The following is a 144,179-nucleotide window of genomic DNA, read 5'->3' on the forward strand; positions in this document are numbered from 1 at the left end:
TTGTTGTAAATGTGAAAGTTTCTCGTCCAGATTATTCATAATTTCTGAATTTCGAAGATTTGTTACTCCAAAGTCAATACAGTCTGATTGCATTCCTTCGCTTAAATCCTCATTTTGTGGGACAGGTAACACTAAATTAATTACATGTTTAACCTGGCTATCTCTATCAAAAGACTGGTACTCCTTTAATTTATTTACTTTCCAGGAGTAATATTATTGTAATTTAACTAATTCGCTTTTCTTAACTTTTTAAAGACCATACTACCTAATCTGAATAAAATTTAAAGAATGGTCAAGAGAGACAGACCTCTATCAACAGACTGAAACGTTCTCTCCATTGTAGCTCTGTCAAACCTTAATTTCACTTTTGATTTGAACTTCTGAATGCCAAATTCAAGTATAATTGGTTAGTAAATTCCAGGCAAAATGTTTAACCCTTGATCAGATTGGACAGATTTAGGAAGGCCAAACTGGGTTAAAAAAGTCGTTGCTAACGTTTTTACTATTGTTTTAGTTTTAATATTCTGGAAATACCTTTGGGAATCTTGTTCATGCACACTTTAAGGTCAACAAATATTGGTTACCTGACTTGGTCTTAGGTAAGGGACCGACACAATCTACCATTATTCTGCTAAATGGTTCGTCAAATGCAGGAATATGTTGCAGATGAGCCTTATGTATCTTCTGATTGGGTTTTCCTACCATTTGACAAGCGTGACACGATCTGCAGTATTTACAAACATCACTTTTCATTTTGGCCAATAGAAGTGAGTCGAGATCTTGTGATAAGTCCTATTAATCCCTAACTGACCAGCAAATGGAGTTTCGTGGGTCAGACTAAGGATTTCCTGTCTGTACGATTCTGGAACTACAATGATATAGTTCACTGACCACTAATTACCAGCCGATACCTGAGGTTGTCTCCATTTTCTCATGAGAACCCAGTTTTAACGAAATGGCAAACAGGTACTTCTGTAGCTTCAGTTTCACTAATGATCTTTTGAAACAATCAGGATATCTCAGGATTATTTCCTGTTCAACGACAAGTGATTGACGTGTATCATCCTGATCAGAATAAAGAGAATGAGTAGTTAAAAGAGGATCACTGTGATCAATACCCTTTAATTGATCCAAACAAGGAGTGAAAGTGTCCTAATGAAAAGCGTGACAAATATATGTGTCAACTAAAGGAATACTTTCCTGATCTACGTCATTCTCAAGAGCATTTTTTGCCATTACTCGATTAGCTGCACAAGCTGGGTATAAATCAGGGAATTCTTTTTCAATAGGATCGATTTTCTGATCCAAACAAGGTTTGTCAGTTACAAGTGGATTAACCACAATCTTATCTCCAGCTAGGTCATTGCCTAGTAATAATTGAACACCCCCAACGGGTAAATAATACACTGTGCCGACTCTCACGAGTCCTGAGACTACGTCTGATGACAAATTTACACAATGGAGGGGAACATTAACAAAGCCACACTCTACTCCCAGAATAAGAAAGCTCTCAATAAAAGAAGACTCCTCAGGAAAAGGTAAAGTACCTGATAATAAAAGACTCTGAGAAGCACCTATGTCCCTTAAAATTTTAATACGGATAGTTTTCGCCAAATCACTGATGAGTGATATAGAACCCTTCGACATGAATGGTTAATAATTCTCCATAATAAAATCAGACTAGGCTTTATTAGACCCAACAAATGTATTGCTTTCAATACATGACCATGACCCTGACCCTTTAGAAATAAGAACATTCGGAATAGATCGGTCTTGATTCTGTTGCTTTTTTCAGTTTGCAGCAATCAGAAATAATGTCCTTTCTTCATGTAATAGGTACACGTAATAGGATATAAGGTCTTCGGATCAATCTAATCAAAAATTTGATCTCTAAAATTTGTGCCAGATTGAGATTTTGGAAGGGTTTTTACCAGACGGCTGTTGTGTGGAAGACTTATTGACAAAAGAACTTTTTGAGCTAAGGAATACTCGTCAGCAGTAAAAGCAGCATTTTCCAAGTTTTCGACTTTATGCTCATCAAGAGAACTCTTAATGTCACTATGGACACCATTGCTGAACTCTTCAAGTAATAAGAGTTGTCTTTGATTTTCTACATGAGTTTGTCATGCTTCTTTTTTTATAATAGTTCCTGAACATTTGTCGAAAAGCTTCAGGGACTAACTCGTAACCATTTAAGATGCATTCCTTAATCAGATCATAGTCGGAGATTTGCCGTACTGACAGGGAAGCATAGATGTCTCGAGCTTTGCCAACAAGTGCACTCTGTAATAATATAGTCCAGTGCTCTGTTGGCCAATTTGAATTTTTGGCAATATTTTCAAAATGAGGAATATATTTATCTACTTTATTTTTTCTAAATGGGAGCACTAACCTAATATTCTTAGTAACATCAAAACTTGAATTTGTATGTAAAGTTGGGATGCGCTTTTCACTTGCCAGCTCTAATTCTTTTAATCTAAATTGATATTACCCTTCTTCCTTCTCTCTTTCTCTTTGCAATTTTCTGTCTTCCTTTCCTATTTTTGCAATTGCATTAGTCTCTCTCTCTCTCTCTCTCTCTCTCTCTCTTCTATTGCATTTGCATTTGTTCATCTCTCTCCTCTTTCTCCAATAGCATTTCTTTTTCTTCTCTCTGTAACTGCATTTGTCTCTCTTTTACTCCAGTTGTATTTGTATTTGTTTCTCTCTCTTCTTTCTGCAACTGCAGTTTCCTCTTTCTTTCCTCTTTATCTACCCGCATCTGACTTTCTTGAAGCTCAGCTTAACTCTAATTCCGTCTTGCATATTAATTTTAATTCCTTATGTTTTATGTTAGAGTCTGATACAGACTTACTAATCACATCCAAAGCACTTTTATCCAAACCATTCTTTTCCACCAAATATTGGACCAACTATTTTGTATTTCTTGCTTCATTAAAGAAGCTTTTGCCACAGAAAGATCATATTTTATGGCAAGCTGAAGCAATTAATTTTTTTCTCTCAAGGAATCTAACTGTTCCTGTGTAACATTTGAAATAAAGATCTCCACTTTAGATGACACTGTAAAACGCTTGTTGATTTCACTATAGAATTCTAAAATGTGAAATACTACTTGGAATGTAAATAAAATTCCGAAACTAGGGTAATTTAAATTTCAAAAAACAAAGTTTTCTGAAATATTTTAGCAGAATTCGGATTTCAAGGACGAGTGCCTAATTTTCTGCTACGCTTTTAAAACAAGTAACACAAAGGAGTGAAAGAGACAACACGTTTTGTAAAATTTAACAAATATTTTTCCCCCCTAAACTACAAACTGAAAATGAGAAAAACAGAACTTACGGTAATGCGAATTAAATCCCCAAATGATTAAAGAATAACAGACACAAGTCCTAGTAATTTAAAGTCCTGAATAAAATTCAGTAAAAGTCCCTAAGAGGTTCAAAACTGAAGTCGATGACGTGTATATTATATCTTATGAAGTGCTGATGAGTCAATTGTCTTTTGTTGAATCACAGTATTATAATTCTAAGTTTGAATACATTATAAATTCCAGTGAACGTCTTGATCTAAGAATTTTATCAAAGCTCTTTTGTATTTCCAGAGAAAATAATCACTTGAATTCGATAATTTGAAGAAAAGAAAAATCACCCCAAAGTGGTCACAACATAATACAACTTGAAAGTACTAGATGTTAAAGCGCGAATGGTAAAATTCTCACAGCTACTATATATATATATATATATATATATATATATATATATATATATATATATATATATATATATATACACACACACACACACTTGACGGCAGGTCACAATTGGCACTTTCTAAATATAATTACCTAATGAAAAATAACCTTCTAGAATGATCTAATGAACCTTGTTTACTTACAACACAATAACCTGTCAAATTCACTTTGGAAACTCCAAAACCCTGACCTAAATCAACATGTTTACTTCCTCTTGTGTACCTGAGAAATAATCCCGAGATTAAGCTCCTACGCGAAGAGAATAATTTATCTATGTATTAGTAGTTGATATAAAATGAAATAAAATTGTTTTTAAAAGTCAGGTCAAGCAGAAATGAATTCAGTTTTGGACAAGGTCAAGTCCAGCATACACTTTTTAATTACAATGGCATGTAATGAAATAATTTTTTTTTTTTTTTTTTTTTTTTTAAACCTAACAGATAAACAAATAAATTAAATATGCATAAAAACTGACACCAACATCGGAATAATAAGCGTTTCAAATTGTAGCGTAACCTGATATTTACTGAAATGACTTGCTCGCTCTGTATGGTCATTGGGAGGGTAAAGAATGGAAAGAATGGCCCATTCAACACATCGGGGCTTGTGGTTATCTAGATTAATGACGGCTTGCTTGGGAATCCAATATGGTGTGTGTATATATTACTTGCTCGAAACGGCAGGTGCAGCGAAAATGTAGGGCTTTACCTCCTCGCATTAGACAATCCGCGCTGAGCCCTTTTTGAAAACTTTTCCAGCGACTGCCCAATCATAGTTATGGCTTTTAGCTATCAGTTCCGCAGTGCCTTTGGTCAGCAGCGCCACTTCTGCTTGTCTGGCCAATAAATTGACCGGCTAGAAGATAGGTTCCCTTTCTGCATTCTGCTTAAATCTTTTCTGAGACTTAACGCTTTGGTGGGCTATGGTATCATATTTGTGTACTGCCAATTTTTAAATAAATATTAAAAATTTGCTTCTGGTTGCTGTTGGTCGCCGCGCAAGGGTAACGTATGCGTGTGACTATGTTCAACTGTCCCTGGTCTTTCTCTAAATAAGCGAATAGTGAGGTCAGGCTTGGATATTATTCTTGCTGCAGCGCATTTCTAATGCCTTCGTAGGTTGCCTTGCGCATCGTCATACACACATACGTAAGTATGCACACATACACACACACGCACGCACACACGCGCACGCACACATACATACATACATACGTACGTACTGTGGAATCAAGCCAAGCTATTTCACTACGATGGATCACTTGAAAATACATTTTGACAAACGACTATAAACAAGCACACTAACAATATATATGGAGTTAAAGGAAATAAGCCAATATAAACAAACACACTAGTAATCCATACGTAGCAAGTGTTAATAAAGCCAGTATAAACACAAAATCACTAGCAATCTATACGGAGCAAGTGTTAATAAAGGCAGTATAAACAAACATACTAGTAATCCCAATAGAGTAAGTGTTAATAAAGCCCGTATGCTTTATACTAACTAAATACAACGCACGCACTCACGAAACAAATACAAGCTCACACGTATACATACAATTTATGAGTTCATGAAAAGGGGAAAAAATACTGTCAACATAAAAAATGGTTGCATAGTTTTAATCTGTATTTAGTAACACTCTCACAATTAGTATTTATGATTAAAAGTGCAACGATTTTCAAACAATAACTTCAAGCGATGTTTGGATGATCTAAAAACAACCATCAAACTTCATTTAAAGAGGAAATCAGTTTGAGAATTATGAATTTAATGGTATGAAAATATTGCGTTCACATTGTCTTTGAATTTATGGGATTATCTAAGTTTTGAAGAATGTTTCAATAAGTACGATATTTAATGCAACTTTCACGTATACTTTTCAAGTGGAATAGGAAGAGGATATAAATATAAATAAAATAATAAGAAAATAAAACTTTTGAATAAAAAATCTTACAAATTGATTTAACAATATAAAGATAAATTACTCTTTCGGAAAGTTATAAATGATATATTTGTCTAAGTTTTATTCTTTAGGTATTTTAACTATAAGAATAACGAATCTAGCATCTGAAGTGCAACCCCTTCGCGTGAGTAAATGTTATCAACAGCAATGAATATTTTGATAGCATAAAACACTTTAACTTCATATTCAGGATAAATATTAATTAGGAACGTTCCACACATAAATATTTCTTATATTTACTGCAATAGGTGACGTCATCACTAAATACAATCACAAATGTTACTTAGATTTTTTGTTCCAGGCTGGAACATACTTTTAATGGTCAATTAGTGCGTCCAGGTAAGAGCGGTCTGAACCAGGATACCACCGACGCGAACACATGTACAGAACGATCAATAAAATCAGTGGAGCGTGCAATAGAAACGTCAGTACCCAAGTTCAGCCTATAACAGTGGATTTATTTAACATTGTTAAAACGAAGGCGACCATGGCGATATTCCCTCGTGTTCTACTTCTGTGGACAACGTCTGCAGTCTATGGGTTGAAAATATGTAAGTCTTCATTTCAGTTTGAATTTATATATTATTATTATTTGGGTCTTTATACATCATGGATACATTTAAATGACAATAATATCAGCATGCAAATACAAACATCTACAGTATAATCAACTGGCAGGAAGTTTTACATCGGGTACTTCTGGAGATGGGAGAGTTGTAACATGCTTTGCCGCTCTAAGTAAATCGTGTGATTTCTGGTGGTAAATCTTGCATTGTCTTACATATGAAAAATGCCGTTCATTAAGACTTGAAAAGTACTTTTCCATAGAAATAGCACTTTACGGTTTATGTGCCTTTTCTTGTCATCACGCCATGTATATATGTAGCTCACGTACAAGCTACGCCTTGTAATTAATTTGAACAGATATGATAGATATGATCTCTTGATCACATTATTTTAATTACAAATAAGTAAGACGTATTTATTCAACTATATCTCGAGGAAGCAATTCAGTTTGTGAGTTTCTAAAGCCCCCCCCCCCAAAAAAAAGAAATGAAGTCTGGTATGTTTTAAACTATTTCGAAACGAAACACTTTCGTCCGTATTTTTTTTTTAAAACTATTAAAACATACCTGATCGTAGAAACTTCAAGGAATAAATCAACACGGTGCTTGTGCAATGTATTTAGTCACGAATTAAATCATGGGAAACAGCACATTGGTTCAGCTAAAATTCGAAACCATCCAATGATAAATATTTAAAAGTAACTACACTAATAATCACAACTACAAAAGAAATCGCTGTAAAAATGAGTAAAAACACTATATGAAACAGCTGCCCAAAATGAGTCTTTTCCGACTGCCACGAAAACCTCAGCATCGATGCATCAAGGGCAGTAGGACGCAGGTTAAAAATCTCTTTAAGAATGGTGACTCGTCTTTTTACACCGGTATACTCCAATAATCGTTTGTGTGTGTGTGTGTGTGTGTGTGATTTGGATTTTTAACGTAGCTTTAACAATTGTTTAGTCATATCGCTATAATGTCTGCAGTTTGGCAGTTTTTAGTGATGCCTAGCACTGGGGCATTATGCCTCACCCAGTCTCATTATCCTGACACGAGGCCGACCAGTCCTAACACTAACCTCTTAATGCTAGCGCCAAGCGAGGCAGCTGTTAATACCATTTTTCCAATAATGTTGTTGTTGTAGGGTTTAACGCCATTTTTCAGCACACGATAGGCTATACATGCGGCCAGTATTAATGGTGGAGGAAGAACCAGGGAAAACCCTGGAAAGAACCACCGACCCACGAGAAGCTACTGCAAGCTTTCTCACATACCCACATTGGCTGAATCTGAGACTCGAACCTACGCAAACAGAGGTGAGATGGCAGTGATCCGTAACGGAGAGCGCTTTAGACCACTCGGACACTCGGGGCCCCCTTTTCCAATAATCGTGATCACGTCTGAAATAAATTGCCAAAGCTTTCAGGATAAATCTTGCAAAATATATGGATTTTATTACGATATTTATATTTATAAAATTGAAATTATAATTTACTTAAAATAAATAAAGAAAGATAATAAAAAGATGAAAAAAGTCAAGTAAAGGGAATTAGTAATGTGACGAACTATATGATTGGGGTGGGGTGATCCCAATATTTTATTTAAACTATTACGGAAGTCCCACTCAAGCTATATTTTGCTGGAAGTTAAATTTAGTGAAAAATAGATGTAAAGTACCTAGCCCCCGGTTAGCAATGCCGACGGTTAGATGGTTAATTATACAAAAGGTTGAAATTCAATGAATAACAATTTAATAACAATTCATTAATCAAATGACTCATATTTCCAATTAAACTCCTTCCGCTCGACCCTTTAATAATCATATTGCATCAATTGATTAGCAGTGTGAGATTGATTTCTACCTGTTCTTGTATTTCTACTCATCTGTTGTATCCTTTCTCACTCCTATTTCTCCCAATTCCGTCTCCTCTTCCTCTCCGACCTTTCTCCATATTCCTTCTTCTCCTCCTCCTCAAAACTCTAGGCTCTTTCTCCTCCTCCTCCACTTTCTTCTCCAAGACTACTCTCTAGTCGATTTCGACTGTCTCGGCTACAGTCTCAAGTTCGTCTCCAAATCTTGAAGACTTGGGCCCGAATGGAACCGGAAGTTCTCTGTCCCCTAAAAAGCTTATTATGAAAACACAAGGACGGTACAGTCTTTTTCTTTAGCCCTCTCAACACACTACAGATGTTCGAGTCTGGGATTCGGCTAATGTGGGTATGTGAGAAAGCTTGCCAGTAGCTTCTCGTGGGTCGGTGGTTCTTTCCTGGGTTTTCCCGGTTCTGCCTCCACCATTAATACTGGCCGCCATGTATAGCCTATCGTGTGCTGAAAAATGGCGTTAAACCCTACAACAACAACAACAATAACACGCTACACACAACCTATCATCAGTTAACGGCTATCAAATTCGGTCACTTATTCGTTCACACCGAGATACGCATACGTTCTTATGGTAAAACAGACATCATAATACAGCATGGTATCAATTACTTCTTTTACATACATCAATAAATTCCGTCACATCAGTACATATTTCTAATCCCGTTATACTAAAACATATCACAACAATCAGACACGTTTCATTACCTTACAACTCGTACAAATACATATTGATGCAAATGATTAATACGATTTCACAACAACACATAGTGATGTTTGCTTTCAATGAACAGAAGGCACCATAAGTAAAGATTTCTTATGTTTCGGGTTTGTTAAATCAAAACACGAACACTAATCTGCAAGCATTTACAAATTTGTGGACTTCTCAAAACCGGTACTTGTTAAATCTATTTCAAACATCCTTTCATTCTGCAGATTGAGGAAGCCATGAATCGGTGTATTTTTGTTTGTTTCCAATATGCCGGGTAGTGCTTACAAATGTAAGAGTATATTTTCTAGAATGTCTTCATGAAAAGCTGGGTTTTTTTACGCAGCGTTGTTGATGTGTCGCCACTGAAGCCATGAAGTATGGTAGAGTTTATTACTGGGTGTTTGCTAAAAATCGCCTCATTTAGCCATAAAACATCATCCAAGTTCATTGGCAGTCGTCACTTTGAATGTTGTATCTATAATCTTTTTCTTCATAAGATAAAATATGCATTAAAAAAATACATGCAAAATCGATGACGTTTTGAACGATTTTAAAATTTTGTATGATTATAGGAGTAAACAGAGACGCCGAGAAAAAGTTTGGTACTAAAGGCTGATTGGGAGAAACAGTGCTGACAACAATTTTACTGAAGTTAAAAAGGGTTGAAATAATGTGCATCTAGTTGTATGTGGGTTATTCCGTTTGCTTGTATTTGGTTTGTTAAAGCTAAACACCAGATATACCCGCTGTCCGATATCATTGTACCTGAAAGGAATCTAGTTTAACAGTAATAATAGTCTATTATTGGGTCCCGGGTGAAATTTATCACTGCACATTGAATGTGCTCCAGTAATCTGATACGTCAAGTGGTTTCAGCTGTAGTTCGTAAGGTTGTGATTTTGAATGAGTCTGTCGTGCATTTTCGTCATCCTTTTTGCTTCAGTAATATGACATGCCGATTTGTGGTTTTGGAAGCACGATCTGAAATATATAACCTATTTACTGGACTCGACTTGGAATATATATCTATTTACTGGACTCGAGTTGAAATATATAACCTATTTACAGGAATTGAATTGAAATGATTAAACCAGAGGTGGGCAAACTTTCCAGTGCAAGTGCCGCATACACAAATTTACACCTTGTCGCGGGCCGCATAGTTCATTAAGTAAAATAATTAATACTTGTAATAGCAAAACCAAAAGGTTTTTCTAAATAACATCTAATTAATTTTCAAATGTTAATATTTGAAAACTTAAACTTCAAAAGAAACACATTTATTTGATAAACATAAACAGAGTCAGTGCGAATGATGACTTGTTCCTAGGCTGCATGAAAACCCTTGGCGGGCTGCATGAAAGCCCGCGGGCCGTAGTTTGCCCACCCCTGGATTAAACTATTTACTGGACTCGAGTTGAAATGTATAACCTATTTACTGCACTCGAGTTGAAATATATAACCTATTTACTGGACTCGAGTTGAAATATATAACCTATTTACTGGACTCTAGTTGAAATGTATAAACTATTTACTGGACTGATCTTGTTAAATATACCTGATAATCATCGGTACATGAACTGCGTGTGCATCTCCCCCCCCCCCATTTCCCCCCCCCCCATTTAATATCAGAAAATGGTACGGGTGGCCGAGTGGTCTAAAGTGCTTGCCTTAACCTATCACTGCCATTTCACCTCTGTCCGCATGGGTTCAAGTTTTGCGCTCGGGCAACCATGGTATGTGGAAACGCATGCCAGTAGCTTCGTTGTGGGTCGGTGGTTCTTACCCGAGTTTTCCAAGGTTCTTCTTTTCAGCTAGGTCTGTAACTCGAGCGTGTTTTGACCTGCGTTATGACCTATTGTAGATGTCATAGTAAGCTGATGGTACGATTATAATTCCATTGATGCTATTTTTGTTGCACGTGGATAAAAGAGCATTAGGAATCACCCCTCATTCCTCTCTTACGTAATTTAATAAAAATAAAATAAAGCATTTACATAAATAAATGCGGATCTCTATTGAAACAGAGTATTGCTGACATGTGTTGAGTGATTTCCACAGAAGCACAGGTTGTGTCAACGTACTAGGATAATGTGTAATGTACAAAATGTAGAATTCATTTTGCATGTTTCAAGATTGAAGTTAAAATTTGTAAAATAAGAAGTGTTTCAGTTGTACTAGCAAGTATATTAGGTCAAACTTTTCTTCCTGAATACTCAAGTACATTTAAACAATAAAAAAATATCACGTAGAAAGGAGTTATTTTCATTATTAGTAGGAATCACGTGTGCCCATTACTTCATTATATGTAACTGATATGACGAATTTTCAGGCCCAATGGACATAGGGAAACGCCATTTTGTTAGATTGAAAAATTAATAATAATAATAATAATAATAATAATAATAATAAAAGCATGGATGAGGGCGATAATGCAAACTTGACAAACATACGTGAAATATAAACAAAAATATATTTTAAAGGAATTAATAATAATAATAATAATAATAATAATGAGGACTTTGTATAGCGCCTAATCTTTAAAAGCTCTAAGCGCTTTACATTAGACAGCACATATACGATAAAAAACATATAATGATATGATTACAAAGACAAACACCATGTAATTAGAAAACATAAAAAACATGCTGAGAATATTTAAGGTAGGAAACATCATTAGGTCTTTAAGTTTGTTCTTGCAGTCGAAATAAGTGAGTTTTGAGAGCACTCTTGAACGTGATCACTGTTATCTTTGTGACTAAGTTCAGTGGGCAATTCATTCCACGTTGCTGGGCCCTGGTATGCAAAAGAACGCTGTCCATATGACTTTGTTTTCATAGTGGGAATAATGATGTCAGAAGAGGAGCGTAAGTATCTTGCTGGTGTATACACATGGTTGAGGTCGGATAGGTATGTTGGACTAGAGTCCGTTTGTGAAACGTAGCACAGATAACAAATTTTGTGTTTGATTCTGGATCGAATGGATAGCCAGTGTAGGGTACAGAGCAGCGGGGAGGTGTGCTCTGATCGTGGTACTCTAAGTATGATCCGAGCCGCTGTGTTTTGAACTTTTTGGAGTAGATATTAAGATGAACCAGACAGAATTGAGTTACGATAGCCCAGTCTTGAAAGTACTAATGAACACACAAGTGTTTTAGTGGCATCAACTGAAAGATATTTGCGAACTGAGCTGATGCGTCACAGCTTAAGATATGCATCCTTGCATATGTTCATGACATGTTGGTGCAGTGTGAGAGGACTGTCCAGAGTAACACCTAGGTTTCTTACTGATTGTGTGAATTTAATGTTGGTGTTGCTGATATTTATTGTTTGAGGTAAAGGATGTGAATGACGAACAATATATGCTGAGATCTTATATATTTTGTTTTTTCCTCATTAACTTTATTAATGGTTCTTAACTCTTGTGCTTTTTAATTTAGAAATTACTTTAAATCTGTTTGAATCACTCATTGCTCAAACCCTCTCTTTTCACAAAACATAGGCCCATGGCTGATGACATTGACGGAAATCACAAGCCCTAATTCCAATTCCATGTGCTCGAAAGGGTCCTTTTTGGTAGTACTGCTGTTAGTTTCAAAACCTTGCAAAATAATGTACTTTAAATTTGTTAATAGAAACAAACAGATGCATATAAAGTTGAATGGTGTATTTATTCAGAACTCAGAGCATCTCCGTAAAACAGTGTTTTCGTCCAGGTCCTGACGTAGTCTTTGTCTAATTGCTTCCTCGAGGTCCTCCTTACGCAGTGGATTAATAATGTTGATGTACAGTATTTTCTAAAGCGTGTCCTGTGTTATCAGTTTACCTTTACACTTTTGATGGTTCATAAGTGTCGCTTAGTGTTTAACTTGTATTGCATTACTTACACTAGTGTTTCTGCCGAAGTCATTTTTGGACCAGTCTTTCCTTTTTATCTCACTTACGCTAAAGAACAGCCGATTTTTTTAAAAAAAATAAGATTTTAAAGCCACTATGAACCACCTTGAAACATTTAATACTTATAACACCTCAGAGACACTTGTGCATTTGGCTTAAGCTCTCCAGATAACAATGAGGTAAACAGTTAATAGCGTGTTGTGTCCACGCATCAGCTTTTTGTGTACACATTAGCCTTAATCCGTTAAGCTGTAGACAGCCTTAACAACGGTATTTTTGTTTAGTATCCCGGTGGAATCACATTTATATTAAAGGTTGTTGTTGTTGTTGTGGGGTTTAACGCCAGTTTGCAGCACATGATAGGCTATACATGGCGGCCAGTATTAATGGTGGAGGAAGAACCAGAGAAAACCCCGGAAAGAACCACCGACCCACGAGAAGCTACTGGCAAGCTTTCTCACATACCCACATTGGCTGAATCTTAGACTCGAACCGCCGCAGACAGAGGTGAGATGGCAGTGATCCGTAACGAAGAGCGCTTTAGACCACTCGGCCACTCTATATTAAAGGTCTACTATAGTGTAATACATACTATATATCAGAATGCTCATTTTTGGCGAAATTACTCAGAAATATGCATTAAATATGCATATTTTAACTCGCAGAAGAAAATGAAGATAATCTGTGCATTGTTCAAAGTTTTACGGAAAACGCTCCGAAAATATTTTGTATACTTCTGGTGATAATAGGATTTCCAGAAGTGGCATACTGTCGGGAAGTCCCTCAAGTTTAGCGTATGTAGCAATGATGGCTGGATCCACAGGTGCTCAACGCGAGCTTGATGTTTGATGTTAAGAAGTAAAAAAAACAAACAACCAATAATCTAAAGGAGAAAAATCATACAGAGTGACAAAAATACCTTAGATTACCCCCATGCCCCGTTCTGACATAGAACCCTTCCTATCATAATATATAAGAGAGAAGGTACGGAACTTCCAAATACTTCATTTCACCCATGACCCTCGATTTCCTTATGCTATTTCCGATTTTTAAGGCACACGACCATACTATATGACTTGTGTTACTCCTGAGATATTTTTCTATCCATCAATCCATCATTGACTTTTCTGCGTTTTACCAAACTGAAGTTACGGGCTCCGAAACGTGCGATTTTCGCGATTTTTTTTTTTGTTCGTTTTGGACAAGTGCGTGCACGTGTGAAAACCGCTACATGTACCATGTTTTTCAGCTCTATGGTGCATCCCTTCTTGAATTACAGAACAGTGGTAGATGCAAAAGTAAGTGTTCACTTACCATGAACTAGATTTAACTTTAGGAATCCTGTTCTATGAAAGAATTAGACATTGTCTTCTTCACTGCACATACATTGTATACATGCGACTCTATTTTCAAAATAGGTAAACTATGCGGCACACACCTCATCGCCGAAATATGATTGGCTCAAAAGGTTATATGTATTATCACACGAGTTCAGACTTGTCTCAGAGTAAAAAATCGCACGTTTCGGAGCCCGTAACGTCAGTTTGGTACATCGCAGAAAAGTCAATAATGGCTTGATGAACAGAAAAATATCTCAGGAGTAAAACAAGCCATACAGTATAATCGTGTGCCTTAAAAAACGGAAATAGCAAAAGGAAATCGAGGGTCATGGGTGGAACGAAGTATTTGGAAGTTCCGCACCTTTTCTCTTATATATTATGATATAGAGGGTCCTATGTCAGAACGGGTCATGGGGGTAATCTAAGGTATTTTTGTCACTCTGTATGATCTTTTCCGTTAGATTTTTTTTTTCTTCTCAATATCAAGCTCGCGTCGAGCACCTGTGGCTGGATCTAGTGATGATTCTAGCGAATTTACGGCAAAATTTGTCATGCTCATTTTCGTTGTGTGAGGAAGGTGAACTCCTTGAGGATGGCAAACGTAATGAATCTTAAGAAGAATCTGCTCGCAGAAGTTAGACAGTACCAATTTCAGCCCGAACTAGTCCAGAATGTGGACGAAGACGAAGATCCTAAAACGAACATAGGGCATAATGAGGTTGAGTAGCACTTGGGCTATTCATTCTGGTAATAATAATAATAATAATAATAATAATAATTATTATTATTATTATTATTATTATTCTTTCGTTAATGTTATTTCAATTTCATAATGATAAGTGAAGGGCACGACTCTGGGCAAATCTTGGATGTCTTCAGAGCAGATTTTTATGCGGGCTAGTGTTATCAATAATTAGTGGTGTTAAGAGTTAAACACTTAAGACTCAGACTATGAGAGTTGTAGAAATAAATACTTTGTTTAACTTTATGAATCAAGTTTGTTCTTTTGAACCGCGATGAAACGCAAACCCCGAATGTACTTTGGGTGTGATTGTTTACTACCCTCCACAGGTAGTAAATTGGAAGAATTTTATTAAAAAGATAAAGTAATCATAGACCTGGTGTATCCAGATGTTTAGCAAGCATATATTTTCTTTGTGTGTCGGTGTGTATAATACTACCGACAGAGGACGTATACAGATTTATGGGGGAAACAAATCTTGAGAATAATACATTGCTGATTAAATGTTCATTATTGTGATACAAAAGGTAGAACAAACGTCTAACCATGCATCACATATACGTATATTTCATACTTTACTATGCAAGAACTTCTCATACATTTTACCCACAAGTTTGCTTTCTAACACAATAATGAATGATGGTATATATTTACCATGTATATTGGCGTACCTGTGGAAATTACAGCAGTAAAGAAACAGTCGATAAGTGTAGATGTTGGAAGAGATCAACATGATTTTGGATTAGACCGCAGAGGTCAAGGTGGATTGTAACATTGATCATCCAAGATTTCAGACAGTTTTCTTGGACGAATATGCCCTGGAAGCAGCATACTTCGTTTACAGACAGCAGTATGGAAATTGCAAGGAAATTCTGTCTGAGTACATGAACACTTGTAGGCAAAATATTTTTACAATTTGTTGGTGCCACTGTCAAAGTCAGTTTAATGATGGCTTGATGCACAAGTGAAAATTATACTTAAAATTCTTTGTCGTAAAATCCCTCCTTTATTGACAAAAGTACCACTTTACTTGAGTGGAATTTTTTTACCCAAATCTTTCATTTTGATACTTGATCCTGCTAAAATCATTTGTCTATTATCTTGGAAATTCTCATGACAAATTCTTTAATCCTCTGTAATTTCATTTCATGAATAGATTCTATACTATGACATTAAAACATATTACTGTCTGTTCATGGTCACTTTTGATTCATTTAGCTTCCTGACACTGGTTGTAGTAAAATCTAATTTTATGCTTAAGGCCTTGACTCTGAAAACATGAAATACGTAACAGAAAACAGGGATACATGAAATAACATAACTTTATTAAAGTTTAAGCATTTGGTATATATTCTATTTTCAGTCATAATAGATACATGGCTGCACAGAGGTGACAATAACTGTCTAGGAACTGACTCGGGCTTCCCGACCATTTCCTTCAGTGATGCCATCAATTCTTTGACACAGTCTGAAAACAAATTACCCCAGTAATTCAAGAAACTGAAAAATGTCATCCACTGCCTATATTCAAATTGACATTTTACCAAGGAGAATTAATGGAATCGGAAACGAGACTTAAATCAGGGTGCACAACCCCTGGCCCACAGCCCGCTAACGAGTTCTGTCCGGCCCTCAGGGTAAATTAAAACAAAGAAATATGGCCTGTGAACAGTAATTATATTAAAGAAATTAGTGTTTGCGGCCCTCAGGTCGTGTTATAAAATGCAATCTGGCTACCCCTAATTTACATAATAATCGTTTTAACATAGATATAAATCAGATGAATGAATGAATGATAACACATTTTGTTGTGATTAATGGGATGGGGGCTGACTGTATTCCAAGCGATATGTTCACTGTCCAACTTTAATATAACTTTAAACATACAACTGTTATAATACTTTATGTGCTTGTATACAAGCTTTATCAAATGGTATCATTCAATGTAGTAAAATCTGCAATATCTACATATCCTTGGCAACATGTCACACATATCTACAAACCCTTGGTGACATGTCACACATATCTCTATATCTTTTGCAACATGTCACACATATCTCCATATCCTTGGCAACATGTCACACACCAAAAATAGTATGTGGCTCTCATATTTTCTCCGATCCATTTCTGTATCTGAACATTCCTGTCTGTAATGATAATGTCCATCTCCACACCATGGTTCTGTATCTGAACATGTCTGTCTGTAATAACAGTGTCCATCTCCACACCATGTTTCTGCATCTGAACATGCCTGTCTGTAATAATAGTGTCCGTCTCCACACCATGGTTCTGTATCTGAACATGCCTGTCTGTAATAATAGTGTCCATCTCCACACCATGGTGTCCATCTCCACACCATGGTTCTATATCTGAACATGCCTGTCTGTAATGATAATTTCCATCTCCACACCATGGTTCTGTATCTGAACATGTCTGTCTGTAATAATAGTCTCCATCTCCACACCATGTTTCTGTATCTGAACATGCCTGTCTGTAATAATAGTGTCCATCTCCACACCATGGTTCTGTATCTGAACATGCCTGTCTGTAATAATTGTCTCCATCTCTTCACAATGGTTCTGTATCTGAACATGCCTGTCTGTAATAATGGTGTCCATCTCCACACCATGGTTCTGTATCGGAACATGTCTGTCTGTAATAATTGTCTCCATCTCCACACCATGGTTCTGTATCTGAACATGTCTGTCTGTAATAATAGTCTCCATCTCCACACAATGGATCTGTATCTGAACATGCCTGTCTGTAATAATAGTCTCCATCTCCACACAATGGATCTGTATCTGAACATGCCTGTCTGTAATAATAGTCTCCATCTCCACACAATGGATCTGTATCTGAACATGTCTGTCTGTAATGATAATGTCCATCTCCACACCATGGTTCTGTATCGGAACATGTCTGTCTGAAATAATAGTGTCCATCTCCACACCATGTTTCTGTATCTGAACATGCCTGTCTGAAATAATGGTGTCCATCTCCATACTGCCTGTCTGTAATGATAACGTCCATCTCCACACCATGGTTCTGCAGATTTTTATGGCTCTAAAAAGTCCCGCTTTGTCCATGTGGTAACTACTCATTTCATTGCTCTGAAGAAAAAAGAAGAAAAAAAATGTGTTGAGCAAAATAAATATTACTTCTTGTTCTTGAAATGTGATGTCTACTGTACATCTCTTAAATGTATTTACCAACATTTTAAAAATGGACTTTTGCATAAGTAACATTGTAAAAGTAAGTTCATTTTCTTGTATGAGTGTCATGTATGAATGATGACAACTCAATGACAGTTTGCAATGCCTTTCCTCCTCCTCTTTACTTCCTGGACCTTCACTTGACAACCTTTGCAGTAGGTGAGATTTGAGACATGTAAATACTGATCATTGTGGTTTTCACACAGATGAGAATTTCTCATGAATATGTACTTCAGTTAAAGTCTATCATTGCTATATAATAACAAGTTGACAAGTGCTTGGTCTACCGAGTCAAACGCTTATATAATCATACTGTGCTTAGTTAATACAATGTTATATGTTTTGTTTGCTTTTTCTTAAGTATCTTATCAGTCTGACATTGAAGAGCAATACTGAATGATAGTTTGTCTAGTCCCAGTAATAAGAGCAGGAAAAGTGTGTTTGGCAAATTCTAGTGCGTACCTTTGTAGTAGATATGGCAGTCACACATGAGATTTAATGAATGTCTGGACAAGAGTTAACAAATACATCAAAAACCTTTTCTGTCTAATTTTGCCACTAAGGGTTGATCATGAAGTTTTACATATTACCTATACATTGTCGTTTTTCCGCAATAATCGAATTACATAACTTAATTATTGATTCATATGCTGATACAACTTATGAATCCACATGAATTATGAAGGTACTGTATACAAAACATGTTAAACACGGGGAATGTATGGAAAGTTCACTGTGACATCCAAATGCATCACAGGATATGTCTATATATATATATATATATATATATATATATATATATATATATATATATATATATATATATATATATATATATATATATATATATATATATATATATATATATATATGTATGTATATATAAGCTTTAGAAGGCAAACTCTTTCACCGACAGCATTCAAGTATTTTTAAAAAAAATCCTTTTAACTACTTTTAACTATGGTTCGGTACATATTGTAAATAATAACAATACTTTACTCTGCACATTGAACGGGCATTACTATTCACATTCACATTCAGTGGGTTGTGGGTTCGACCCTGACCTTGACCGGTGTCAATTGACACTTGTATACTCTGGCAAACAAGGTAATTTACTCCCAGTGCCTGAACGCGACGGGGTAATTAGCCTTTAGAATTAAACACAATCAATACATCAAGTTTTCACAACACTTTGGCTATAGCAGAAAACTTGTTTTTTTGTTTTTATTATTGTTGAACAGGCATGAAATAAACATGGGCATGCACATGAAGTTTTTGGCTTGTGTGGGGTGGGGCAAATAATGACGGGGCAGTAGGCAAAATCTAAGGGACGGACACACACACAAACATGCTCGTCCTGATAAAGCAGGACTCATTTTGGGGGGTAGTGGTGGGTCTATTATGATTTGCAAATACCCTCCTTCGCCCTCTCCAATTGATCGTTCTTTTGCTTGGTATATCTGTGGCGAGGGGTAGGGACTGACAATCAATTATATATCAGGAAAAAGATATAAAAATGTTTTACCCTCGCTACAGTGGCGTCATTAGGGTTGATGTCGCCCAGTAAGGTAACTCATGGTGTTACCCCCAAGACCTCCTTCCTGCACAAAAGTTAAAATTTTATAGACAGTCATTTTGGTGTCACACCTGTGATGGTGTCACCGCACCGCACCCCACACCCCGCCAGTAACGCCACTGACTCGCTAGCTTTCGCTTCTATAAAAACTTATCTCGGTCTACATGTTGTTAGCCCTGCCGTAACCTTTGGTTTTTGTTGTTCTGGTGATCACGGTGTTACCTGGCGAGAAAACACACTTGGTACTGTATTTGGTAGGATTCGTCTGATGGTCGTAATACCAAGTGGCTCAAATTTTATAGCCGGGAAATAAATTAGTACCTTCCATGTGAATTATACAAACAACATCTGGAAGGAAATAAACGGACGAGCTAACAAAACAAACGAACTCGTATAGTAAAGCGGGGGCCGTAATACAATTTAAGTTACATATACTCACACCATTTTCACGATTTCTGTCACTTAGCATCGAAGAAAATATCGTTAGTCCATAATGTCATTGAAAGACAAAACATTGTGCATACATTCATAATAATAAAATGTCATATCAATTATAAAAAAATATATTTAAATTGATTGATCTGTACAAAACTGATGGCATCGGCAGTGGTTCAGATTTTTACTTTCTTGTGAAAATTATATCACTTTGACTTATTTCATCAGTTTCAATATGACTGTTATGAAAGAGATTTTGTACATCATAACTTTCTTCCATGTCTTTGATATGAGAATGAAGTTGCCTATGATGTGTGTGTGTGTGTGTGTGTGTGTGTGTGTGTGTGTGTGTGAGAGAGAGGGGGGAGAGAGAAGGAGTTTAGGCTCTCTTAACAAAGGGGTGTCGCTCTTAACGGTGTAGATACGGCAAGCGGAGGTAAGAAATCGCTGTAAGGAATATATATATATATATATATATATATATATATATATATATATATATATATATATATATATATATATATATATATATATATATATATTCTGCCTTTTTGAAAATAATACAGATAATTAAATCTCGATGAAATTAATGAAAACTAAAGAGTATAAAATTCAATAGTTGCGATTAATGTAAGAATCATTTTGAGGAAATGTATTTTACTAAGTTTAAAATAGAATACTTATTTTGAATAGGTTACTAAACATTATTCTTTATTACTTAAAGAATTTTTTACTGCCTAATTAAATCTAAACACGATGTTCATAGCGAATTCGTCTATTCCAATAATACATGCCATAAATACAAATGAATATAAATTCTTTGAAACAATTAAACATTCCATTACAATATAAACAGAAAGAACTCACAAAAATGTTGCAAAAAATGTGAACTTTACCGTTAAAATCTCAAATATTAAAAAGTGCCTGTTCTTTAAAGAAGTTTACGAACACAGACGATTCCCTGTAAGGAAAGACAGCTGTTCTTACTCTCGATGAACGAATTAATTCTGCGTAAGCCTGTTTTCTAATTATGCGCAGTGCTTGTGTTCGCTCATTACGAATCAGAACAAGACTCGTCCTTTCCCATTAGATACGCATCATTCATCTAGCTTATCCATTAGGGATTTAGTAATTTCCCTGTTTAGCAGCTTCTCACCAAATCTGAATTGCTGACCTTTGGGTACAAGAGAAATGTATTTTATGGGTTTTTGCACTTGCTCGTACAGCGCGATCTTTATTAAAATAGTATACACTTGCAGTATAGAAATAGATAAAATTAATCTCAATGTATTTTAGTGGAAAATTACTTTCGATAGAAGTTAATAAAAATTATTTTTAAAACAATTTAGAGAAAATTTTATTCTTAATACTTTTACTACCTTTTTTGTCCTAATAATACCCTCGGGGTCATTTGACCAGAGACATTGAGGCTCGATAGAGGGAAACATTACATTCACAAAAGAAGGTAAAAGGTGAAAGATAAAAAATACAATAATAATAACATTGTTAAAACAGTCGGTAAAATTAAAAAAATACAATGACAAAGCTGCAAAATACTCAGTAAACTGCAAAAAATACAATGTAAAGTACATTGCAAAATATTTAGTAAAATATATAAAAAATACAATGAAAAGAGCGTGGCGCGACATTGAATAAAAATTGAAAGAATACAATGATCAAAAAGGTGTTTAAACATTTCAATAAGCTTCTACTTAATCTACGTCTACGACTAGTTCTGTCAGACGATTATCGCCATAACAAGAGGATTCTAGACGGCTGCCTCGTAGACATCCTACGGATCAAGGGTAATTTCCTGTATATGTACCTTAATAACTGGAAATAGACACTAACATTTTTAATATCTTACTGTGTGTTTGTGTTGCGTGCAGGAGTGGTTTGAGTATCCTTAAGGGCTAAATATGAGGGTAACGCGGACCTCCCGGGGGGTGGGGGAAGATAACGTATTCTACCTGGATACAAAGTTAGGGTGTATATGTGTTAGGACATGGTTGAAAACGTTCTGTGCGGTGCTGAATGCACCGGGGATACATACAACGTGGTCTCAGTAGTTTAGCCAAATATGCCTCGAGATTATGGGGATCTCGGCATAACGTCTTGAATTTGTGTTAAGGAATTTGTGGGTTTTGTAACAAGGAAAGATGCAAACCAGCGGCACGAATATATAACTCGGCTAGTCCAGGGTAAGCATGGGTTACAAGGTGATGGAAAAAAACCTAAGAAACTCTGAATCATAGCAGAAGAGGTCACAATACCCGTGAGTAACTGTGCTGATGTTTCTTCAGAGAATAAGAGGTAATCTGTGATATTGACAGCTTTAAATGAAGAATTTGGGTTATTATATAATGTCGTGCCTTTGTCGATCAATAAAAATGTATAGCTACGGAGAAAAGATCTGTAACATTGGTGAGAGGTCAACCACTTTTTCGAGTACAGGGATCGCAGAACATTGTTATTGTTTGTACCGAAAATTAATGTGATTGACTCTTCCATCCTTCACCCGTTGCCTTAGCTGACCCTTTTCAAGAATATATTGCTTTTGAAAATTAACCAGTAACTGTCTACCACCGCACGTTCCCTTCGGGGATGTGTCCAGTGTTCCAGTGCTATTTTCGACAAAGACACAACATATATAATTTGTGACCTAATTATTTTCTTTATAGAGAAATCTATTAATACAAAAACATAGAGCAGCAGAGAGGGTGAACAGACCATAGAATTCCGACAAAACAAATAAAACAAACAAATAAATCATCTCGTAGAAAGGTCCAGATTTTACAAATGAACTTTCCTTGAGATGTTTATTTTTGCAATGACCGATTGTGCTAATAAAACCTCAGTTCGAAATAGTAGCTGAAAAAATAAAGTACTCTACGTGTTTATTTATTTCTTGTTTATTTTTTTGACGACCAACGTTGGTAGGTACCCTCTCTGCTGCTATTAATTTACCACCATACCAAGTTTGATGAATATTTTTCAACGCGTTCTCGCTGTCGTTTTTCCTCATCTGTTTCATCTTCATCTGAATCTTCGGAATTTGTTCTATGTTTCAAGTAATATTCAAGTTCTGATGGTGGTTTTTCTATTTTTGGATTTATGTTCTTTCTGTGTTTATAATATATCATCAAACTTCGATATCGATCTCCACCGCAATTTTTGCAAATCTGATATAATCCTCTAACGCCGTTGTTACATCCAACACATCTTCGTGGACCAGCATGAGGGTTTTTCTTTATAAGATAATTATGTTTCTTGCAATATTCTCCACGGCACCTTTTGTTGCATTTATCTGTTGTTCCTTGACGCAGCCACGCACAGTTGTTCATTATATTAATGATATCTGTTTAATTCAATTTAATTTTATCATCACCCCTGTTACCCAAATATTTTATCAATACCCACACGATATCTTGTTCTTGGATCATGTAAATTTATTGTTATAAATCCATGCGGGGTAGCTTGCGCTCGTGAGAAGAAATTTTTGAATTTAATTATATCCATGTCACCACCACACCAAGTTTGATGAATATTTCGCAACGTGTGTGTGTCTACGCCATTAAACACAACTAAAATGTTGCAGTTGTCTCTGATCACCTTCGGAATTTGTGTATATCGTTGAGTAACATAGATCACGTCTGTATTTTTGTGTCTCCCTCGGGAAAATATTCTGGCTGGATTTGATTGTTTATCTAGCATCACATCGTCGTATACAACTAAATTATTAATAAATCCATCTATGGAATCTACGGATGGTGCTTCATCAATATCGGTTACAAACTCTATAACATCATTATCTTCATCCAGTAATCGCGCGTTTTCATTGAAATCTTTAAGTACATCATAACATCGTTGATCATCAACGGATGGTGCTACTAAATACAACTTATCCCATTTCAACCATCTCATTATCAGATTAAGTAATAATTGCGTCTTACCCGATCCAGATGGTCCTATGATAATCATTCTGATGGAGTTCGGTAGCGCAGGATGATGCTTAACTGGCTCTCGTTGCCGAGTTGCTGAGAAATCAATTATATCCATATATATTATAACATGAATTTATATTGTTTACGCTGTAGAGTTAAAACTCCAACTATTGATTTAGCTACAGTTACAACAAAAAATAAAAAAATAGCGTACGGTGGAAAATGTTCTGTATGCTGTAGAAAGAAATTTTCGTTTTTACCTAATAAGCGGGGTGGTGATATTGCTAATTTGATGTCAAAGTTTCCAGGTGCTCCATGGGCTAAATACAGTGGGGAAAAACATCTACCAGGATATAATTATTGCGGTCCTGGTACCAGACTTGATATCAGGCTCGATAATCAAGATCAACCAAAACCAGGCGAGGAACCAATAAATGCTATTGATCGAGCTTGTCATGCTCATGATGTAGCTTATAAAAGTAAAAATCTACAAGATAGGCATATTGCAGATGTAAAATTAATTCATTCATTAAATTCTATAAAAAATAAAAATATTAGAGAATCATTAGCTAATTGGTTAGTAAGATCCTCGATGAAAGGTAAATTAGCGATTGGGGCTGGTAATTAATAATGGAATCAATTTATTATTCACCGAGAGGATACTGGAGAGGCAAAGCAGCAATTGGTAAACTCGCTGATGCAGCATCGGTTAAACATTCTACTGCTAAAACGTGGTTATCTAAACAAGCAATATGGCAAATTTATCTACCACGTCCTAAACAAATTCGGTACGCGTATTTCGATGTCAGTGTTCCTAATGAAGTTCATCAAGCTGATATTCTGTTTTTACCGCATGATACTGTACGTGGAAAAACGTACAAGTACGCGCTAACCGTAGTTGATGTTGCAAGTAGATATAAAGAGGCAGAGCCGCTATCGGCGAAAACATCATCTGAAGTAGCTGATGCGTTTGAACGAATTTATCAACGAGGACTTGGACCACAAGGTGGTCTACGATGGCCACAGCTACTACAGGTTGATCCTGGTAAGGAATTTCTTGGTCCAGTATCATCGTTGATGAAACAACATAATACCAAAATACGACGAGGTCATACTGCAATTCACCGTGATCAGGCAATTGTTGAGCGATTTAATCGAACACTTGCTGAACGGTTATTTGGATATCAATACGCGAGGGAATTTATTCAGGATAAAAGATCTCGTGAATGGGTTGCAAGATTACCAATCGTGATAGCTGCATTAAATAATGAGATCACACGAACAACCAACATGAAACCCATTAGCGCGGTCACAAAAAAAAATATACCAACACAACGGAAAGATGCTGGAAAACAAAAAATATTAGGTGATGTCACAGTCAGATATTTATATGAGCCTGGTGAACTTGAAGGTGGTAGCGCGAGAGCAACTGATCCTATTTGGAGTGTTACCACACACAAAATATCTACCGTGACAAGATCCACTGGAAGAAATGTAGGCGTTTCCAGACCTGCAATCTACAGATTAGATTCTGCTGCTCCTCAACGTGGATTTACACGTGAACAACTACAAATAATTCCCGCGGATACACAACTACCGCCGCGATCACTTCGGTGATTTCGATCACTTAACTAGCGCCAAGGGTGCCTGCACCCCGACGTCGATTACACTCAAGACAGGTTAACATGGTATTTTCTCGTGTATGACCGCGACTATTATCTTTTCTATCTACGGTAAATTGTCTTGAATCATTACTCAAATATCGCCATAACATTATACAATTACAACTGGTGCAATGATTGTTCTGCTGCTGTTTTAACTCAATAATAAATTCAACATCAAGATCAAAGTCACGTTTATTTTTTTTTTGTCAGATTGTTTGTATCCGATTAATTTTTTTCTTATTATATCATCATCGATGATGTTAAATTTATCAACGATTTCAGGAATTATAATTCTACGTAATTGAGATATATTTCTGACCCTCGATACCGCTAAATAAACTAAATTTGACCACTCTATGCGATCGTCTACAATCCAGACTTGTGTATCAGAAATAGTTAATCCCTGCGACGAGTGGATTGTCATGGCGTATCCCAACACCCATGGAGATTTGTCAGCACGTAATGCATCTTCGACCACACTGATATCAACGGCGACAATATCATTTAATACGAGATTTTGCTTCCTTGACTCTCTCAAGGGTCCTGGAATATCAACATTAATATTCTGTTTTCGTGTATCTGATGGTCTATAACACAACGGAACAGGCAATTCTGAATATTGTTCTTTATGTAGTTGAAATAACTGTTGTTGTAAAGCGTCTCTGATTATTTTTCTACTTGCTACGATCAAATCGTTGGGTCTCCATGAGTTCAAAAAATCACTCATTGATGTCTCTGAGATCACTCCACGTATTATTTCACACTGAATTTTGTTTGATTGTAATCTGATTAATTTTTTAAACTCCTTCAAATTTGCATCAAGAGCTCTATGATCATCATCTATTTCTTCGTAATAATCAACGAAATTTTTTAACCAATCATGTGGAGATGGTCCAACAAAGGGCGGAGGTTGACCATGATCGCCACACATTATTATGGCGGTATTTTTCGTCAACAACCAATCAAGAAACATTTTTAATGTATCTAATGACACCGTGCATATCTCATCCCAAATAATTATTTTAGGTATATATTTTTCCCCCATCCGTTGAGGAGTCCATGTATCTCCGCGCCATCGAAAGAAACTATGATACGTGCACGATTGTACTTGCCGCTGTTTCATCTCACGTGCAAGTCTGTGTGTGGGTGTCAGCACGATTATATCTGAATTTCTAAAAACATTAATCGTTCGAGTTGTTTTGCCGCATCCACCAGGTCCATTGAGATATACTGTCTTATATCTGGTTATTGGATCACTCAACGATGGTGTCTTCGACATTTCTGATATTTTATTACCCTCACGATAAAAATCTCTCACTGGAACATCTGCTGATTCTGTGTAATTGTGTAATAGTTCCTTTTTTATTCTCCACGAACCCCATCGTTCATCATTACTTGTAAATTTCATAACAGACTCTAAATATTTACTTGAAATATAAAACGAGTCCGTTGCGACTCTGACTGCGGTCTCAGGAAATCTATTAATCATCGATAATAAATTTATAGAAACATAAGCCAACATGGAAGATCTTAGATGAGTATATTGCGGTGATACGTCATTTATGTAACTAACGATCGTACCTAATTTTGTTCCGTCGGATAAATAAACACTCTCTCGATTTACAAATGTATTTTTCGCCGTTGTATCAGCGATTATAAAATCGTACTCGGCATCATCTAAAATTAATCGTGCGTGATGTCTTTTATAATCATATGCACCACCTTGAGTAAATTTACCTATAATTTTTCTACCGAGATCTTTTGCGGTTTTGAGTTTATTAGGAATATCATCCTTAAACTCGCTGATAACTTCAGAATCTGACATGGGCAACCAAACTTTGGTCTGTGCATGATATGATATAATTGCCTCACTGACCACCAACGATGTCAGTATCGCACAATCTAGCATATATCGCAACAGAACTATAGGTGCCCAACGTTTTTCACAAAAATGTCTGCCAAACCAAACATAACAAATCTTGTGAAGATTTTCGTTAAACTCGAACGACTCAATACAGGCGAATCCAGTCAGATCAAAATCAGGTAATGGTCCATTAATTGCCACTCGCGTCATCTCGTTTGTAGGGTGACCAAATCTTTCAAAGTACGTAGAACAATCTCCGTATCCCAGAAAACTTCCTGGATAACATGCAACCATATCAACCGAAATAACATCATTGTAATTGTATTTGGTATTCCATAATCCGCCATGTCCATATTCGACGCAACTTGCGCGTACGTCCTCGAGTAAATCAAATCGTGTTGGTTTCCATGAATTTCGTTCTCTGGCGAAATGAGCCGCAACAGATGGAACGGTAAAACAATTAGTTAGTAATTTGTCAGTATTTTCCACGTGCTTGCACTGTAAAAACGTCGAAAGATTTTTCATCTCGTCATGGAGGGATTCTGTGCGATATATTTCACCGTTCGGTTTGACAAACTGATCAAATTCACCCTCCTCATTACTTTTGAATAACCATACCGATACAGGATCGGTTTTACTTATTTCGTTAATAAAATCAAACATACTCATATCTGCCACAGAATTATCTGCCACAGAATTATCTGCCACAGAATTATCTGTGGAGTAAAATCTAACAGTTCGATCACGTGGAAATATTGTTACTGCGTTAGTCCATGCGTGCGCGTTATGATCGATAATATTTATTGGAGCTCCCTTTGATTTATATTTCGACTGGTACAGTACTTCTCCCGTTATTGTCTCCACGGTTATTGGAAATTTTAATATTTTTCCTAACTCAGCAACATCTTTTATTGTAGCACCAGTATCCCTAACTGAATCAGCCCACGAGTTTATTTTTTCACGCCTTAAATCAGTTAATCCATTTCCACGCATCGCGTTTGTAAAGTGTTCTATTACTCGTTCAGCCACACAATTTAACCTTGAAAATTTCATCGGCGCTAGTTTATCAACGTTAGGTTTTTTATTTATCTCATAAATTCCATAAATAACCGCTGTTACAGGATACGCTCGTTCATAATACGGTTTATCAATACCAGTCAATAGACCCGGTCTGGAATTTTTACTTAATATGATAGTTTTGTTATTACTAAGGACAGGATCATATTTGTCACGGATAATCCAACTACCTGTTTCTGTTAATACAATAAATTTTACTCTGAAGAAATATTTTTGATTGCCCTCGTATTCAGCGATGTAGTTAATGATAGTTGCCGCTCGCTTGTCGTTCATTGTGGCGTCCTTGACGGAGTCAAGATGTATGATCTTGAACGTTGACCATGTATGAGATGCACCATCCGTGTAAAATTCTTTCTTAGCGTCATGAATTTTCGAGATCAAACTTTTATTTTTCGGATCAACCAGATCTCGTACTGGCAAGTCAGAAGATAATCTGTCAAGGTTGAATTTATACTTAACAGGCCTAGTTTGGGATAATCTCTCAAACTCGTTCATATAATTAAAACAAATATTTAAATAAAGAAAATTATATATATATATACAATGTCCCAATGTAGATGGTTGATGATCGGCTCAGTAAATCGATGCAACAAATCCTGTAGAAAGGAATTTTGTTGGATGCACTCACAAAACATACGACGAGGAAGTCTAGGACCAATACCATGTCTACGGTGTGGTATTGGAGTGCGAGGAAAGACAAAATTATGTGGAAAGTGTGGCGGGAAACGGTTCAGAGAGCTTAAAAGATATTATGACAAAAAAAATAATAGCGGTGAAAACGCTATAAAATCCGTGGAGGATTATATATCAAGATTTCAGACAAACAATGATTTAAACATATAATATTATTATAATGGAGAAAAATATATTTGTCCCACATCCTGTCATAACAAACTATGAATCAAATATTAATGGTGTCATCAGACACTGCAAGTTAAAAAAACCAGTTGGTTATGTTTCTAATACTGGCTATCTTAGATTTGTAGTTGGAAAGAAAAATTATCATTGTCATCGTTTCACATACGAGTGTCACAGGGGTTTGATCAAAGACGGTCTTGTTATTGATCATTTTGACGGGGACACTCAAAATAACTCCCTACACAACCTTCGTGTTGTCACTCGAAGCGTGAACTCTGCATGTGGTAATACAGGAAGATGTAAGACAATCGGAAAGAGGGCGGTAATTTCTACAAACATAGAAACCGGTGAAGAAATTATGTTTCAGTCTATGAACGCGGCTGCGACATATTTTGATATTGACTCGCGTGTGGTAAAATACGTCGCAGATAATATAACCAGATCTACTTTCTCGAAAAAATATAAACAGAAAATTACATTTCAGTATCAATAACTATCATCACCACATTATTAACTATCATCACCACATTATTAACTATCATCACCACATTGAATTAATTTTTTTAATTTATGTCACGTAGGTCCTCCATACACTACTGAATTTTTGATTTAAGGGGAGATTACTTTGTAATATATAGTTTTCTTCGTAGATGGTTGTTTTTTTATGATCGTAATTAGTCAGTTTAACTAATTACATCGTATAGTGCCGACGAACCTAACTCATTAGACTCATAAGTATTATTTATGGTTTTTAAATATTTTCCCATCATACAAAAGATAATATTATTGATCCGTAGGAAGCTGTGTATAAACAGAAACCGTTACTCATTGTAATTGACCTGCAGTTGTGTGTTCACTGAACTTACATTCTGGAAAGTTCTTTGACTGGTGCATTAATGCCACTGTTATTATTGATTTTCGGTCTGCTTAGGAAACTAGCTACAAATACAGAAACTGTTATTATTCAGAAACTGTTATTATTCAGAAACTGTTATAAATACAGAAACCGCTACAAATACAGAAACTGTTATTATTCAGAAACTGTTATTATTCAGAAACTGTTATAAATACAGAAACCGCTACAAATACAGAAACTGTTATAAATACAGAAACTGTTATTATTCAGAAACCGCTGTTTAGTGTAATATTGGTTCCTTAGCTATATAGCTAGCTATATATTAACTTCCGAAACATATGTTCGTAACAATGTTTGATAGCTCGATCAGTATGGTATTGGACTGTGACGCTCGCGGTCCAGGATCGAATCCCCATGGCTGACAATTTGTCGGTGGTGCGCATAATTGCGATTTTTATAATAGTGGGGGGAACCGCAAGAACCCCTCCGCTCAGCAAATTCACAACCACAATATTGACTTGTGGTTGATACATATTTTCGTATCACCCACTGGATTAATTATTGTGGGTGTGATTTTGCTGAGCGTACATGTTTGTACTGTCCTTAGTTAGTACCGTTTCATTCATAATCTGAGCTCGCTAATACACTCGATAGGGGCTCTTCATTCATTGTATATAACCATTTCATTGTATGTATGTCCGATAAACTTGGTAGATTGCGGTGGCAAGCTACGAGTTTAATGAGGACTGTGCTGTCCTTAGTTAGTTATATGTTATGTGTATATCCTCTAAACTTGGTAGATTGCGGTGGCAAGCTACGAGTTTAATGAGGGTTGTGCTGTCCCCCCCCCTTGGGCCTCTAGACCGTTGTTTGGCGGGTTAGGGGCTCTCGTAGAGGGAATATTTGCCTAATGAACTTGGTAGATTGCGGTGGCAAGCTATGAGTTCTTGGTTGTGCTGTCCCTGAAACATCCCGACGAACTCGCTAATACACTCGATAGGTGTTCTAGGGATATTTTTTTTATTTTAAAGATTTATATATTATATAATGAACCATGAAAATATCAATGATGTAATTGTCGCTATTAAAAAATTAAAAAAAGATGGAATTAATATATCTGATGAACTTAATCCTGAAAAAATAGTTTCCGATTTTGAGATTTTACAAGAACGTAAAACCATGGGGACACACACACTATCATCTGAATACAGTCTCATGAAACGGATTCAATCGGCAATGTTTCAGTCGCTAGCTACCGTAGAAGATGATCATGTGAAGGAGTTCGTTACTCTTTCTACCGCCGTAGAAAGAATTAAGTCGTTATTATCCCACGAGTATGAGGCGAAGAAAACGATTAGTACTCGCATAAGACTATTAAGAAAAATTATGTTAGATCGTGAAACGATCCAGAGTAACTTCGTTACTGGTGAAACGATCCAAGGTAACTTCGTTACTGATGATAATGAAAATGAAAGTTTTGGTAACTGGGGTCCAAGTCAACGCTGACCACGTGTATTGGTAGTCAAAATCAAGAAAGTTCTAACCTTGTCAAATTTGTTCCTAATAAATTTTATTTATTATAAATTTTATTTTTACTGAGGATTTATTTTTTTTTACTAAAATCAAGAAAAATGCACAAATTACTTGATTCTGACGGGGTAGTTGGTAGTCAAAATCAAAGAAAAATGCACGAACTACTTGATTTCTGACGGGGTAGTTGGTAGTCAAAATCAGGAAAATTGAGCAATTTCGTTGTATTTTAGTAAAAAAAAATAAAAATCTCAGTAAAAATAATATTATTAATAAATAAAATTAATTTATAATAAATAAAAATTTATTAGGAACATTTTGACAAGGTTAGAACTTTCTTGATTTTGACGGGGTAGTTGGTAGTCAAAATCAAGTAGTTCGTGCATTTTTATGTTTCTGACGGGGTAGTTGGTAGTCAAAATCAAGTATTTCGTGCATTTTTATGTTTCTGAGGGGGTAGTTGGTAGTCAGAATCAAGTAATTTGTACAATTTCAGTAAAAATCAGGAAAATTAATAAATATTATTTTTTTTATTTTTTTAAGTTGATCGAATTTGATTCTGATCTCTGTTACTAACTGTTAAGAAATCCTCGTGTGTAAAAACCTTCCTCCACATGAAGATCTACGACAAAAGTCTTTACGACAAAAGTCCTTACGACGGAAGTCTTACGACTTTACATACAGATTTATTACAAGCTCTTCTTCACGTATGTCAATCAAGCGATTAAGGTGGTCTGTGAGTTTAAAATTGATTCGTGTTAACATATTATTGTGACACCGCAAATACACGGGATTAGTTGGTTCTTGCACGATTAAATTTCCAGGGGGAACTTGTGGTGTGAACGTGTATAGGATGTATCCTTGTTGAGCCTGATTTGATCTTCCGAGATCTATTTGATAGCTGCCATCGATTACGTCACAAACCAGATTGACCGCGACCGTCGGTGTTATATTAACGATCCGCGGGGATACGTGTCTTCCGCCGCCGTGTGGATCATTATCATATCTGAGAACAGTTGGAGGTGGTGCTAGTTTTTTCCACGCATCGAGTATTTTAGGAAAAAACTCATCAATGACATCATTGACAGATTTTCTTAATTTATCCGGATTATAATCAGGAAACTTAAACGTTACAATGTCAGCTTCGGGTATTTTGTACTTGGCTGCGAAGGATTTTTTATAATCGCTTGATGACTTAAGAACCATATCTCTAATTCTGTTATAGATAACTTCAGAAGAATTAACTATATAATTTAAAACTTCTATGTACCTAATAATATTATCGCGCGCGGATGTTGAATCAAATAAATACTCTTGAAAACTATCACGTAAATTATTTACCTGTATTTCATGGTCTAAGTTTATTGAAGCAAATATAGAATCAATATTCAAAGCAATAACACGTTCATTAAGATTATACAAAAGAGCTCTAGGATCATATACAGGTGTTCCCCCCCCTCCATCCTGGTTTTACTTCTATTTAATCTAGCCATTCTGAATTCATTTTAATATCATGACGAAGACTGGTCTTTGACGTAAAATCATCCCGAGTTGGTTCTGGTGGTCCTTTATGCACCGGGGGAACATCCGGCCATCCTAGCACGGATCTGATTGAAGATTGATAAATATCAACGGCATAATCAGGCGAGTTTATTTCAACCGTCGAGGACAACGTCGGCTCATGAACGTTTATTGATATTTTTGATTCCTTTCCTGTTATTGATTTTATTCTACGCGCAAATTCCTCACCAATCTCTTCAATCTGATAACTGCCGGTTGGTATTCCAACAACAACCCAGTCAGGTGTTCCATCGGATTTGTTTTTGTTAGTAAATACGAGCGAATTATTTGCTGGTGTATCATGAAATGATTTTGATCTGATATTTGGCCAGCTGTAATATACTCGTAATTGTGCTAGTGCTATTTCTTTTACTGGAATTGCAATAGGAAAATTAACACTAAATTCAGGATTAGTTGAACTTACCGAGATCATCGTTATCTTTGGCGGAGTTGTGTTGGTCACGATCTGCTGGAGTAATTCTGTCATTATTGATACTTGTATCTTTAATACCTTCATCGTATATTTTGGTCATCATTGAAAATTCGAAATCAGATATAATTCCATCACTGAGACTCGCTGATAACAACGAGGATAATTTCGAGTATGCTACCGTCGCTGTATGTAATTTTATTTTGTAATCGGATAATTTTTCGTTCGTACAAGTACATATTTTTTTTGTGATGATACCAAGCACACCTGCAATAGTTGTTGCTGCTGAAATACAGATAGTTACAGCTACTGGTGCCATCGTTGTTAACGCTGATAATATTACACCGGTTCCAGCAACAACAGCGGATACTGAATAAACAATCACATCAACGATAACCAATCGTCGTCGATATCTTTTTACTTTTACTGTATATTGATCGACTTGATCTTTTAGCGCCGCCTGCCATTCACGCGCTTGATTGTATCTGTATTGTGCACCGTCCATATATATTTTTATGCAGTAACCAATTGAGGTGTTTCAGCTACAAATTCCAAACACCACCAGTAAGATGTTGCGGTTAATTCCTTATCATCTGCTTCCAGCATAAATACTTCTTCGGTTCCGCTATTTAATATAACAGATACAACCCCGGAAAACCTGTCTGTGGAATGACGCCATGGAAACGTTGTAAATATTTCAAATTTTGCAGCACTGAACACGGACAACCTGTACACGCCAGTACTTGTTGCGGTATATTTGATAGTTTTATTTTGTGTTGACCATGTTGCAAATCCCGATGATACCGTGCATACGATGTTTGTGATATGCCCGGGAGTTATTTCAGCTGAAATTTTAATCAGATTGGTTTTATTGATAATCTCAGGAATTCCCGCTACGATGTCTAGTTGTGTTAGTTTGATCGTGTCTAGGTTACTTTTGATATCAGAAAGTTTCATGTCAGTGACGGAAGGAGTTCCAAAGAACTTATTTATGGCATCATCGGTTTTCTGAAAATTTCTTCGAAGCCTTGTAAACGCGCCCGTGTGAACGTCATACTCGGCCCGTAGCGTGGATAGTTTTCCATCCACGTCGTCAACGTATAGTTTGTTTGCGACGTCGTTGTCAGATTTTGGAGCTGTTACAGCTACTATTTTGTTCCCGCTCATGTTGAGTTCACCTGTCATTGTGTCACCGGTGTTTCTCACGCGATTAGCAACACTTTTTGCAATTTCATCTCTGATGGTTTTAAGTGATATACTTGAATCTCTGATTCTACCACCGTCAGTAAACACGGGAATATTATCCGTAACTGCACCAAGTACTCTCCGGACTATATCATTCCATCTGATATTGCTGGTTTTTAGTTTACCATATCGATCTTGAAAAATAACAACTTCATCTGGGTCAACTCCAGCAAGGTTCATAATATCAGCGAGGTCATCTTTAGTCGCATACTTTGACAGATCAACGTCGGATTTTATTTTCTTACCAGTAGAAGATCTTCCGTAAATATCAACCATTATAATAAGATCCGTTGTTTAAAATGCTTTACGCGCAACATATCGGTTGCTTGTATAATCGTGCACGACTTTATGTGGCGGCCTGGATGATTTTGATATAGCGTCGAGTACATTAATTACTTCACGGCCGCATATTGGCGGATCTGTCATTGTTTGTGTGGGTAGCGTTGAATACCAAACTTTATAACCGCTAGTTGTTGCATGGAGTGGTGCGACATACTTAATAAATTCAACAGGTGGAGCTAACCCGTACGAATCAAAATAGACAATTCCACGCGGATCAATCGCGTATGATACCCAATGAGTACCAGGTCCGGAACGTTTGTCAAGATTAATAATACCTGTTTCTAGTTTGTTTGGTTGTTTCGGTAATTGATCTCGCATAAAAACACCTCTAAAGGCGGATATTTTTAATTTTTTAGCAGCATCAAGTAAATCAAAATTTGATGATGGAACGTTTAACGAAATGACCCTGGAAGCCTTAGGCCTCTCCCCCAACGAGATCCCGGTAATCTTAGACCGCGTCCCTTTTTTTTGTACCCCTTTCCTACTGCTTTCTTTACAGCCATTCCAGCAGCTGTTCCAACAGCACCTAACGCGGCCGCTTTTAAGGCTGGAGCAGCTGCAGCTAGTAATGCCGGAATGGCCGCAAGAAATGGGAATATACCACCCGTTTTAACCATGTCTTTGATGGCGCTCGGGGAGAGATGGAATTGAACTCCAGTTTTTGATTCTAGGGCTTTATTGAAATGTTTAATCTGATTATTTGTTAACGATAATTTGTTTGGACCACCACTAATCTGATCTCGTTTTAGTGATATTTTAGTTCCGCATTTGTTGGCGGTTTTTGATTGAAGCTTTTTTACCTGACCCGGGGTCAGAGTAACATTAACATGACTATACGACATTTTTATATAAAATATATTTTTCTAAATAGCACGATTAAAGATTTTCCACCGGTGCATCAACAACCCTCATTCGACCACTGCCACCTTCAAGTAACATGGCCTTGTCGCTAAGTATGACCGCGATTGCTCTGTAAAAGGCACCACCAGCTGGTGGGTTAGTAACATGAGCTCGAAAGTGTATATCAACAACAGATTGTTTGGATAAATCAAGATGTTCTAATGAAAAATAATAAATCGGATATAGACCTGTAAAATCTAGTTGTGATATTTGCAAACCAGTATCTATATTTTGATCACGTCCCATGAATGACATTAAACGATGATATGCGCGCGCTACATGATTTTGTGCATAATTTAACAATATATCCTCGGATGGTTCTTGATGTCCATTTATCCGTAAAGATACTTCATTAACTCCAAGGTTATCAAATATCATATGTGAACGTTCTTGATCATTTATCCGGTTAATATTTTGTAGTGCAATAAAAATATGTCGTGGTGCAGAAACACCCTGTTGTGATGCTATATGTCATGTAAATAAACCATTAATATTGCTTTGAGCAGCATCTGTGGTTACTGTTAACCATGATAGCAATGATTTACCGCCTTGATCCATAAAAGATAGTAATTTTTGTTCCTCAGTAATAGATGGAGTCATTACCGGCATCCACAATGAAAGTTTTGATATATTTACTTTACCCTCAGCAACAGCACCAGCACCTCGCCAGATTGCATCATTATCATTACCTTTTCTTACGAGCACAATTGTGTGTTTAGCTCCAAAGATGACTTTTCTAACATTTCTGCAAAATCCAAAGATGTGAGATAATGGAATTGCACACGAAAAATTTCTATTATCTCCTGACAGCGCTGATCGGCGTGTTGCAAACCCTAAGTTGAAAGTCGGGGCAATATCTTTTATGATTTCAAAATCAGCACCTGGTCTAGCTTCACGATCGGGGTTGGCAGCTTCTGCCTGTGGATCAACTGCAGTAGCCCTTGGAGTGAATACCTTGGTATACTGATTATGGTTAGCGTTGTCGGTGATATCTTTAGCGAACATCATTGTTGGACCAGCTGATCTTGTGAAGTCGTCAGAATATCTCGCCAGACCAATTATTGTTGTAGCAACATCAACATCCTTCTGAATTGATTCAATATTTTTTCCATCAATCATGTATGTGGCGCTATCAAACAGTGCCATAATTCCGTTGTTGACAAAACCAACACGCAAATTAGCAGCATATGGCGTATTAGCTACAACATTCGTTACAAGTCTACCTTCTACTTCAATAAACGCTTCAGCGGGCAAGAAATATCTACTTGTATCATGAACCTGTAATTCGATTCTCCCCTGATGATTTGGTTGTCTTGCGTCATAAGAATAAAACTGATAATCACGTACTGACTCGTACTTAAAGACAGGTGCCTCCATATCAAATGCTGGGTCTGATTCGCGCCTGAACATTTTATTATAGTTACCATTTTTCCAAATGATGATCATCGTCGACGAAGACCACTTCCTGCTATTAAATTTGCTGCTATATTTTTTTCCGCTTCTTCAGATATCGCCGCTAGTTTTTGATTTGCAGCCTGATTTATTATTTTACTAACATCTGCAGGCATCACCTCAGTACTTGCCAGTTTCACCGGTGGTTGTTGTTTTCGTCGCAGTAATCGTGCTAGTCTTTCTTTGATCGCCGAGAACGCCTTACCAGCAACATTGACAATTGCACCAGGAGCTTTATCACGAACAATATCAATAGCCTTCATCGATAATTGTTTTGCAACAGGCGCTACTTTGGGAGCTATCCTCGTGAATAATCCTCGAATGACATCACCAAGTCCATTTCCGTAAATTGCTTCATAGATTGGTAATCGTGAGTTTACCGCTCTAACCTGTGTGGGTTTACGATGATTATCATGCACAATCATCTTATTTTATTTACCATTTATCTAACAACTAGTCATCAACGAGCTCATCAATAAGTTCTCGGTAAACGCCAATATCCATGATACCACCTTGAAATAGTCGCCGACAAATATCAGCTGCTTCATTGGTTATTTCTGGTGAATTATTTCCGGCACGTTTTCCTCCTATGAGAACCTCTAACCGTGACACATCATTGATGATATTATCAGGACATAAACCACGTCCTGTTTTAGGTTCATCTTGAGGTGGTGGTTGCATTACCGGAGTAGGTACTTCAGTGGTGTCCGGGGGTGAACCTTCTCGAAATCCATGTGGTGAACCTGTCGGTGTAAATGTCATTTTCGGTGCAGGAATTTTCCTCGAGGAGGGTGATTTAAGTGACTCTTTAGCCTTTTTAATTTCCGACATCAACCTTTGCTGTGGCGAAGAAGATTGTTGTTGTAGTATTTGTTGCAGAGGTGGAGGAAGCTGATACTGGGAGGACTCTCCTTGTTCTAGTTGTTCCCGTCTCCCTCTAAGTCTTTCTACTTCTTCTTTAAGTCTTTTAAATTCCTGACCTCTAGCTTGTTTTCTGTTGTAATATACGCGATATATCCATTTAATGAAATTATCATCGTTTGTTTTTTCATGACCGGGTTTTAAAATACTAGATTTATTAGATATACTATTTAATATTGCTTCAGGTAATCTCTCTCTTTCAGTTTTTCTAATTTCCTCAACAACTCCTTCTTTAAATCTTGCAATTAATCTTAAGCTTTCTTCTGCTGATTTGGGTTCAGATGCAAGTTTTTTTCTCACATCGGCGACTTCAGTACGAAGTTCTCCAATACGTTCAAGTATTTCCTCATCAACAGGTGGAGGTTGAGCCGCGGCTATGTCAGTTGGAAGATCTCGTAAAATCTTTTTTGTTTGTTTGGTTCTTCTTGCTATTTTTTCAGCCTGCACTGCAGTTTGTTTTGATACCGGAAGAAGATCTTCTTTGATGACAGTTGTAACTTGTTCAGTAGCTGCAGTGACGGGTTTAAATAGTTTTTTAGTGTCTTCTTCAAACTCAACTTTTGATTCTTGCTGCGCTTGCAGATTTTTTCTAAATGAGTCTCTGACAGGAAGAAATTTTTTAATTGTTTCTAATCGTTCTCGTGCTGTTCTTGCAGTATGAGATTCTGGATGTACCATTTTTATTATAACATAATAATTTAATTAATATCAGCAGAAGAGGAGCAGCAGAGAGGGTACCTACCAACGTTGGTCGTCAAAAAAATAAACAAGAAATAAATAAACACGTAGAGTACTTTATTTTTTCAGCTACTATTTCGAACTGAGGTTTTATTAGCACAATCGGTCATTGCAAAAATAAACATCTCAAGGAAAGTTCATTTGTAAAATCTGGACCTTTCTACGAGATGATTTATTTGTTTGTTTTATTTGTTTTGTCGGAATTCTATGGTCTGTTCACCCTCTCTGCTGCTCATAGTTATCGAAAACGGAATAAATACGCGAGTTCTGTGTCAGTTATCACGCGTGTTTCTTATCGGTATTAAATAAGAGTACGAATAAAATGTATCGTCTTTATTGATAAGAACTTAAACATGGTTACATAGGTGTGTATTTACGGTAAAATAGTGTATGGTGGTAAAAAAAAAAGGTGTGTTTGAGGAGAACATTCTGAAATACTTACGTCTGAGCGTTGAGGAAACGCAATATCATGGTGTGTCCAAATAACGTAAACACAGAAGGGCCGGCTAAAAATTGAACGAAGTTTGTATGCAGATACAATATCAATACTGAATGAGGTTGGCATGGTTAGTTCAGAGTGACTGTTTATTTTGGTTAGGTTAAAAACTGTCCATCTGACATGTAATCGTGGTCAAAGATAACCCGTGACATGAAAGTTATCAATCATCGATGGTCCAGTAATGTTCCATTAAGAAGGACATATAATGAGCTGAAGAATATCAACAATTATGCATTAAACTCGCGTAGTAATTTCAAGACGAAGATTTATTCGCGCATTGGACTATGAAATCCATTTATAGACTTAAACAAGGGCAATTGTAAATGTCATGATTGAAACTGAAAAGATCAAATGATCCCAAGTGAGTACATCAGAAACAGTAGTAAACCAATCAGGAGAAGTTTTAGGTGCAATGGTATACTGGAAGTGAACTGTAGATTGAGCTTTTGTCTCATGTGCAAGTCACAGTGCAGTCGCCAATGCTCTAAAACGCCATATGAGCCAAACAATTGCCAATAAATTAAGAATAGACAAGGCTAAACTAATTATAGTCATAATATGTTTTGAATCAAACCAAGAATCACTGTCAGTCGAGGTTTCGCCACTTACCATTGTTTCTGCTAAAGACGAAAAGATTCTTTGATCGCTTTTAGCACGTGCAGCTACTTGAGACTTAAATCAATCTCCTTATCTGTGGCGAAAAATTGTGACGTTTGATGCTTATATAGTTTGAATTCAGGTAAACAAATAGTCAAGGGATTGTCAAAAGAGGTGTTACCCAAAAATGGCTGCAAAAGGCACAGAATTGAAGCTGTTTCGCAAAAGTGCCCGGTTAATCGGGTGAAGTTGTGTAACGTTTGTCGAATTGTCAGAACAAGTAGTAATATGTGCGTTATATGTCATAGACGTAGTAACAACTGCGCAATAACACGGAATATTCATAATACAAAAACGACAGCCCTTAATAACGCGACGTTGAGTTGACATTCGAGTATTATTTCGTCCATGAGGTAAATTAATATCTGATTTTATGAGATTTTGAGAATATGTAGTACGGCGCGGATTGTCATTAAACGGAAGTTACAGGTCAGATGGGTATTATCCTTATCATCCAGAAATAGACTATTGATACATTCAGACTGGTTTAAGTGTAGGATAGATATTACAAGGAAAATGTCCTTACCGGTACATTGATTTAAGGTTGATAACGCTAGTGTTGTGAAATTGATGGTCATCAGATACAAGCATTATGTCGGCTAAATCAATTAATTGTGTAACGTGTATTGATGATGTGTTAATTGGGAAGGGAAATGATTGAATTCGATACGTCTCGAAGGGTCTCTGTGTCGGGACGAAATTGGGATATATAGTGCAATATATAGGTCACGATCTTTACGTGTTGCTATAAATGACCCAAACTGATAATAGTAACGTCGATCTTTCGGCTTTATTGAATAAGCCAGATAATAGGTATATACAATGATCTTGATTTGATTGATTTATTCCACAAAAACATCAGATGGAATCAGTATAGCAGATAACTTGCCTGCTGCCAATTCCGCTGTTGCTATTTGGAACTTCTCCAACTCATGCCTATTTTGCTGAGATTCCAGCATTTGAGCGGCGATGACTTCTTCTCATTTCTGATACTGTTGACGTATATTTTCTTCATTATCAATCATCGCTTTCTCTAACGTCAAGTTTCGACAAACCAATAGCCGTTAATATATTATTAAATCGTTTATCTACATGTGAGATATGGGAAGAAAAAATCACCTCCATGAGCACATATAATTTTATTATTCTGTTCTGTCTCGTCAGCATATTTATGTGACTTGCTAATGTGGCAACGTCTTCCGTTGTTTGCCAAACCGAATAGGTGTTTACCTATTTCACCAAAGAAAGGCACAATTTCTCTTTCTGACACATCTGAAGGTTGAAAATCATCTTCTGGTATTAACTCATTAATTAATGAAATTGTTGTGTTAAACTGTGCATTCATTGTAAGACGTATTGCATTTAATTGCTGAAGAAGAGAATTTTTGTAGCTACACTTTACATCTTTAACACAATACTTTAAAGGTTCACCTGAAACGTTCTCTGGAAGCTGTATTTGACATGTTTGGATCCACTTATCGAATGAACAATATACTGGTTGGATAGATACGAAGATAACTCCATAGTTCAATCTTTGCACATCCATTGCGGACCCTGTATTCAGGGTCAGGAGAAGCAGTCCTGCGACACAAATGCACATTCCATCCATACCTTAAAGAAGAACAAAAAGACGCTTGAGTGATTTGACGGCAAAGAAAAAAAAAAAGAAAAAGAAATAGAAGTCATGAGAAATGGATAAAATGGCGAAAAGGACCAGAATTATTTCTCCCAGTTAGGAAGAAATTTCCTTCGAAATTTCGTATTGAATTCAATGACGAAATATTCGACCTAGTCATTTTTGACGTGTATTCGATTGTGTGGGTGATTTGTGAAATGCTTCTTTTTATGCCTGAGAAACATTATTCGTTGGTAGCCATGGTGGCGTGAACCCATCGGTCAACTTAACCAAGTAATGTTTCTTCCCAGAAATACATTTGGATTTCAAAAATGTATCAACTGAGTACCACTCTGTACTGTTGTCAGTCGGTGCGTAACCATTGCTCGCTTGGTCATGTGGTGCTTGATTCGGTTGAGGGACTGTGTCGGCTGTGTCCAGTGTTGGAGGGTCGATAATCCTTTGGATCTTTATAATAGTTCAGCCTGTTGGCGTGCACAGGTGATTTCATTTCTTTATTGTCAAAACAACTGTGTAATCTGTAGGTGCTATTCGGACCTAATTGAATAATGTAAAACTGATCCTCCCATCGGAGGTAAAGCTTTTTTGATAACCCTACGGGTAAGTGTGAAATTTGTAGGTGGCCATAATCTCCAACACAGCAGCAGGGAAGTTGTACAGACCAGTCCGTTCCGCCAAAATAAAGCTTCCTACGCAAACTTTCTCCGTAGAAGCCTCAGATTTCAAAAATAAGCCTTCCTACGAGAAATAATTTGCATAAATTCGACCCAGAGTGCAATTTTTTGTGTGCAAAATCGTTGATTCTGGACAGAGATTTTAGGGGGGGGGGGTCGGCGAAGTTTGCGAAGATTGGGGGCTGCCTTTTCATGAATAAATTTGATCGAGACCGATTCGATATCTACTGCGCGGATCATGAAGATTAATCGTGATGAAGCCATGCGGTGTTGCCTGAGCGCGGCTGAAGAAATGTTTGAATTTATTTATGTCCATATCGCCGTTGCACCAAGTCTGATGAATATTTCTCAGCGTGTGAGTATCAACGCCATTGAAAACTGACAAGATATTGCAATTGTCCCTAATTACCTTTGGAATTTGCGTATATCGCTGCGTCACGTAAATCACATCGGTGTTCTTGTGTCTGCCACGCGAGAATATCCTAGCCGGATTGGTCTGCTTATCCAGCATGACATCATCGAAAACGACAAGATTATTAACATCGCCATCTAAATTTTCCACGGATGGAGCTTCATTGATGTCTGTGATAAATTCGATTGTGCCTTCATCGGTATTGTCGCTAAATTCTTTTAATACTTGATAACAACGCTGATCATCAACAGACGGCGCAACCAAATACAATTTATCCCATTTTAGCCATCGCATTATCAAATTTAACAACAGCTGCGTCTTTCCAGAACCAGACGGGCCAATTATTATCATCCTAATCGAATTTGGTAACACCGCGTTGTGTTTTATTTGCTCGCGTTTCTTCGTGGCCGAAAAATCAATTACATTCATGTTACTAAAATACTTGGATCTATATTGTGTTAAGTGTCGCACGCGCACAGCTACGATAAATCCAATCGAAATCGTCACACGCAACAACAGAAACGCAATCAAAGGTGAATGCGAAGTTTGCAAGACAAGTAAGTTTAAATTTGTAAAAAAAAAAATAGAACCGGAGGAGACATTGCCGCCTCCATGAAAAATCTACCCGGGTTGCCCTGGGCGAAATATCCCGGAGAAAAGCATCTACCAGGATACAATTACTGCGGACCTGGTACGAGGCTCGATATAAGACTCAACGATAATAATCAACCAAATCCCGGCGAAGATCCAGTAAACGCCATCGATAACGCGTGTTACTATCACGATCTTGCGTATCGTAGCGGGGATTTACAACAACGGCATCTCGCTGATATTAGGCTAATTCATGCAATAGACGCAATTCCTGACAAAAAATTCAAGGAGAAATTGGCAACTTGGTTGATAAAAGGCGCGATGAAAGGTAAATTAGTACTCGGCGCTGGTAAATAATAATGGAGCAGATATATTATTCTCCGCGAGGTTTTTGGCGAGGAAAATCAGCAATAGCCAAACTCGCCAAGGCAGCAAAAGTAAAACAATCCACGGCTGAATCGTGGCTATCGAAACAGGCAATTTGGCAAATTTATCTTCCTCCGCCTAAAAAAATACCGTATGCGAGTTTCTCCGTCAGTGTACCCAACGAAGTTCATCAGGCTGATTTAATGTTTCTTCCTCACGATACCGTCGACGGAGTCACATACAAATACGTGTTGACGGTTGTTGATATCGCTAGCAGATACAAGGAAGCGGAACCGTTATCGAATAAAACAGCAACGGAAATTGCAAAGGCATTTGAGAAAATTTACTCGCGATCTCCGTTAACTTGGCCGAGACTTCTTCAGATTGATCCAGGACGGGAATTCCTCGGTGCGGTTACTTCATTGATGAAAAAAAATAATGTTAAAATCAGGCGCGGTATAGTTGGTGTTCATCGCAATCAGGCTATCGTTGAAAGATTCAATAAAACACTAGCGGAAAGATTATTTGGATATCAATACGCGCGCGAATTCATTCAAGATAATCGATCTCACGATTGGGTAACAAGATTGCCTCACGTGATTAACGCGCTAAATAACGAAGTAACACGAACAATAGCAATGAAGCCCGCAATTGCAATTACAAAAACAAATATACCACTAAAGCGAGATTCTACAATTCCGCCTGTATTAGGTAGAGTCACTGTCAGGTATTTATATAAAGAAGGCGAGGCCGAAGGAGGAAGAAAAAGAGCAACCGATCCAAACTGGAGCGTCACGACACATAAAATATCAGCCGTAACAAGATCATCAGGAAGACCAGCAATTTATTTTCTAGATTTGCTAGCGCCACAACGCGGATTTACCAAGGAAGAATTACAAATAATACCGAAAGATACTCAACTACCGCCAGCATCATTAATGTGAAATCGAATTCTACCCAACTGAGATAATTTTCTTACTCGAGACACGGCTAAATAAACTAAATTTGACCAGGAAATTCTATCATCGACGATCCAAACTTTACCATCTACGGTCAATCCCTGCGATGAATGTATCGTTGTTGCGTAGCCTAGTTTCCATGGCGATCTTTCTGCGTTTATCGCGTCATTGACAAGATTAATATCAACGAGAATAATATCATTCAAGACCAAGATCTTTTCCTCTCCGCAGGGTAAAGTAACACTAATATTTTGTTTCCTGGTATCAGCGGGTCTGTAACACAACGGCACCTGCAATGTTGGAAATTTCTCACAATGCAGCTTAAATAACATATCCTGAATAACATCACGAACAATTTTTCTGCTAGCAACAATCAGATGATCTGGACGCCACAAATTTAGAAAAATATCCATCGGAGTCTCGTCGATTATTTTTCTCATCACGTCACATTGAAATTTATTCGGTTGTAATCGAATTATTTTCTTAAATTCGGTCAATAAACTATCATCAGATCTATAATCGGCGTCGATTTCCTCATAATAGTCAACGAAATTCCTGAGCCACTCATGAGGAGATTCACCATCAATAGGATCAGGCTGACCGTGATCTCCGCACATTATCACGGCGGTATTTTTCCCCTCCAGCCAGGTCAGGAATGATTTTAATACAACTAAATTTACTGTGCAAATTTCATCAAATATTATGATTTTGTTGATATATTTGTTTCCCATGCGAGCCGAATCCCACAATCCACCGCTGTATTTGAAATAACTATGATACGTACCAGAATCAACGCCGCGTTGCCTTATTTCTCGCGCTAATCTGTGAGTCGGAGTCAACACGATCATATCAGATTTCGCAAATAAATTTATCGCTCGCGTTGTTTTACCGCTACCGCCAGGACCATTCATGTAGACAAATTTGTTACGCGAAATTGGGTCGAATGCAGATGCAGCCGTTGATGTTTCCTCGCATTTATCCCGATGAAATTTATCGCAATCTTCGACATCAGCGTCTTCGCAATAATCTAGAATATTCTCGTTTTTTATTCTCCAAGTTCCCCAAGAACCATCAGCGATTAAATTTTCTAGTTTGTATTGATATTTCTTATCGATATAAAACGAATCCGTTGCGACCCTTACCGCGATATCAGAAAATTTATTTATCATCGATAGCAAATTTATACTCACATTAGCGAGCATCGACGACCGCAAATGCGTATACTGCGCTGATTCTCCGTCGAGATAAGTGATTACGGTACCTAATTTTTCTCCGTCAATGATAATATTTTCTCTGTTGCAGAATATTCCACGCGATACCGTATCGGCAATAATAAAGTCCATCTCGGCATCATTAATAAACAACCTAGCGTGTCGATGCTTGTGATCAACGGATCCTCCTTGAGTAAATTTGCCAATTATTTTTCTTCCGATATCTTTCGCGTTTTCACAATCCGTCGGCAACCACACTTCAGTTTGTTTCCTGTATGATATAATTGCCTCGCTCACCGTCAACGATATTAACATTGACGAATCCAGCATATACCTCAACAAAACCGTAGGGACCCATCTTCGCTGCGATAAATGCCTGCCAAACCAAATATAGCAAATTTTATGTAAATTTTCAGCAAACTCGAATGAAGTAACGCAAGCGAATCCTGTCATGACAAATTCAGGCAACGGTCCGTTAATTGCTACCCTTGTCATTTCGTTGGTGGGATGGCCAAATTTAGCAAAATAATCCGCACAATCGCCATATCCAAGGAAACTTCCAGGATAGCACGCGCTCATATCAACGGAGATCATATCTTCGAAGTAATATTTGGTATTCCACAATCCGCCATGGCCGTATTCGATACAGCTAAGTTGAATATCAGTGAGAAATTCGTTCCTTGTAGGTTTCCACGAATTTCTCTCTCTGGCAGCGTGAGCAACAACGGACGGAACCGTAAAGCAGTTCGTTAATAGCTGATCAGGATTTGACGAATATTTCACCGCGATGTTTTTCATTGATTCATGTAATTTTTCATCACGGTAAATATCTCCTCGCGGCAAGATAAACTGATCGTATTTTTCTTCGCTCGAGAATAACCAAACCGATATTGGATCGGATGCGGCTAATATTTTGATATATCTGAACATGGCATTGGAATTGTCTTTTGCACCTTCCACGGGATAAAATTTAACGGCACGATCCCGCGGAAATATCATTACCGACTGCGACCACGCATGTGAATTATGATCAACAATTTCGATTGGTACTCCTCGAGATCTGTACGGAGACGAATATAATATTTCTCCCGATAGCGTTTTTACCGTGATAGGAAATTTAAGTTTCTTGCTCAACGCAGCTACATCGTCAATCGATGCGCCATCAACAACTGTCTTCGCCCATGAATTAATTTTATTCAACCTCAACTGGGTCAATCCAGATCCACGACGGGTGTTTTTCATATGCTCGATAACGCGCTCAGCCACGCAGTTTATCATAGGAGATTCTTTCATCGCAGGTAGATTTTTCATATCAGGATTATTATTCAGCCGATAAATTCCATAAACAACAGCGCTAGATGGATACGCCCTGGCATAATAAGGACTGTCAATTCCCAATAATAATCCTGGCTTGGAATTTTTATCGAGAACGACATTTTTCTTACTGCCGCGTATTGGATCTCGTTTATCGCGAATAATCCAAGTGTCGTCGGGCATTTGTGCAATAAATTTTATTCCAAAGATAAATCGCTCTTCTTTATGATCGAATTTTATATGCTCGATTATTTTTTTCGCTCGCTCTATATTCATCGTAGCATCAACGGAGTTAGTTTTCCAGGTTGACCAAGCGTGAATCGCTCCATCATCGAAAAATTCTTTCTTGGCACGATCAACCTCTGGAATAATATATTCTGCCTCATCAAGATCAAAAACATCCATTATTATATTTTAGACAAATGTTTAAATTATAATGAATAAATGTTCGTGGATACCAATCGGATCAACAAAATCATGCGACAAGTCCTGTAGAGGTGATTATTGTGGCGCTCACATATATGCGATTCGACGTGGCAGCAAAGGACCACAGCGGTGTTTAGTTTGTCAAGTTGGCACCCGAGGGAAAACTCGATTGTGTTTATCCTGTGGAGGGAAAAATTATCGAGAATTACATCGATATTACAAAAAGAAATCTTCCTCGGTGATAGCTTGCGAAGAAGATTATATTAATCGATTCAGGGCAAATTATAATTTAGACAGATAAATATTATATAATGGAAATGAAATCGACGATTCCTGCAATGAAATCACACACGAGTATAAATCGCATCCAATCATTGAGGGATACGAAGCATCATCGGATGGTACCGTCAGAAATATCAAAACAAAGAAAAATGTTGGTAATGTTGATAACAGTGGATATCTTAGATGTAATTTCAGTAATGGTGGAAAACGAAGAGGCACGAGTTATTCATGTCACAGATTTGTGTTCGAATGTCACAAAGGACTCATCAAGGATAATTTGGTCATCGATCATATTGACGGAAATAAACTCAACAATAAACTATCCAATCTACGCGCAGTCTCTCAGAGTGTGAATTTACTTAACAGCAGTGCTGTTGGTAGATTTCCAAAATATTCCAGAGCGGTCAAATCAGTAAATAAAGAAACAGATGAGGAACTTATATTTGAGTCGATGAACGCAGCTGCGAAATATTATGAAATTAACTCACGATCGGTGCAATTTGTGGCAGAAGGAAAAATCAAAGCAACATTTTCCTACAATCTCGGCGCATGGATCAAATTTTCCTACATCCCAATAATATTTGATTCGGATAGTGACGAAGAATAATTAAATATTACAAAATTAATATAATATGGACGAAGAAAATATAAATAACATCATCGAAGCCATCGATGATCTGAAGAAAAAAATAAATCTTCCATCGGAGTTGGACACGAATAAAATCCGATCCGAATTCGAAACAATCATCCAAGGAAAACTCGAATATAAATACACGCTACCATCCGAATATAAATTAATAAAGAAAATCCAAATCGCGATGTATCAGTCGCTAGCTACAGTCAGCGATGATCGCGTCGAGGATTTTGTTAAATTATCGATGTTAGTGGAGAAAGCTAGGTTGATTTTATCAGAAGCATATGAAACGAAAAAAATTACAAGTTCACGCATCAGACAACTGAAAAAACTTGTCGATGAAAGTAAAGTTAGGGAATCCCCGATTCCTGATCCTTGAATTTTCCTGAAGATTTCTGCAACAAAAAAACAAAAATTAAAAAAATATATTAATTTTGAAAATTTCCTTGGATTTTATTTATTTTTTTGGCCCATTTTTCCCTGGCAGACAGATTCGAAGATTCAAGAGTCAGAGACTCTCACGATTTTACCAGCAGATTAATACTTATCGTTTCTCCGCGTATATCAAGTAAATTTCCTTTCTGATCCGTTAGTTTGAAATTTATCTTCGACAACAACCGATTATGACATCGCAGATAAAACGGATTTACTGGCTCCTTTATTATCAAATAACCAGGAGAGGCGCTAGGGGAAAACGAATATAAGATAAATTCCATGCTGCGCCTGAGTTGACTCTGACGAATCAATATTGTAGCTGCCCTCGACAACATCCGCGTGAAGATAAATCGCGATAACTTCCTTTATGTTAACGATACCTGGCGAGATATGCCGCCCTTGCCCGGCAGGATCATTATTGTGTTTGAGAATCAATTCCGATTGTATTTTTTTAGTCCACGCGGCATGTAACTTCGGAAATAACTCATCGATGGTATCAGTGACGGATTTTCTCATTTTATCAACGTCATAATCAGGAAATTTGAAATTTGGTAGCGTTTCCTCGGTTAATCCAAATACTCTCATAAATTTTTGTTTTTCTCCTGAATTTCTGATCAATGTAAATTTGGTAATAGGAAGAACATAATCGCCGATTGATATATCGTCGATTATTGCCTGAATAAACATACCATGATAATATTCAACATCATTCGCGAGTTGATTTAAAATTTTCACGCGTCCGATAATTTCGCTACATGAACCTGATTTATTTAGGATGCATTCATGAAAGGATTCCCGCAATAAATTTAAATGTAATTTATGTTCTTGATTAAATAAGTTGATGGTTCTTCTTATCGAGATGCCTTCTATGGGGAATATTTTCCTGTTAATGTGGGTAGCGTCGAAGATTTTCACACCGGGGGGAATTTTAGGAAGAACCAACCACGACAGAATTTTTTCGTTCCTAAAAGTAAAAGCGAACATTAACATGTTAAATTTGTGGATATTCACGAAGCTGATGGCAGTGTGGATTAGAGACTTGTGTTCGATATCTCCGTACCATCCTTCGTCGGTGGTAAAATCTGATTTTTTTGGTTCCGGTTGCTCTGGAGGAGCTTCTTCGTGAAAACCTGGAATAAAAACATCTGGTTTTTCTGGTTTTACCAGAGGTGCGATTTCGGGCCAACCCAATATGGTCCTAATCGATGATTGGTAAATATCTACCATGTACGGCGATTTCACTTCTATCATCGACGACAGCGTTGGATCATGCGCAGATATTTTTATTCCCGGAGTAGCATCGCCGGTTAAATTTGATATTCTACTGGTAAATTCATTATTCAGCTGATCAATTTCGTAACTACCTGTTGGTATACCAACGACGATCCAATCAGGTGTTCCATCGGGTTTGTTTTTGTTGGCAAAAACAAGCGAATTATTTGATAATAATTTGCCAAATGATGTCGATCTAACATTAGGCCAGCTGTTGTAGACACGCAATTGTATTAACGCTATTTCCTTGACGCTGATTGGTGTTGGAAAATTAATGCTAAATTCAGGCTTGGTTGAGCTTAACGATATTAGTGTTGTTGTCGGCGGTGTCGTGTTTGTCACGATCTGGGCTAGTTCGGACATTATTAATATTCATTTGTTCAATCTCGGAGTAGATGCTGATCATCGATGAAAATTCTAGATCGGAAATAACGCCGTCGTTGAGACTCTCCGAAAGCAGCGATGATAATTTCGAATACGCGTCATTGATCTTAGTTAGTTTGTTTTTGTACAAAGATAACTTTTCACTCGTGCACGAAGATATCTTTTTCGCTACGATATTGAGAACACCAGCGATTGTTGTTGTTGACGAGATTATTATCGTTGCAACGATTGGCGCGATTGTTGTTACCGCGGATAAAATTATTCCTGCACCGGCGACTACCGCGGATACCGTGTACACGGCAACGTCAATGATAACTAATCTTCGTTGGTATTTTTTTATTTTTGTTTGATACTCGTCTAGTAGTTTTTTTAGCGAATCCTGCCATGATCGCGCCTGATTGTAACGGTAATCCGATGCGGTCATTATTATTAATTTATCTAGCCAATTCTTGGTAAGGTCGGTTTTCCGTTTTTTCAAATGGGTTCGGGATTTACGTATTCAAATGGTTGGGGATCTATCTCGGCAACTGCGACCGGTTTGGGATTTCCTGTCTCGGCAACTGCGACAGGTTCGGGTTGACCAATTACGGCCCAAACCGATAAATATTTGAAAACTGCAAAATAATGCACTGGTCCCGTGGTGGTTCTATCCGGTGGCGTTAGTTTAAAAGTTTCAGTGTTATTTTCATCCATGGAAATAACGAAAAATCCGGGGTAGTATTCATAAATTTCATGATGATCTACCGTTACGTTAAATTTTGTTGACCCAGTAATAAGATATACTCGATATATACCCTGAATTGGCGCGGTAAAGTTAAAGGAATCATTCTCGGGTGTCCAGGTAATATTTTGTGTTCTCAGCACAAATGTTACATCACCGGGGAGATTTTTTGTTTTTACCACCATTGGTATCGAAATACGTGATAATTTTGGAATATTCAACGGTGATATTTTTGTGTTGATTTCGTCGGCGCTTGTTGTTACGGCGAGAAGTTTCGCGTTGAGGTCATCGTTGAATTTTCTTATTTTCTCGTCGAGATCGTCGTGTGATGTTTTATCGACTTTTTCATTTACGATTTGGCGTACTGCGTTAATATCATCGTTGAATTTTCTTATTTTCTCGTCGAGATCGTTATGTGATGTTCTATCGGCTTTTTGAAATATTAATGCACGTGCCGATTCAATATCTTTGTTGATTTGGGCGATATCATCGTTGATGGATTTTATTTTCTCGCTGAGATCGTTATGTGATGTTCTATCGGCTTTTTGAAATATTAATGCACGTGCCGATTCAATATCTTTGTTGATTTGGGCGATATCATCGTTGATGGATTTTATTTTCTCGCTGAGATCTCTGTGTGTAGTTGAGGAGGTATCTATGAATTTTTTTATATCCTCGTCGAGTTTTTTACCGAATTTACTTGATGTATCGTCTAGTTTTTTAAGTTCATTAGTTAACCTGTTAAATCTTCTCGATGTTTCCTTCTGGATATCTTCTTGTGATGTTTTATCAGCCTTTAGGAGCAACGTCGCTGATAGTTCTTTGTCGGATTTTTCTACATCTTCGATATTGGCCTTCGATGGTAACTTCGCGATAAGATCAGCGACGTCAGCGATGGATTTTGTTACCGAATCTGACAAGCGAGTAAATTGACTGATATGATCATTATATTCTTCTCGCTTGATTATATCAGTTATTTTCACGTTGCTGGTGTGTAATCTTCCCTCGGTATTTTGAAAAACAGCAACCTCGCCAGGGTCCACCTCTGACAGCGATAGAAGATTGTTAATATCGCTCTTGGTTGCGAACTTTGATGTATCGATGTCGCTTATTTCTGTTTTTTCCTTCCTGAAGAGGGATCTACCATAAATGTCAACCATGATATTTATCTATGGCATATTCAAATACAATTTTGTTATAAGGGCCGGATGATTTTGAAATTGCGTCGAGAACGTTAATTGACTCTGGGCCGCATATTGGTGGATCTGCTAATGTCTGCGTTGGAAGCGTCGAATACCAAATTGGAAGTTTTAGCGAAGACACGTATTTGATAAATTCGTTTGGCGGCGCTAATCCATACGAATCAAAGTAAATAACTTCGCGAGGATTAATCGCGTAGGCAACCCAGTGAGTGCCAGGACCGGTATTTTCATCGAGATTAATTATTCCTGTCTCGGTAGGGTTTGGTTTGTCTGGTAGTTGATCCCGCATAAATACGCCTCTGAAAAATTTTATTTTCTTTTTCTTTGCTTCGCTAAGTAGATCTAAATTTGAAAAGGCCGTGCTAATCTTAGGCCGGATCCGTACGGGGGTCGTCTCAGATAAAGGCCGTTTCCCTTTTTTTTACCGTATCTTCCTCCCATCACTTTTTGTGCTAATTTGGAACCTATACCTCCGAGCGCACCTAATCCTACTGCTTTTGCGGCTGCCGGAAGAATCGCAGCTAGCAGTCCCGGAAGAGCGGCAAACAGAGGAAAAATACCGCCTGTTTTGACCATGTCTCTGATGGCGCCTATGGAAAGGCTCACATGAACGCCGGAATTCGCCAATTTGGCCTTGGAGAAACGTTCACGTTGACCTCTAGTTAGCGATAGTTTGTTAGGCCCACCGTGAATTTGATCGTTTTTCAGGGTTAATTTCATACCGCATCGCTTTGATATCGCTGATTGGAGTTTTTTCATCTGACCCGGGGTCAGAGTTACACTGACGTGTTCGTATGGCATATTAATAATCGCTTAATCTAAATTTGGAATTTGTCACATATTCTCTACGGGTGCGTCAATGACCCTCATTCTACCACTGATGCCTTCCAGGATCATTGTTCTATCACTGAGAATAACCGCGATGGCTCTTGCGTTTCCACCTGTGTTAATTCTAGCCTTGAAATGAATATCGACAACGGATTGTTTTACCAAATCAAGATGTTCCAAAGAAAAGTAATAGATGGGATAAAATTTATTAAAATCCAACTGTGATATTTGCAATCCTGTGTCGATATTTTGATCGCGACCCATGAAACTTAGCAATCGATGATACGCGCGGGCTGTCGAATAATTGGCAAAATTGATGGCTATTTCCTCGGATGGTTCTTGTTGGCCGTTTATTCTCAGTGAAACGTTTGTTGCTTGGAAATGATCGAATATCATGTGACTGTGAGTTTGATCGTATCTATTAGCATTTTGGAGAACAACGAAGATGTGTCTAGGTGCCGAAACACCCTGCTGTGACGCAATTCGCCAGGTAAATATTCCGTTAATATTAACATCGCAGGAGTCGGTCATCGTTGTCAGCCAGGACATGACGGATTTTCCGCCTTGATTCATGAATGATAATAATTTTTCTTCCTCGAGAATCGATGGTGTTATTGCTGGCATCCACAGAGTAATTTTAGTTAATGTTACTTTTCCTTCATCACCGGCCACACCGGCCTCTCGCCAGATGGCTCTGTTATTACACGCGGCATCTCGAATAAAAGTTATCGTATGTTTTGCTCCGTAAATAACTTTTCTGAAATGCCTGCAAAATCCAAAAATATGAGATAGTGGAATTGCACAGGAGAAATTTCGTTCAGCTCCAATTAACATATTCCTTCGCGTGGCAAATCCAAGATTGTAATTGTTATTGGTGTTGAGCATTATAGCCGCAGTATCGACGTTAGCAGTATTAGCGGCATTTCTCGGTACGCCGAGATTATACTGGACATGATCAGCGTGATCAGAGTTATCCTTGGCGAACATCATACTAGGGCCGGCTGATCTGGTAGAATCATCCGAGTATCTCGCTAGGCCTATAATCGTCGTTGCTATATCAACATTGTCCGTGATTGATTCGATTTCTCTTCCGTCGATCATGTAAGTGGCGCTCTTGAATAATGCCATGATACCGTTGTTGACAAATCCAACTTTGAAATCTGCTCCATAGTTGGTATTATCGGTTTTATTAAGTATCCCAACAACCTCGATATACGCCTCAGATGGGAGAAAATATCTCGTTGTATCGTGGACTTGAATTTCCTTGCGATTAGGTGTATTTGGCTCAACTACATCGTACGAGAAATACTGGAAATCCCGCACGGATGTGTCTCTGCCCACAGGCTCGTCCATGTCAAATACTTCATTTGACACTTGTGAGAACATTTATTATTAAGAATATCATCTAAAACGAAGACCATCACCTGAAATGAAGCTTGTATTTGCTAGATTTGTCTTAGCAACTTCCTGCGCTAGATTTGTTTTAGCAACTTCCTTTGCTAGATTTGCGTTAGCAACTTCCTGCGCTATATTTGTCTTAGCAACTTCCTGCGCTAGGTCGTTTATTTTTTTATTTGCCGCGTCGTTTATGGCTTTACTGACCTCGGGTGGCATTTCACTGGTGATAGGTAATTTGACGGGTTGTTTTTTGCGCATTAAATTTAATATTTTACTTTTGACAGCATTGAAGCCCTTACTGGCCAAATTACCGATACCAGAGATAGCAGTCTCGCCAATCTTTCCTATTGCTTTTAACCCAAATTGTTTGATCACGGGTCCGATTTTAGGTATTATTCGCGTAACGAGACTTCCAATGATATCGCCGAATCCATTGCCGTGTATATATTTATATACGGGCAATCGAGAGTTTACTATACGGACCTGTTTGGGTCTGCGTTGATGTTTGTGAACAATCATGTTATTTCAATTATGTTGTTTTAATCGATGAGCTCGTCGACAAGTTCCTTGTAAATGTGAGAATTAATGATACCACCGCGGAATAATCGCTGACAAATATCTGAGGCTTCGTTGATTATTTCACGGGAGTTATTTCCTGCTCGTTTTCCTCCGATTAATACTTCGAGGCGAGATACGTCGTTGACAACACTGTCAGGGCAAATGGTATATCCGCTTCCTGTTTTTGGTTTTGAAAATGCCGATGGCGATAATACGTCCTCGAATTCTTCTTTTTCTTCGCCTAATTCTCTCACCGCTTTTTTGAATCTCTGGTAACTTGGAAGATACGGATCAACTTTTCCGCCCCGCTCAGCAAAAAACACAGCGGGGACCCATTCATCGCGTGTATATTTATCTACGGAATCTCGGCGTAAATAATCGCTTCTCTCGTCATAATCGTACTTGGCGATTCTAAATAAATCTTTTTTATTTAATTTTCTAAGCCCACTAGGAGAAAAATTATTCTGGGGAATTCTTCCGTAAATTCTAGAAGCTTCATCCGCCGATATTCCGGTAGATCCTTTTTTTGCATAATCCTCAACATAAGCAAAATTCGCCCCCCGGGCCTGTTTCTCATTATATTTTATTCGATATATTGCCTTAGTCCAAAGATCTCGTGTTTTATAAAAATTTGATCCCTTCTCTGTTAAATATTGATGTCGATTATCAAAGCTGCGCCTTGCAAAATAACCAAGATCCTCAAAATCATTAGGATCAATACTGTCTAATTCCACCCTTAGATCGAGAAACCTCGTCTCATTAAATTTATCCCTTATATTCGCGAGATTATCTGTTCCCTTTTCCTTCTTTTCTTTTTTTTCTTTCGTTGGTTGTTCTTCTTCTTGCTCTTGTTCTTCTTCTTGCGCTCGTTCTTCTTCTTGCGCTTGTTCTTCTTCTTCCTCCTTTATTTGTTCTTTTTGCTCTTGTTCTTCTTCTTGCGTTTGTTCTTCTTGTTTTTGATCCACTAGATCATCTATTTCTTTCAGAATCCGATCCTCCTCCAATTCTGTTCGTGCTTGCCTCAATTGTTCTCCTAGTTTTCTTATTTGTGCTTGTTCTCGTGCTTTTGTTTGTGCTTGACTCAATCGTTTCTGTGCCGCTCGTACCTCTGCTCGTACTTGCGCTTGTGTTCGTGCTTGTTCTTGTTCATGATGAATCTGCTCAAGCCGACCCGGAACCACTCGAGTGTGTTGCTCAATATCCTGCGTCATAGGAATAAGCCCCTTCTTCCTAAGTTCCTTATCCTTCTTTTCGTCGCCGTATGCTACCTGTTCGATTGCTCCGGTGACTGGACTCAACAATTTCGATGATATCTCACCGAGATGATATTGAGAATCTTCGTAATCACGAACCTTTCTCTTAAATAATCGTTTTGCCGGGATAAGCTTCTTCACTGCCGCTAATTCTTCTCGCGCTAATCTGGCAGAATGAGGCTCTCCAACTGTACTAACTTTTGGACTCATCTTATTTTCAACTATATTGTTTTAATGTGAGGTAAAATTAGGATCCGCAGCCCCCAATCTTCGCAAACTTCGCCGACCCCCCCCCCAAAATCTCTGTCCAGAATCAACGATTTTGCACACAAAAAATTGCACTCTGGGTCGAATTTATGCAAATTATTTCTCGTAGGAAGGCTTATTTTTGAAATCTGAGGCTTCTACGGAGAAAGTTTGCGTAGGAAGCTTTATTTTGGCGGAACGGACTGGTCTGTACAACTTCCCTGCTGCTCCAACACTAAAGGACGGTTCCTTTGCTTTCTGGTCAGTCTTTTATTTTGGTTATGTGTTTCGCTTCGCGGGTGTTTGCTTTAGCTAATTCTTGAACTATTTTCAATTTTTGAATTAACTGATCTATATATTGTTGTGTTTGTTTCTGGACAGTCTCTCGAGGCGCAATAGACACATCTAAAGGTAAAGTCATTCTTTCCGAAAGATTATGTAATACGATGAGTAGCCAGTTCAGTTAACCGATGGGCATATTCGGAATGTCATCATTATGCTGGGCAATAGCAACGGTCAATCATCTTGGTGTTTGCAGTATACCCTTAGCGATTATCAATTGTGCTATTCAAACGCTCACACGCAGCGTTGGTTTGAGGGTGATATGAACTGGTTTGGTGACGAGTTACATGAAATAGTTCACAGAGTGCTCGGACAATTTGAGACATAAAGTTTCGCCCACAGTCACTAACAAGTGTTCGCGGTGCACCATAAAGTGTGAAAATTTAATTGTACAAAACACTGGCGATCTCCGTTGCTGTTTGAGAACGTAAGGGAAATGCTTCACGCCAATGTGACAAACTATCTGTCACCAAAAAGATATACTGGTAACCTTCCTTACTTTTTGGCATGCACAAAATCATCTCCATGTGCCACCGAGAAAATACATCTTCCGGAGGCAATGGGTGCAATGGGGCTTTTCGAGTATTTGTGTCCCGTTTAATGAGTTGACATTGAGAGCATGATGTAATGTAATTATACACATTCTGATACATTTTAGGCCAATAGTATTTTTGTTTGATAGCTTGATATGTTGTTTTGACACCTAAATGACATCCACCTGCTTTTAAATCGTGATAAGACAGAAGAACATCGTGTCTAAATTTGTTGGTAGAGCAACTTGTTTTATGAGTTAGTCTGAGGACCTTTTGTTGTGTGCTCGAGGCTGAAAAAATGATGTAAGACACCATTAATAAGTTCATATTGACTTGCTTCGTACGGAATATGTTTTGCGCGACGAGTATTTTCTGGTGATATTCCTTCCTCTAAGTAAACATGTAATCGGTTTGTTTTTACTGTCGACGTGAGAGTGCATCAGCATTTGTGGTTTTTTGTTCTGGTGCGTAAACGATGTTGAAATCGTATTCTTGAAAACGAAGTGGCCAGCGAATTAATCTTATTTAAAGTGTGGTTAACTGTCTTGCGCCACACTAGTGCTTTGTGATCTGTAATGACGGTGAATTTCTGATGTGATACGTAAACATGATAAGTTCTGATACCTTCCAAAACAGCTAAACATTCTCGTTCAATAACTGACCAGTGCTTTTCAGCGTCTCTTAAAGCTCTTCCACCATAAGCAATAACATGTTCCTTCTCATCTGTCTCTATCTGAGACAAATCACACCCTAGAGCGGTGCAACTCCTAACATTTTTATGTGTTTTAGGAACAGTGAATTGTGTAACTGCATTTATTTTAGATTCATCTACCTTAATTCCTTTTGTTGAGACATTATGACCACGGTAAACAACTTCAGATGCTGCAAATACACATTTTGAAGGCTCGAGTGTCAAGTTTTTCTTGACGTAAACGATCAAAATGAGTTTCAGATGTTTGAAGTGGTCTTTACATCAGTTGGAAAACATGGCAATGTTATCAGTGTATGCAAGACTAAGGTATTCTTCAAAGAGCATGACCTAAAATCTCAATAAGTTGGGGGTGCATTTCTCAGTCCATATGACATTACCTTCTTTGCTAAAGACCGCGTTGTTTCATAAAAGAGCTCTTATGTTTGGTAAGTGGGTCCATTTTAATTTGCAAAAACGCTGATTTCCAATCCAAAGTACTGAAAAGACATGGATGGGTTTGTCCAACTGCATCAATGACATCTTCTAATCGGGGAAGAGGGATTGTCATCGGTTGTGTCACCTGAATAAGTTTCCTATAGTCAAGAGCAAAACGATAGTCACCATATTTTTGACCAATACAACTGGAGACGCGTAACTAGATGAACTGCGTTCAGTTAGTTGATGTTCTAATAATTTCTCTACCTGTGCAATGCTGCTTGGTAAGGTTGACATGGAACCGGCATGGAAACATCTGTTTCTATTAGGTGGGTCAATACGGCAGTACTACCCAAGTTAACAGCGAAAACATTCCTATGTTGATTCAGAAAATAAGAGAAGTTCCTGTTTTTGGTTTTCTGTCAAATTCGAATAGTTTTAATCAAAATTAACTGGTTCTTGTGGTTTACTAGATATTGTATTCAGCAGGTTGGGCGTGTGATTCCTGTCACCAGTGTCCTCATTGATGGTAAATATTGTTTGTCGGTGTAGCACGTCCACACATGCTAATACGGTATTGGCACGTATATGCATATCCATTGGAGGAGGGTTAAACATTTGTAAAAAGTTCTTTTTGGAAAATGTCCAAATTGTTCTAGCTGGAAGAATTGTACAGTTTGACATGCTATAAGAAGGTTCAAGTAAAACTGATGTTTCTTTTGGGATTTTGCTGATACGTATTGTGTTTGTGCTTGTTGAGTTAGGCTGAATGATCGTGAATTTTGCAGCGTGTGCGAGACCAGACTGATTGTGAATTCAATTTATGGTTACCGTATCGTCTAGCAAGGAGAGCGTTTGTGTATCTAGATTCATTGTTGTTGTTGTTGTGGGGTTTAATGCCATTTTTCAGTGCACGATAGGCGGCTATACATGGCGGCCAGTATTAATGGTGGAGGAAGAACCAGGGAAAACCCTGGAAAGAACCACTGACTCACGAGAAGCCACTGGCAAGCTTTCTCACATACCCACAGTGACCGAATCCTAGACTCGAACCCACGCAGACAGAGGTGAAATGGCAGTGATTCGTAACGGAGAGCGCTTTAGACCACTCGGCCGCTTAGGGCCCCGTATCTAGATTCACGACAGTTTTGTATTTAGTAAAATAATCTATATCCATGATCACCGAATGAGGTAAATCAAGTACAACATAGAATGAATGCGAGACGCGTATGCCTCCTATGTTCAAATTAAGTTGAACTAGACTTGAAACACCATGATGTTCACCACCTGCTCCTACAATGTGGGAAAGATTTGATTTGTTAAACTGACGTGAATATAACCATGGATGATGAAGGAAATTTAAATTAATGGCCGAAATGGTCGCGCCTGTGTCTGCTAATGCATGTGTTGGTTTGTCTGTAACAAAAATCGGAACAAGGTTTTCTGAATAGGTGTGACTAAGGTAATGTGTGGTTGTTGGTCATTATTCACGACATGATTGTGTCCTCTCGTGAGATGCGTATTCCTATTGTTTTCGGATTGCCAATTACACACGCGAAATGTGACCTATCTTGTGACAAAAGTGACACTGTACATTGCGTGCGCGGCAGACTGAACGTGACGTACATTGTACGCCACATTCAAAACAAGGAGTGGAGGGACGACCTTGTAGTTGTGGCTGGTAGCGCATACCACTATGTGATTGATATGAGTAGTTATTACTAGAATACATTTTGGAAAATGCTGGTGGCTGTGCTTGAAAATGTGTATTTTGTCTGTAATACATAACGCGTTGGTAATAGTTTTTAATTTTGAGGGCGAAATTGCTGTTTTGTGGCAGTAATATGTGCATGTCTTTGAGAAAACGAATTGTTGTTTTGGTTTTGTTTTGACTTTGTAACCTTAACTTCATGTTTGAGTTGTTTTACTTGATCTAAAATTGTATTAAGGGCAGACAGGTCAGTGTTATCATTAATGGCAATGGACGTTTTCGCTAAAATTGCTGCTTGGCGTAAATCTGCCATGTTTGTTGGATTGTTGTTCAATACGATCCTTTTTACAGAAGGTTTCAATCCATTCAATGCACTGCTAATAAAACTTTTTTTGGGCTTGTTTTGTTAGTTGCGATTTGCAAATGGCGATTTAGCCCATAACTGTTTCAGAAGACACTTGCTGAGTTTGCAAAATAGATAGATCTAAATTGACATCGTCATTGTAAAATCTATATTTAAAGACTGTGACTAGAATGTGCCAGTTGCTTGTAACACTATCTGGCAAGGTATCGTACCAGATTTTAGCATGGCCCCGAAGATGAAAAGGAAAAACATTGAAAACTTTAGCTTCAGGTAATTCATAAAACTTTACCCATTGTACAAAATGATCTAACCATTTAACAGAATTCTGAGACTGGTCACAATTTAAAAATATATAATTTGATAGCAGAAGACATACCTGTTTGCGAGAATCGGTTGTTTCCCAAAAAATATTTGCATTCCTGGAAAATTGTTCTGGCATAGTTAACGTTATATGCACTGAACTAGACTAGACGGATGAACCCTGAATGTACTAGTTGCTGACACAGCAGATAAAGTTTGTGCACTGTTCAGTGGTATTGCCATGAAAAGAGTACTTTTGGAGTCACAAGCACTGGCAAATTGTCTCAGATGGTGGCTACAGCTGGCTGGAACTTTAGAACGTTGGTGTGGTCAAATCAATTAGGCATTGGGTCACTGGTGCTAGAATGGGCGTTGGTGGCGTTAGGTCAGTTTGACCTTCATACATTTGTATAATTTCTGTCTTTTTGAATATGATACAGATAATTAAATCTCGATTAACTTCATCATAGCCAACGTGTATAAAATTCAATAGTTGCGATTAATGCAACAATCGTTTTAAAGAAATGTATTTTTCTAAATTTAAAATAATACTAATTTAGAATAAGTTATTAAACATTCTTTATTATTTTAAGAATCTTTTATTTTGCAAATGAAATATATGTACAATGCTGGTAGCGAATTCGTCTTTTCCAATAATACATACAATAAATACAAATGAATATAAGTTCGTTGAAACAATTAAACATCCCATTACAATATAAAATATAAAGAATTCAAAAAATGTTCCAAAAATATGAACTTTATAGTCAAAATCTCAAATATTAAAAAGTGCCTATTCTTTAAAGAAGTTTATGAACACAGACGATTCTTACCTATAAGGAAATACATAGTTATTCTGACTCTCAATGAACGAATTAATTCTGCGTAAGCCTGTTCTCTGTTTATACGCAGTGCTTGTGTTTACTCATTTCGAATAATATCAAGACTCGTCCTTTCCCATAAGAAACGCGTCAATCATCGAGCTTACTTATCCATTAGGGATTTAGTAATATCCATGTTTTGCAGCTTCTCACCAAATCTAAATTGCTGACCATTGGATACAAGATAAATGCATTTATGTGTTTTTTGCACTTGTTCGTAAAGCGCGATCTTTATTAAAATAGTATATATTTGTAGTACAGAAAAAATAATCTCAATATATTTTAGTCGAAAATTACTTTCAATATAATTTAATGAGAAATTACTTTTAATAAAATTCAGAGAAAATTCCAATTTTAATACTTTTGCTCAAAAATTTTATCCTAATATAACCACAATAACGTAAAAACAAAAACCGTTGATGTGACCTTGTAACGGTTACTCTGGCCGACATGAGACCATGTTCAAAAAGAAAATCTTAGAATTTTATTCTTAAGAATCTTGAAATCTGACCCCAGTTTTTTCAAAATGGTAAAGCGTTGTTTTTAAATAATGGAAAATATTCCCTTGAAAAAAAAGGCGGTATTGAAAGAAAACACCACAGCTCTATTGTTCTAGCGGCATTGCTTCTTATTAACTAATCATATTCTTTGTACCCACTTCACAATATTTATTATGCCTTATTAAACAAATATACTAAATGTTAACTCTCACTGCCTTTCAGACCGTATGCAAAAGTTGTGTAATAATGAAATCTCCATGATATCAGAAGGTATAGACGCAGCTCGACTTGTATTCAGTTCGAACGGACAACGTGATTGTACTGTCAACGTGGAAGCAGGGTTCACAACCCCGTATATAAGATTTCACTTTGAAAAAATGAACATCGGAAATGAAACAATGGACTACCAATGTACTTATGCAAGGCTAAGAGTCAAAGATGGCGAATCGACACAAGCACCGGAAGTGGATGGTAAGATGGCTACACTTTCTGTAAACCTTGTTCCAACACATCTGAGTATGAAACACAGTAATATCTATTTTACAGCTATTAGGACCATGTCTCAAAGAGGACTCTCTGCTGTAACATTATTTCTATTTGAAATCATTAAATTTTAACTCCGATACAACTATTCTTTAATTGTAGACTGTGATCTCAGCATTTTTTTCGTAATTAAGTTATGAAGTTTTAATCATTAAACTGAATTCAAATACTGATATTCAATGTTTAGAATTCTGGTCATGACAAAAAGTCTCAATGTATCTGAATTTGTTCAAAGAAGATTACATTTCGGAAGTAGAGATATGGGGTTAAGTAAAATGAAAACCTGTTAGAGGCATCAATTTTCTTGTCAGAATTAAAAAAACAAAAACAATATCCATGCATCTTCAAAAAATATGCAAAGAATTAATATACATTCCTGCTATTAACTTGTATCCAATAGAAACGTCAGATAGACCATGATGAATCATCACAAATAACCAATGAAATTGATCCGTAGGTTATGAAAGTCGTGCTACTATACTCGTAGTCAAATATCTATAATCATGGTTGGCAGTTCTTTGTACAGGAGACAAAGAAATAAACAAAGACCGCAACCTTCATAAATCTTCTCGGAAGTGACAATCTTGCAGCTTTCTGGTCATGAATGCTATTTTTAAAAAATAAAATAAAGACAAGAAACCAACCCCTCCCAGGGGGACCCGAGTGGCCGAGTGGTCTAAAGCGCTCTCCGTTACGGATCACTGCCATATCACATCTGTCTGCATGGGTTCGAGTCTCGGATTCGGCCAATGTGGTATGTGAGAAAGTTTGCTAGTAACTTCTCGTGGGTCAGTGGTTCTTTCTGGGAATCGCCCGGATTCTTCCTCCACCATTAATACTGACCGCCATGTATAGCCTATCGCGTGCTGATAAATGGCGTTAAAACCCACAACAACAACAACAACAACAACCAACACCTCCCACACTTTCAATTGTCATTCGGTCCTGGTCGTTTTCTTTATCTGTCGTTTTGGTATTGCAGGTTTGCCAGAGGAACTATGTGGCGATGATGCACCGGACGGTGTTTACAGTACCTACACGAGATTTCTAAGAATAGAGTTCGATGGCGAATACTCCGTTGTAGACAATGCTTCATTTTCCATCATTTTCAATGCTTTTGACAAGGGTAAGGAGGGCTTGTTTCTTGTAGTGTGTTTTATTTTCTGTGTTTCCTTTTGCTTACTTGGACGTGCATTAATTTGGATATACGATTCTTAAACTGACACAAAATCACACTGATACTGAGTGGTTCCTTACTAGTCAATATGACTGCCATGCCAGGAAGATTTACCAAGACCGTCTAGTTCGGTATATTTTTTGTACGAGTCGAGCTTTGTGGACTTCACAATAGTAAATACACCCAATTGATTTTAAGACGTCAGTTCGTGTTGAGTGCACAATCACTGGGATTGAACATCGGCCTTACAGGCATACTAATCGTCATGGGGACTGAGGTTTGGCTTGACAGTCATACCAGTCGTCTCTTAGTGTGATCATCGGCCTGACGGTCATGCCAATCGTCACTTGGTCTGATCATCGGCCTGACAGTCATGCCAATTGTCACTTGGTCTGATTATCGGCCTGACAGTCATGCCAATCATCACTAGATCTAATCATCCGCCTGATAGTCATGCCAATCGTCACTGGGTGTGATCATCGGCCTGACAGTCATGCCAATCGTTACTTGGTCTGATCATAGGCCTGACAGTCATTCCAATCGCCACTGGGTCTGATCATTGGCCTGACAGTCATTCCAATCGTCACTGGGTCTACGCAAGCTATACATCCTGCTGTGCAAACTCGCGATGTTGTAATAGGCAGGGTGGATTTTGCAGCTGCATGTACCACGTCAATCTTTTTGTCAGTTGCAGCGTGATTAGCGTGTATGAAGAGAAAAGTTATTTAAAATGGAATGTAGCTTTATGATCAACCAGTCCAAATCGAATAAATCTGTCGAGACACAGTTTATCATGTCACTATTTGCTGTATTGTTCTTTCTTATTTATGTAGAAAATTATACCATTTGAGATATGTACAAAGAAACTTTCAATTGTATAGCGCACTTTAAGTGATAATTTTCAGAAATCATAACCACGAAATAAACGCCACATACTTTATCTCATTGTCAAGTCTTTGACGCACTGCTGCCGGCACTAGTTTATCTCATTATCACGGGTCGGACGAACTGATCCTTACAGTAGTTTTGGTCTGCTCTCGGTTTGATGCATAATCTGATCTTTACACATATCTATGAGACCACTCCCGTGACCTAGTGGGTAGAGCGTCCTCCTCGGATGCGGGAGATCAAGGGTTTGAACCCCGACTGAGTCATACTAAAAATTTATAAAAATGTTGTTAACAGCTGCCTCGCTAAGCGCTCATCATGAAGAGCTAGTGGTAGGATTGGTCAGCCTGGTGTCCGGATAATGTGACTGGGTGAGACATGATGCTACATGTCTGCGGCAGGATGCCCCAGTGCTAGACATCACTATAAACTACCACACTGCAGACATTGAAGCGATAGGACTGAATATGTTTTAAAGCTACTTTAAAAATCCAAATCACACACACACACACACACACACACACACACACACACACACACACACACGCACGCACACACACACACACACCAATATCCATGAATCCAGGAAATAAAAGTAAAGATCAAACTCAACGCGCGGTCCTAAACTGTATCTTATTTTGACTTTATCACGATGTCTGTCTTGTGGGCGACTAACGGAAAATGTTATTTACGTTTTTATTTGTTTTGAAGAAAAGTAGTACACATAGTTTAGATTACCTAGTGTTTTTTTTTTTTTTCGGTAGTGATTTTTGAGGCATGTATTTGTTGTCCTAGGGTCGAATTCTGATCTTCCCTTAGCAAATTAGTTAACTTAAATGCTAATTCAGATCTGAGGTATATTTGGGTACTTCATCATTTGCAAAGCTTGTCCAATTCGTACCTAAGAAGACAAAATTAGGTTCATGAAAACTTTAACCTGTTTAGCGTTTCTTTGTAGGAACCTGCCAGGAAGACGAGCATAAGTGCAGCAATGATCATTGTATTGCGAACAAGTTGACGTGTAATGGCCACAATCCATGCGGAGATTACTCCGACTGCGGCTTGTCAGTTGGCGCCATTGTAGGGGTCGTACTTGGTGTCTGTGTTGGTTTGGGAATCTTCATATCGTTTATATGTGTGTATAAGAAGGTTATCCGTCCCCAAAGAAATGTGAGTTCATTTCAATTATATATAGTTTAATATCGACAATCTTAGCATCAACCGTTAGCACTCTAGCGCGGAATAGTTTCCGACTCATCTTTAAACGAAAGATTGTGGATGATATTTATCAGTAGCGTAGATAACAAAGGACTGATAATAATGGAAATAAAGTGAACTGTGATTGAAATAATACATGAATCTTGTTCAGAGTGTGGGGACTTAAGATTTGCGTATGTCTTATTTTAGGTACCGTGTCCAATTGAGATCAACATGGTACATTACTGTTGTTGCATCGTGAACTTCAGATATAGATTTCAAGTCGTTATTATCTACCGTCTGTTTATTCATTAACTTGTGTGTTCGATAGTATAAAAATGTGAAAACAATTGGTCCGGACCACAATTTCATTAAGGGAAGAAAATTGCAGATGAGGTGATTTAAGAAATATGCGTGCAATAGGTGAAAGTAAAATCAAATGTACGCAGGTTTATGACGACCAGAAGCTTAGGTAAACTGAGATTATAAATAGAAGACAAACGTGAAAATTACAGAGATTTGCTACATATATTCACGTTTGTATCAACGGTACTTTGAGTACATTATTGACTGTATAATGCCGAGGAAAGGGAACAAGGACACACCGAGACAGCCGACATGGACTTGTACGGGCAGGTATAAAACCTGCAACCTTTGGATTTTGACGCTCGACCACCTGAGACGAGGATTACGCTTATAAAATAAATTTAAAATAAAGTCGCGTGTCTTTGATTCATAGTAACAGCAAGCAGGATCCCCGTCTCTGACTATTTTTGATCAAAACTAAATTTTCTTGATGTTGTTGTTGTTGTTGTTGTTGTAGGGTTTAACGCCATTTTTCAGGACACGATAGGCTATACATGGCGGCCAGTATTAATGGTGGAGAAAGAACCCGGGAAATCCCCTGAAAGAACCACCAACTCTCGAGAAGCTACTGGCAAGCTTTCTCACATACCCACATTGGCCGAATCCGAGACTCGAACCCACGCAGACAGAGGTGCGATGGCAGTGATCCGTAACGGAGAGCGCTTTAGACCACTCGGCCACTCGGGGCCCCAAATTTTATTGAAGGTAGAGTTCTCGCTGAATCATCGGTAGAATTTGTAAACGAAAATATTTCAAAGTGAGACCTGCCAGATATAACAAGGATGATGAGGATCGGGTGTATAATAGGGGTAACCACACTTAGGTCAATGTAACCCCATTCGATATATTATACGAGACTTTATATTACACTATAGCAACAATGATAGGAAATTTTGATTTTGAAAGAAATCATAAACTGAAAAGAAATCGACTAGAACTTTTTATTTGTTTTGTACCGGTTGAAATAAAGGTGACTTAATACTTTAGTTAGTGTTGTTAATGTTGTGGTAGAATGACTTGGAAATCTGGGTGATGTCTCCGTGAAAGTTCATGCGGCACGATATCTTTTATTTCTGCGGATATTATAACATTGAATGATCCTGAATAGCTACCGTGAATATTGTTCATGTCAAAGGTACATCCAAAAGAGCACTGGCAAAATATCACCAATGACCATGCAGTGCAAGTCCAAAATATATGTAAAGAGTTGTTATTTGATGGCTGTCATAACTTGAGCACCTTCAAGCCTCGGTTTTTCTCCTGTCAAAAAGTATTGCATACAAGCAGTTATCGATGTGTACATATAACATTAATCTGGCAAAAAAAAATGATTTCATTAATTAAAATTTTCTTATATAATCACACTGATGATAATTTTGTTCACGCATGTATTATTATGTCTCTGTTTATTTTCAGCCCAATTCTTCATCATTAGTTGCATTCCCAACTGCTACGGTTCCAGTTATCTCCTCTGGATTACTTAGAAATCCGTGCTACAACAACCAGATACAATATCCACCAGATGAGGTATATTACGATAATCCACCTCCTTACACTCTTTCTGCCGTTAACACCTTGACTGGAGAACTTAGTAATTCCAGGTACAATGCAAATGAAGTACAGTTTGAGTCAAATGTAGTTTATGACGATAATCCACCTCCCTACACTGCCATTTCCGTTGCAACGGTATGTGAACAATTAGTCTCAGAGTCGGGATATGAAGACAGTCCACCTCCTTATTCCCCGTGATAGCTACATTGTTCAGTCTTCAGAAAGAGGGAGAATCGGCATCTGAAAGGTTTCAGCGTTGCAGTCATTGCGATATGATGCAATCATTTTAGTTGTCGCCTAAACCGTCTCAGGTCAGTTTAATAACCTTGGTTCAAAGCCTGACAACAACAGTTCGCACCAGAAGTCGGATAAGAAAACGCATCACCTTTTCAGTTGTCAGAATGTCATTTATTTCTTCCATCTTAAGAAAAGGAATCGATCAGTTAATAAGATTAAGGAAGCTAATCAATTGATGCGATGTGAATGTTCATTATAAATTCTCCAGCAAAAACAACAAAATAAATCCAATGCAATCAACAGGAGGAAAAGTGTTTTAATTTTAATATATTTAATTTGTATTGCATGTATTTGTGAATATATTAGAGCTTCGAAACTCGAAGAGATGCAAGGCAAAAAGTATGGCTCGAGCCGTCCATGGTCGAAGTACATATAATGTTCCGGATCGCGGCAAATCCAGTCATTTAAATGATGTCTATTATTCGAGTTAACGATGCTGGATTCATCTAGTTTTATGTGTGTGTGTATGTGTTTATTTTTTATATTTATTTGTCTCTTTAATTTTAATAAATTATAGATCCTAATTGTGTTAGATTGTCGGAACGTTTTATCTGCTGAAATCAAGAAGACAGTAACCACCTCTTATACATTCCACCCATTTTACTGTATACCATGTACTGCTAAGGCGTGGGAATTTAAGATGAATTTAAAGGTCAAATATTCAGTTTTATTTTTGCGCCCTTTATGCTTGTGGATTTGAAAATTTTAAGAGAAATAGAACTGTGAATAATAGTTTAGGAAAATTGGATATTCTAGTTTTGGCAAAATGGTTATAATTTCATTTGGTACTTTTACGCTTGCACGTATTTTGATATTATTCTAGTGTTTTAAATGCGCTTGGGATGAAAAATAAAAAAAATCTTATCAGAGTATCTCAGCCGGAATGTTGGTTTTCGATCATATATTATTGGCCGAAAGAGTAAATAGGTTCTGGTAAATGTTACTTTTGATATATTTATTTTAAAAGTTATTTATATTTTGTTTGCATTATTTTTTAGTTTTGTTATTCATTATATATTGTATCTTATTGATAACCTTGTCCAAAATCAAGTTCATTGCCACATGACCAGAACAATTGATGTATTTTTTTTAATTCTGTAAACAACTAATACATAGTTTAAGTTTCTCTGTGAGTGTTGGTTAAATGTTATGATCGTTATGTTGGTCTGAGTCAAAGACATTGTGTTTATCATGCTCTTTATCATAATTTTAGTAACCGATCTTTTAATCATAATTTAGATTGTCCTAGAAAATGAAACCTTGGGCCTCGTCCAGGTTCTTGTTTTGTGTCTTAGTTTCTTTTAATAGCGTTCACTGGAAAAATTATTCTTACTATAACATCTTGAAGCAGGCTCATTTGTTGTCTGCAGTATTTGACCTAGGCTGGAAATATTTTTTCAAATATTGTTCTCTGGAAATAAAAATATTCTTGCAGAGAGAGACTAACTTGGAATTATAGTGAATTCAAAAAGGACTTTATGAATTGCATGATTTTAATTCATCAAAAGCCTGTTGGCACATCATCATAATTCAAGCCATTGGCATGTTATGTATATTTAATTTGCATTGTTTGTTTGTTAGTTTTGTTTTATTTATTTTTTGTTTCATTTAAATGCTATGGAAAATTGTATGTTGGATTTGACCTTGTCTAAAATCAAACTAATTTTCTATTTGACCTGCAACATTGAATTTTTTATCCTGTATACAATTAAGACATACAGAGCAAATAGTTGCCTATGAGTATGTGTTAACTCTATGGATTATTTTGTTGGCCTGATTCAAGGACATTGTGTTTACTTCATTTAAGATTATAATTATAAATATTTTATTTTGAAAACATTATGAACTTTCTAGAAGGTTGTTTTCTATTGGGTGGCCTAGTTGTTAGAGCATCCGCCTCGGACGCGGGAGCTCGAGGGTTCGAACACTCGCCGAGTCATGCCAAATATAAAAAAGGTACCTGCAGGTGCCTCGCTTGACGCTCAGCATTAAGATGTTAGTGCTAGGACTGGTCGGCCTGTTGTCAGGATAATGTGACTGGGTGGGACATAACGCTGTCCGCGGCTTGATGCCTCATTGCTAGACATCGCTATAAACTGCCACACTGCAGACATCGTAGCAATATGACTGAGTAATTGTTAAAGATACGTTACAACTCTAAACACACACACACACACATTTTCCATTAGGTAATAGTCTGTATTAGAAAATGCTTATTGTGACAAGAGGTCAAATAGGGGATTATACAGTCTTGTTTTTCTTGAAATTAGTCATTCGCGCTCCAAAAAAAAAAGACATTTGGCACAACACTACTTCACGGACTAAAACAGACACATCAACACTTTCAGCGTTGGATTTAATTTTGATTTTAAAGTTTATTCAGAACTTGAACCATGATAAATAGGGTATTTAATTCTATGGTTATTTGGGATTTAATTCACAAAACCGTAAGTTCCATTTTTATATTTTCCCTTTTGTATTCTAGGGAAATAAATTATTTGTTGAATTTTACAACGCTTGTTGCAACTCATTCTTTACTTTTACTTGTTTTAAGACCATAAAAACGCAATAGAAGATTGAGCGCTTGGCCTTGAGATATGAATGTCTCTAAAATATTTAAGAACACTTTTGAAATTTAAATTCATTTTCTTGTAATTTTCTAAGGCCCATGTTTGTTTGGTTTTACATGGTTTATAAATCTTACTGGAACCTGCAAGTTTTAACAATGTCATCTAACGTAGAGAACTTTATTTCAAATCCTACTCTGTAATGGTCAGAGTGCTTGAAAAAGGATTATTTGCTATAGAATGCCAGAAAATATGATCTTTTTGAGGCAATGGCTTCTTTAACAAAGCAAGAGATAAAAAATATTTTAGTCCAATATTTGGTTGAAAAGAAATCTTTCGATAAATGTGCTTTGCAAATTATGCAATTTAAATTAAAATGCAAGAACGAAATCGAGTTAAGAAAGCTCGAGCTTCTGAAAGAAGAAAACAAATGCAGCTGCAGAGAAAGAGAGAGAGAGAGAGAGAGAGAGAGAGAGAGAGAGAGAGAGAGAGAGAGAGAGAGAGAGAGAGAGAGAGAGAGAGAGAGAGAGAAGAAAGAGATTGAGAGAATGCAACGACAGGCTAATACAAAAAGATCCAATATTAAAATGAAAAGAGAGAAAAACTACTGAAAAATATGAGATTAATATCCGCTATTAAGGGATAGGAAATAAATAAATATTTTTCTCATTTTGAAAACAAAATTGCTGAAAATTTGAAATGGCCCAGAGAGTATTGGACCCTGTTATTACAAAGTGCATTTTGACAAAGCTCGTGACATCTACGTTTACCAGTTAGTACAGCAAAGTGATGATTATGATCTGGGTACGGAATGTATCACGAAGAGTCACGAGTTGGTACCTGAGGCTTATCGACATAAGTTTAGGAAATATAAAAAATAAACTGGTCAAACCCTTGTCGAATTTGTAAGAGAAAAGAACAGTTATTTGATAGGTGGTGCTTAGCCAAGAACGTGGGTCAAAATTACGAAAACCTTAGATAACTCGCATTAGAAGAGTTCAAGAATTGCGTCCACAGTGACGTCATGGCTTATCTTGCTAAACATAAGGTCGAAAATTTAGGAAAGCTGCTCGTACAGCTGACGAATATTCCTTAGCTCATAAAGTTTATATTGCCAGTAAGTTTTCAACTCAGCAATCTGCTGATTAAAAAGCTATGTGAGTCTAAAACGAGCAATTCCAAAATTTTAGGAATCAGCTTTCTGATAAGATTTATTATCATCATTATTATTATTATTATTATTATTATTATTGCTATTATCGTGTGCAGTACGTCCTCAGCCATTTAACAACGTCATCATAATCAACGTGCAGAGCATGCAGTACACTGGGGAACTTTGTCAGTGGAGAGTTGTTCACAGTGTGTGACATGGTCTGAAAAGCTCAACAGCAACATGAAGAGTTAGCGGCCTGGCCCCATCAGACACGATTGACTGCACAGCGACCCTGTCCTGTCTGAAAACGGTTCCATGTGGTCCGCAGATGATTTTGAAGGTTGAAGCCAGGAGGGCAGACAGATTGCTCAGCTACGAGGGAGTGGTTAACAACATCTGTTGAAGACCACTTAACACTCCATGCCGAAATAGCTGTCATATCTTCCGGCAATGGACCTAACCAGATTAGGCGTCTCGAAGTCAAGCGGACTGCAGGATGTTTCTCACTGGCATAGACCATAGCCAGGATTTTATCGGTTGCTTCCTGGCGACGCAAATATGGAAATGTGGAAGAATTGCTTAGTACTGGCAGCCATGGTAAATGAGTTTGACGCAGTGTTCCAGAGATTATACGCATTATTGTGTTGAGCTGGACATTAATTAACTTAGTGTGGGATGATCGAGCCCGGACACTAGCGCAATACTCGGCTGTCGAATAACAGAGGGCCAGTGCTGATGTCGTGAGTGTCTGAGCACTAGCGCCCCAGGCTGAGCCAGCCAGTTTGCGGAGTAGGTTGTTTCGAGTGGTAAGTGTTTCTGCAGTTTTCTTCAGGCGGTTGTAGAATGTCAGTGAACTGTCCATAATCACACCAAGGTATGTTGGTGTAGGGTCATGTTTTATTTGCTGTCCGTTGAGGAGGATGCAAAGCTCACGGTTTGCGTTTGCATTGTTAAGATGGAAGACGCTGAAGACTGTCTTTGTTGCGCTTGGCTGTAAACGCCATTTCTTGAAGAAGTCCGTCATATCCTCCAGGTCCTTGTTCAGTACCCCATGATGGTCAGCAAATGAGCGACTTTGGGTCCCGAAAACTTTGCATACATGAACTTGCGCGACTGTATTACAGAAGTCATTGATATAGAACAAACTTGGCGAAAGAACAGACCTTCGTGGGTGCCCATTAGTCTAACGCCTCCACGAGTTGCAGGTCCCTCTGATGTGCACTCTGAAGCGCCTGTTACGAATTAACAGTTCAGTAGTCTCACTATTAAGTGAGGCAATACTCTGGAAATTTTCAACAGCAGCCCTGCATGCCAGACCGTATCATATGCCGCTGTTAGATCCAGAAAAACAACTCCAGTTTTATGGTTCATATGAAACCCGTTTTCAACAAACGTAGTCAGGGCAAGAACTTCATCGCATGTGCTACGGCTATGCTTGAAACCTGCCTGCTAAATAGTTATGATGTTATCCAAGTTAGGATTAATTCTTCGGAGAATCAGGCGCTCCAGTGTCTTAAAACATATTGAAAGCAAGGAAATCGGCCGGTAACTCGCCGCATTGTTGGGATCTTTGCTAGGCTTTGGTATCGCAATTAACTTTGCCCGGTACCACAAAGTCGGCATGCTCTTTTCCCTAACAGCCCGGGTGTAAAAGGCAGCAAGCCATTTTGTTTGCCTTCGGGCCAAGATGCTTCAAGAATGCAGGCAGGATGTTGTCATAACCTGCTGCTTTGCATGACTTGATGCTGCACAACGCCGTTCAAGTTCTGTTGTACATGCCTCTGAAATATTTTGATCTAGTTGTCTGACTTCCGACGGTAGTAATGTCGTTACTCATTTCGTACTCGACATCGGTGCTGTTTCTCAAGGGGTACTTTTGCCATATGTAATAAGTGGCTAGCTGCAGTATTAGGCTTGAAAACAGGATGAGCTTGATTTGGTGGTTGCTGAGCGGTGCCATGTCTTCGGATCAAGTTTCAGCATTTGGCTTGACAACAGGGTGAGCTTGATTTGGTGGTTGCTGAGCGGTGCCATGTCTTCGAATCAAGTTTCAGCATGTCAGGCTTGAGTGCGTAACGTTGAATGATCCTGCAGTTACCTCTCAGCGAGTGCGATTGATTAGAAATCTTTACCTATTCCTATGTGCAACTAATGCAAGAGGAAAGGGCATGTTATTTCTGATTGTTTCAAATTGAAAATTATACAGCAGAATCAAGACGGAGCTGTTCAAATCTCATATTTCTAAGTGGCCAAGGTCCCTGTCATGTATTTTAAGCAATGCATTTGTTGGGTCAGACAAACCCCATTCTGATTTTATAAGGGAGAGTTATGAACCGTTCATGTTACTTATCATTCATAATTCTGCCAATTATATCCCTATTAGAATGTTAAGGGACACAGAAACTTATCAGATTCTTTTAGTATCAGGTACTTTATAATTTTCTGAGGAGTCATCTTCTGCTGTGAGTGGTCTTATTCGGGGAGTAGAGTGCAGCTTTGTTAATGTTCTTCCCTGTTGTATAAATTTGTCATCAGACTTGTCAGTCTCAGGAACGGTGACAATCAGAACCCTGTTGTCAGTCTCAGGAACGGTGACAATCAGAACCCTGTTGTGTTTACCCATCGAGGGTATCCATTTATTACTAGGCAATGACCTAGCTGGAGACAAGGTTGTGGTTAATCCACCTGTAACTGACAAACCTAGTTGGGATCAGAAAGTTGATCCTATTGAAAAAGAAGTACCTGATTTACACACAGCTTGTGCAGTTACTAGAGCTAAGACGAAGAAAATTCACGAGAATGATGTTGATCATGAAAATGTGACCCAGGACTTGTGCCGTGTACCAATGTGCGTGTTTGTCATGAGTGAGTGAGCGAGTGAGTGATCAATCGCGGAGCATGATTCCCGTGCTTCACGAGTATTTAAATCAATTCCCTGCCTTACTAACAAAAACTTCTGGCATTCCTGCTCTAGTTCTTGAGACAGACAACACCTCCAGCAGTACGAGTTGTGAAGATGAAGCGCACATGTCTGTCACGCAAGTGAAAGACCAAGGATTGAACATAATTAGGAAAAATCATGCCCTTCGAGTCTGGTAAGGTATCATTTATATTTTTTTTGATAAAATAATAAATGTCGGTGGGTGGGTTGTATACTTTGTATTGTATTTGTGTCGATTATATTCTGTATTGTCTTTGCCTTGTATTATGGTATGCGCTTTGTATTGTTTTAGGTTAATTTCGTACCATTTCATTATGTAATAGATCCCACAATCGAAACCGAGTGTTATCATTTCAACCTGAAATAAAAAAACAGCTCACAAAAGTATTCCTTTAGCTGACACGTGTATTGGTCAGGCTTTTGTTAAGGTCACTTTCACTCGTTTAGATCAATCACAGGGTATTGATCACAATGATCCTCTTTTAACTACTCGTTCTCTTTATTGTAATCAGGCTGACAAACGGCAATCACTTGTGGTCGAACAGGAAAAACAATCCTGTGACCTGGTTGTTTCAAAAGTCTATTTACGACACTGAAGCCACATAAGTACCTATTTGTTATGTTACTGTAAATGACGTCCTCATGGAAAATGGAGATCACACGAGGTACCTGACGGTGACGAGTGGTTGGTGTACTATCGTATTTTAGTTCCTAAGTTGTATACACAGGAAATTCTTAGTTTAACCCAGAAAACTCCTTTTCTGGTCATTTAGGGTTTAAAAAGACTTATCACAAGATCTTGAATCAATTTTATTGGTCAACAAATAATCGTAATGTTTGTAAATGTTGTAGATCTTGACACACTTTTCAAATCGTATGAAACCTCAATTAAAAGATACCTTTGGTTCATCTGCAACGTATTCCTTGATTTGACGAACTATTTAGCAGAATAATAGTAGACTGTGTCGATCCCATACCTAAAACCAAGTCGGGTAACCATTACTTGTTGACCGTAATGTGTGTATCTACAAGATTCCCAAAGTCAATTAGTTTGAGGAATATTTAAACTTAAACAATAGTAAAGGCCTTAATTTGGTGTTGTACTCAATTTGACCTGCCAAAATCTATTTAATCTAATTAAGCATCCACTGTTACGTCTGTAATTTTCCAGCAAGTTACGCATATGTTAAAAATTAAAGTATAACATGACTACAATGGAGAGAACTTTTAATTCTGGTGATTTTGTTCTGTCTCTCTTACTCATTGTTAAAAAAAGAAATTATGCCACAATCGAAAGGGAATGTTTGGCTTTAATAATGGCTTTGCTATACTTTGAAGTTTATATTTGTTCAGCTTCTTAGATTGTTGTATTTATGATCACAACCCTATTACTTTCATTGGCAGGTTGATAAATAACAATAAGAGATTATTAAGGTCGAGTTTGATGTTGTAGGAATACAATATTGTCATCAGCCGCATCAAGGATAAAGATAATCCAATAGCAGATGTACTTTGCTGTGCATTAAATTATTATATTGCCTCATATATATATTATGTGTCATTCATAAAACGTCATATTACGTAATTTCGAATCTTGGGTATATTTAACTAATAGGTAAAAGAAAGCTTTATTATATAAAGATATGGTGTTAATGTATGTGTAATTTTCATTGTTTGTTATTTTTTATTCATTCTTTGCTATGAGTTATGAGAAAATTTAATCTTGCAGCAGACCTTATCCAAAATCAATTTCACTGTCTACCTAACCAGAATCATTGATTTTTTAAATTTTGTAAATAAGTATTGCATAATTTATATTCCTCTGTGACTGGAGGGTACATGTTAAGATTAACATCTTAGTCTGAGTCAAGGGCCTTATACTTGTCGTGCTCTCCACGACAATATTAGTAACATACCTTCTAATCATAATTTAGATTGTTCTAGAAATGAACTTTTGACCCTCATCTTGGTTATTGTTTTGTGTTTTAGCTTTTATGTATAAGAATCGTAATATTAGGAGTATATATAAGGAGAGAATTGATCAATCAGATTCATGCCGATTTTTGAATCATTCTCATTTCTTGCGTTCATTTTGTAAGTCTGCAGACGTGTTATATGTTGTATGTTGTGAATATTATTCGAGAGGAAAACATTCGTTTAGACTGTTCAGATGAAATAGAATGTACTCATTATCTGGATTATAATATTATTCTGGAACTGTTGTGAAGGAGTTCTGACAAGGTCACGATTCTTGGCGGACCTGTACATTTCCGTTTTTGAATTTTACACAGAACTTTTCATTCCTTTAGGACATTCATAAAATATTGTCAGGATTATTCTTGATTCTCCTCATAATACTGTCAGTTCCTCTCACATTTTAATGAATGATTTTGATTATTAACTTATTTGTTGTTAAGTTTTAAAAAAGACGTATTGGTTTTGCTTCCTTCTGATACTTAGTTTGCAACCCTGGAGTCGTAACAGCTGGGACATCATTAAAATTCAGACCATTGCTACATTAGTTCATTAGAGACTGCAGGCAACTATAGGCACATAAACACCTTCAGCTTTAAAAATTATTTAAAATACCACTAACTTTTATTCAGAATTTTATGAATTAGGACTTGTGTTAAAAATTCAAGGATCATTTTAGGTTGAATTTGCAATACCGTCAATTATTTTTACATTTTCACTTCGACCACTCCGATGACCTAAGAGGTTACGAGAAGTCGATGGTTCGATCTCATCCGAGTCATACCGAAGACTTATAGATATGGTACTAGCAGATGCCTTGCTTGGTGCTCGGCATTAAGAGGTTAGTGTTTGGACTGCTCGGCCCGGTGTCAGGATAATGTGACTGGGTGGGAGATGGTGTTATATATCTGTGGCATCATGCCCCGGTACTATATACATCGCTGTAAACTGCCGCACTGCAAACATCGTAGCTTTATGACTAAAATTGTTAAAGCTACGTTAAAAATCCAAATATCACACACACACATTTTCACTTTGTTATATATGGAAGTAAATTATTTGTTCAATGTTACAAAACTTGTTGGTTCTCGCTCTTTTTTTTACTTGAGATCATAGAGTTGCTATACTTTAAAAGGGACAAATGTTTTAGGGCATTGCAAATTCACTTATCCGACGCACTTGATCTGCTCAAATTATGCAAAGTACACATTTCCAGTGTGTGAGATACCTTCTGGCGTCAAGTAAAAAAATGCCAAGCAAACTGGAGAGCTTGGGAGGGGTTCGTTTTCTGTTCGCGTGTGTGTGTGTGTATGTGTGTGTGTGTAATTTTGATTTTTAACGTAGCTTTAACAATTTGTATGCAGTGTGGCAGTTTATAGTGATGTGTAGGACTGGGGTATCATACCTCAGACATGTAGCATGGTGTACCACCCTGTCACATTATCCTGATACCAGGCCGACCATTCATAACACTAACCTCTTGATGCTGGGGTCCAAGAGAGGCAGCTGTTAGTACACTTTTTATAAGTCTTTGGTATGACTCGGCCGGGATTAGAACCCACGACATCCTGCATCTGAGGCGGACACTATAACCACTAGGCCATCGGAATGGTTTTTCTGTTCGCAAAGCTTTATGTTCACCAATTTTATTGTCTGCGATCTCGCCACAATACATTTATCAGTACCATTATTTAGCAGTGTTATGTATATTTAATTTTATTTGTTATTTAGTTTTATTTTTTTTTAAATTTCATTACATGCTCTTGTAATATAACAATGTATGTCGGACCTGACCTTGTCCAAAACTGGGTTCATTTCTACTTGACCCAAATTAACTTTTTTAATTGTATTCATTGTAAACAACTAATGCAGAGCTAAACTATTCACTTTGTGTAATGGGTTTAAAGTCAGTATTATTATTAATAGAAGAAGTAAATATGTTTATTTTGGGTCAAGGTTTTGGAATATCCTAAGTGAATTTTACAGGTTATTGTTTTTATTTAGTAAACATTAGGATCCTTCTAGAAGGTTATTTTCCATTAGGTTATTTAGGTTATATATATGTTTTAAGATCTAGCACCTTGAAATTGTGTATTATGTTGTGACCAGTATTTGTCTGGAAATTTTATTTCTTCAAATTATTGAATTCAGGTAATTATTTTGTCTGGAAATACAAAAGTGCTCTGATAAAATTCTTGGATAGAGACATTCACTGGAATTTATAACGAATTCAAACCTGGAATTATGACTGTGATTTAACAAAAAGACTGCTATTACATCAACACTATTGGACCTATCACAGACACATCATCGCATTAAGTTTTGTATTTATTCGGGACTTCTACTGAATTATTTTTAGGACTTTATATTACTAGGACTTTTGTCTGTAATTCTTAGATTATTTTTTTTAAATACATTTTTACTTTGCATTCAAGGAAAATAAATTATTTGTTAAATTTTACAAAGCTTGTTGTCTTTCACTCTTTTTTGTTACTTATTTTAAGAGCACAGATTCCTAACAGCAGTCGTATGTATCGCATGCCTATCCAAAAATTGCTTTCATCTTTCGATTCTATATTTCACACCATACACTGTCAAGGTCTGTCATTTCTATGTTATAATCGGTGTCAAAGTCAGTCTCGTATTTTCTCGCGCGGACACGATATTGTGAAAATTTTCTTTTTGAAGCATGTTTTGACAAATGCGTGATAGCTTTTTTTATTTAACTTATCAGTTACATTTTAATCGTAATATTTTGTACATATATGGAATTTGTCGATTTCAAATCCTAGTCTTGCAAGGGCAGCTTGTGAGCATGATCAGAAACCTGCTGAGCCTGCAGATTCTGAAAAAGCAGCTTATTGAAGATTGTTTCGATGCATATCGCCAATTTGATAGTGATTTGTTGGTAATTGTTAAATATACATTGATAGGTGTGTTTGGAAATCAAATGTATCCATCTTTGATGGCTAGTCACTTGGATTTCTTTAAAAGCGTAAAAATGATGTACCGAAAATCAAGTACCCACAAACATGATACTAGAACTTGCAAGAGACCACCGCGATGCCTGTGCATTTGCCACTCTACTATTATTATTTGTGTTACAATAATTTATATTTGAAATAAGGAATATCATGCATACGTCATACTACGGAGTATACTTTAATTTATACAGTTTACAATTGACCAAGATATTTGATTTTACTGTCTAACATTGTATCTGTAATCAGATGATTTTAAAGGCGCAACACAGCTAGCTTTCACTTCAAACCAATTCGTGATTGCAATATTAGCGTTTAGAAAGGTTTCACAGTCGTGTATATATGGTTTCACTTTGAGAAAATAGAAATGACATAGAACTACAGCTATGATTATGCCAAGCTAAGACTTAAACATGACGAAGCGAAGAAACACCGGAAGTGGACTTTATGTCACATAAGGAGATGGTTATACTCTCAGTAAGCCTTATGTCCAAACATATTTTTGCGTGTGAAACACAATAATGTATATTTTACAGATATTAAGACCATATCTCAAATAAGTCTTTCTGCTGTAATAATATTTCTTTTGAAATCTCTAAATTTTAGCTCTGATACAACTATTTCTTTAATTGAAGAGTGTAATCCGACAATTTTCCTTTGTAAGGAATCTTACGTAGTTTTAGGAGTTCATGTTAATATTGATATGCAATGTATCAGAAACAATTTGAATTGGGGCCCTGACCTCATTCTTATTGTCTGCTGAATTTGTTTCAAAGAAGGTTACATTTAAAGGTGCTCTGAAGAAGAAAGGAGACACATCAAAATACGCATTCTTGGTATTGACTCGGTGCAGTACCTTGTAGAAAGGCGGATAAACCATCAAGTATTGTAATAAACGTAGGGTATGTGCTATTTGTATTTACGTCCGAACATAATTTTGGATGATTTTATTCGTTATTTGTTTTATTATGGGGAGTAAGTGCTCAGAAGATATTTCTCAGCCCGAATATTAGACAGTTTCCAGAAACAGAGGCCATAATGTGTATTACGTCACGTTATGACACCGTGGGCTAGTTTCGTAATATAGACCACCTAATATCTTAACATAGGGAATAACCTGGATATTATTAGGTATACGTGTTTAGTAACTTTGACATAGGAATAATCATTTTTATGAAGTGTTTGGGTCGTGTTTTATTTTACATGGCGTGAACTAATGTTCAGCTACGAAAGGCGTGTGGGTGAATCATGCAAATGTGAACAAGGAAAACCATGCCAATATGAAATTAGAATTATTTTGCTTGTGTTCATTATATGATACAAGAAAAATTATATGCAGTATTTGCGCGTTAAAGAACCTTTTAGCTGACAATGATTGTTGTCGTAACGTCTTTGGATATAGGGGAAAATATGAATTTTCAAGCTACGTTCGGAAGTTGCTCGTAGGTGTTTGATTCACTCGGTATGTTGTCATTGTTGTTGTTATTATAGGGTTTAATGACATTTTTCAACATAAGATAGGCTATACATGGCGGCCAGTATAACTGGTGGAGGACCACTGACCCACGGAATAGTACTGGCAAGCTTTTTGATACACCAACATCGGCAGAGCCAGAAATTCGAACACAAGCGGATAGAGGTGAGATGCAGTGATCCGTAACGGTGTGCTCTTTAGACCACTCGGTCACTTGGGACCACCGGCTCGGTGTGAGACCCTTGCGTATAACAATATAGTTCATAACCAACGGCCGATGAAAATGATATATAATATTAGTTTATAGCTATCCTATATTAAATTTTATAACTATCCCATATTGAATTTTATAACCATCCTAAATTGAATTTTTTGCAGCCTGCCATCTAATTTTCAAAAGAGTAATCTCTCTCTCTCTCTCTCTCTCTCTCTCTCTCTCTCTCTCTCTCTCTCGGACATGCGTGATTAGTTAGGCTGCGGAATATACCATTATCATCAAATTAACAAAAACGTCGTTATCTTATCGAGCTGATATCGTAAAAAGTTGTCGATATCGCGATAGAACCTTAGGCTCGCAATAAGATTACTTCTTCATTCAAAGCTTTACATTAAATTAGTATTGCACGCACAAGATAAAGATGCATGGTGTATGTTATTTAGTTAACCTATCCATAGCGACAATGAGATTATGGCATGACCATGCGTCTGGTGTGTGTGGTCCGCTGTGAGTCGTATATTGTCAATCTACAATGCTATTACTTTTCCTCAAAAGTAAAGCTGGGTCATTGAGGGTGATTGAACATACCTCGGAACATGCTGTTTCAAAATTGTGTTCAGGGTGAAAGATGAAAGCATATATACACATTTGCAAGAAAGTTTCTGTGGGCATGCCCTATGAAAATTATTTCCGTATTGGCTCCACTAATAACGGTGTGGCTTTTGTACCAAAAACGAAATCCCCATTTTTTTAAAGAAAATTTCCCTCTCGTAAGAGTTAATCAATTTTGAATCAAGTAGGTATGAATGTTTCTTATGACATGCTCTAATAAATTTATGTCTTGGTTGGCTTCCCTGGCAGATACGTGGCCTCTGCATAAATTTGAACGAGTGTTTCATAGGACATATCGTCTGTTAGATATAGCCTTTGGGCTGACTGGGCTTGCAAAAACGCGGTTTCCATAACAATCACATAAAACTCTTTTTAACATATTTTGGTTAGAACGGCTGAGTCAGTTTTAATGAAACTTTAAAAGGAATGTTTCCTAACCTATTCGATATCAAATATGTGTGGGGTGTCTCCTGTACAATCGTTATTGCTTCCATAGCTACCGCATCAAAAAAGTTTTTCTTTCAGTTCATGTTTACTAAATTAGGTAGGTTGGAGCCGTTGTATGTTTGTTCTTTCAGATTTGTTTCTAAATTTGTTCCTAGGAATGGTGTGGCTGTCATATCAGGTAAGTATAAACATATTGTCCATTTCTTTTGAACGATCCAACCAATTTTATTTTTTTTCGAAATTCATAGGACCTTTTGTTAGGACATGTTCTGCCAGAATTTTATTCAAGCCGGTTCTCTTAGCAAAACTGTGAACTTTATTGTAATCACGTGAAACAAGTTATTTTGGTCTGATCTAATTGTAATCAAACTTGATAGTGATAATTCATTGTGCATGCACTACCATTACTATTAAAGGGATATTTGTTTAACTATACAAAGAATCTCATCTTGCATTGAAAATATTATTCACTCTTGTCTTAACATCTTGAAGCAGAATTAGTCTTGTTCTTGTTCAGTTTTTAATTTGGATTGAAATATTTATTGAAATTATTATTTACTTCAAATGCAAAACGCTCATCAGAAATATTCTTGGACAGAAACATTAATCTGGAATGATAGTAAATTCCGACAAGGACAATTTTGGATTATATTGTATTGATACATCAAAAGACGTTAACACAACGCTACAATCCAGGCCATTGGCACATTAACACTTTCGAGACTACAGGCTCATCAACACTTTCAATATTGGATCAAATTTGGAATACCATTGGAATTTAATTTTGAACTTCATAAATTTGGATTTCTAATAGAACGTCAATGACAATTTCAGAGTTAATTTCACAATACTGTTAGTTCTTTTTGAAACGTTTACTTTGTATTATAGGAAATACATTATTTGTTGAGCTTTGCAAAACTTGCTGGCTTTCTATCTTTTCTCTTACTTATTTTAAGACCATGGAATAATAAAATTGTGGGATCATTTAAGGGACACGAATTTATTTAAAATATTTCAGAAAAGAAAGTTTTATTTTTTTTAAATTTAAATTCACTTTGTTTCGGCATTTTCTAGGTCCCAGCTAATAATTAACATATTTGAAAACTCAATAGTGATATAAACAAACTTTCAGAATGTCATATAAAGTGGAGAACTTTATGTTAAATCAGGCTTTGATGTTACCAGAGATATTAGGTTGGTACCCACTTTCAAAGGAAAACAAGTAGATAAAATATTTTCCTCAATTTTAAATAATGCTGTTGAAAATTTGAAACGGCCAGGAGAATATTGGATGTTTTTATTACAAAGTGTACTTATTGGCGTCCACCTTAACTTTAAGACTTAACTTGATAAGCAAAAGGTCCAAACTTTAAAAAAAAATGCCGCTCGTACAGCTGACAATTATTCCTTGATTCAACAAGTTTCTTTTGTCAGTAAGTCTTCCACTCAGCAGTTTATTTGCAAAATATAATTGTAATCTGATACAAGCACTTCCTAATTTCAATCCGGCACAACTTTTAGGAATCAAGTTCCTGATAAGTCTGATCAGAAACTCTTATCTCTTCCTACATGCACATATTGCCAGAAGAATGGGCACGTTATTTCTGATTAATACAGATTAAAAATTAGCAAAAAATCAAGATAGGTCTATCCCAAATGCGCTTATTTCTAAGAGGTCAAGGTCATGGTCATATACTGAAACAATATATTTTTTGGGTCAAATAACCCCGTCTGATGTTATTATGGAGAATTATGAACTATTCATGTCGAAACGTTCTATATTACTTATTGGTGATTCTGCCAATCAAATTCCAATTAGATTTTAAGGGGCACAGGAGTTTGTCAGAGTCTTTTATTATCAGGTACTCTGCTTTTTTTTAGAAGTCGTCTTCCAATGAAAGTGCTTTTTTCTGAGAAGTCGTCTTCCAATGAAAGCGTTCTTCTTCAGGGTGAAGAGTGCAATTTTGTTAATGTTCCTGTTCTCTTTATAAATTTGTCATCAGACTTAGTCTCAACGACCCGTGACAGTCGGAACACTGACCCATCGAGGGTATTTATTTATTACTAGACAATTGCCTAGCTGGAGATAAGGTTGTGGTTAATCCACTTGTGAAAACTGACATGCCTTGTTTGGATCAGAAAGTCGATCTTATTGAAAAATGATTTATACGAAGATTATGCAGTTAATAGAGTTATGACGAAGAAAACTCATATTTTCCAAATAGATTAACAAAGAGTAGAATATTTTGGAAATCACTCACCGGATGATTGATTGATTGATTGATAGATTGATACATACATACATAAATAAATAAATACATACATACATACATACATACATACATACATACATACATACATACATACATACATACATACATACATACATGCATACATACATACATACATTGATTAGATAGATATATAGATAGATAGATATATATATATATATAGATAGTAGATAGATAGATAGATTAGATAGATAGATATATATATAGATAGATAGATAGATAGATAGATTAGATAGATAGATAGATAGATAGAGAGATAATTAGTGTTATTGCGATAAGTTCAGATAATTTATAATACAACAATAATAAACAGCCGATTTATCCACATTCGACAAAACATGCGTCCATGCAATTGCAATAAATGCGCTTATAAAATCGTACAGATCATTGAGCTGCAGATAAATTTGCTATATTTTCCAGAACACGGTCGGGTTACATTCAATATTGAATATTAAAATGTAAAAAATCAAAATGAAAACGTCACAAGCATAGCCAGTCATTTTAATTGCGTCAAATTAATACTTACACATATTATTATTGCATTAATAACTCAAGTGTTAACAATGTATTTTGTATAATGATAAACTTTTTAAAAAAATGTTTTTACTTTAAAACACGTTTAATTTTCTACAATAGTTACTTACTGAGAGAGAAATGCGATTGGATATGCTTATTGGTTCCATGTTTAATCAAAAGTAATGAAATGCACCCAATAACATTTTTTCAACCCATGTCATTTTTACCACCAGGGCCAAAATGAAGACAATACTAGAATATATGAAAATTTTCAGCCGGTTTATTCATTTTTTTTCCCTCAGAAATCAGAGGTCAAAATATTTCAGCATTGCGTTAATTTTAGTGTAATAATTTTAGTTCTGTCTATTTTCAAATCAAAGCTAATTTATCCATGTGTTGAAAAAAGCATCTGTTTAATTATATTTGTTCGGATCAGATTTGTTTAGCAACAATGTCTTTGAAAACACGGTTGGGTTACAGTCGTTATTGAGAATAAAATCTTCATAAATCACCAGGAAAGCCCACCACAAAGACGACGATCTTACATGGATCGTATGTATGTATGTATGTATGTATCTATGTATGTACGTACGTACGTACGTATCCCACAAGTCTTACAATTCGTCATTTTTTATCGTTAGCTTTACATAAATTGCAGGTGTTATTCACATTTAAAAAGGGCTGTGAACCCTTCCTCTACTTTGATAGTTTAATCGTGACGTCCGTTGGAAATGAATACGTATAACTGGGCTGCGTTGATATCCCCTGACGTCTTGGATATATTATATTATCACAAAGTCGGTGTAAGGTTCGATATTGTAATGAAATCAAATACAGGCTCACAAAAGGAAATTGACTATACAGAACTCTTGGCAGATAGTATGGATACTCCATTGTAAGTAGCACATTGACTATACAGAAATCTTCGTTGATAGTATGGATACTCCACTGTACGTAGCACATTGGCTATGCAGAACTCTTCGCAGATAGAATTGATACTCCACCGTAATTAGCACATTGACTATACAGAACTATTCGTAGTTAGCATGGATACTCTACTGTAATTAGCACATTGACTATGCATAACTCTTCGCATATTGTATAGATACTCCAATGTAAGTAGAACATTGACTATACAGAACTCGTCGCAGATAGCATAGATACTCAACTGCAAGTAGCACATTGACTATACAGAACTCTTCGCTGATAAGATGGATACTCCAATGTAAGTACCACATCGACTATACAGAACACTTCGCTGATAAGATGGATACTCCAATGTAAGTACCACATTGACTATACAGAACACTTCACAGATGGTATGGATACTCAACTGTAAGTATCACATTGACTATACAGAACTTTTCGCAGATAGTATAGATACTCCAATATAAAGGCACATTGACTATACAGAACTCTTCACAGATAGAATTGAAACTCCACTTTAAGTAGCACATTGGCTATACGGAACTCTTCACAGATATTACGGATACTCCACCGTAAGTAGCACATTGAATATACGTTGGCCAAATACGTTGGTTGTACTTCAGATTCATGAAACACTAAAACAAATATCTAAAGAACGGATGAAATTAACTCATCGCCAGAGATGCGATAGACATAACTACTCATACCACTGTAAGTAGCACATTGACTATACAGAACACTTCACAGATAGTAACGATACTCCACCGTAAGTAGTACATTGACTATACAGAACTTTTCGCAGATAGTATGGAGACTCCACTGTAAGTAGCACATTGTCTGCTACAGAACTCTTTGCAGATATTATGGAGACTCCACCGTAAGTAGCACATTGACAATACAGATCTTCGAAGATAGTATGGATACTCGATTGTAATTTGCACATTGACTACACAGAACACCTCGCAGACAGTATGGATACTCCACCATAAATAGCACATTGACTATACAGAACACTTCACATATAGTAATGATACTCCACCGTAAGTAGCACATTGACTATACAGAACTCTTCGCAGTTAGTATGGAGACTCCACTGTAAGTAGCACATTGACTATACAGAACTCTTCGCAGTTAGTATGGAGACTCCACTGTAAGTAGCACATTGACTATACAGAACTCTTCGCAGTTAGTATGGAGACTCCACTGTAAATAGCACATTGACTATACAGAACGCTTCGCAGTTAGTATGGAGACTCCACTGTAAGTAGCACATTGACTACACAAAACTCTTCGCAGATAGTATGGATACTCTAATGTGAGTAGCACATTACGCTCATTGTGGTTTTTAGATATTTTCTGCTTGTACTCAGAAAACAAAATTATATTGGTTATCTGGCAGATAGGACTAAGTTAAAAACAAAACAAACCAAAGAAACAACAAGAATGAAACGACCACAAAAACTCACGACAATAAAAAAACAAAACAAAAAATAACACACAAAAACCCCACTGACGAGATTTATTTTTATTATTAAAAACTGATGTTCATAAAACAAAGCTTCACGTGTTCGAAAGATTTGGTCATGAATTAATGGCTGTAATTTGGTCAGGAATTAGTGGCTGTAATTTGGTCATGAATTAATGGCTGTAATTTGGTCATGAATTAATGGCTGTAATTTGGTCAGGAATTAGTGGCTGTAATTTGGTCAGGAATTAGTGGCTGTTATATAAAAAATTTATACATATCCTGGCACTGCTCTAGGTGCAAGATATTAACAACCATGGAGAAAATAAGGTCAGTTTGGCATTACTTAATCAAAGCTGGCAAGACATATGTTTATTATTAAACAACAACAACAACAACAACAACAACAACAACAACAACAACAACAACAACAAAAGACCTAGATAAAGAAGAGAGATGTAGAGAGCGTAAGTAGTGCCTGTGTTTATTTACTGCTGTTTCAATAAAATAAGTCGATAACGTCTGGAAATGCGGAGACAATGGGCGGGGTAGAGGAAGGAGAACATTAACATTCACAGCAGGTCTGGAATTCTAATTTTTGCCAGTAATTCTTTAGTTCCAAGAAAATAAATTCATGTGTTCAGTGATTTGTCTTAATAATATTCTATCAACGTCTTGATGATAAACTAAGTGAGTGTAGGCCACGTTGCACGTACGTTGTCCCATTTGCTTGTTGAAGTATTTTCATAAGGCTGCGGGATTTTTTTGTCTTTTTTTTATTTTTTTTTCATGGTCCATTTATTGATCTTATGTTATAGCTAAGAAAGTTATACTTCTGTTTTAATATTAATTTTAACAAATGTTAGGATCGTGATGTTCAGTTTTATATGCCCCCCTCCCCCACCCCCACCCCCCACCCCCATTTTTTTTCGGGCACTAGTTGTAACCCTATGTTTCTTTCTTTCTTTACACGCATGGTTAAGGTTTAAATTATTTGCAAATGATTGAAACAACTCTTTCTTAACATCGGACCGCTTCGGTGGCCTTAGTGGTTAGAGCGTCCGCCTCGGATGCGGGAGGTCGTGGGTTCGAATCCTGGCCGAATCATACCAAAGACTTATAAAAAAGTGTACTGACAGTTGCCTCGCTAGACGCTCAGCATTAAGAGGCTAGTGTTAGGACTGGTCGGCCTTGTGTCAGGATAATGTGACTTAGAGGGACATCGTGCTACATGTCAGCGACATGATGCCCCAGTGCTAGACATCACTATAAACTGCCAGACTGCAGATATCGTAGAGATATGACTGCAAAATTGTTAAAGCTACGTTGAACATCAAACACACGCACGCACGCACGCACGCACGTACACACACACTTCAGATCGTTCTTTCAAAAACACGGTCTAAGCATTTCATAAGTTATCTATTTACTAACACTCCATGGCCATGAACGTGTTATCAATCTATAGTACCCAAGGTCACAACATCGCTCTATCGTTTGGTAACACCCATTGGAATTTAGTGTGGGTAGCTTTTATTTGCAGATTCGCCATTACCAAGCCAACAATAAGTGGTTATAAAAGGAAAATCGGTCATAACGATGACCTAGAACTATTATTGTCCTGAATGTTGAGTCCTATGCAGGCTGTTTTATGTGTACAGGATTTAGTTTCGTCCCTCTCACAAAGAGAGAGAGAGAGAGAGAGAGACAGAGAGAGAGACAGAGACAGAGAGACACAGAACACATTTGTGAAGCAAGACCATTATTGTATTAAATGAAGGTTACAGTTACCTTTATTATCTTCGTTTCAGTCAATTGCATTTAAAAAATAACATAAGTGTAATGTGCGGAGTTTTAAGTGTTGCGTGCATCATTTAAAGTATACGTATGGGCAGCCATCGCCGCCAAAATTACATTAATCAAATGATCTAGTATGAAATCAAATGATTTAACCTAGCAAATGAAATGATAAATCCAGATTCCAAATGATGTGGTGTCACATGAAATGATTTAACGAACAAAACCGAATGATGCATTTAGATTTCAAATGACGTGGTATTAAATGAAATGATGTTGAGTGAAATGAAATGATTTAACCCATCAAACGGAATGATGAATCGATGGCCACTGCTAGATAATTGGATATAAGGGAGTGAATCATTTGCTACTGCTAGATAATTGGATATAAGGGAGGGAATCATTGGCCACAGGTCGATAATTGGATATAAGGGAGGGAATCATTGACCAGTGCTTGATAATTGCATGAAAGGGAGGGAATCACTGGCCACTGCTAGATAATTGGATATAAGGAAGGGAATCATTGGCCACTCCTAGATAATTGGATATAAGGGAGGGGAAATGTCCTTGTTATCTTACACCTAATGCAATCCTGAACCTGAAAGAAATATGTTAAATCCTTCTTGTGACAACCTTTGCAACTAACTAAACCAATCTTAACGAAGGAAAGAATGAAAGGGAGGAAAAGAAATAAAAAAATGTGTTGGCGTTTCACTCACGATATTTCATTTCTGTGCGAAGCAGAAATAATAAAAAAAATCCGTTTTCATTTCCTTTCCTCATCTAACAGTTTGTTGTTTTTGTTTTAAAGGTTCTTTTACAGAGGTTGCCTTCGTCACACGATATTGTTTGTTGGTAAGAATAGCTTTGAACTCCTCAAAACATTTCCTGTGCCAAGAACAAAGTCTTGGGTAATCAATTACACGTGATAAATTAATATACTGTATAATATTAATTACAATAAATAACTAATACTAATACCGAATTCTTTCTTTGTTCGCATGAAAGCACAAATTCAGAAGATTTCTTGGGTCTTTCACTACCAATCAAGAGGATGACCGTTCCACTGCTGACACATTTTTGACAGTTGCAGATTTTTTCCCGTAGCTAATAAGAATCAACAAATCACGCATTCTCTCTCTAAAAAAAATACGTCTGATCTTGTTTTGAGAGTACATAACCTGGATATTTTCGCCCAATACCCACCGTACATGTATTATATCTTGTCAGAAAATAGGTAAATATATTTGTGATTTATGTTAATTATATTGGATGACATCACCGTAGGTAAGGAGTGATGATGACGATTTCAGATTAATCTACACCTGACAAAGTCAAATTAATGCACCCGCATGGATCGTTTATTTATATTCATTCTCATCTGTTTAAAAACGCAGTGTCGATGGCCGGAATGCCATCTGTATATAAACAGAATCCAAATACATTTCAATAAATTAACAAAGGGGAAAAAAGTCACCTTGAAGGAGCTACCACTACGTCACAATTAAGGAAAGGAAAAGGTCATTTGAAATGAGTCAAATGATTTGTTACACACACAGGCTAGGATTTTGCTGAACTGCATTCCTTTCTTGTACCATAATATGGACTTAAGCTATAATACTGCTACTTCCTTTGATATAGAACAAAGTCAATATAGATAAAGAGAACTTGAGAAGAAATCATGGAAAACCATACACAAACACATACGTACTCACTTGAATACACACACACACACACACACACACACACACACACACACACACACATATATATAATCAGTTCGAATTAATCAACTCTTTTTCCATAACAAAGGAAGTTCGCCATTTTCTTGCAGAAGTTTTGCTTTAGTGATATGTAACAGTTAATTCTGGTTTAAGACGTGTTAGAGCTGTCAACGGTCTATTTAGTTCGATTCAGTCCTCATGTGCGTGTGCATGTATTTGTCTCCGTGGGCACAAGAGGAGATAGTATGTCATTATTAGTATTTCATGTACGAATGAGCTCGCGTCATTTTCACAGACACAATTTTCAGATACTCTGATGTAAATATGATGCAAAGAATGAGTAACCTGATGTAAATTTAATTATGCAACGAACGAGTAATCTGATGTAAATTTCATTATAACGAGTAATCTGATGTAAATTTCGTTATGTCACGAACGAGTAATCTGATGTAAATTTCATTATGCATGTCATTATTACAAAATAATGTCAATCACGTGCTGTGGATTATGGCGTGCCAATTTAAACGTGGCAAATAACACGTCCTTACATTTTTGAATTTGTTGACTATGTTCGTGAAATGCGATTCAACGTTTTATATTCTAAGTCTATACATACTAACAAAAACATAACAAAAAGGTAGCATGATAAGATTGTAATATGTTTTATTTATAAATAGAATTATCTGTAATTTCAATCAGTTGCTATGAAAAACGAATTTTGTATGTATACTGTATTAATCCTGTTTGAAGCAGAATTGACTTGCTACCTGTAAACTTATTGAATCATTATGCACACATCATTGTTGTAATTAATATTCATAATGAGAAAAATTAGATGCAAAAATTCAGTAAATACAGAAAGATATTTGTCAAGTCTAAGATAAGTAAATTCAATTGAAAACGTGCCAGTTCCAGCCTTATCGCGAAATGTGCTAGTACGACATAACCTGCGGCTAAACAGTAAATTAAAGATTGATATAACGGTAGCAACTTTGAAGGTGGTATTTTCTCCTAAAGTAAACAGTGAATCAACTCACAAGTTACGACATAACAAAATACAATCAGGGATTATTGTCGTGTACCACGGTCAATTAAGAGTTATTGTCGTCGACCAAGGTCAATTTGCATTATTGTCGTCTACCACGGTCAATTTGCATATCGTCTTAAATAAGTAGATAAACAACTGGGTTTGGAGATTAATGCCATGCCTTTTACAACGTAAACGAAAATTCCCAACCATTGTCTGTTGTTACTACATAGATTTGTTGTTTATTCATTCCCTTAAGGTAACTAAATTCCAAAGAATATCTGAAGAAAAGCAAGATATACGAAGATTTTGTATGCATTCTTGGTATTAATTAGCTGCAGAGTGCGGCAGAAAAGACGAATATAGCATGATTTATCATTACAAACAGCCAACGGAACTGAAATGTTTATTAAGTAAATCGAAATGCTGAATCAATAATAAAAAATAAATATTTAATTTTATTCGTTCATTGCATAAGAGAAAAAGAAACAAACAAATACGAAAACTTTCGCAACGTCCCATTGACAGTAACAGATTTGTTGCTTTCAATCAGAAATTCCCAGTTTTCAATGCAATGAACATATTAACCAAACGAACAATAAAAACCCAATTTATAGTTTGTTCCTGTCGTTTTCGAGAAGGTATAAATGGGGAAACTCACTCATTGTCAAATCCCTAATATGGATATAAAAGCATTTTCTTTATATGTGGGTCTCTCGCAAGTTCCCAGCTATATGAACTGGTGGCCGTTGCTTACCCCCCCCCCTCCATTTCTGAACAACTAATTTTTTTTTTTATAAAAAAATGCACCCGTTATCATAATATATCATGCGGCTTTACCTTTACTTATACTTGAAAAATTCATTAGTCCCTGGACCACAAAACTGTTTTAAACTGGATTCATCCAGTGTAAACTCATTCATTCTTATTAAAAGCGTATTTGGGATACGAGAACATTACAATCACAGGTATTCAAATTTACCCGATCACTCATATATTTTCTGCATTGTCATCTCGTACAAGACACAATGATACTACTCAGTGTGTTAGAAAAGTATGCTTATTTCAATATTACATTTGATCATGATATCATTAAGATGCTATTTTGCATATTACATTTGATGATAACATTTGTATGCTTATTATGTACATATTACATTGGATGATAACATTCAGATGCTTATGTACATATTACATTGGATGATAACATTCGGATGATTATGTACATGTTACATTGGATGATAACATTCAGATGCTTATGTACGTATTACATTGGATGATAACATTCGGATGATTATGTACATGTTACATTGGATGATAACATTCAGATGCTTATGTACATATTACATTGGATGATAACATTCGGATGATTATGTACATATTACATTGGATGATAACATTCGGATGCTTATGTACATATTACATTGGATGATAACATTCGGATGCTTATGTACATATTACATTGGATGGTAACATTCGGATGATTATGTACATATTACATTGGATGATAACATTCGGATGCTTATGTACATATTACATTGGATGATAACATTCGTATGCTTATTATGTACATGTTACATTGGATGATAACATTCAGATGCTCATGTACGTATTACATTGGATGATAACATTGGGATGATTATGTACGTATTACATTGGATGATAACATTCGGATGCTTATGTACATATTACATTGGATGATAACATTCGGATGCTTATGTACATATTACATTGGATGATAACATTCGTATGCTTATTATGTACATGTTACATTGGATGATAACATTCAGATGCTTATGTACATATTACATTTGATGATAACATTCGAACATTCGGATGCTTATTATGTACATATTACATTGGATGATAACATTCGGATGCTTATGTACATATTACATTGGATGATAACATTCAGATGCTTATTATGTACATATTACATTTGATGATAACATTCAGATGCTTATCATGTACATATTACATTTGATGATAACATTCGGATGCTTATGTACATATTACATTGGATGATAACATTCGGATGTTTATGTACATATTACATTGGATGATAACATTCGGATGCTTATGTACATATTACATTGGATGATAACATTCGGATGTTTATGTACATATTACATTGGATGATAACATTCAAATGCTTATCATGTACATATTACATTTGATGATAACATTCGGATGCTTATGTACATATTACATTGGATGATAACATTCGGATGTTTATGTACATATTACATTGGATGATAACATTCAAATGCTTATCATGTACATATTACATTTGATGATAACATTCGGATGCTTATGTACGTATTACATTGGACGGTAACATTCGGATGCTTATGTACATATTACATTGGATGATAACATTCGGATGCTTATGTACATATTACATTGGATGATAACATTCAAATGCTTATCATGTACATATTACATTTGATGATAACATTCGGATGATTATGTACATGTTACATTGGATGGTAACATTCGGATGCTTATTATGTACATATTGGATTTGATGATAACATTCGGATGTTTATGTACATACTTCATTTAATGATAATAGCATTCAGAGTCATAAAGCGTCATAAACTCGGATAACAATATGGTTAAAACAGTTTGGCGCGAGTAAGGAATAAACTAAGTATTTAATGCAGGGAAATAAACAACTTCGTATTCGGCCTAATTCACACTACCACTAGAAAATGTTGTACATTAGCGACAGTTCAAGCATAATCAGATATATAATAGTTGGTAATAATAATAATAATAATATAGATGATGACTCATTTAGACAATTACTATTACCCCTGAGTCCCTATTAAAATGTAGAACAATTTGCATCAAGCAAAATATAATAGTATATAGTATTTATTTTAACCATGTCTTTTGATCATGTCTATAGTATTATATATACTAAATTTTATAATAATGTATTAGTTGTATATACATACGCATGATATACTAATATTTTCTGCCGGTTTTACAAAAAGTGGAAACTTGTTTCACAAGCAGTGGAAACTTGTTTCATAGAAATGTTCTTGAGTATTGGAAACTTTTCTTAAATTGCTGTGTTCTTGTTTTTGGTGGATGAAGGTTTCCATTTATTGCTGATCTCAACTGGTACTCTGTTGAATAAGGCATGGATAAATCCTGAAGATACTCTGGTGTTACTTCACGTAGCAATTTACATACAAGAAATGCCTTGTGAAAATCAGTTCTTTCATATATTGTAAACCATTTTAGTTCTGTAAAGAATGCTTTTGGTAAATAATCAATAGAGATTTGGCACAGTTTCCTCGTACAGTTTAACGATAATACATTGCTGAAAAAAGTATGAATTGTAGCATAGAATGCGAGTTTCTAAAGTAAAATATATCTTGATTCTGCTGAGCAGGACAATATTCTATTTCAGTGTTTTACAAAGCATGTCAAGATGGTAATCCTGTTGGTGAATTATTATCTACGGACACCCTTAAAAGCTTTTCATGTTTGACATTTTCGGACTGACGATTACTTATTATAAGAGTTACGTTTGTGTCTCCCAACTTATGTACTTAGTGTGATGTCCCTGTAATGGTACAAACTTTGGTAAACATAATTTTGCAGTACATTCTGTCGTGGTCAACGTGACACGTAACCATTAAGACTGACTAATGGGTTAGACTCGCAATAAACTGCTGCCTGTGAGGGATGGAATATGCTCTGTTTGGGCCATGAATTTAATTTGAATTAGGGTCCATTCAAATAAGGTCTGTCAGATATGTCGATGTAGAGTTAAGTTTATGACAGGATTGAGACAAGCCAGAACAAACATTATGGGAAATCATTGGTCATTCAAAACAGATGTAATAAAATTATGTTTTCTAGAATAATTATTAATAAAGGCGGATTCGAGAAAATTATTAAGAATTCGATGGGAGTGTTAAACGTTTTGGGCGGTTAGAGATAGTAATCTTAATTGGTCATGCTAAACAAAGGATGTGTGTTCCCAGACGGATTTCAAGGCTTTGAAAAATTCCTCTTGCGAAATTAGTCAAAGTTCTGAGAGGAGCCAGAAATTTAGATCCGGGGATTAACAGTTTTTCTCATTAGATTGTCTAAGGCACGTGTGTTGGAAAGAATGTCACGAGAAGAGATAAATTCAACTGCACAATAAGAGCTAGTCTCAATAAAGCACAAGTTTAGTCTCAATAGCATACAATATATTCATTGATCCAAGTTTGTAATTATTTGATGAATTTATTCGTTGGAAATTCATAATTCAAATTTACCTGAGATCAGAAAATAATTGTAGATTCATCTTTTTTTGAATGTAATGGAAATCATTTAGTTAAGGAATGTGGTGCATTATTTTGATTCGCATTGTGAGAATTAATTTATTTGTTTTGAATTTTATAAGAACAATGTATCCGAACGATATAAAGGGACAATGTATTACAACAGGAAAGTAAATGATTGATAGAAGAAAAAATTAACATACGTTTCGGCTTGCTCAGACCAAACTGCATCAGTTAGAAGAGAGATTTACCAAAAACTTAAAGACTAGAATGGTGAGGAATTTAACTACGTATGAAATCAGAAGACGAGTTGACCATGAATTCTGCTTTTTGCTAAGACTGATTTGATTCATTGTCAATTGTAGATATCGTTAAAATCTTTTGTACAAAAATAACCAGAAAATTAACTAAAACATTTAATATGGGAAGAGCATTTTTTATCACCTGACTTAAGTCAAATCCTGTCAATCCATAACGGTGTGCAGATATTTAGATTTTCAAGATTATTTGCGTTAAGAACGTTCATTTGATACCTAGTAAAGACCGATATTAATTACTGATAAGGATATGGTCAGTTGTAAAATGTATGAAGCAATGGAAAGGAAATTACAAAATAGAAGAACATAATTGTATTTTTTTAAATCAACGGGAATAGGAGGTATTTCAGTATAATAAATGAACAGAAAGAGAGAGAATGAGAGAGAGAGAGAGAGAGAGAAAGAGAGAGAGAGAGTGAGAGAGATAAATACAGAATTACGTGATTAGATCTAACTGTAAATGGAATATTGATATATTTGCCCATGAAAAAGCAATGACAGATGTCTAGTAAAGGTCAATATTGATGAACATATAATGTTTTAATTTTGAAAATATAGCTGTGAGTAATTTTCATGGAAATTTCGTATCAAATTGTAAAACAAGCCTGTTTCTAGAATATTCTGAACTAAAAAAAAGACCTATGTTAGTATCTTAATTACAAACTTAGAATCATAGACAAGCATTAGCTATGTAAACCGGTTGTTGACAAATGACTGGGGATTTAAAAGCACAATTTACAATCATGGACAAAAGGTAAGCACACAATATAGTTATCCACAGAAACATATACGAAGACATAAACACAAATACGTACGCATATACACATAATGCATATGCACATACACATATCCACCTGCTTAAATATGCATAATTACACATAAATGTATACTGCTTAGTCAAATGATGACTGTAGTAATGTGCCCACATAGATGAAATCCAAATGGCAAGATCGACACAGCAGATAACGGAGTGTTGAGGGCCGTTGGGGTATTCTTTTGGTAGCGACCCCTACCATTAATACCCAGGTGACAAAGAAAATTTACCAAAGGCTTGTATATAATCTGTGGCATTACGATAAGAAATTCAAGAAAACAAGAGAAAAGGTAATGTAAATACAAACTAATGTAGGGAAGTAGAGAAGAAGGATTGTGATGACAAGTATCCTGTTATCAAATCTGCTGTCTTTACTTTGACATTTAAAATTCAAATGACAATTTAGTAGAAATAATAATTAGTATTGCTACTAATGGTTTCATCAGGTACTTTAGTGTACGTTTGCAAATAGGCTATGGATTTGTTTTACCCTCGTCGAATATAGGCTATGAATTTTTTTTACCCTCGTCTAATATAGGCTATGGATTTGTTTTACCATCCTCAAATATAGGTTATGAATTTGTTTTACCCTCGTCGAATATAGGCTCAGTTTATCTTACCTATTCATCATACAGTTCATTAGAATATATTATTCGTATCTCTATTTGTTTGACACTTTCATTGGTATTTTGATAATAACCGCCAGTACAAGTATATATTTCAGTTTTGTCACGTCAGTGGATAACACCCTAGTATCGCCTTGTCGCATTCAACATACCAAGGCCACTCTTGTTGTAAATAACAGAGTGAGTTGTTGATTATTTAAAAGAAAGCTTTCCAATTAAATATTGCAACTCATGCATTCAAATGCCTTTTATGTTGTCCTTGAATTATTTGTGAACTGGATATAGACCGTTCCATCAGAATGGATTTGATCTTATGCTTTTATTATATCATTTATAACCTCAACGCCTTCCTTTTTAGTGTATTTATACTAAATTCGTGTGCCAAAGCCATCTAGATCACGTGTTTTCAGTGTCATCAGTTCATGAGACGATTTGGATAACAACAAACATTTTCGAGCATTTATATAGCAAAAAATGCATAAACAGCAGCTGCAAAAAGAATGGGGATTTATCGAAGACAAAAATTATTACAATTCCACATCTACAGAAACCGAATAATAAATAGGAGAATTAAATAGCTTTTGCAAATCTTATATTGCAAATCTAAAATATGAAGAAGTATCGGTAAAAAATGGAACTGGAAAATATTGGAAAATTGAACAAGTAATAAATCAAGAAGCTTTCTTTATGCTGGAGGTGACATAGCATAGAAATCTCTGCTTTGACATCACTGATAGACACTCACTGGCATTGTATCGTTTAATTTGGGATTATATTTTGTCTATATCGAGTGTTAGTTTAATAGTATTCCAACATTTGATTTCCAAAAGACTTCAGAAGATAACAAATCATAAAATATTTAAAAAAAATAATATGCTTTTTGAATAATATTTATACTGGTGTATTTGTTTTTGATCCACTTATAACTTCAATTACTATTATTACATCATGTGTAATTACAGGAGTAGTTGCTTATCGTGCACTAAAATCATACAGCAATACAATAATTTCAGGGACGAAATTATCATGTTAAATGTTTCCACATCATTACGTGCACATCTGTCTCTTCTTCAGAAGGTACTTTTTCTTTTCAAAATCTGATTTTGCTTGTATCACGGATGTTTACAACCAGTGAAAACATTTTCTTTTTAATTGGGAATAAACAGATCAAATCACGAATATGAAATAACGTGAACAATATGAATGTCATCTTCACCAACACCTTCAGGTTTAGTAAATTTTAGTTATCTATGATATCAATCAATTGATGGTACATTGAGTACTTTCAGTGTTACATCTGATTTAATGCTCTGTTGCTATGCGCACATTAATATAAATTTTTCGTCATTTTGGTATTTACATCTCATGTACTTTTTAATGAATAACACTCAGTTGTGTAAAAGTCAGTTATGACTTTATATGCTCCATACATAATCATAGATTTTAACCTATTTTTTTATTTAGTCATTTTCATATAAAATTATTCCTCATTACTTGTACCTAATATTAGGACTCAACTATCTATAAATCATATTCAGTTAACATCACCAATTTCCTGATCAATTAAATGGAACACAGCATATGCAAGAAGGAAGATAAACTTAAGGACAAAATATCACCAAAAAGAGATCTTCACAAGAAACAAAAGTCACTCGTAGAGTTGAACTTGACAGACAAAGGTTCATACATTCATAAGGATAAATGTCTTTTCTGGAATATTGAAACCGCATTTACGTATAATGATTGAGTGTGATTAATGCTTATCGAGCTAGATGAGCCATATACATTGATTTCAGTAAGAATGTCTACAGTGTTTCATCCCGAATTGTGCCGATTTCACTACTAAGTATTCCAGTTGTTGGATATTCATGCGAAGGATTATTACTGGATGCAGAACTTCCAGATTTACTGTAATGTATTTCTGACCGGATATTTACATTATTTAATCTGTAACAGTAGACAATGACAAAAAAAGTCAGAATCGCGTCACATAATCAGAAACATGAGCTCGTTGGAGCTATTTTACCAAGGAAAATGGAATGCTGCATACTTTTCTGTCAGTCCGGAGACCGGCATATGTCTACATTATCCCCTAAGCAGAGGAGAGTTTATTTAATCCTATTAGTTAACATTTACACTACGTTTGTGATAGGGTCTGGTCCACGTTACAGCCCTTTCTACCAGCCCTCTATCCATAAACTGATACCCTTAGTGTTTTGTTGCTGTAACAAGCCCCTGTTGGTAGAGTGGCCATATTCCGATAGCCGCGACCTTCTCTTCCCAACGCCCTATGGGCAATTGATTCGAAAAATGGTCATCAAAATGTTGATATTAACACTGAAACAAAAGGTTCCAGGAGGCGAAGAAAGGATGATTCCCACGGTTGCAACCAATCAATAAAGAGATTACTGCGCAAGAATTTCATGCGTTTATTTGGTCTAATCAAAATGACATAAAGTGATATGTTAACATGTCATACCAAATATATCAAACTGCACACACTGTATGTAAATAGTACCAACTGCGTCATAAATATCAATCTCAGATATATACTAGTCCTCAGATCAACACACACGGCGTGTTGTATATTATGTAAGCCACTTAAGGTCAAACACTTCTAACAATGAAACAATGTAACTTAATTTTTAAATTTCCATTCTGTCCCCAAACTACATTTACATCGTAAATTATCACTGTGACCCCAAGTGCCATTTTCATATTAAATTCCCGTTGCACACTACTTTATTTTGGTCATTCACTTGTAACAATGTTATAATGTACCCTCAGTGTTAAATTCCCACTGTGCCCCCAAGTGGACCACACATGATATACCTATGGACATTTTTAACAAAGTAACTCCATTAGTGCCCAATATCGGCCCCATTGTAAACCCAAGTCTTAATGTTAATGCCCCTTGTTACCCTAGGTGGTCCATTTCAATGCTTATAAAAGCATATAATTTATGTAACCAATGACCTAGCATTAATATTAGTATTCTTCTGCTTTTGTTGGTGGAATTTACAGGTCTGGAACCACTAAATCTACTGAGCAAGTGAGCAATCCCAAACTGAGGGAACAACTGAGCAGGTCATCAATCCCGAAGTGGGGTAACGACGGACTTATATTCAGAAAAAAATAAACAGGAGACCATTAACTGTAATATCTGCGTAGAATTGCTTTTCTTTTATCAAATAATTTTACAAGTCTTTTATCCGTTTTTTTTTCTTCTTCAAATTCTACATAGATTCTGATTGTTGCAGACACACTATTTCGATTTAATTTCTATCATACAAAGATCAGCATGTACCAACCCGATGCGAGATGGGTCGACTAAATTAGCTGTAATCGGTATTCAGCTAAACTGACATTTATCTCGAAAATGGCAAAGCCCTTTCTTTTCTTTCATATTTGTATGTGTATCTGTGCTTAACTATCTAACATATATCTAGAGATACTTCGGTACAACATTCTACGAGCATATAACAACTCATTCTTTGACCTTTAATTGCGGTATCACATTGAAGTGCCATGTTGAATGGTCCAAAATAAATTTTAAGTCATTTCTAGATCTCCTTCAGTATCAAATTAAGTGTGGACAGTAGATGATGGAACGTGGCAAACAGTGTACGTCAGAATATCATATATTATTTATTGCACTTCACCAAGACACGTTTGCAGTCCTCCGAATAGAAATTATTGAGCTCGTTCCAAAAATGTCAGTTTGATTAACTACTCATCTAGTAAATAATAATAATAACCGCATATTTATACATTAGCTATCAAACAATGATTTACACCGGAGTCCCAATTCTTTTGAGTGTGTTGTATTTTAAGCGCATATATGTGTCTTTGCTTTCGACAAGTCGTTTCTTTGATTTCACTGCTATTGTGTTATATCTTGCATGCTTCTGACCAAATTTGATGTTAAAAAATTAAGATATGTGATGTATGGGATGGGATGGTGCTATATGTTTTTGTCGTCTTATATCAGCACCACCTCACTCTCTCTCTCTCTCTCTCTCTCTCTCTCTCTCTCTCACACACACACACACACACACACACCTGAATAAATCTTACTCATCAAGAGCGTATATTTCCCGCCTGGTCTCATCTTTGACGTGCTAGGGGTCTTGCAAGGAAATATCTACACTTTCTTCCTTTTTGAATCGTGCTAAATAAAAACTGCGAGGGGGGTTACTGGAAACTGGGATAGTTTCAATACATACTGAAATACAAGCTACAATTTGAAACACAAATAGAAAATTTTAAATTGAAGATGGAATTTTCTATAACTTTGTTTGAAATATAACCTAGTTGTTTCACTTTTCAGACAAGATTTTTGAGCTACAGGTTGATCAATGAATTTCCACACAGTTGTATTGACTATAACACAACTATAGGGTCTAAAATCTATTGTATACAGTTTTGCTCTGTAAGCTGAGGCGCTCACCCTGAGTCAATAGGCCAGTACACTAGAATGTTTACTCATGCCGCCATTTTTAAATTTGGTTATGGAAGAGTCTTTTTACTTTTAAAAAGAGCTTTATACAATTGCAGCAGCTAATGTCATTTGTTATGTATATCTATATTCTTTTGCAACTCCTGGCACATGATTTTGTCTAATTCTTGTAATTTTTATTCATAGCTTCAAATGTTAGTGATTATCTTTAGTTGAAATAGTGTACGTGCATAGTGTCTGTGTTAAGATGTAAAAAGAGCGTAAAATTGCAGAACATATAGAAACAGAGGCTTATTTACGTGTTGACAATTTTTAATAATAGAACAATTAGTAAATATGTTTACCAGATTCGGCCTTTTTCCCATTGGACAGATCGAGCAGGTGGTATCATAGAAAAATTAAGTTAAGTCCTATTGGATGAGTTAGGTCACACGAATAAGTATTTTGAAATATAAAATTTTGACAAAGTCATGATTATTGGCCCACCAGTACATTTCCAGTTATGAAGTTTATACGGATGTTTTCATTCTTTTGGACTTAAACATAACTCTCTCGGGATTCTTTTGGATTCACTTCATTATACTGTAAGTTCCTCGCGCATTTTCATTTATAACTTTGATAATTAAATTTTTTGTTAAGTTGTACAAAACTTGTTGCTTTCGCTTTTTTCTGTTACTTTAGTTTATGATCAAAGATTCGTAACACGCTGTTATAAACTTACCTTTGAATGCAAGAACAGTGAAAACTTTGTATTGTGAGTGTGTGTGTTTGTGGTTGTGTTTCATTTTAACATAGTGGTTATGACAGTAAAGTTACATCAAAATATCATCTGAGAACAATACATTTATAAAACAACAATCTATAAATAATTCCCTAGTTGTATTTTATATTGCTATGATCATTGATTAGATGCCTAAAACTGAAATGACGCATGATTTTAAAATATACGATTGATTGTTATTTCTCTTGATTCTTCAGTTTCACAAGCAATTAACACAAACAATGATTTGGGTTTCGCTTTTAGCTGTGTTGTAAAAAAAATATTATACGGAACACACTATAAAGCCTATTTCATCAGGGTAGAATATGCATATACTTCTAGTTCTGAAACGATTCATAAAGTTCACAGTAACTAAAGTGTTGAACACAATCAAGCAAATTATTTTAAAAAAAAGTAAACGAATTTCAGTTTTGATTAGAAATGTGATCTGTAGCAGTCAAGGGCAATCGCAAAGACGATTCCTGTACAAATCAACATATTTTTCGAAGTCATTGTGCGTGATGTTCGGCATGGTATTTTCAGTTGCAATGGTACTAAACTTTCAACAGCTAATCTTCTTGTGTATGCTACCGACGATGATGACGATGCATGAATCCTAATGGGTAGAATTTCTTCCTGTCTCGTCTCGGACCATCTCATCACATATAGAATTTGAAATCAAAGAAGAGAAAACATATTACATCGATCTGAATAACTTACTTGTAACTGAAAGGGAAAGTTCTCAAAACATTCAACACTGATCCAGGAGTCGAGTAGCCCCCTTCAACAGTTTCATTCATTCGTTACTAAGTGAATTGGATTTCGACTTGGATAACAAAGTGATGAGCAGGAACATGGACACTTAGTGAGCATACCTAGAAAATCTCTTGACGTACGGATAAGAAGGCAAGAACACATATGGAGTTTCTCCTCTGAAAGACATCATCAGCCTTTTGAGAAGGTAAACCTCTTGACATAAGGATAAGACGACAAGAACATACATCTTACGGATTTCCTCCTCTGGAAGATATCATCAACTTTTTGAAAAGAAATGCCGTATCAACTCAATTCAACAATGTGATAATACAAGGATTAGATTCAATTGTGTGTGGACAATATTGTGTTTACTTTCTTCATTTTCTCCATCATCGATTTCCATTAGAACATTTAGCAATTTTGTTAACGTGAGTAATCTGTAATAACGATAAACTAGAAGGATGGTTTTGTGAAGATTAATGCTATCTATTTCCTTTAGCACAGAAACATAGTGTGCATCGATGACAATATAACAATCTATTAGATCTATTATAATCCCTCTTCATTGATTTTGTAGACGTATCAGTGAGCAAGAGTAGTTAAAATGATGTTAAATTAAAAATATGATATAAGCTTGTTGTTTCTTTGTTTTCTTTTCTTAGTAATGTCAGCATAACTCGTAGACGCATTCATTTTGACTGTTTTTATGATTTTCGTCCTTTCATTATATCCATTTATAACATCAGTAGAACATATGCAAATTTACTGAGATCACAACATATTTTGAGATGAACGTGGTGCTTTATACATGATCTCAAATATATCCATATTGATGATAGGCAGCAGGTCAATACACACAACAAGTTAATTGTATAATGTGGGGTATTGGACAGTAAATTAATGGGTGCTGTGACAAAACACGTTATAGGTTTATAGGTTTGGCAATGCTCACTACACACGATGTGTTGATGATATAACATTGGCTATTGGATAGTATATTATTGAATATTTGTCATTGCATACGGCGTGTTCATAGTATAGTGTGGGCTATTAGTCACTACACACGGCGTGTTGGATAGTAAATGTGCCGTATTGGTCACTGCACATCGCGTGTAGGATAGCATGTGCGGGTGTTGGATAGTACACGACTAAGTATTGGTGACTGCACACAACATGTTGGACTGTAAATTTTGGGTGTGGATCACTAGACAGGGCATGTTCGTGGTATGGTATGGGGTATTTGTCACTACTTTAACATTACCATTCCCATGGGGGGGGGGGGCATAACAACAAAGTTAACCATATAGACATTTTTAGCACTACCATTCACATAATAGTGCCCATAATGGCCCGTAAAGTTAACATACGGCGTGATGTTAATTCATATAGGCGCCCCATGTAGCACAAATTACGTATTAGAGAGAAACCCATTGTACCATAACTTATTTTGCAAGTTTAGGAACAGTTACCTGAATGCTAGGGTGAACATGGCTAGATACACTTATACTCCGTACCACGAAAGAATGTTTCTTTTTTGACAGTGACACAGAAACAGGGAAAAATGAATGAATGACTGTTACTACTGCCTACATACTACATATACATGCACGCAAACATACTGACTGGTGGATAGAACGAGAATAGCACAACGGAGTTAAGCCAAAACCTGGGATGGGAGAAATTAGTGATGGACAGTAAATGACTGGGTGCTGTGACAAAACACGTTATAGGTTTATAGGTGTGTAGTGAATGTACAACTGCATCAGGCATCTGGTGCTATGACACCTGATAACTATATAGAATACTCCATCTAGTGTGGGTGCGGAATCTCTATAGCTTTTCTCCAATGATATACGGCTTCCATTAGACTGGTTCCCTGTTTTGAACATCCTAGTATACTCTTCGTTACGATACCTGATGGCTAATTTAAGCCGGGTGGGGGTGCAAGCCGATACCGGATTTTTAAGGATAGAAGGAATTTCTCTCCTCGAATTCAGCACAATGATGTTTTAATAGGGTACTGCGTCTGAAATGGCGCTTCCAATCCTCTAATACAGATGTTCACCTTCCTTCAGGGCACGGACCAGTTAAGCGTTTGTGAAAGTCACACCCTATGATATAAATAAGTGGATTAAAACGTGTAGCCGCAGGTTGTACATACCTGAAGTAAAACCTATCTCTGATCAATATCTCACCTCTTAACTTACAGGATAACAGGTTTGTAATGAATCTTTCGGACTAATATATATTACTTTGTGTCCACAATTCGTCATTTCCGCATTATACTATACAAATTGCGCTTTATTACAATAGCCAGTTTTTTCCTAATGTGGGGCCAATCTCCAATATTACTCAGTACCTGGAACAAATATAAAAATCATATTAGTCAGTGAGCGAGATAAAAAAAAAACAGATATATACACCAACAATTAATGAGCAATACCTTTATTACTCATTAAATTTTAAATTACAAGATTCCTAATTTTTTTCCATGTTTAAGTGTTCACAGTAGGAATGTACAAAGTGAGTTAGATGTACAATTACTTGTACTGTGAAATGCAGATAACAAATTCTACTCTGAAAGGTGAACACAAAGATATTTTGGTAAAAATCAGTTTTCGACGCTAAAGCTCTGCATCCACACACAACATAGGATACACTGTCACAAAGGAAACATTATTTAATGCTATGGAGTGTATCTACCCACTTTCATTTTTTTATTCCGATAAGCCGCCTCTAAAGGTGGAGAAAAAAATTCAAGTATATTGTATGTAAATAAAGTTCTCCACTGATTTAGAAGCTCTTGATCTATCCAATTAATTTATTTTTTCATTCTACGTCTGTATATCAATATAAAGACATCTTTGATTCAATAATTTCATAAATATTAGTTAATCTCCTTGACCACCTTGATCGTGCCAAGCTTTTCCAAAGCTATAACGAGTAAACTTTTGCTTTCTCGACCTCATACGCATAGTTAACTATTGTATGAGCACGACCATTATAATTGCATACTAAAACAGATTCTAGGAAGTCTACTGTCGGATATTTTGAATATATTCGGCCAGTATTTATTGGCTTCATAATGTAGGTCGATTTACGATGGTTTCTCTCAAATTCGCTCATAGTAAGACTTTGTGGTAAATTTTAAAATGTTCAATAAATACAAGAACTTGAAAGTCTTTGGTATATACTCTGTCAATGCTAGTCTCACTGCAAAAGCCCCAACAATCAGCTCTGTAGGACAAGTGTGTGTGTGTGTGTGTGTGTGTGTGTGTGTGTGTGTGTGTGTGTGTAAAAGCCGTTATAGTTCAAGCACAAAATTAGCCCGTATATAGTATAAATATACGAACAAAATTTCAGATATGACCGATGGTAACAGATATGTATTTGAGATATTGACAAATGCTCAATCAAATTTAAATAAGGACTAATTCAAGAAATTCACGAAAGAAAATACAGTTTATGGATAATATGATGCGTAATAAAACTTACATAGAAAATCTCACATGGGTGATGATTTAATATTGACTATCTGAAACCAGTGAATAAATTCAATATTGAATCATTACCCATTGGAGATTCTGTAAATCACATAGTATTATTTTGATGGAAATGTTTTAGAGAGAAAGAAGAAGGAATAACTTTCCACATTCCGACTCATACGTTACACTTTTAATTTCTTGTTCGTAAAAATAGTCCAGACGCAGTTTTACAACCATTAACATTTAAAAGTAGATTTTTCACAAATTATAAATCAAAGAGCAAGTGTCCATCTGAATAAATAGAACATTTTATACAGACAAAATCATTTTTCAACACAGAACATCAATTGCGTCTGATGACACATACTTTGAAGGAGACAGAAACAAATTTCATTTAGATAATGAATTGCATCACATTAGTAACATTACTCAGCAGCTCGAATTTTATCGCGTAAACACCCTGTAGTTGGATAAAATTATGTCAGTTGATCAGTTTATGTCCACATTCTTCTGTGAACAGAGGTGAGTTTATTTACTTCTACAAGTTATCTTTCTAAACCAAGCTTGTATATAGGGAGGATTCAATATTACAGGTATAACTCCCACTCCATCTCCGCTCTCAACTGACCAATACCCTTAGTTTTATTGGCTATTGTTTTTCTTGTTTTGGGGTTTACCTTGATTCAGAGCATGCTATGCTATACCCCTGTGGGGTAACTCGATTGTATTCAAGCATACTTTGCTGTTTTTCCAATTCCTTTTCGTGAAACGTCCGAAAAATGACCACTAAAATGTTCATAATAATAGTAAAAACAAAAAGTTCCAGAAGGCGGGGTTAGGAAAATGTTCCCACTATTGCAGCCAATCAATGAATTGAATACTGCACAAGAATTTCATGGACTTATCTGGGTTAGGCAGAATCACATTAATTGATATGTTAACATGTTGTTATATCAAAAATTTTAAATTGCACACTGTATAGGTAAAGTGTCATGACTATGTGATAGACATGCATGACGATCTTTATCAGTACAAGAGTGTTAAAACATTTTTTCTCTTGCTCATGACACTTAGAATCACTATGTCGAACACTGGTTATATTTCATGAGCCAGTTTGCGAGAACTCATCTCCGGTCTTATCAATGACAGGTACAGATGATCCAATATCCTGATTTTGACACTAAAAGCAGATCGCTGACATTGAAACATGGTTACGAAAGTTTTGGTGAATGTGATACATAAGACAACCGGTTGGATGGAAACTAAAGTGGGCGATACTGAATATTCTTCTCTTTTCACAAATGTATTAGTCATAGATGATAACACAGTATACCCGAAGGGTTTGAAAGTTCGATCTTCCTAGGTCGTTGAGCAATTCTGAGACAGTACCTGTCTTTACGAATAAGGGGGTGGATGATCTTCGTATTCCATATCTGACATCAGATGTGATTGGTTGGAATTGAACCAAATGTTATTAGTGGCGGTAACGTAGGTGACGGTGTAAGGAGGCGGATTATCTTCATAGTCTACAGCTGTCACAAACTGCGCATGACTGGCGTTGTTGCATGGGTATTTTAAGTGTTCGCTGTATGGTGGTGGACTACTGTACAATCCTACACCCAGCTGTAACTGAGGTAGATCGTCATCGTAACACTGGTTATTAAAATGCCTAAAATTGGTGTTAGCAGAGGTAACAGTTGGGATGACAACAGGTTCTGGTGCATTTAGAGGTGATCTACTGAGCTGAAAACAAATAGTAAGAAACTTGTTACATAACTGTATATATAGAAAATGTGTCAGAGGGTACCATATGTCAGAAAAATTTCACTGAGTAAATTGTTGGACATTCACTTCCACGTTGTATACTTTAATATAGCTTATTTGTCAAATATGCTGTGAGGAAAAGCATGTACACAGACAATAAAGTAGCCTTAAAATGCAAAAGTCAATCACTTCAGTGCATAGCTAAACCTTCATGTCAAAACTACATTAATTTAACCTATCGACAGCCAATATCTCATGTATATTTCAATAGAAATGCTGAAAATTGAATGTCAAAAAAGGCTAGATTTTTGAATGTTTGCACAATATGGCTGGCAATGATTATAAACCATCCTCCGACTCGCGTGTTAATCAGTTACATTTCTGGTAACAGAAAGTTCGATGGAAAACATATCAGTTTTAAACGTGTCTAATAAAATTAGGAACTTTCTATTAATTTAACAAATGTAAGATGCATTGATATATACCCGTTTGCTTCAATTTAACTCTAGAGTTCATGAATCGGATTGGTAGGAAGTTTGTCCAGTCTTGGTTTTGATTGGCTGGAGTATTTATTAGTATAGTGCAAGTAATCCTTATGTTATCCTGACTATCAGTAGGGCAAATAATACATAATGGTCATGTTCTAAGTATCAAAACCCATCGAAATTATTCTTTTTCCATATAATAAAATCCATGTATGTGCTTCTGATTACAGCTAATGTCGTTTATTTTGATCGTTTAATCGTTCTTTTTATATCTCTTTGACTCCACCTGCCGCTGTCACGCCAATATTGACATTTGGCGTAATTCAGGACAAAATTAGATCAAGGTTATTTATAGCATCTATGCAATAGTTCTTTGCTACAATCCACTTTTACACGAGTGTAATTAAATCAAAGCAGATACCTTTACAGCACGTATGGAATGATATCTCTTTTCCTACTTAGATAAAATACATACACACTCAATTTAAAAATTATAATCATGTAATGTAATGGTGGCAGTGTTGTTTTGTTTTCATCAAGTATATCTTTATTTATATATTTTCTCTCAAACCCATGCAAAGATTTTCTCATTCAATCAATCTACTTATTCTGTTTCCATGTTACAATTTTCAGGTCTCTATCAAAACTGATTAACACAAGGTGGTAATACTAAATTAGCGAATATAAAGAATCCTCTTTTGAGTACGAGAGAGAGAGAGAGAGAGAGAGAGAGTCCTTAGCTCGCTGTGTTAAACCCACATTTTTCCGAGAACGGATGACCCTGATATAAGCAATTATGCACGATATGAAGATTCCCAAACCTCCACAGACACCAAGTACGATCCCTACAATGGCGCCAACTGATAACTGGCAGTCAGATTGATCACCGCATGGGTTATGCCCTTTACACACCAACTCTTCTGCGATACAGTGACCATTGCTACACTTGTACTCGTCTTTCTTGCAGGTACCTGGAAAGAAGGATTAAACGACAGTGCGTGTTCAATATTTACGGCATAAAACTAAGGAGAAATATGAATTTCGCAGTTTTAGATATCTCGAGTTAATCTAAACCTCCCCGTCCATTTTAAGCAAATTTAACTTTTGTCCAATCATTAAAAACACATATAACTTGTCGAGAAAAGAAAATTATTCGGCAATGAAAAATTGTTGATCTCTGATATCTTTAATTGCTTCTGTCCTAATTCAATGAAACCTTAAAATCGTAATTTCTATTCAACTATAATTATAGAGTACAAGAGCAATACGATCATCTTTCTCCTGACTTTGATTGTGTTCAAAAACACTGTATTTTAGAAACGGGTTCGAAAACAAATTATACTGCTCCATTCCTGAATCGTTAATGTAAAATTGTAAACAGAACTGGTAGAATGACTTTATGATGAGACGAATGCAGAAAAGGGCATGACGCAATCGACGTTTGTTTTTCTTTGGCAAAAATGATTTCCTAGCACTTTTGAGAAGGTAAGACTAGTTTGTTATGTTAGTTGAACAGCATTTTTAACACATTCTTGACTAGGTCATGGCAGGCTGGTCTGAGCAGGTATCGAACCTTCGACCCGTGGATTATGAATACGACGCTCTACCTATTCAACTACGCTGCACCTCAGCAAGAAGAAAACTATGTGTTTGACATTGTAGAAAAAATAAAAGTAAATCAGAAAATAAATTCATACCCTTGTAAAAACTATTGAATATGATAGACAATGAAACATTTTCTTGAAGAGTGTGTACAGCATCGTACTCTATCCGAAGGAATCTAGTTGAGGTGCGGTATACTCCGGCAGGTTTGGTCTTGCCACAGAGTTCTGCTGGTAAACCTGAAACACCATATATATATATATATATATATATATATATATATATATATATATATATATATATATATATATATATATATATATATATATATATATATAATTTCGATTTTTACCTTACAGAAGCGACTAGCTTCTGATATTGATCATGGATATACATGAACGTGACCACCTACCTACCCCCCTATGCACATGCATACAGGGATGGATAGTGAACATGTTAGATGCCAGAAAGTGGATTCTTGATAGCAGCATCACCCTAAAAGCAAAGACCGCTTTTTAAGTTCATTATTAGTCTTATTAATGATGTTGACTACATGTAACCTAAAATGACAAGCTTGACTGTATCAGAAGTAAGTCGTCTTGATATACGAAAGGTATTAAAAAAGTTCTGAATATTTTTGCGCTGGGCAACATAGTTCATTATTAGTCAATGGTAAGTTAGTACATCCCTTCAAAGTACTCCCTGTGCGCTTCAGCACAATTTCTTAGTCTGATTATCTTTTTGTATTCGCTATTTGGTATATTATTCATACATTGGAACGCGACACGTCCTTGCGACTTTGCCATCCGCTGTCCCTCAGCGAATATTTAATAACGGGATTCAGCCAAAACTAACTTGGACCTAAATCACGGCTGTAGTAAGATGTGGCAAAGTTAGGTTGCTCTGCTCCTTCAGGAAGTGTGTTGAGTCGGCACATTTATGTACCGGTACGTTGTCATGGAGTAGATGGATACCTTGGTTACCGGTACGCTATTTATGTAGTGTCCTACAACTTTTTATACTACTTAGGATGCATTAGAAGGTCTAACGACACAAGCAGAGTCAGGCACAGGTGCTGGACGAGCGGAGACTTTGAATTGATAAATAATCTTTATTGACTCTCAGACTACGTCGAGCGATCTGTAATCGCGTTCGTTGCCTCCGAACCAGACTCTATTATTTTCCATTAAAAATAGCTTTAAAAAAAGTGAATCCTTGTTTCATAACCTGTGACTATTGCATTCAAGCGTCTCTGATAACTCTTTTCATAATTGGCGAGTACTTGTTTGGCGATTTAAATTCGAGCTGGTTTTTGATCATCCATCAGCAAATGATGGACCCATCTTGCACGTACTTCTCTTAGCTTCAAATATTTCTTCAATATATTAACAACAGTTAACGAATTAATGCCCGTGATAATACAGAAATCGTCCACTACATGTCGAATTAATGCCCGTGATAATACAGAAATCGTCCACTACATGTCGAATTAATGCCCGTGATAATACAGAAATCGTCCACTACATGTCGAATTAATGCCCGTGATAATATAGAAATCGTCCACTATATGTCGAATTAATGCCCGTGATAATACAGAAATCGTCCACTACATGTCGAGCATCTAACCAATTTACACCTTCATAGCGCAGTTACTTCCCGCTCGCCAATCGCAAACAATAACCTTCGAGAACAAGGGTCATCTTCCGTGGATTCGCCACCATTTTCAAAATGACAAAACCCCTTCTAAATTGAAGGATATGACAGACAATTACGTTCATAAACTGTATGCAAGTCAGCCTTGATATAAACTAGAGAGTACTTTTACAGCGCTTTGATTTTACGGTAAGGTAGGCAATAAATCTCCGGACAGGTTCAAAGACACAATAAGGTCAGGGCACCTTAGGCAAGGTTAGATTCTGGCTCCCCCCCCCCGGAAAATATCAATTTCAAAATTTATAAACAGCCTGGTGTTTCGGTCAGACTGAATCTACCCGATTATTTGTCCCTGTATGAAATAAACCAGGATAAAAAAAACGACCCTCAATAAAACTGAAATTTATTTATTTATTTTTCAAAACTGTTGTTGATTTGGAGAAATGCGCCCCCTGAAATCAGCGCCCTAGGCGGCTGCCTAGTTTGCCTATATGGTATCTCCGGCTCTGAATAAGGTTATAAACAAATTATTCAGAACTTTTTCAGTACCCCTCGTATCACATAGAATCAATTCCATTCCATTACCCTTTGTAACATTACTTCATTTTCTTTCAGACTTTCTTTTTCACACCAGACAGCACGTAGACTAGCACCACAAATGCAAACGAATTATTCGTCTTGTCCAGATTAACACTCTCCAGTATAGTTTCCTTTGACTATATATGTCCTTTTCTCGCATGTACTGTTTTTAATAGACAGTAATTTGTAAGTTCGACAGCTTCTTTCCAAAAGGTTTGCCTTGTATATTTACAATCTGTAGGCAATCAAAATACGTTTAAATTATAATTTGTATCTCGGAGGAGTACAAGAAGTTAGATATCTGAATAAGATTGTATGATATATAAATAATTAGAAAACTTTCAGTTGTACTTTTACTTGAGGAATATCCACAACGAGATGGTCAGAGAATTTTGAAACATTTTTAAATATGTCTGCCCAGTGTCTACATTTCATGTCAAAAGATGGATAAATTAATTACAAAGGAAATGACAGCTGTTGTGTGAGTCATTGAAAAGAACAAACTAAATCAAATTAAACAAGAACAAGAAGTGGGAATACCAATTTTGAGAATACCAAAAAAAAAAAAAAAATAATACAAGAGCTTTTATGACATTCAAATGTTTCAATACAAAATGCACATCATCTTTCAATCTTACCATCCACTTTCGGTGCACCTGTGGACATGCCATCTTTGATTCTCAGCTTAGGATAATTGCATGCGCCATTCATTGTCTCATTCCCGATGTCCATTTTCTCAAAATGAAACCGTATATACGGGGCTTTGAACCTTCCCTCCACAATGACAGAGCAATCATAACGTCTGCTTGAACTGAATACTAATCGGGCTGCATAGATACCATCTGACGTCATGGATATATTTTTATTACAAAGCCTGTGCATACGATCTAAAATAGACAAATAAATAAATAAATAAATAAATAAATAAATAAATAAATAAATAAATAGAGCTCTTATTAAAGATTATAGATCATGCATCCTAAGCTGGACATCAAATGTAACGTGATTTTGAAATGTTTTCTTTTCGTCCCGATGCAAAATAATAATAATTTGATAACATGCCTTTATCTGTTTTCAGATGTGTAATAAACTATCAACTTTTCTTCAGTTAGAAACCAGAAGTAAGGCAATTTCATATGCATTTTTTTGCGTGCTGTTTTTAGCTACATAAGACTGTGTTATGGTCTCTCTAAACAAAGATAAATAAGAGCAGTTTGTCACTAAAGTTTATCTCTGACTAAAAGATAATGAATTATCAGGGTTTGGTGGATCTCAAGAAATGAAGAGCTGTAGATAATTTTCTAAAGAGTTTAAAATTATCCGTATAGTTTCTTTAAGATAGTACTTTGATGAGAAATGTGACAACAAAATGGGTGATAGGAATATTCTTTTACCTCATACTCTTCTAATTAAAGTGTTGTAGCCACGCTATTGAATAATAATTCCAGTCCATCCTCTAAGGAATAAAGACCAAATAAAAGACATGCGTGTAGGAAGTCATGTCACATATTCATATACAGCTTTAGAAACTGAGTTGATCGTTTATTCAATTCCATTATTCCGTGTTATAATTGGCAAGGGCGACGGCTGGACTAAAATCGATATTAAAAATAAGATACAACTTCGACACAAAAGATACAAATATCAAATAACCATTTCCCACCTTGAACAATAAAAAGTATTTCTTTTCGAAAATAGAACTTCGCCATCCTCTGATTGCTAGATAAGTGAAGAGTCTGTCCTAATTATACTCCTTAATCTAAGGTTTACGATAAATTTAACCTATCACATTACTAACATGTAATTTAAGTCAGAAATAAAATAAAAATGTATAAATCTGAAATTTGGGTGTCGCAACTTTACAGGCCGTTGATTACGCCACATTTCGTGTTTAATTTGTTTTTAATTTTCATTGATAAAGGATTTGTCGGAGAAAAATCAGATTTGGATTGGAGCTAACTGTATAACTTTCCGGGAAGCAAAAACATGAAAGTTACCAAAAACAAATGAAAGATTTACATATTCGTACCTTTTAGCTCTATTATTTTAAAAAATGAAGCGTCGAGAAAGTTTTGTGTATACATCATTTATGCAAGAGCTGTTGATTTAACATTCACTTGAATGGAGTCTAAAGCTCATGATATCATTCAACTAACTGGTTAAGCGAGTTGTTCATAAAGAATGTATTGGGCATACAGTGTGAAAGAGGGGAGACTTGGCATCAGTGAGATAAAAAGCCTGGTACGTAATGCTATTTTAATTTTATAAAATAAATACGGCATATTGAGATAAAAAACCTGATACGTAATGCTATTTTAATTTTACAAAATAAATATTAATGTGATTTCAAAAGTTCGTTTATTTAAAACCTCAGCAAAGAAACACGCATACGGTCTCAAATTCAGCTTAAACCTGAAGCGTCGATTATATTCCACACACAGTCTTATAAGAAACATGCAATGATGCCAGCATTTTTACTTTCCACTGTATGTGTCACTGAGAGACTAAATGATACAACCTAGATATCCCCAGTTCCGTTGAGAGAATCCAAAATTACTTACTATTGTCTCCATGAATAAGTTCATATTCAAAATACTCTGATGAACATGAAAGTCAATAACCTTTTCACAACTATTTCAGCAAGAGCAAACATTTAATTGAATAATTTTTCTTATCTCTTGTGAAGATTTGTTCTTCTTTATCATCAGAAATTTTCCAATTTTCTCTGTTAATTCGGAGTCACAGTGGAAATGTTCTTTGGTTTAAGTCGTTATTTACTATTTCAGAGTATATAGTCATTGGTACCTTTTATGTGCCTGACGAAAGTTCTGGAGTGCTATCTAGTGATTTGTATGAAGAAATGCAAAGAGAAATCAGTGGTATATGGCAAAAGATGCATTAGTCTATTTCACGGACGAGCAAATTCAATGCACCCACAGAAAAGCTCCAGATTTTGTATAGTCAAATCACAATGGGTTGAATGCTTGCGTAATAAATGACAGATTCAATTTTAATTCTGTTTTGACCCTTTGATAGATTAGATATTCCCAGCCATTGAAAATCAAGATATAAAAAGACAGTTACAGAGGGTCTTAGATTATGTGAAGTGTTTAAGTCACTGAATCTATTCAGTATGAACACGATAGGTCAATTCACTTGTTGAAATGTACAAGTTGCTGAGTATGTTATGTCATCAGATGAAACGCCTATATATCTTTTTTGTTGAAAGTTTAAGATTTGATCGCCCAATCAGTTGTTTTCCTTCCTAATAATAATACTATTTTTAACGAAAAGAAAAAAATATACATTGTTATTAGTGTAAGTTGGCATAGAATACTGGTATTGATGGATTAAAATTAGACTTACTGTAGATTTAATAAACGATTTACTACTATGTGCTTCGTAGAATTTGTTGTGTACTTTCCGATGTGTTTAAAGTATTGGTAGAGGAAAATATTTGGTTCTTGAAACATAACCACTAAAGGTTATCACGCAACATATAATTGGTTTAGTAGGGAACTTAAAAGTGCAAGCCAGAAATACCACTTAGCCCGAAGAACGCATGGATCAGCATGAAAATTAGAGACAGAAACTGAATGAAAAAATGGAGGACTGCATACCCAACTCCCAATTGGTAAGCTGTAGAGTACAGAAGGCCAAATTAAAGATAAACTAAGAAAGATTTGTCGGAAACAGTATTGGAAAGCAATTAATAGAAAAAATAAAGATACCTTAAAATCTTAATTAGGCTTTTGATTGAATTGAAAATGGCGATTTTAATACGACAAAATCTGCTGAAAATGACATATTAAACAATTTGCTGTTGAAGAAGCACGCAAAGCTATTTAAAGTCATAGAAGTTATAATGATGCGTGAACAGACGATGCGAGTATGCAAACTGTATTAAATCTATTATCTATATTCATTCAAGTCATTTAAAATCAAGAAGTCAATATCATAGATACTTGAGTTATAGGATCATCACAACAATAGTTAAAATCTGGTTTTACAAATATGAAATTATAAACTGCATGGAAAACAGGGCTTTTAAAAAAGCAACTCGTTTTACAAAATCTTACTGGTAAATAAATGAATGCAGCTAGAAGTATGCATGATAAAATAAAATATGCTGTACTTGCACTTGCATATATTTATTTGTCAAGAATGCATGATAAAATAAAATATGCTGCCTATATTGTTATTCTTGCAGATATTTGTAACACAATCTTCATTTAGAACATACATATATATATATATATATATATATATATATATATATATATATATATATATATATATATATATATATATATATATATATGGTTACTTTTGAAACATAATTTTCCTTCTTCTTGATCTAAAGAAAATCACTAAACAAGCACAAAAAATGTTTGTGGTAAGAAAAGAAAACGAGATTTGTATCTACTATTTGCAATTTAAACTTTTTGATGATTTTTGCATTCACATCTGTGGATTGGCCAAAGAAAACGGTCACAATGTGACTAAAAGATATACAAACATCGTATGCTGGTGATTCAGATTTCTCTAAAACATAAAATTATTATATATTACTTTTGAATTTTGAGCCCATTTCAACAAGTACGGCACGGAACTATAGAATGGTTTGAGCACAGTATCCTTCAACGAATCACAACAATCTGACAGAATCTTGAAGGTTGCAAAATTTGGATATCGGAAAGAAAATGTATATTATTTGCCTCATATTAAAATAAGTGATTAATTACATTATCTTTTCAATTTAAACAGTTTCCTGGAATAAGAAATCACTATGCAATAAGCGGGAACCCATTTTGAACAAATATTTCTGAGCTTCAAATGATTCTTCAATACATTAACAACAGCTGACAAATTTACGAGAGTAATAGTGGAAATATATTCCACTATGTATCTAGCATCTTCATTAAAATTTCTTCATGCGTCATCATCCATAGATTCGAGAACATCTTTACAACAAGGAAATAACCTACTTAAAATCTGTAGGATATCACAATTACAGCCGTAAACGTTATCCAGGCCGGCTTTGATATCGGCCAGAAACGTCCTCAAGACCATAAGGATTTTTCTCTTTCTCCGACATTTGTACGTCACTATCATTTATCTATGTTTCGTCACAAGCATATATCTGCAAGTGTCCGGCGTGCAGTGCGTGCAGTGATGATCATTTTATAGCACGTTATTTTGTCTATCGATCGGCATTAAATTTATTAATAGGTTCAAAGTAACATACATGATCACACAAATACTCCTCGAATGTTTATTGTTAAACCGCTGCTGATAATAAAGTTCTGTTCTCTTCCTGTCTCTCGTTCTACTATAACACCCCCACCCATCCTAACGTATAATGAAATTTAAGGAAAACGAAAATGTTTTCATTTAAAAGAAAATCAGTAAAATTAATAATAATAATAATAATAATAATAATAATAATAATAATAATAATAATAATATTTAATATATACATCTTATTCATTTATTACTCTATGGATAAGTTTATGATTTCCAATATAGTAAATGAGTATATATATATATATATATATATATATATATATATATATATATATATATATATATATATATATATATATTCAAAATCGCAAGATTGAACACATAATAAGGTAGATTAAGAGAGTGAGAGAAAAAACTCACAAATTTTTAATCCACTGACAGCGGAGATTGTCCAGAAGAAAAGAATGCCTGTTGATAATATGACTTCGGTTATCTTCATTTTGTCGATTGTTAAAAGTCTTTCATATCAGTCTGTTCTGGTATAACACCGTTTCTATACTGACAGTGTTTACTGATGTGGCCGTCAGAGGTTTCTATTTCGTCACGGGCATGCGTCAGGTAACTTGGCTCCTACCCTGTATTCAAGAAGTAAACTAATATTTGAAGACGGTTGTAATGTTGACATAAATAAATAGCAGTAAATTTTACCATGTATGGAGATGTCTGATCATTTATTATCTGATTTTAGCCTGATAGCAGTATGTTAGCCTTGAACTGCGTTATTACGCATGCGTTGTACGTGCTACATTGAAGGCAAAAAGATATATAGCGTGTAGCAAAATGGCTGAATATGTTTGATTTAAACAAAAATATAAAATATAAAATTTATGTTAATGCATGTGATTCTTGTCGCGTATCATTGAGAGTTTTGAAAACTGCACGTAGTTGTATGATATATTACTGATTACCGTCTTGTAAGAAGTTGTGTGTGTATGTGTTTGTGTGTGTGTGTGTGTGTGTTTATATTGAGATCTTGCACCAGCGCCATAACCCACACGTGCATGCGTCTTGCCATAACCCACACGTCGATGCGTCTTGTCATAACCCACACATCCATGCGTCTTGCCATAGCCCACACGTCCACGCGTTCAGCCGCATGCCACATTCAATCTTCCACCCTAACAGATGAACAGAACAGTGATGAAAGCTGTTTAAAACGTATTATAAATCTCAAACCTTTTTGGACCGTTTCGGTGGCTATGTGGCTAGAGCGTCCCACTCGGATGCACGAAGTCGCGTGTTCAAGCCCCGGCCCAGTCATACCAAAGTCTTATAAAAAGCGTACTAACAGCTGCCTCGTAAGGCGCTCAGCATTAAGAGGTTAGTGTTTGAACTGGTTGGCCTGGTGACAGGATAATGTGACTGGGTGGGACATCATGCTACGTGTCAATGGCATGATGCCCCAGTGATAGACATCACTATAAACTGCCAGACTGCATACATCGTAGAGATATGACTGAATTTTTTTAAAAGTTATTTTAAAACTCCAAATCACACACACACACACACACACACACACACACACACACACAGACACACCTTTTTGATTACATTGTTGTAATGCTATATCAATTTTAAAAAAATATATAATCATGTGTCCATACATTGTATGTGGAATCCAGGGGATGCGCTTTCCTCTCTGTTTGGTATATAAGTGTCAATTTAATTTAATCTTTATAGCTAGCATTTCTAAACAGAACCTAGTACGTTTGTGCATTTAACTAAATGTTTAATGTCACTTGCCTAACAAGTGTGATGTCATACACCTCGAGTCCTTGTCTTTGAATCTGTTACATCCTTTATTCCGTTTGAGGGGATAGGGAGTTCGGAGCTCATAGTTATTTGTGGGTCAGGTGCTGGCCCGTGAGAGCTAGGCAATACCTGCCGTCACTCGTGGCACGGGTTCAATTCATGTTTTCGTTCACTGATGCCGTTCAGTATCAATTTTTATTACAAACCTATTTAATCTTATATCGTTGCTCAGACGTTCGATACAGCTGTGATTTCCGTATCACACACCAATTTTCGGAACTACTATGGTGTCGTTCCTGACGTCAGCGCCCATATTTTCAAACTTTTATAAATCACATTCTGCTTTCCACCAGTCTGCCGCAGTTAGTCAAGGAGAGAGGATCAAATCGAGAGATCAACAACAGCGAACAGAGCTGTGTGGATGGGTGGAGTGGGGACCACATCCTTTGCAGAAAATGTCACCATACTTCTCCATCAGAGAAAAGAGTAGAGGCTCCAGGGCATGTTGCGATATGTGACGTCTGTGCTCTAGTCACAAGTAGCCACCGGGAACAAGTTAGCCTCGAAGAGATATATGCTTGGAGGGTTGGAATACGATCAGCAAGTAATCGCCAGGTACCAGCTGCCTGACAAAGTTTAATGATTTGACGTTTTCAATTTGACCTTGGAAAGCCGCATTCTGATTACAGCTCTAAATAAGTGAATTTTTTTTTTATCTTTCAACCCACCATCTAAAAACTCTTATAATTTCATCATGAACATGGGAAGATGAGTAAGATGAGTAAGATTACTAAATTGCTGAAACTTCTGTAACATATGCACCGTAATGAGTTAGACTGAAGGATAACCCATAACCCATATTGATTGACATCGAAGGGAAACTCATATTCCATATTGATTTACATTGACGGGTAACCCATCAGTGGCGTCACTAGAGAGGTGCGGGGTGGGGTGGGGTGGGGTGCGGACCGCACCGGGTGATAACATCAGAGTGGGTGACACCAAAATGACTGTCTATACAATTTTTGTGAAGGACGGAGATCCATGGGGGTGATACCATGAGTTACCGCACCGGGTGACATCAACCCTAGTGACGCCACTTTAACCCATTACCGGTACTGATTTACTTTGGAGGGCAACTAATATCCCATATCGATTTACATTGAACGGTAACACATGCTCCGTACTAATTTTACACTGAACGGCAACTCATATCCCGTATTGATTTACATTAAAGGGTCACCCATATCCCTCTATGATCTGCATTGAACGGTAACTCATAGCCCATATTGATTTAAATTGAAGGGTAGCTCTTACTCCATACTGATTTTCATTTTTGGATACATTAAGTCCACTGTGTACACTTAATTCCAAATTTTTATTAAATAAGTAAAGTGTAAACAGACACAATTATTACATTAAAATAAGCGGCAAACACATAATTGACATGATATTAGATAACTGGGCAGAATTTTGACTTCGCTAAGGTCATGCGCTGTGTGTTGACTTTGAGGCTTCGCGATATGTGTATCTTTGGCATGATACTAGATAATCGGGCAGGAATTTAAATTTACTACGGCCATGTAGTGTGTATTGACTTTGAAGCTTCGCGACATCCTGAATCCTGTACAGTATGAGTTTCTATTCTTACAGAAAAAAACTATCCTTCCTAATTTTGGTGTCTCTCTGAAGCTGTATAAATAGTACTTTCCAATTGTAGTGGTTCAACAAGCATTTATTACCGCTTCTTTTTTGTTTTTAATCATTTAAATGTTGGCGAATGATTTAAAAAGGTAGAAATATATACGTCATTTATACATTAAAATATAGAAATACTATTAATACTGCGTTACTTTTATTAGTTGTATTAACTAATACGAGCAGAGCTAAGATATAAGAGATTATTCGTATTTCAGACACAATGTAAACAGACTGAGCAAGGTTTGAAATGGTTTTGCTTATTTGTACTACGCCAATCACACAGATCGTGAAAGAAATTACTTTTTAATTATCGTTGATATCATGAATTAGACGAAACTCTTTTACGTTGGTTTCTCATTCTTGATATAATGTTCGCTATTTAATAAAGACGTATCATGTAATTTAAAACTGAAAATTCAGCGACCTTACTTAATCCTGCTTGGAAAGCCGCGATAGCTTAGTCGATATCTCGACGGACTCCAAGAGTCACTAGTTCGATATTCGCCCGGGCCAGGCTGGGTCTGATGCCTCAATGTTGCCTTAGGAAAGGCACTTAGCTTCCGTTTCCTCAGCACGATAAAGCAAAAAAAAAAAGTGGTGAAAGTTCCGTTAATACAAAAAAGGACAAGAAACCAAACTCCAACTTGCAATGCACGCGTGACCTCTTTCTGACTTTCATGAAAACCGGAAAGAAGTTAAAATCACGACAGTGACTGCAAATATAGGTTACATGATTCAAATACAGCGTTTGTGCGAGATAATGACAAACCTCCTCTGTTAGCAAATTAATAAAATTAAATGCTGATTTCTCCTAGACTATTCCACCCAATGTGTAAATAGTTTACAGATACAATAAATAACGTGAACTCGATCGACTGAGCGTATTTTATACTTTAGTCCCTTTCGCCTTTAAGTAGATTGTAAATTGTCCTTTTCTTCGAGCCAGCTGTAACAAGAACTAGCCACTTACATCGATCTTAAATTGCATGATGTTATTCCCCTATCATATATTACACTTAATGATACTATCTGAGGTTTATTCTTGTCAGCTTAGTGTAGATAAATTGAGGCAACTGGAAAGAAATCTGAAAAGAAAGATATTGTATGAAGGAAAAAGAAAACGTATGCATCCATGTAATCATTTTGAATACATGCACACCAAAAATTAGCGAAGGTCTTGATGTGGACAATAACAGAATAGCTATTAGAAACCATGGGGACAATAACTGAATAGCTATTAGAAACCATGGGGACAATAACTGAAAAGCTATTAGAAACCATGGGGACAATAACTGGATAGCTATTAGAAACCATGGGGACATTGACTGAATAGCTTTTGGAAACCGTTGGGAAAATAACTGAATAGCTATCAGAAACCATTGGGACAAAAATCTAATAGCTATTAGAAATCATGGGGACAATAACTGAATAGCTATTAGAAACCATGGGGACAATAACTGAATAGCTGTTAGAAATCATGGGGACAATAACTGAATAGCTATTAGAAACCATTGGGACAATAACTGAATAGCTATTAGAAATCATGGGGACAATAACTGAATAGCTTTTGGAAACATATTTCAAGAAAACTTGTTTCCTGAATGTTTGCCAACAGTCCATGGTACCACAATTCCTATTGACAGATTTCGCCGAATAGTATTGTTATTTTCTGTTGTTCAGCATGTGAAGTTGATACTTTTTGAAACAGGGAAATGTAAAATGTGCATTGATGTTTATATATTGATTGGAAACAGAGGAAGCTTATCAACACCAAACCAGTAACGCATATATTCATGTGATATTACACTATGTTATTTGACAAACTCTGTTATGCTATACTATGTTACATTACACTGTTACGTTTCTTATCGAAATAGAAGTTTCAAATACTGTTTTGTGGATAGAAAACAGAAAAAAATGAACGACGAACAAAAGTGTATTCACCGAAAGAAAACAAAAGCTAGTATTCCTTTCCACCCACTTGTCAGAAGAAGAATGGAAAACAAAATTAAAGGATTGTAAAGCATATAAAGAATGCATTCAAAATCATATATAAAACATTTTGTTATAAAGAAACCCTCTTTTATAAAATAAAGATAGAACAAAAGAAGATAGGAGGTGCGGTTTATAGATATGAATTACAAACACTTGAATCCTATGATTTTTGACAATAAATTTTGCAAAAGTGACTGAAGACTTCATGGACATATTAAAGATAATGCATTTGTACAAATGTCGGAAAGGAACAGACAATTCCAGAATATTCATATCGTTAACCTTCCAGTATATGTTAGTAAATGGCAAACAATTCCGATATACCACTATCCAATACATTTATGTCAAAGTGAGACGCTGACAAGTTGTTGGATAATTTGGGTCACTATCATCCACATTTTATCACCATGTTTTCTCTGAGAAATCATCATCTAGCATGCTTTTCTTCCTCTTAGCTCAGTAATCTAATCTAACACACCACACAAATAGAGACCAGTGCTTTATCTCTGGCAGTGAGATGTGTATTGTTTTTTTTCTTATTTTATTTGTGCACGGAGTGGAGACTAATCCAGGTCCTGGGGCTCGAGGGAGCCCCCCAAAAATCAGTCAAGGAGGAGGAACACATCTACAAGGGTCACAAACGACATATAGCCCTCTTGATAATACCAGATCACATCATCTTACCGAGGAACTGGTGATACACTGGCAAAACACATTATAGACGTGAATGGGTAACTCTGAACCCAATCTGACAAGTCCACCTCGGGCTATTGTTTCTGTACTAACGCAGCAGAACTCCTGGGCCTAAGCAAATAGTATGACGGAAAAGGGAAGGGAAAATATGAATGATGATACTTTTATAGAGTCGGCAGAAACAATGGATTCAAGCTTGAGGAATTTAATGCTAGAGATAAGAAATGAAGTAAGGAAACTCAGTGAAAGATTTATATCTATTTTAATGTTCCCTTGATGAGCTGAACAATAAAAATGAATTGCTGGCAAATCAGAATATGATCCTATGCAAGAAGATTTAGAACCTGACCGAGAAGGTTATTGACTCGGAAACACGATTGCAGGCGAACGAACAAAAGCTTTGAGCAACAAGAGGCATATTTCCGTCGAGAGAATCTAGTTTTTTATGGTGTGCCTGAAATCCGTGAAGAGAAGTGGGAGGATACAGAAAAATCGATTAAAGTGTTTATGAGGGATGCACTGGTTTTAAGATTCAGAGAGGATAGACATTGAAAGAGCTCATCGGCTGAGATCCAATGAAAACTCAAGACCCATTATTGTCAAATTTTCAAATTTTAAAGACCAAAAGAAAGCGTTGAAAAGCTAAAGAGAAAGAAAGAAAGAAACCCGTGAAGCAGTCATGAGGACCACGTCTGAGAATGATGATACAGCGGCAGCTAAGCAGGCCAGTTAACGTATGTGCAACTGAAGATTTTCCGTTCAGAGTGAAAAAGCTCGTGCCAACCTCTACCCGACATTGAAAAAGCCATAGAGCAAGGAAAAACACTTTCTACAAATATGACAAGCTAATAATAGACGGTTACACGTAGGTATTTGATGTGATTAGAAATGATTCTGTTCATGTTGACAAAAGAAAGGACATCGGCTGAGGCCTACAAAATGTGTTAGAGGAGAGAGGTTCTACGTCTGTGTTAAGTTGTTTGGTATAAAATATATTTGGCTTAAGTGGGAAACGTTCTCAATAAACCAGGTCTGATTTTATTAACTATGTTGAAAAATGTGATATACTAACCTTTGTTGAAACATGGCAGAAACTATCAATCAGTTTCATATTAACGGTTAGAAAAACTTTGATATCGTAAGAATAAAATTAAAATCAGCTAAAATAAATGGGTGGGGGGGGGGTCTCAGTTTTTGTTCGTGAGCCCCTTTTCAAGCATTTTAATATATCTAGAGAATAAAGTGCCTCAAGAAATATTATTTGATTAGTTTATTCATCTAAGATTAGCATACTGAAGTGGAACTTAATTTTTGGTTTTGTCTATTTCTCACCTGAATATTCCTCTGTTCATTCAAAAGAAAATGTATATGCCGTGGAAGAAAATGAGTTAGATCACTTAAAATTAAATATGCTGAGTATAAAATAATAATTGCGGGTGATTTTAATACCTGTACTGGTACGGAGCCAGATTTCATCAAATGTAATAGTATCCTTGGCCTACTTCAAAACTTTAATTATACAGAAGACGGAATAACGATTGATCGGGCCAATCAAAACTTAATGGAGAAAAAGCGCTATGGAGAAAAACTTGTACAACTATGTCAAATGACTGGATTGAAAATCTCCAATGGTAGATATGGATCAGATAAAGGGATAGGGAAATTTACATGTATCCATGGCAACTCGGCCTCAACAATAGATTATGTCTTAGCCGATATGTGTGTTTTAAAAATATACCATCCTTTGACATAGATGATAAATTAGAATCAATACACATGCCCATTGTATTTTCACTTGTCTACATGGGTAAATTTGAGCAAAAGGCTATAAGTGTCTCTGGGAATAACGAAATAAATAAATACATAGAGAACAAAGAAGAAGATCTATGTTTTATCCAAAATTGCAAAGACCTATTATCTCAAAATATGGATGAGTTTTTTTAATGATATAGACAATAACAAAGTTAATGTATGCGTCGAAACAATCACTTATATTTACAATGATTCAGCCAGCAAAATGAAGACAATACATAGAAAGCTGAACATAGCTGCAACGTCTCAAAGAAGAACCGTTTAAATGTCAGCCTTGTTTTGACACAGACTGCACAATCGCCAAAGGCAAAGCCTTGATATATTTAAGACAGTTCAGATGAAAAGGCACAAGTGAATCACTTGAAGATTATACATTTTATAGAAATATATATAAATCTCTTACAAGAAGCAAGCAAAAACTTTATGAATTAAAAAAATGCATTTTAATTGCCATATACTCTAAAAATACACAACGTTTATGGCGCCTTGTAAAGAACCCAATTACTGGTATGCAAAGCAGTATCTCGTCTGCAGCTTGGAATGAATATTTTAAGTAATTATTAAATTTTTCCAGTTCTATTGATCAGATACAGGAAACTGAAAACATTCAACTAATTTATGAGACTTTAGATAGAACAATCACTGAAGAGAAGGTACGACTAGCAATGAGTAAACTAAAGGATAGAAATACGCCTAATGAAAATATTAGTGGAAAAATATTAAGAATCATTCATCATCATCATCGTCATCATCGTCGTCGTCGTCGTCAGTCCCGTAGTCTGTTAGACAGATGGGGTACCTCACAAGACCTAACAACCAGCTTCCTCCATTCCTCTTAATTTTCCGTCTTTCTCAGTTACTCGCTCAATGTCAAGCCAGTCCACTCTCGAATGTTATCTTCCTACCTCTTTCTCTGCCTGCCTCTCTTTCTTCTTCCCTGTACAGTGCATTGCAGGATTGTCTTGGCAAGTCCTGCTGATCGTGAGACATGCCCATACCACTCCAGTTTACGTTTTTTTCACTGTGACCAGATCTTCGTTAGGCCCATTTGTTTTTCTGATCATTTGCCGTACTTCTTCATTGGTGACATGGTCTTTGAAAGTGACGCCGAGGATCTTTCTGGAACATCTCATCTATGTGGCCTGTATCCAGAATCATTAAGAATCATTAAGGCAATTTATAATGATGTAGAAGCAAGTGTTAAGTCCAACAATCGTATTACCGATGTTTTTACTTGCCCTCTGAGCGTACGACATGGTTATGTTTTATCGCCTTTACTTTTTTAAAATTATTTTTGAAGATTTGAAACCATCTTAAGCTGAGGGAAGCAGGAAAGTGTCTGTAGATTCCTTAGAACTATTTTTACTGCTGTATGCAGATGATTTAATTGTCTTTGCTGACACTGCTCATCAGTTGCAAAATATGCTCAACAGGCTGCATACATATTGCATAAAGTGGAAATTAAAAGTGAACATGGAAATAAAAACAAGAGTAGCTGTATTTTGCAGAAGTGGGTATTTCAGAAACTACAAAAAGTGGTACTATGTCCATACAGATATAAAGATTGAATAATAATGTAAGGTTTTAGAATGCATATTTTCTTCAATACCCTCTTGGTGTATGTGCCAGAAAACTACATCCTTGCAGGCGCTGAAGGCTGTGCATATATTGAAGCAAAGTTTTTCAGATTACCCGTAACTGGATTTCCTCATCTGTTTGACGCAAACATTGCTTTCAGCCCTAATTATGAGGCTGGGGTCTGGGGGGTTTTACGATGCCAATGATATTGAAAAGGCACATTTGTCATTTTGTAAATATATTCTTGGTACATCTAAGTCTACTCCAAATGCATAACGAATTAGGAAGAATTAGTATGCAGTGTATAAGATATAAACGTATTTTGAAATATTGGTTAAGAATTCTAAAAATGCCAGAAGACAGATATCCTAAACAATGCTATAATTTACAGTTAAGAAGGGCGAAAATTGTGATTGCCGAGCTAACATTTTTAAAAGCTTTTTACATTTGGATTCGACCATGTTTGGTGTACTCAGGGCGTAAATGATGAAAATACATTTCTTAGATTGTTCAGCCAGAGATGTGAATATACATTTAGGCAAAAGCTGCAGATTGATATTAATTCGTTGGAAAAAAAAAACGCGTTTCTACAGGTCATTGGGAGTAGAATTTACTTGTCAAAGATATCTAGAATTGTTGGGAGATAGCGATGTTTGTTATATAATCACTATGTTTAGAGTGGGGACCTTGCCAATCAGAGGTAACACGAAAAGGTATGAAAGTATTTACTATGAGGAAAGATTATGTCAAATTTGTAACGTTAACATCGAAAATGAATTCTATTGTATCAATGTTTGTTCGCTAAATGGAGAAATACGAAGAATTTATTTACCCACCTTTGGATAAAAAATTAAATTTTAGACAAATTTAGGTCGTTTATACAAAGTGATACTAGTAAAATTCTGATGACTAATTTAGCAATGTTTACTATAAAAGCATTAAAGATTAGAGAAACCGTTTTATCATCAACCTCTGCTACATAAGACTCTTGATCAATATCAGAAAACTTGTACCATGCAGATTTTAGGGTTCCCTTCGGTTCGTTAGGGTGATTACTGTGTAATATATACTTGTATCTCACCCAGTTCTAAAAATGCAATAAAGATTAATTTCATGTATATCTTTATATCACTTCCAGTAGATACGATGTTCATTTGTTATGCACTATTACATCTTTTTGTACGGCATGATGTATGGATATGTATTATGAGCCAGTAACCAATATTAAAAAATAAACACTATTTTTAAAAAAATAATATTTTCCTATATTGCTAACAAAGTTTTTACAGATTGGAGCAACGAATACGTAACTCATAATAAACCAATAAGAAAACCATTTTTAAATGACAATGTTAGTTAGCCAGAAATAAATGTAAAACTGCTAAAACACTTCACATATAAAAAAAAACAACGTGTGCATGTATGTGTTGTTATGTATATTTAATAAGCATTGTTTGCTATTTTCGTGTTTCATTATATGATATTAAAATGTAATATTGTATGTTGGAGATAACCATGTACAAAATCAAGTTTATTTTCTACTTCACCAGAATTGTTGATTTTTTTATTTTTTAATTTATTCTATTAACAAATTATACATGGCTAAAAATTTCGTTGTGTATGGGTTTATTTTCAGGATCATTATCATAGAAGTAAATCTGTTTATTTGGATCTGTGTCTAGGTTTTTATTGAGATTCCCCAACGATCGATTTACCTGATGTACATGACATTGTCCTGGTTATATATTATGATTTTTGTAACAGACCACTAATAATTTGAACGTTTGTTTTTGGTGAGCATAACAACTTTCTAGAAGGTTTTTTTCCATTAAGTAATGCTTTTGTTTTAGAGATATTGGAGAAAATATGTAATCGTGCTTAATATAGCAGAATCAATTTGTAATTTATTTCTTTAAATTATTTAATTTAGTGATTGTTTTCTTTGGAAATACACAGTGCTTATAAAAATAATATTTTTGACAGACACATTCACTGGGATTTATAGTGAATTCAAACCTGGAATTTTATTACTGTGTTTCAACAAAAAACTGTTGGCACATCAACATTATACAGATCATCGCAGTCACTTCAACAATTAAGAGTTGGATTTTACGGAAAATATTTTTTTGTAGATAAAAGTTTTTGGATTTGGTTAGTACGTCATAATCTGACTCAAACTTACAAGTGGTCGAATTGAAATTAAAATAAAAGAATGAAATACACTTAAGAAAGCTTGAGCTTCAAGAAAGATGAATGCAATTAAAGACGATAGAGAGAGGTAAATGCATTTGCAGGAAGAGGAAAGAAAGAAACAAATGGAATTACAATTGGAAAAAGGAGAGACAGAGAGAAATAAACAAATACAGTTACAGAAAGAAAACAAACGTAACTGGAGAAAGAGAGAGACAGAAACAAACGCAAATGAAATTGCACAAAGAAAAAGTAGATAAGCTGATTCAAATGCAGAGAGAAAAGGAAGAAAGGGAATTTAAATTTAGAATAAAATAATTAAAGACAATTCGGAAATTCTTTGACAGACTCACTGATGCAAATTTTACAATTAATTTATCTAAAAGTGAGTCTTGCTGTGCTTGTGTTACATTTCTAGGACATATCGCGGGACATGGACAAGTTAAACCTATGGATGCTATGGTCAATGCTATCTCTGAATTCCCTGTGTCTACCAGCAAAAAGCAACTGATGCGATTTTTGGATATGGCTGGATACTATTGGAAATTATGTTCGAAATTTTCCATAATTGCTGAACCCCTGACAAAATTGTTGATGAACACCAAGTTCCAGTGATCTGAAAAATGTCAGAAAGCATTTTATAAGTTAAAGGCCATACTTAAGAGTGCACCAGTTTTTTGAGCTCCAAATTTCAGTCAGCCATTTAAAATGTCTATTGATTCAAATGATGTTGGAGTTTGTGTAGTATTAATTCAAGACGACAAAAATGGTGAAGAACATCCAACGTGCTATTTTTTAAGAAATTAAATAAGCATCAGAGAAATTATTCCACGATCGAAAGAAGGAATGTTTGGCTTTGATATTGGCATTGCAACACTTTGAAGTCTATATTAGTTCAGTTCATTTTCCGATTATTGTGTTAACTGATCACAACCCCCTCACTTTCACTGGCAAGATGAAAAACAAAACTCTGAGATTATTAAGGTGGAATATGTTGTTGCAGGAATATAATATCGACATTAGGCACCTTAGTAGGAAAACAAGTTAATAGCAGATGCACTTTCATGTGTATAGAAATACTGTACTTTTTCCTACATTGAGTCGTTCATAAGATTTCATCTGATGTAATTTTTTGTTACATGTGTATTTCACTAATAGTTAAAAGAACACTTTATTGCATGAATCTTTCAGTAGTGAAGGGGGACACTTTACGGACAATGGGAATTAGCATTAAAAACACCCTTGGGACACTTTACGGACAATGGAAATTTAACATGGAGAAAAATCGTGGGACACTTTACGGACAAGGGGAATTAACATGGGAATAAATCGTGGGACACTTTACGGACAAAGGGAATTTAACATGGGAATAAATCGTGGGATACTATACGTACAAGGGAAATTTAACATGGGATTTTTTTTTTTTTAAAAGTTTTTTTTTAAATTTAAATTTAAATTTAAATTTAAAAAAGGGGTAGGCAATTCAAAAGACTATCTCTTTTCGAGAAATATGGCTGGCCCTGAAAAGGGCCTTTGGGTTTTCTTCTTCTTCTGCTTCTAATTTCTTCTTTTCCTCCACCAACTTCTTATTTTATCTCCAACACTCTTTCTCTTCTTTTTTTTCTCCTTCTCTTCTTTCTTCTCTTCCTCCTCTTCTTCTTTCTTCCTCTTCTCATTTTCCTCTTCTTTTTCAATTTTTTCGTTCCATGTTCTTATTCTTATCTTTTCCTCTTCATCCTCCTTCTCCTCCTTTATTTCTTTCAACAGATCACTGATGATTACCTTCATTTTTCGTAAATTGTTTATCTCCATCTTCACTCGATGGGGACTATATGAATAGTGATCCTCGTTTAGGTTAACCAACATTTGCTCCATCATTCCTAAATTGTCGAGGACGTTTTGCAATTTTTCCATTTTGTCAAGGTGGTTCGAAGCCATCTTCTTTTTTATTCTGTGCAGAATGGTTTGAACGACGAATACTGTGGGTTCTTATACTCAAAGCGCGAACGTGAAGGAAAACATCCCCTAAAAACATAAAATGGATCTTACCTAGATCATGACCCAACATCGCGCGTACGTGAAGGAAAACATCCCCCTACTTTCTCATTTCATATAATATAACCCTAACTATACTCTCCACATTTGCTAAGAAACCCATAATCTACTATTCCCACAAACATACCTGAGCTCTTACAAACACAAACACACAAACTCATACCCTCACACTATCTTAAAAAGAGTTAGTGTTTATATACACACTACTCTACCTACACACATTGGCAAATCGATCGTTATTTCTTTTCTAGAGTATTGGGTAGCCCTGAAAAGGGCTGTTTTTTTTAAACTCCAGATGCACCTATCTAATGGTTGCACCTTCCTGGCCTGGCGCCGCACACGCATCTTCTTCCCCAGTCTTCTTTCACCTTTCTTCTAGGGAGCGCAGAGGGAGGATGATTCGCTTCAGCACCCCAATCCTCTGTTTCAGGAATATTAAACGACATCATCTCTTCTCTTTTCTTTTCCTCCTCTTCCCTCTGTCTTCTCTCCTCTTCTTCCTTCTTTATTCTTGCTTCTTCTACTATAGCCTCCGCTGATAGCACTGGACAACAAATTTTTACAAAAGTCATGTTACTGAAATAAAATTAGTCAATTCTTATCAATTTTTATGTGCTGAACACGAATATGACAGTCAAATTGCAAAATTGGCTCTAGTTTTTTTGTAATCTGCAAGAAATTAATGTTTACATAATGAAATGCATTCCAGTAGTAAAAGGTCAACTGTAATAGCCTACCTATAAAAAATCAAGTCATTGACTACATCTTAGATTTCTTCGCCTGTCTCTTGTACAGCTGTTCGGGAGCATCTCTGAGGAGTGTCCAGCAGTAGTCAGCCAGCATTGTAGTGGACCATTTTCCCTGGTATCTTTGTTCCATTGTTGCGATATCTTGATGAAAACGTTCGCCGTGTTCATCACTAGCAATACCACAGTTGCTAGGAAAGAAATCCAAATGGGAATGAAGGAAGTGAATCTTTAGAGACATATTGCAGCCAAGTTTCTTATACTTCATCAACATGTCTTCTACTAGTTCCTTATAGTTTTCTGCCCTAACATTTCCGAGGAAGTTTGTAGAAACTAGGCGAAAAGCATTCCATGCTTGTTTCGCGTCACCTTCCAGCAAGTTGTTGAACCGGTCATCTTTGAAAAAGCTCTCGAATCTGAGGACCCACAAAAACTCCCTCTTTAATCTTTGCTTCGCTGAGTCGAGGGAATTTTTCATGCAGGTATCGGAATGCTGGCAAAGTCCGGTCAATGGCTTTCACGAAGTTCTTCATCAAACCTAGTTTGATGTGAAGGGGTGGTAGCAAGATTTTCTGAGCCTCAACCAGAGCTGGGTGTTGGATATTCTTCTCTCCAATGGCTACATTCTGCCTGTGAGTCCATTCCTTCCTCATGTAGTGCATTTCCCTTGCTCGGCTATCCCACTCGCATAAGAAACACATGTATTTTGTATATCCTTGCTGCAGTCCCATTAAAAGGGCAACTACCTTCAAATCACCACAGAGGTGCCAGCTGTACTTGTTATACTCAATGGAATTCAGTAGCTGCCTTAAGTTATCGTATGTCTCTTTCATGTGGACAGCATACGCTACTGGAATAGATGGAAGAATGTTTCCATTGTGCAAAAGCACAGCCTTGAGACTCAGTTTCGAAGAGTCCACAAATAGTTTCCATTCTTGTGGGTCATGAGTGATTTTTAAAGCATTCATGAGGCCCTCAATATCGGAACAGAATATCAGATTACTTTCCTTTCTGAAGAAAGGCTCCAATTGCTGGTGGCGCTTTCGATATGCAGTAATTGTGACATCTTCTTCTAGAAGATTCCATTGTTGGAGTCTTGATCTTAGCAATTCTGCCTTGTTCTTTGATAAGTCCAAATCACGAATCAGGTCATTTAGTTCTTCCTGTGTTATTCTGTGTGGGGTTGATGATGCACCACAGTGAAAATCTGGATCACTGCATGCTGATGGACCAGGAGAAGAACAGGTCGACTCACCTTTGTCTTCGTCAGATGAATCAAGAGAATATTCTGCTGGAGGTTCTGGAATAGGAAGTCCCTCACCATGTGGAACTGGTCTCAATGCAGACGGAATGTTTGGGTAGACTATTCTCGACTTCTTTCGCTTCGTTATTCCGCCGGAAAGAGGAGGAACCAAGCAGAAGTAACAGTCATTTAGGTGGTTGCTTGGCTCTCTCCACACCATTGGGACTGCAAACGGCATTGATGACCTTTTGCAATTCAACCACTGTGAAAGCTGTGTTGTACATGTAGCACAGCATATATGCGGAGCCCAAGGCTTGTCTTGGTCACCAACCTTGCATCCGAAGTAAAGATGATATGCCTTCTTCACTTGAGAATTGATACTTTTCTTCTGGTTGGCAAATGTCACTTCCCCACAAATATAGCAAAAATTGTCCGCGGTATTAACACACTTTCGAGGCATTACTGTTCTTTATTGTACGTAAATGGATAAAATAATAAGTTTTATGTAACAGTAGCTTGAACTGTCTCGCACAACGTCTAAAATATTTTAAATGCTGAACCTATCTGATTGGGCTTTATATAGTACACTGCTTACGTCAGCTTCAGCAGCCGCCTGGCATTAGTATAATAGGCCTACACATGTATAGTACACTGCTGACGTCAACTTACTTCAGCAGCCGCATGGCATTAGTATTGCATTGCATCAGAAAATGATGCAATCAACTGTGGATGATGTGAGCATGATGGTATTATGCAATGTTACATCATTATTCCGGATGTTGCTGCAGTCCTACTGGAGAAATTTACACAGTGAAACATAGAAAATGAGGTATATGAATATCTTCAAAACGAGAGCCAATACAAATTTTTCACGGTTATATTCGTGTTCGGCACACCAAAATACTACAGATTAGGGCCTTTTCAAGTCAGTAATGATTTCACTGTTGACCAGTGTAGTTCGTTTACTATCCGCCTGGCATATTCCAGGTGCATCTGGAGTTCTAACAGTTTCACTATTCTGCTAGTCATTCTTCTGGCTGTGTTGATCAATCAACAAGGGTAGCTGGACTGCCGAACGAGTTTCAATTTATACTGAAAGCGCGAACGTGAAGGAAAACATCCCCCTAAAAACATAAAATTCATCTTACCTAGATCATGACCAAAAAAACAACAACAACGCGCGGACCTAAAAGAAACACTCACTCACTTTTTTATGCTACCCATTACTATTTTAAAATTTTTTATAAATCACTTCAATAGACTATCCACATAAGCAAAGCAATCCAATCTAACCCCAAATATACACCTCAAACACCAAAAAAGACATAATTTTAATCTACTATCCACACCATCCTACTTTATCACTTACAAACACACAAACTCACAATCCTATACACTAACACATACCCTTACAGTTTTTTAAAAAAAGAGTTAATGTTTATTTTCACACTACTCTACCTACACATTGGCAAATTAATAGTTATTTCTTTTCTAGAGTATTGGATAGCCCTGAAAAGGGCTGTTTTTTTTGTTTTTTTTTTGCTATGGCATTCTTTTTTAGTTTCTAAGAATGCGATGTCCTCTGAGGATAGACTTTCTGGCAATAGGTCTGCTTCTTCGGAAAGAGAAGAAGAATTCTTTGGTGTCGATACGACAATCGACAAAGCCTCTGTCAGCTTCAGGTTGTTGCTGCTGCTGCTGTTGTTGTTGCTGCTGTTGCTGCTGTCTCTGAAGTCTGTACTTCTCTGTCCATTCTTCTTTCTCCTTGTTCATTTCTTCTCTGAAGAGCTCTTCTATCAGGTCTTCAGTGATTTTTAACATTCTCACATTCTCTATTTCTTCTGGTTTCGGTATCAGACTGTGTCTGACCCTATGCAGATTCACGTAGGCTTCGTTGAGCTTAGCTAGTTTGGAGCACATCTTCGTAGGAGGATGAGTCGACAATGGATGGTTAGACTGGAAACAACCCGGTTCTTAAAGTGAAAGCGCGGACGTGAAGGAAAACATCCCCCACACGGTTTTCGATTCGCAACGTTCAGTGATTGTCATGAGAGGGATAGTAAGAAATGAAAGAGCATCAATTCAACATTCTTATAGCTAAACAAAAGACAAAAGCATTTTTTCAAAACACAACATTTTTTATTCAAAAATCACTTAACACTAAACAACAACTCTAACATTTTTAACAATAATCCAACACTATAACATCAAACAATTTTTTCAAATCACAAACATTTTTTTCTCAATTCACAATCTACTTTAAACAGGGCTGACAACGTTGTGAATGAAATTGTGATTTCCACTGTTGGAAATCATTAGGCCATTGATGGACACTACGTTTCCTAGCTTGAGACAAAAGATAAACATAATGGTCACAAAACCATCGATCTACTTTCACATCATTTCTAGCAGAAGAACGAGGATCGAAATGAGTCACTAAATGTTCTAAGGAATAGCCCAGGCTCCGATGATGCAGAAAATACACACAGTACTGTCCACACACCAAGGAATCTGTGCCTTGTAATTTCACATTATTGAATCGGGTGGTTTGAGCATTTCTTCTCATAAAGTCGATGATATCGTCTTCCAAAGGGGGCAATCCATACGAATCGAAATATTCCACACATCCTTCTTGAGGAAAGTAGACGGCTACCCAGTGGGTTCCTGGGAGATGACTGTCGTCCGTGTTGATCACGTAAGCTTGATGGTCTTTAGGTTTGCGATGAGGGAGTTCATCTTTAGCACAGACGACGGGATTCCAAGAAGACGTATACGAACTGTGGTTCAAAAGGTAATAAAGTTCCCAGGTATCCATTGTTTTGTGTTTGTTTTTTTCTTCTTCACAGGTAATAATACGTTGTCAATTCGATCCTGACTTTTTGCTTGAAAATGTCTGAGGAATAAACGGTTATTCGTTCTGTTTCCTCACTCTGATTCAGGAGAGCTTCGATACGATGGATCTCTTGAGTGGTTAATGGTGGACAAGAATGTTCACGCAAGTCTTTATACCACTGGTGCAACACGTCTTTGTTCGAGATGAGACTCCAAGCTTCGTCCAGATACTCGTCCAATTTTTCTTCTTGACTTAACATCAGGCATTTATCGTGTTGAATTTGACTGGGATGATCGTTTTGACATCCATAGCAATTTTTCTTGATCAATTCCGTCATTTTGTCGACCAAGTGTTTGGCAAAACAGGAGACTAAATGGGCTTCTTGTTCTGGCCATCTCGACTTCATCATGACAATTTCTTCGTCTTGGGATTCTCCTTCCACGGTCTCCTCACATTTCATCTCCAAAGTTTCTTCACTTTGTAAAGAGGGATAACAGTCTTCCATGGCTTCTAATAATCTAGAATGACTTCTCTCAAACTGTTGATTTCTATGGTATTATCGAATTCTGCATACAGGATGACGTTCACTGTCTCTGGCAGAGGATTTGCAAACTGAAGTTCCACACGAATCTGGCCGGATTTTATAGGGTGGAAATGTCCCTCGTCGCTGCCTTGGTCTGGAGTGAAATCAAACGCCCACAAAGCATAGCCTCCTGCATAATCTTCGTACGTAATACCGTGACTGGTGTTGGTTCCTAACTGACCGGTGGCTTCGTACAAGGACAAGTACGATCTCAAGTAATTCTTCTCTTTAAAGTCAGGTTCAAAAGGTCGGGTACACAAGGTCTTGCCATCGCGACTGACTTCGATCTTAGACACGTCAAAGTGTTCAAAGTTGAAAGGATTTTTATCGGCAGCTCCGTTGAAGGCTGTATTCTCGACCATACCAACGATCAAACGTTTGGGTAACTGTCCTTGAAACAGATGATCTTCGATCATGGATCGCTGTCCCTTGGGAATGGTGAAGGTTTTCACTTCCACGCGTCGTATGGGATATTTGGCGGTCGTTCTGCTCAACGTCTGACTGATGTCGTTTCCCACTTTAGGTAACACTTCCACACGGCGTACGTAGAGTCTGGCTTCTAGGATTTTGGTTTTGTACTCGTCAGCATTACCCAATAAATGGAAAGCGGTACTGCTCCGATTCAGTCTCAGGCGAACATTCACTCCGTTTAGCAAATATTTCTCTTGCAACCACATGTCCAAATGCAAACGGTCCATCAGTTCTAAACTCTGTCCATCTTTGATTCTGTCTCTTCGTTCTATAAATCCCGCATTGTTTTTTTTGGCTGATGGATCAGTTTCGAATGTTTCAAACTCGCCTGCTTCGTCAGCTTCCCATACTACACAGGAATTGAGATGAGTGTTCTTGGCATCTATTCCGTACGTCAAGAGATTTTCCAGGTAGGCACGATAAGGGTAAGTATCCATGCTGCTACTGACCAGTTTGTTATTCAAGTACAAGTCCACTCCACTGAACAAGGAATGCATGAAATTGTTGACGGGAGCTACTACTTCAGTGTCTATAGGACCTCCAGTCTTATCTAGAATTTTGACTTTCAGGTACAAGTAACTGCTATTCAGATCGATGTAATCTTCGGGCTGTCCTTTGATTTCAAACTCGATGGGAGCGGAATCGGTCAATGAGGAGACGGGATGAAATTCCACCCACTGAGATTCTTGCATGGTCATCATGGTGGGGGGCATGGCAAACAGATCCAGTTCCGTCTTGGAACAAGCGCAAGACTCTCGGTGCATCATTTTTTGTTCTGTGTCTCAATAATCGAAAACGTCTAAGTCTCGAACGGTTCTTCTTTTCTTGGCCTTTCTCGCTTGAAGTCTGGTGAAAGGGTGTTTTCTTCTTCGTCGTCTCTTTCTGCCTTGTCCTTGCTGAATGCCTGATTCGGTAGCGTGCAGGGCATTTATAGGTGTGTCTCGTCGGCCCAAAATGTCTTTTCCCGTTTGCAGCAAGACATTTTTGCCTGCCCTCATGAAGGCTTCTTTAGGGTTTTGTTTGTCGATGATGACATTTTGGAGAAATTCTTTGCCTTGCGTCAGTGCCGCATCTTTCAAGGCGTGCAATCCTCGTGTCACCATCGGTTTCAACACTGGGGCCACCGAACGAAAGGCCGATTTTAACATGTCTCCTAAACCGTGTCCTCGCTGTCGAGCCACCCCTTGGTACACTGGATACATGACTTGCTTACGAGTCGTGAGAGAACCGTTTTCGAAAATGGAGTTTCACCGTGACTTTTCCTTTGGTGAATGGAATATTTTGTCCCAAATCTCCTTTTATAGTAATGTTGACCGTGTCCAAATACGACTTGCTGACCGGCAAATAGTGAGGATGGACAAATTCGCGGTGAACGTGATAAGTGTTTCCACCTTCCTCGTCAGCGTTTGTGGCAGAATCCACTTTGAAAGGAATGACACGTAGTAACGGTACGGAGGTGTGTCCCACCACGTTGTACTCCACCACATCGGAGTACACGAAGATCAAATTCAGTCCTTGGTTCAGTTCTACCGGGAAACGAAAATACCTGGCAAAAGAGTCGTTGTCATGAATGACTGGTAATTCGGGGCTTTTTTTTTGTTCTCCTGTCTTCCTCAGCTCCACGTCACCGCCCAATATGTCAAACAATTCAGGACAAAATAAGAAAGACATGAATTTTTTGGACCCCTCAGAAAATTTCATCAGAAAGCGACGAGCTATTTTGTGGTATTCCAGGGTGACACTTTTTTGGACATTACTCAAAGCTTTATGGAACACGCCATTAAACCTGGAGGCTATGGCGCTGACCAAATGATGACCACTGAAATAATAGCCTGGGAGAATGAACAAGTTGTAGGTGGTTGTTTTAGTTCTGTCATCAGAGGTTTTATTGGTATATGTGCCAATCTTATCCAACTCATCTTGCAATTGTTTGTCATGAACTTCCACCTTAAACCAATTTTGCTGGGCAGTGATATTGTGGACTTGGGTTGGGTGAATCATTTCCACTAAAGCCACTTCCCAATGGGCTTCGTGATCTAAGGGGATGGCTTGAGGTAATTTGGCCGTGTAACAGCACAACGTGTTGTTGGGAAACACCTCCATGGAACTGTCACTGGGTAAGGTTAAGTAAAATTGGTTTTGGTGACTCATAATTCTAGAGTTCTGTGGCTGTCCGAGGGGTTAGTGGACGTCAGAGGCGTGTCTCCGCCCAAAATGGGGTTCTGGTTGTGGTTGTTATTGGAGTGGTGACTGACACTGGCACTGGACACAACGTTCCCGTTCGAGGAGAATTTCAGGGAGGGATTAGGAAGCAGGTAACCGATGCAACTGCTCAATAAAATGGTCCACAATTGTTTGTCTCCTTGTTGCAAACTCAAATTGGCGATGGCTGCCCCGATGACACAATACACCACGAAGATTTGGCAGAAAAAGACGATTTGCGTTTTAGGCACACGTTCTCCACACCACACCCACAAGGGTTGTTTTTGTAAATCTTGCACAGAAGAACTAGGGGAAGAAGGACTGGTCGACGTAGCTGCGTCTGATGTGTGAAAGGGCATGATGGTCACTTCTTCTTTTTATAGTCGATGACTTGCGAAGCGTCGATCCAAGAATCGAAACTGGGTGGATATCCTTTCCAACGTACTTTGACTTCTTTGACACGTCGTTTGCCCACTTTACGGGTTCTGCGTTCGAGAATGCTTTCGATGTCGTACACGTCGTCTTCTTTTTTGGTGACACGTTGTAACTCGGGCAAATAAAACGTTCCTTTGAGTACTTCTCCGTTCATGTCTTCCAATTTATAGACGGCAGGATGACGGCCATGCACTCGTCCAGTGACGCGAAACAATTCGGTCGTCCAGTTAGGTAAGTAACCTTTGTCGAAAGTGCGTTTGGTTTTGCCAATGCGCACCCAATCTCCTACGGTCAACTCTCCACTTTTCTTGGGGACAGCCCTTGTTGGGGACGTACCGAACAGGCGCTCGAACACCAGCACTTCGTTGTCGGGAGTCACGTCTTGCGGGGCACGTCCGATGCTTCGATGGTAAGATTGGTTGTACGCTTGCACCAGGTGCGGTAAGATGTCGATGTACTTCAGAGTGTGGTGATGCGTAAAATATTTCCACATACGTTCTTTCAAAGTGCGTTGAAAACGTTCCACGATGCTGGCTTTGGTTTCGGGATTCTCGGTGGTAAAAAAATGAATGTCACGTTTCTTTAATTCTTTTTGGAAAGCTTGGTTCAGAAATTCGGTGCCTTTGTCCGTTTGCCATCGAAGAGGGTGACGACCGCTTTGTTTCAACACCCGTTGCAGGGCTCGCACTAACTCGCTGCTCGATTTGGAAGTCAAGGGCACGACCCAGGCAAATTTGGAAAAGACGTCGATGACACAAAACAAATATTTGTAGCCACGATTGTAGCTGGCCAAATGAGAGACATCGGCTAAATCGGCTTGCCATTGATGATCGATGCCTTCCACTCGGGTGCGACTTCTGGCAAACTTGCGTCGAATGGGTTTGTGTAAAGTGTAGGTAGCTTGTTCTTGTAACCATCGTTGCACTTGAGGTAAACGGAGACTTTTCAGTCGCGTTTTGGCAGCACGATACAATTTTTGAACTCCTGCGTAACCTGCAGGATGGGAGGGATCGTAGTAAATGCTAGCTAAGACTTTTTCCATTTTTTTGTGTTGATTGGTGTCTTAATAAGGCACCCACTCTTGGAAGAGGCTACTCTTTTTCTCTTGGGGTATTTTCTTGGATTGCAAGGCTTTGCGTGTGCGGCCAGCAATAGGTGTCGAAGAGGAGGAGGAGGATGTCTGAGCAGGGGATATCGGTTCTTGTTTCACTTCTGTCTTCACTTCTGTCTTCACTTTCTTTTTCTCTTGTGAGGAAGAAGGGGTCGCCATCATCTTTTTAATCCATCCAATTCTGGAGGTAGGTGGTGTTGTTAACTTGCGTACTTTTTCTGGTGGAGTTTGAAACCCTTCTTCTTCTTCTTCTTTTCCTTTTTCTGTCTTGGTCACGGGTACTGGTGGTACTGGTACTGGTACTGGTACTGGTGATGGTGCTGGACTTTTCATCAAGGTCTTAAAATCTTTCAGAGTGGGTAAAGCTGTTTCGTCTAAAGCTTTCTGGTGAAAGAGTTGCAGTCGTTGCAAGAGTTGACCGTACTTTTGCGATTTTTCTGTTTCGGACAAATCTTGGCGATCCAGCAAGGATTGCAATTCGTGTTGTAACTGGGACATTTCGCTCAAATTGGGATTGGGAGGTAAATGCGGGGTGCGTTGTTCTTGCCACCGATGGTATTCCATCCATCGTTTGTAAGG

At 36.6% G+C, this 144,179-nt stretch overlaps 2 protein-coding genes across 3 annotated transcripts; one reads left to right on the forward strand and one right to left on the reverse strand.

The window, feature by feature from the left end:
- Positions 1 to 6,159: 6,159 nt before the first annotated feature.
- LOC149782886 (uncharacterized) lies at positions 6,160 to 69,442 on the forward strand. The gene is made up of 5 exons (XM_089934943.1): positions 6,160 to 6,268; positions 63,395 to 63,643; positions 64,698 to 64,841; positions 66,739 to 66,950; positions 68,760 to 69,442. Exons 1-5 carry the CDS (start codon positions 6,205 to 6,207, stop codon positions 69,090 to 69,092), a joined length of 1,002 nt encoding a protein of 333 aa, XP_089791069.1. The 5' UTR covers positions 6,160 to 6,204; the 3' UTR covers positions 69,093 to 69,442.
- A 38,312-nt stretch (positions 69,443 to 107,754) lies between these two features.
- On the reverse strand, positions 107,755 to 120,714 carry LOC149782887 (uncharacterized). 2 transcript variants are annotated; one of them, XM_089934432.1, is made up of 5 exons: positions 120,561 to 120,714; positions 115,532 to 115,780; positions 112,757 to 112,900; positions 111,819 to 112,030; positions 107,755 to 110,553 (listed from the first exon to the last, which is right to left on the reverse strand). In XM_089934432.1, exons 1-5 carry the CDS (start codon positions 120,637 to 120,639, stop codon positions 110,206 to 110,208), a joined length of 1,032 nt encoding a protein of 343 aa, XP_089790558.1. In that variant the 5' UTR covers positions 120,640 to 120,714; the 3' UTR covers positions 107,755 to 110,205. The 2 variants fall into 2 exon arrangements, with proteins under 2 accessions (XP_089790558.1, XP_089790559.1); XM_089934433.1 differs by lacking the exon at positions 120,561 to 120,714 and adding an exon at positions 116,288 to 116,344.
- Between the last annotated feature and the right edge of the window lie 23,465 nt (positions 120,715 to 144,179).

Source organism: Sinohyriopsis cumingii, chromosome 15 (assembly GCF_028554795.1).
Source record: "Sinohyriopsis cumingii isolate HCF-2022 chromosome 15, ASM2855479v2, whole genome shotgun sequence".
Classification (NCBI taxonomy): Eukaryota; Metazoa; Mollusca; class Bivalvia; order Unionida; family Unionidae; genus Sinohyriopsis; species Sinohyriopsis cumingii.

Bases quoted from the DNA above. Each gene is read 5' to 3' on its own strand.
- LOC149782886 (XM_089934943.1), top strand. From the start codon at position 6,205: ATGGCGATATTCCCTCGTGTTCTACTTCTGTGGACAACGTCTGCAGTC. The intron at 6,269-63,394 runs GTAAGTCTTCAT...ACTGCCTTTCAG, and splicing joins AGTCTATGGGTTGAAAATAT to ACCGTATGCAAAAGTTGTGT. The intron at 64,842-66,738 runs GTAAGGAGGGCT...GTTTCTTTGTAG, and splicing joins TTTCAATGCTTTTGACAAGG to GAACCTGCCAGGAAGACGAG.
- LOC149782887 (XM_089934432.1), bottom strand. From the start codon at position 120,639: ATGAAGATAACCGAAGTCATATTATCAACAGGCATTCTTTTCTTCTGG. The intron at 112,031-112,756 runs GTATGAATTTAT...CCTTCTTTCCAG, and splicing joins ATTCAATAGTTTTTACAAGG to GTACCTGCAAGAAAGACGAG. The intron at 110,554-111,818 runs GTGGGTTTAACA...ATTTGTTTTCAG, and splicing joins TCATCCGTTCTCGGAAAAAT to CTCAGTAGATCACCTCTAAA.